At 40.0% G+C, this 141,924-nt stretch overlaps 1 protein-coding gene across 1 annotated transcript; it reads right to left on the bottom strand.

Moving 5' to 3' along the window:
- Positions 1-27,955: 27,955 nt before the first annotated feature.
- On the bottom strand, positions 27,956-129,521 carry LOC124150096 (lachesin-like). Its single transcript, XM_046522010.2, has 8 exons — positions 128,825-129,521; positions 45,368-45,477; positions 43,796-44,000; positions 41,461-41,613; positions 38,295-38,423; positions 35,035-35,325; positions 33,025-33,201; positions 27,956-31,957 (listed from the first exon to the last, which is right to left on the bottom strand). Exons 1-8 carry the CDS (start codon positions 128,865-128,867, stop codon positions 31,842-31,844), a joined length of 1,224 nt encoding a protein of 407 aa, XP_046377966.1. The 5' UTR covers positions 128,868-129,521; the 3' UTR covers positions 27,956-31,841.
- Positions 129,522-141,924: the final 12,403 nt, after the last annotated feature.

The following is a 141,924-nucleotide window of genomic DNA, read 5'->3' as shown; positions in this document are numbered from 1 at the left end:
AATCACATTTTTTTTGTCTCCGTCAAGATATGAAGATGTCAGTCTTCTACAACGTTTCGGCTTTTTTTTTTCACCGCCTCGATTCGGAAATTGTTATCTCTGCCAAAATAAAACCGCCACAGAACACAACTATGCCCTCGACATAAATCGTTTTGTGTCGATTCTATGGACAGCTTTTGTTCACAAACAAGAAATTAAGATGTATATGATGTATAGAATAACCACAATAATCTATGAATGCGACGTTAAACCACAATTCACCTCACCTCACCTCACCTCACCTCACCTCACCTCACCTCACCTCACCTCAACATAATAGCGCGGCCTTTCAAATGGTTTCGGATTTCCACGATTACATTTGTTTTCTAAATACAGAAATCAGATATGCTTGTCTGAATGCTTGTCTAAATGCTTCGCTCATTCGTAGCGAGAAGTTAATAAGACGCTGACTGTCCGATTAGAAAGTTCACGACTGACGCGACTTGTGATGGAGTCCTCAGACCTTCATGGAGAGAAGAATGTATTTCATTATATCTCATTGTGATCAGATTACCTTGACAAGAGACCTGTTCCCACTAACACTTGGGCTCAATTAGTCGGAACGTCTCCCAGGCCCCTAAAAGGAAACACTATCTATTCATATATGTGTGGTTAATGAGCCCTGATTCTGCAGTCAATGATAATGGCAATTCTTAAACACAGCAGCCTGTTGTTTAACGCACATTAATAGATTCTACTTATAGTCTGCAAATAGATTATGTATTTACTGCATTTTGGAAATGGTTAAGTTTTAATGAAGCAATCATTTAATAGAGCAAACGACGATCGTTGAATTGAACTGGCGTACACAAATATGGGTTAAATATATATGACTTCAATTCTCATTAATTTTCAACGTCACGACTTTGAAACCACTTACCTATCACCACGGCTAGTGGCTAAAGCGTTGTCTCGTTACGCCGAAGACACATGTTCATTTCCCACATGAGTACAATGCGTGGAGCTTATTTATTATGTCCACCGTCGTGATATAACTGTAACCTTGATAACAACACGCGTAAAACCATGTCCATTGTGACGACATCTTCCGGGAACACGATACCTACATGGTGAAGAGGGGGAATTGTGGGTAAAGATTTGTTTGTTCCACTCAGGGATCAGTTATTGGTATTCGGATATTTTACAGCTTCTAGAAAAGATATTCTTTAAATTAAAACTATGAGCCTAAATATACTCTGCAAAAACACAAAAGGCAAAAGTAGTAAAATCGTAAATATCTGACAGAGTGTTGCCGACATCCATACACAATTAATACACAAATGAATCGGTCAATTCTGCATGGATTGGGATTGATTTGTGTGGAAAGAATGAGGCACTGCAGAAATTTGGAGAAAAGATTGAAAAATCACAAAAAACACAACCACGTGAGAGCTTGGTGCCGAAACACACCAACATGACATGCGCGTGCAACATCACATTGTTGAGCTATAAAAAAACGTTGGGTTTTCATTTGCATGCCATCACATTCTTACAGCAAGTGAAACATGCTTCGACTGACGGAAGCCCAATGCAACAACCCCATCGGCTGACTGCATCGGCTGTTCATCTGTAGCCTGTTTTCCCCACGTAGCACCAAGCACCATTACAATATTGTCAGACACACGGGACAACACGGGACCATCCCAGATCCGGTCGACCACGTATCATTACAAGAGCACAGCAGATTCATACGGCTACGTCACTAACACGGCGGGGGCACGGGTGGCCCAGTCGTCTAAGGCGCCGCGATTCGCTGTGCAGAGTTGCGTCCCTTGGGCACGCCAGAAACCTATGATTGTGGGTTCGAATCCCGGTTCGCCCCGATTATGTTTCAAGGTTTGTCAGCACCATACCCGTGTTTGTGGGTTTCGCCGAAGTAGTAAACGTTTGAGACCTGCATCACTTCGGGCTTTCCACCCAATTTAGCTGACACGCCGTGATATAACTGGAATACTGTTAAAAGCGGCGTTAAATCTCACTCACTCACTCACTCACTTACACGACATAACCACCACGGCCAACTACGGCAAGGCTATGATTGCGTATGCCATCAGTCCAGACAGTGAGAAACCGGTTACGCGCTGAAGGTATTCGCGCACGACGATTAGTTCGAGGTGTCATACTGACGGACTTGCATCGTCTGCTGTGATGTCCAAGGTATTAAGGTAACAGAGTATGGCCACAACTGCGATGGAGACAAGTTTGGTTCAGTGACGAGTCACGTTTTATGCTTCGCTGTGCGGAAGGTAGACGTCGTGTTTACAGGCGTCGTGTGGAACGTTGTGCTAGAATCCGCGTAAGGAAGTGGACAGATTTGGTGGTGGTAGTGTAATGATGTGAGCAGCCATCTCCTACAGTTGTAGCACGTCAGCAACAACCAGAGAACCTACGACAGTTGGCACAAGCAATGCAGGCAAAGTGGGTGAACATTCTCCAGGCCACATTTCGGGATCTGGTTGCTTCAACGGGACGACGATGCCAGTCAGTTTTTGACTCGAATGGTGGACATATAAGACATGGTGAGGTGAAATTGGGTTTAACGTCGCGTCCAAGATTATTGCACTTATATAGCGACGTGCATGCACGTGTATGTGTGTGTGTGGCTGCTTGTACTAGTCCGGACTGATGCCGATTTATAGTGCTAGCTCACTGAGATACCATGCCGCAGTTTAACATGAATACCCCACTCAGACACAGTATACTGACTCCGAGCCGACCAGTCCTTGTTTTAGCCCCTTAATGCCGAGCGCCAGACAGGGTAACAACAAGTACAATCTTTTAACGTCTTTTTGTATGACGCGGCCCGGGATCGAACCCTGGACCTTCCGCTCTCCGGGCGGACGCTCTACCACAAGACCACGGAGGCGGTCTATAAGACATGGAGAACAGATGACCCACACCTTGAAAATCTACTGTTCCATGTGTGCCATATGGAACCTGGGTCAATGACAATGGTGTGTGCCTATCTGGAACAATCGTTTACTATCTGTTGATTATTTATATGACATATAATATACATCGAAAATTACTTTTGCGTTTCTTTTTGTGCAGAGTATATTTTACTGTAGAAAAAAAAATCTTGTAACGATGTACCTTCAACAGTAAAATTCCAGCCTCTCCCAAACCCCTTCCCCTCCCTCGTCCAGAATATGGTCGGTCCCTAGGTATTCTTGTGTAATCAACGCAATACTTGCGCCGACTTTTTGATTGCACGTATATGGTAACCGGAAAATTCACAACACTGGACGATTGAACAATGCCAGGCATCGACAAATGTATGCAGGTAGTAGTTTATCAAAATGATTATCATAACTCCGACATGTCCATGAAATATTTACAGGCACCAATGTATACACTTGACCCTTACCTTCGCTAGGTCTTAAAACCTCCTATTGAATTACGTGTTCAAAAAATCTCTGAAATTCTAATCAAGACAAACAGTTATTTATGGGTGCTATGTTTTACCGCCCGCCTATATATCTCTCAACGAACTGGCCTCCAAATTCCATTTGTGTGTCCCTTGACTCAATTACACCAATGACTCAGCCCTCTAACCAAAGCACGTTAAACCCATGTATCAACAGACCGACCTCTCAGGTTCTCTATCGCCATATCGAGAAGGCTACTATTGATACGCGTGAAAACCTCTTAATATTCTCTCCAATAATACAATCGGGGTGACTTATCAAATAATACAGAAATATAATCTGAGGGCGGATGTCGTATTGGTCCAACTTTAGAAAAGGTCATTATACAGGATGAGGGGTATTATTGGAAGGAAAAGGGATTATCGGATAGTTAGGGTTTCCATGCCTGTCTCGTGTGTTAATGTTAATTATGAATTGTGTTGGTTATCAAATGATTTTGTTTCGCGTTGACCAGTGTTCAAACTTTTAATACATATAAAACGTCAATGCAAGAGAATAACCAGTCTAGATTATCCGCGGAATATATTCCATTCAGCGTGAAGAATAGAAGAGCTGTGAAATTTGTATGAATGGTTCACTGAAAATCAGTGATGACACCAGGTGTTCGCGAAAAGGGTATTTATTATCGTGCCCTACCGGAACTGGTAAAACAATACTTTAACCTTCAGATAATTCATGGTCTGCCGCTTCAGCACCTTGGGTGTATATCAGCATATAACAAGTGTAGTAACAAGTGTATTTTGCATATATACTGAACAAAAAAAATGAGAATAATTTTGGAGATAATTCTTTTGTAGTGAAGAATAAGCACACAATTTAATAATCGCCCCCCCCCCCCCAAAAAAAAAAAATAATAAAAAAAATAAATAAAATAAAAAATAAATATAATATATTCGTGATCCCTAACATTTTTTGATATATATTTTACTGATGTTCATATTCATAAGGAACATCCGTGGGGCCAGGTCGTCCAAAGCTTAAATCTTTACAAGTCGTTACAAGGTCAGATGAGTCTTGGTTCGAGTCCAATAATCTTGCTGATTTTGACCCTTGTATTATGCAGCCTCTGAACCCGTGGGTTTATGTAAAGGGTTACTCATCTTAGATCTGCGTCACTTTGGGTCTTCTTTCCACATAACGCCAATATATAGTATAACTGAAAAATACCTATTATAACTAATGAGCGACTTTAAACAAACACACATTTTTTATCAATATTTGCTCTGAAATATAAAACGTGTTGGAAAATTCATTAAGACTGTTATTCTAAGCCAGAGAAACATGATGTTTCTGTAATCACAACTACTGGGTTCTGGGAATGAGATAGACACGTTTGGCGAGGGAGTAACGTGTATAAAAAGTCAGAGCAACACTCAAATTTCGTCTATTTGAAATGTTTTTAAACATCCAAAATATTTGATCCAAGCACCAAGTAGGCATCAAGATAGCACTAAATATAACAGTAAAGGTTCTTGGCTGTGTACACAAATCACCAGATGTTTTTTGTCGTTGTGAGTTTGAGTGAAGTTTTAAATTAGAAACTGCTAACATGCTGCAGGCGACCAACATCTAGTTACAACACAAGATAACAGAGCTAAACACAGAACGACATTATCTTGGTTTGTGTAACTGGTCTTTAAAATTTGACATGTTTGATAAGCATGAGATTAAATGATTTTGAACTAGAAGCGTTTACTACAGACGCAACTAATTCGGTTACTTGAAGCTGCTAAAGAAGTGGTGCTATATTACTGGAACTAGTCGTGTATAGATTCTTGGCGTGGAAATTATGCAATGGCATCTTACGAATACGATTTTTCGCTTACGTCAATGCCCTTGTAGTTTCAAAGTGAGTGGTTTTGACGCCGCAGTATAGCAATTTTCTCGCAGGGGGAGAACAGAAATTGGCTTCACACACTGTACACATGTTGGGAATCGAACCCGGGTCTTCGGCGTGACGAGTGAACTCCTAGTTTCAAAGAGAAACTGTATCAGGGAGTTTTTGGTCACGTCTCTTCGATCTATATTTCAGTAGTATAACGGTAGTAGACACAACAAATGGATTCATACATTGTACAAATGTGCGGAATAGAACCCGGTCTGGTCCTTCAACTACTGAGCCACCTCACTGACCCTAAAAATAGACACATACACCGCTTGCTTGATTAATTAATTGATTTTATTTAAATCTTTTGGGGCATCAGAAATTGGTTTCACTCATTGTTCTCGTGTAGTGTATCGAACCCGGACCTTCGTCGTGAAGCGCGAACGCTTTAACCATTGGGCTACCCAACCACCGGGACGCCTTAGAGGTCAAAGCGAGATTTCGCTTCTGTTGTGTCGTAAAATGACTAGATGGTTTACTTTGACCACATTCACATTTGTGGCATATTTCTCCAGCATCTATTACTTGTCGTGATTGTAGTTAAGGCGACGCGGATCTGAGCCTTTTGTGAAAATACAGAGTTGCGTCCCTTCCATCAACAAGACAGTAATAAAATGTTGACACTTTTGCCGTTCATGTCTGTTGTCCAGTGAGGCTAATTTGCAACTTCAAGTGTAGTAAAACGTTCGTACATCAGTTTGTTCATAGTGTAGTTTGTGTTTGTTTTTTTCACATGTTTGTAAAATCGTTATCTCGCAGTTGTCAAGTTAAAAAGTGGTTGGTTGCCAAACTACTTACTAAGAACACATCACCCTTTGTCGTTGACTACAGAAATTCACACTGAAGTATATATTCTCCTTCCACGTACATAAGCAGCGCAAATAAAGATCTTTGATCCTACAAAATAAACCAACATCTGTAGAAACTCCAGGAACAAAACACCCAGTAGACGCGGCGATTCCAAAACATCTTAATATCTCAAGAGCAGGAATCTATTTTCATTTCCCACTTCTGTCAACGTATTTAAATTGAACAACGCTTTTCTTGTCAGTTTGGCAGTTAAATGTGCTTAAGTGGAGAAGTAATGGTTGGGATTTGACTGTTGTGGCCGGTCATGTCAGCTAACTCAATTGTACTGGCACTTGTCTTGGGGTGTTATTGATCTGAGGCTAAACTAGCAGCTTTATTACACGCGAGACAGGAGGATAAATGCCCTTGCTCAAGGCGTGTTGGAGAGGAGTTGTGATTTATTTTCATTTTCGTTGTTTTATTTACCATTGCTTAAGTGGTGCAGGAAAGAATTATTACGCTGATTGGCTAATTTCGTTTGGGAAGAACTTGATGGCAAAGTAGGTGGGATGTAAAAACGGAGAGGTTTTTGTAAAGTTACATAAAACTTGCTTTATTTGAAATAACATTACGTCTGCGTTGCTGTTTTACTTTCAGACGGGGTAAGTACCGACATAATTTATTTTGAACTCGTGGAGATAAATAATTCTCCTTATATCAGTTCCAGATGAACTTTATCATCTATGTCATTGTGGTATCTAGATGCAGGTGACAATGGGCATGTTCACACGCATGTTTGGAGGCAACTGAAATAAATAGATGAGCTCTGCCATCCCCCATGTCTTGTGAGGCTGATAAAGAGAATCAATCATGTAAAATGCAAACATTGTTATCAATTAACAGAGACAGACGCTTTTGCCAGTGGATAATTCTGACAAGTTATGTGTGAATACATGGCTATTTCAAAAAGAAATATAATGTTTCAAGATGATATCACGTCCACAAAAGACAAGTACCATATCGAACTGTCAAATATTCTAGACAATCTTATTAATGAGGTCAGGCCGGTCATTTATTACAGAGAAGGCGTGTGTTTATGGGTGGGAGGGAATGGGGTGGGGGGCGGGTTTAGGGTGGAAAACACTCCATCGCCACCACCATCCCCACAAAACCTCATCCCCCACATCCCGACCCCCATCCCCCCTTTCATTTTACGTCTTAAGTTTTCAGCAGCAGGTAAATCTCTAAATTTAAAGCAATTGTACAAAGCCCTGTCAGATATAAAAACATGGTTATTGTCACAAAGCTCATTAATACAAATCCCCAAAGCCAATCAACAATTTCTAACACTCCAAAGCGCAGCAAATAGGTGCTAACATGTACTCCGGCATTCAATACCACATCAACAAATAAATCACTGTGTGTATTTATATCCCCACAGTGCCAACAAACCACTGTCTATCTCACTAGGATTACCACCATTTACCAAGATTCTGCCCCGGTTAATTCCACTGACATTATCGAGCTTCACTCACCAGCGTCTGGAACAACTCGCCTTTCACTTCCCGAAACAGCCCCTCTCTATCAGTGTGCAAGCTGTACATTTACAGGGAAATTCCTACCACTTGCCTAAACCTAAACCTATATACTGAACACATTCCGTACACCTACCCTACACATGGCTAGCGTTGTATAACCTGTAAGGGATATAAGCTTTCTTTGATAAACCTTTTTTTAACTTTGTAAAACAATCTTCTTTCACAGAGAACATATCAAATGAAAGACGAGGTGTTTTAACGGTTTTGTTATAATTACCGGAAGTACATCTCATTTACCCCCCTTCGACTCGCACGAGGTCGAATTAACAACCGTATTACACTTACTTGACATGTATTAGGTGGATTGAAAGACGCATGTGTGTTGAGAACTGCTGGAACTGATGCGTTGTGTGAAAGGTTTTAAATGCGAGACCCTCACCACTGTAGACCCAGCATGGGGCAATCATGGGCCAGTGCGGGTGATCACATTGGTTGTGTTTAGATATACAAGGAGTATGACTGACTGGTGTTTGACACAGTCCTGTGAAGAGGGTACTCTCCATCTCTGACTGAATAAACATCAGTAGAAGTAGATTCTATATCCTATAATATAGATAGAAAACAGAAATGTTTGCCTTGACATATGTTAAGATGTTTTCAGTAGTAGAGGATGTGCTTCCTGAAATAGTTACAAATGGGTTTCATTTGATATCCTTAATGTTGGTTTGAGATAGTCTGTAGATTAACTTACTGCCACATCAGTGTAAGAGCTGAATATAGACGAACTAAAAGGTCATAATGTGATAACTTATATAAAAATCAACTTAACTCGAAGAGAAACTTTAAAGTAATATATAAACATATTTTACTTCTTGAAATGCGTGTTCTTGCTCCAATGACAAGGCCTAAGCAAACATAACTGTTATACGTAAGCATCACTACGTTAATTGGTTGATCAAAGGCCATGGTATGAGTGACATATCATATAATGCCACATAACACAACATGTAAACGGAGGAAGAAATCTACCAAAAGAATGCATCAGTACTATCAACGTTTGACTTGACTCTAAAACCTGAAGGCATGTCCATTCCCTTTTTGTACTGGATTCCGAGGCTCCATACACATCTGTACAAAGAGATATATTGCAGGGTCCAGCAAATGTACCACCAAATCCCTGTTTCAACAATTAACCGTAAACAAAAGTTATCCACAGGAGTTTATAAGAGGGATGACTTCACCTTCCCAATAGTCACCTTTTCCTATATGTCATCAATATTCCAGCAGCCCCAGCCTATGGTGTCTACATTCCACAACGTTTGAGGTACAAACTCTTTCCATGAATATATCAAAGCGGGCCTATGACTTTTGCTCGAAGTTGTTTCATCAATGTTATAATTTTCAAGATCCAAGTCCATTTTTTTCATAGTAAACATGTTGGGGACATTTCTCAAATTCGACGCCTAAGTGACAAAGTGATACTCGATGCAATCCCCTGTTTTGACTTGTATCCTATGTTCCTGTATTATTTCGGGTGGACAATTGACTTGCCTTTAAATGTGTCACCGGTTGGGCAGGATACGCTTACCTTTTCGCGAACATCTGGTATAATGACTGTTTGGTAGTGATTCATAAACACATGATTATGATAGTCTTTATCGTACAATTGACCCAGTAGAGGTTTCTTGTGATTATGGAAATGTGTTTGTCGCTTTGATTATTAAGTTAACATCATGCGATTATGATGTCTATATATGAACTGCTTACACCACAGTCAGCAAGACTCCAGCAATCTTACGACGACCTGTAAATAACCGAGTCTCGACCACGTTGATAATTGGTTCGTACACCGTGCAAAATCCATCCAATCAACTAAACAAGTCTCACTGCCTGGTCACCCGATTACCGTTTTATTCGAGATGCATCAGCTCCTTGGAACCTCTTCTGACCGCTTCTGAACGTTTAAGGCCGCACGCCGCAATATTCCAGCTATATGACGGCGGTCTGTAAATAATCGAGTCTGGACCAGACAATCCAGTGATTAATATCATGAGCATCGATCCACGCAATTGGGATCGATGACATGCATCAACCAAGTCAGCGAGCCTGACCACCCGATCCCGTTAGTAGCCTTTTACGACAAGCATTGTCGCCTTTTCCGGCAAGCATGGGTTGCTGAAGATCTATTCTAACCGGATCTTCACGGGTCGACCGCTTATGGAACACATGGTTATGAATGTATAATATGAACTCAACAACAGTCGTTTTGATCTTACATGGTCGGAAGGCATCATGAAGAAGGTTAATCATGCAGAGCTGTCTTCTCTTGTGTGGCGGTTGTACTGCAGGTGAACTTGTCTGGTCAGCTGCATGGTTAATCAGGGGGATTATGGATGCTCGACGTGGTGTTATTAGTTCAGAATGGGTCATCAGTTTTGTTGTTGAACCGAAAGATGAAACAACCAGAACCAGTGGTGCTGTAAACAGACAAATATCAAATTGCTGCCGACAATAAATGTTGTGTTAAGGTTGTCATCATGGAAGTGAGTGAGTTGGGTCTTAACGCTGCTTTGAACGGTTTTCCAGCTATATCAGCTTTCTGTGGGAGGAAAGCCGACGTGAAGCAGATCTTAGACGTTTACCACTTTGGTGAAAGCCACGAGCACGGGTAAGAGTGAGTGAGTGAGTGAGTTGGGTTTAACGCCGCTTTTAACAGTATTGCAGTTATATCACGGCGTGTCAGCTTAATGTGGGAGGAAAGCCCGAAGTGATGCAGGTCTCAGACGTTTACCAATTCGGTGAAACCCACGAGCACGGGTATGGTGCTGACAAACCTAGAAACATAATCGGGGCGAACCGGGATTCGAACCCACAATCATAGGTTTCTGGCGTGTCCAAGGGACGCAACTCTGCACAGCTAATTGCGGCGCCTTAGACGACTGGGCCACCCGTGCCCCCAGCACGGGTAAGATGCTGACAAACCTGGAAACATTTGGGGCGAATTGGGATTCGATCTTTGTCTACATCAATCGTGGATTATTCACAAGGAAAACGCCAATACTGGAAGACTGAGAACATAACATAAAAACGCAACGTGCACTGTTTTTATACAAATAATTTGCAAGGGATTTTGTGGTATTCGATTGGCTGACACAGCTATGTGCACAACGTTTTGTTTCACATTTATATCACCATACACGCAAAAAATGATGTTAAAGTCAATTCTCAAATATCCAAGTATCTATTTCGCGGGTTATTATAGTATCATGTGCCCAATACATATACCAACCATTTCCCCGGTATTGTAACATAGATCCAATCACTATAACAACAGTAGAGATAGTCCAAGAGAAAAAATAGCATTGTTTCTAAAATTGTTTGAATTATTTCGCGTTTCAGTTATGTTGCAGTTAATGTTCGATAAAAGTAATACATGAGAACTTAAAACAAAATGTAGGTTATTTATTGATTCAAATCGTGAAACTGCTTATAGCACTACAGTACACTACGGTTATAACGAACTCAAAGGGACTACTAATTTTAGTTCGTTATAACCGTAATTCGTTATAAGCATATATACAGCATAACTAGAGCATATAGTCGGGACTAAAAAGTTAGTTCGTTATATCCGTTAGTTCGTTATAAGCGTGTTCGTTATAACCGTAGTTTACTGTATAAACGAGCTGTCTCCACATTGAAATGAAGGTATTTGGTTTAAAATTGGATGAAATGGGGATTATTCAGATACAACTATATAGCGCTCTTAAGCCTGCCCTTATCCTATAGCCTGAAGTCGCCCCCCTATGCAGCATAATCCCTGTAGGCTAAATTTTGATAGCGCGTTTATAGTAATAAGACCACCACGACATTTACGAGTTTATACAGTATTGTACATGCACGCCTGACAATCAAACTGCCACTCTAACATACCCTACATCGCAGAGATGCTGAATATAGGTTCAAATTTGTCAATACTCTCAGACGAACAGAGAATAACAGTGAGGCGACGGTAACATTGCCTTTCTGTTCAATGTGGTCCCTAATGTAGTGTTTTATTTAAACATGAGGTTCCTCGCCTGTACAACATAATGAATACCATTCACAGACCAAAATCAAACTGCAGTTGTGATAATCCTCATTGGGACCTTCGACCTTTCCATCAGCAGCAAAGAGAGCACTTTGACGGTCAATCGTTAGCAGAATTCGGCTTGAACTGTTTGCGTTTGCTCTTCTGCATCTTAACGGAAGTGAAGGGCACAAGAATGCCCATAATTCCATCTTGACCTGCGTGGAAAAGCTACACTCCAAGATGAAGAGATTACCTCTATACAGCGTTGTCAAACATGCAGAGAAGCAAAGGGGAGAAGAGTATGCCAGGTCACGTTTTCCTTATCTGCGTCAAATGTAGAGGGAAGAACCTTGCCATGTGCCAGATGGCCCTGCAACGCCACACTGCAGAGAAGTACATGTACCTCCGCAGGTGCATGTAGGCGATGTAGTGGCAATAGGACTCAGGATTTATTGATTTTTTGGTGCCTTGACATGCACTTTTATTGCTTTCACGTTTGTACAGTGTAATTATTGTTTGCATGGCTTATTGGTATGGTTTTTACTTATTAAAAATACTGATTGTACGTTTGTATTAGAGTCTAATCAACATGGTAATGCAAAAATATGGCATATACTGGATTTAGTTTCCATCAATTTATCACGTTTACCATACACAATTGTCACTGATTATTCGTTTCTGTTGCCGTTTGATTAATATGCCGCATGTATATGATTACTTCCGAATATAATATGGCTCGAAGGTTCTTAAAGCTAATCCGATCAATAGTATAAGCATGGTACGAGGGGGCCGTTTGTTAGTTCTGTGATTTTATTATACACTACGACTATTGATTAAGTTGATGAATCTAAATCTCAGATTGCAGAATGATTCCATATGAAATGGTCTTCATGTTTCATTTTCAATAAGTATCAAATATCCAGGATGACACATGCAGAAAACATCAAGAACTCAGTGGTAGATATACGTTTGTATTTGATCATTCCAATATCTCATTTTATACCTATACCCAAACCCCACATAACGCAAAGAGGTGGGAGTGACTCCAATAAAGATCTAAAAACGTTCGACATCAAAGTTCGGAAGCCGAACTTTTTCATTTACCAAACCTCGGAAGGAATAATAATAAGATTAGCATCTTGAAACTTTTTTATGAAGCAATGTGGTGTTTTGCCAGTGTGGCGTAGCATGCAATTTTAGGTCCGCAGCAAGACCCACTCCAGGAGTCTTTGCTTCCAATACTGCACGAAGGCGTTGGGCAAAATCAACACAGAGACTTTTAACTTTTCCTTTGCAAACACTTGCAATATCGGGAGAGTCTCCCAAAAACGTCAATATAGCCACAGACCAATCGAAGGGAAGTAAATCTTATAATTCTCATCTCCTTTGAGTTCAATTTCGTCGCTTGATAGTCAAGTGGGATATGAAGCTCACCGCGGGATACTTCCTTTACTGGGTCCTTGATTTCAATTACCGTCAAAGAGTTGGTCTAATGTGATCACAGGTTTTCTTCAAGGAATATTTACTGTGAAAAAGAGAGTGCCAAAACGGTCCATGTATATATGTAGACTCTGTCATGCAGGTAGTGGTATTTTCGTTCCATTTTGACTGATGAGTGTTCGTACCATTCACAAAGAAAATATTCAACGACGCCAGTTCTCTTTGATACGTCTTTACTCGACCTACACACATTTACTGTCTAATGGAAACGTGCCTGTGGCATCCATTCAAACGACGGACACGACAGTTTCTACAATTACGAAAAATATCTTCAAATGGACCCGTTAAGATACACAGTAATGTGTTTTGTGTATGGTAATTGATGCAAAGATGAAAAACTTCATGTGAAATGTTCGTGACCTCAATTTCATTGATAGCTGATGTAAAATCATATTTGATAAATTACTGTTTTTCAATGGATTTTGTTTTTACTGGAAGACGTTCAATTGGGGTGTTTTCCTTCGTGAGGAATACAAGACCAATAGGTTAAACATGGCTCACGTTCAGCTTTATGCTGACTCATACTTGGCAGCTGATGTCAATGTATGTCAACTGACAAAATCATTTTTATATTAACCCAATACCATCCGGTCGACGCAACATTCATCCACGGGTTGCTTGAATTTAATTGTTCATTTGTCCTGCAGAAGTGGCTGCAGAGAGGTCCATTATCTGTATAAAGGACGTGGTGAAAGAATGGGTGGACTAATATTGTTTTATACCGAATTCAGCAATATTACGTCAGTTATGTTGCAACGGCTTGTGAATAAACGACTATTGGACAGTCAAAACAGGATAAGGGTTACAACACTCAAAGCTTTATTAAAGCTTTCAAAGGGTTTTATGTCAGACATGTGGAGGATATTTCCAAATTTGACGCATTTGTGACAAAATCATGTCCGATGCAGTTCCCTATTTTGAATTCTGTAATAACTGGAATACTGTTAAAAGCGGGTTTAAACCCAACTCACTCACTCCCTATTTTGACTTGAGCCTTATTTTCCCGTGTTTTTCATATGGCTTACCTTTGCATGTGTTTGAGACGGGTGTCACCGGTTGGTTTATATACGCTCACCTTTTCGCAAACACCTGGTATCATCACTATATGGTATATAAATGATTCGTAAACACATATAACAAAGATAATTTATGAATGTCAACTTCTTTATTATTATGAGCTCAACGTTTCGGAGTATAAGCTTAGAGCCAACAGATAATTGGTGCTGATAGGTGATTAGCAATAGACAATAGAAGCCAACACTTTACAGTAATTAGCGCTGATAGTTATGGACAACTGGAAGCCAGGACTAAATTATCACCGATTGGTAATTGGCAATGGACAAGGGGCAAACGGGAGGCCGGGGGTAATTAGCACTGATTGGTAAAAGAACAGGAATAGCAGTAGGCAAATGGAAGCCAGCAAGATAATAGGCACCGACAAAGATCAAAGCAATAAGTCCCAAGCACTAGGCAGATAGGTTCCCTGGTCACGGTTCATGGCTGGCTGGTGTCTCCTGATGGCTTCTTGCAGTTTCCTTTGTCGCCAGATCTTTTTCGTAGACTTTAGTGGCTTCCAAAATGAGGTTATGGTCTTGGTTCTTGTGTGAAGTTGACATCCATAAATTCTCTTCCTTATGTGTATCACTTCTAAATGCCTTTCAAAGACTTCATAAACACACACTTTTGATATAGTTGGATTCGTGCTTTCAGTGGAGATTTCTTATTTTTGTTCTGGAAATGTTTTTTGTCGCTTGTATTCACCATCAGACCACACTCTGCTCCAGAATACCCACGTTGTACATAGAGAACAGAACGATGCATAAACGACCTCTTCGCCCGAACACTATTGATGACAGCCGTAGAAAAGAAATACTCCAATCTTGACACCCACTGTCATAATATTGAAAATGTTTGCTGCTTTCATTATTTTCGTGCGACAGAAATGTTTTGAATACCTGAATTCCACTGACATTTCAAACGTCATACAAGAACATGCAGACTCCCAGTTCATTCAGCCGAGAACTGCATATGTCCCGTATGTACGTTGTTTTATTCCACCAGATCCTACAAACCAGTCCCTGAAACTTACATTACTTAGATTTATACTTGGCCGACTCAGACATGTGAAAGGTTACCCTTTAACAACTTGTTTACATCATTCCGCTATCCTTTGATTTCCCAGTCCACGTCCAAACATGTCTCGAACCATGCAACTGTGTGATAACATTATCAACAAAAAGAAATAAAACAGTGTTATCACAACCATGCGTAATAATGCGATATATTCCATGTCATACTTCGGTGGCAGATAAAGACTTTTTCAAAGACACAGTGCCGCCATAATAATTAAAGTCATCTGTATATCCAACAAAGCATTTTAGGAATACTGATAACACGTCATTCAATCTGCTTTTCAAGGCTCCAGCAGGATGAGGCCGAAGTCATAGCAACCCCCTGTTTCCTTCCAGCGAGCATGTTGTTGCCACAACAGCCATGGTTCACCCTAGACATTTACCTGAGCGTTAACATTCTACCAGGAGGAACCCCATTCTCCCAGGTAATGCATTGTATGTTATTACAGAAAATGTTCCCCTTTCAGTCAATAAAACCCTTTAATTTATACCACATTGGAGACTACTCTGGAATGGATGAAATCGGTACCAGGCATAAAGAACGGCATGAGGAATTTGATCACGGTCCCTCAGCCAGTAGTGTTGCACTATGATAATAAACAGAGGTATTTATGTTTATTATACCAGTGTTGTGTCTGATGTAACATATTACCAAATGTGTATTGAAACAATAATCATATTAGTTGCAAATACTGTATCGTAGTAAAAAGCAAACTGTTTTCGTTATCAAGTCTCTAATAGGGTTTTATGTGTATCTCTTAGGTGGATTCAATACGCCGTATCTTTCTACTATAAACGAATGAACAATCATAAAGACATAAACGTTTGAGTGCGTATAACCAATATGCAATTATATGCATTGCACGTTATGGCGCAGTTGATATGATAAGTTTACAGCTGTAATTCTAACAGAACTAAGACCATAGCTCACCAGATTCGCAGACATCCGGGGTCTACTACAATTGAGTGTCATCGTCAACAGACTGCGTGGGACGTTGCTCATAGTATCGACCACTAGTTTGTGTGGCCTAAACACGAATATTTAGAGTCCGCCGTGACGTAAATGTGATATAAATATTTTATCGCTGATTTTCATCTATTCATTCGTGTAATTGTCATCACTATTTTGCCGTTTACTCACAACGAAAAGTAATCGAGACTGATCGTTCTCTGCCGTTGACCTTTTGTATTTACTGCTGTGTGAACAACGGAAGTTAGTTCGAGTTATTTTGGGGTTAGTATGTTAACAATTATTACTTCTATTTTCTTATCAATAATTATTTGTGTGAGTTAGATATTTTGGTATTAAATCGTCTGCGGATCTTTGTATCCAACTCCGAGTGCGTGTAGGTGGCAGCATTCATCAAAATACAATAAGAGTCGGGTTCGATTCAAGTTGTTGCATTCTACGAGTTTCGTTTTCTCCTTTTCTGTCTAAAAAGGATGATCAGTGGTGAACATGAATAACACAACATTTCTCACATTTTGGATTGTTTGTATAGCAAAATTTGACAGGCAATTCAAGTTTTATTCAAGATGAGGATCCTCAATGTAGACCCCAATGTTGTGTGTGAGATAGGGCGGAACCCCCTTTAACTATACCATCTAGTATCGTTATTTTAATTCGATCACCTGAGCTGGTCCCCTGTGGTAATCCAGGTATCTCGTGCTTGTGGTAGGAGCCGACTGAAATTGTGGTCGAATGGTCAGGTTTTCTCATTGCATGTTATTGTAACAATCTTTGGTATGACGCGGTCGGGGATCGAACCACCGACCTTCCGCTCTCCAGGTTGACAGTAGGGGGCACAAACAGCTCGGTTTTTCTAAGGCAGAGGTGCGTCACCTACGTGTGCCAGAACCCCATAATCGTCGGTTCGAATCCAGATGCGTCATGATAATGTTTCCGGGTTTGTCAGCATCATACCCGTACTCGTGAGTTTCACAAACGTGGTAAACTAAGTCTTGCATCACTTCGGTCTTTCCTCCCAGATCAACCTGACACGCTGTGATATAAATGAAATACTGCTCAAAGCGGCGTTACACCCAACTCACTCACTCATTTGAAAGTCATTGCTTATATGATTAATGATGTATGTGCACTCCAACTATATAGTAACGAATATTTGCTAACATGTTTACAACACGTACAGTATTAAGACACATTGATAGAATACAAACAAAAACATTGATTCAAGGTTAGAGCATAGTTAATTTCCGAAACATCAAAATGATTTTAAAAACACACCTTTTCTTTAAAAGGTCTTATATATCAAAGACAGTTATATCATTTAAAATGTGCAAGACTACTGTTATCTTTATTGTGATAAATGATGTACTCATAACGATTTCCTGTTCTTTCTAGCTCTGAAGAAAATGCCCAGGGGTTAATTCCCTCGCTGTTTGTATTGGACAGGGGAGTTATTGAGATTAGTAAGGAAAAGATTGACATTTTATTGTCACTTCACTCACTTTGTATAACGTGTTATGGTCGGAGCTCATACTACAACGGAGAGCGCGGCCTCTTAACGGCACAGGATCGATGTTTACAATAAAGGCAGGGCATTCGTCTTGTGATCTGCTCCCGATAAGGATGATATCGACGTGTAAGGTTATTGGACGGATGTGGGATTGCGAACAAACGTATTTCTTCTTAGTGTATTGGTGTGTCTTAAAAAAGACCTCTCTATTCCGAACTTCGTACACGAAAACAACACGTTCATTATTTACTCTTCAGTGGGGTCACTCCTTAATATGGACATGCTGATTGTACCACATCCGTCCATGTTAAACAAATATGACCTCATTGCAGATTTGTCAATTGGAATGATTGCTTCTTGTGCCTTTCGGTTCGCCCCTGTTATGTTTCTAGGTTTGTCAGCACCATACCCGTGCTCGTGGGTTTCACCGAAGTGGTAAACGTCTGAGACCTGCATTACTTCGGGCTTTCCTCCCACATTAAGCTGACACGCCGTTATAGAACTGGAATACTGTTAAAAGCGGCGTTAAAAACCCAACTCACTCACTCTTGTGCCTTTCTGATAATCAACGGCCTTGAAATCCTTCAAACTTGATATTTTGTTGGTTTTGTTTATTTTATATTTATTTTTTATGTCGACGATTGTTTTGTTCTCGGTGAGCGGTAATCATTTATTTGCGAATATGGTTGCTGTCACTTCATTCAAGACCTTAGTGAAACTAAACATTTTATGATAGACATATTGAGGATTCCAAATTTGACACAAAGTGGCCAAAATGTCCGATGTCATTGTTTGACTTCTGTCCTGTATTTTCATGTTTTTTCATTTAAACAGCGGACTTGTCTTTGCATGTGTTTGTGATGGGTGCCACCGGTGGGTCAGGATACTCTCCTCTTATCCCGGATGCCTGGTATCATGAGTATTTCATAATGTTTCATAAACACAATGATATAGTCGGAACTTATGATATTGTCGAATCGGCCAGTGCACTGCTTTTAGCAGAGATTTCTTCTTATTAAAATGTAAAACCCTTTGTCGCTCAAGACTGATATGATTGTGCTTGCATACTTACAACTCTACCGTTTGAAGCAATAAGGTCAGTGCAGTATTCAGGCACAACTTATCAACTGACGTGATTGCTAATGGTTTCTGGTCTTGGATCTGAAGATGACATCAGCTGTTTTTCCTTACCTCATTATATGTGACATTTAAAGACACGCTTTAATCAATAATCAACTGTTTGAACAAAATAACGTGGACACAAAACAACACATCGCCGTTTAACGGATGCAAATGCTACTGACAACATCTAATGATCATTCAGATTGATCCAATTTCGTTGCACAAATAAAAATGTTTTAAAGCTCAAAATGTAAAGACGAAAACACCCTGTCGGTTATGATGTTAATGTTTAAGTCAAGCACAAGTGTACAGTTTCATCCCATGTGTAAGGATGATGAATAATTTTATGCCAAAATGGAAATTGACAATCATGTTTTTTATGTGTTTGAAATATTATGTTTCATAGAGTGAATTCTGAAAGGTTTGTGTTGTTCCTGAAGGAATGCTGACAGCGCTAGGGCCGCTACTTGTTAGAGATGAGTAAATATGATTAGGCGGTCACAATGGCTGTCGACGATTGGACGACGATTGGATCAGAGACCAACTGCCACCTGACTATTGATTAAATGTCCTCGATGTGCTCATCCTATTGACCCTTCTCTGTTGTAGATGTCATAACATTGTAATTGGTCATAAAATGTCCTCTTGTAAGTCTTAGCTGTCATTTTCACCTAAATACGCATACAGTGTATTTTGTTCGGAACACCCTTCTGTGCCGATAAATCTTATGTTGATATTTAGATGATACTTCTTATTAAAATTGTGTTGTAGCATACATCAAACGCACCTGACAGAATCCAGGGCAATACTATTCCACGTTTAATTAAAGATATATTACGGTTATAACGAACTAAATTAATTATTCATAGTTCGTTAAAACCGCAGTACGTTGTAGGCACACATACAGCCTTTTTACAGCAAATGGACGGGACCCCAAAACAGCTCGCTATATCCGTCAGTTCGGTATAAACGTGTTCGTTATAAACCTTGTTTACTGTAAGTCTGAAAATAACCGTGTCTGACAAGCCAGTGATTGATATCACAAGCAATAAGGAGGGTGCAATGACGCACAAATACCGACGTCACACATTGGTACGTCTCATTTTAGCCGAGGGCCAGTCGTCTGAGACGGCACAGTTCGCTGTACAGTGTTGAGTCCCTAAAGGAGTGTCAGAAACCTGGGATGGTAAATTAGAATCACAGGTTTGGTACAAAGTATAGGTTTAGTACATCCTTTATTCCTTTATTCGTATCTTGCACGTTAACTCCTAGGCAACCATCATTGAACCCTCTCGCTGCCACCATTTCAACTGCCTTGGGAGGTGATAGTGTGTCTTCTCTCTTCTCTCAATCTGTCCTTATTCGGGTGTATACTGAAGAGCCACTGGTACCCCCCTCTCCTCTTTGTATCAAATATGGCCGATTCTCAAGATATTTGTGTTCGATCGGAATATGGCCCAGATGACACAACGATGATGTCTTGAGTCAAGGTGGTTTATTCGGGTTTATATTTGACAACAATACATGTACGAGCGCACACAGCAGCACTCGCAAACCGACTAACGTCTAACGATCATCCCCCAAGCAACCAACCTCCCTTACGTCACACGGGACATTACTTACCAGTTATATGTTACCCTGGCGACATCGAATGCAATCCCTCGCTGGGTCCCGCCATCTTGAATGGATTCATCAACATGTTCAACTTTACTATTACATATATTAACATGTTCAACTTTACTAATGAATATATATACATGTACAACATTATTATTTAATGTATTGCAGGATGAAAGAAAACTGCTGAACTGTGATAAGACCATGTTTCTTATCTTGTCAACGAGGATTTCAACAAAGCGGTAAATGTCCTAGACCTTCATGACTTCGGACGCTTCAAGCACATCCAGCTGACACGGTGTGAAATAACAGAAATACAGTTCAAAGCAGCGTAAACCAAACTCACTCACTCACATTCGTTTCACGATTAGCATGGGGTACTGGTGATTCCTTCTGACCAGAAACCTTCACAGAGGATATTATAAGAAGTCAGAAAGTGAGTGTAATCTCTATACCACAGATACACCGTCAAACACATCCTTCGCACTTCGGGACAATCCTAACACTATGAAAAAAATCAATATTGTGTTGCATAGCAGTTAACGTTAAAAGCACAAAAAACACAAACATAACAGCGTCTTTGATGATGAGGCTAGAAGATAGGCAGCGCTGAAACACCATGGAGACGTAATAAAGAAGATGTCACAAACACATTTTCATGTCTTCCTGACAACCTTGACTGGTGTTTCGGTGCTTTTGGAAACCCGGGTACTTAACTTAATCAACTACCTTTTTCAGTAGTTGAGCTAGACATCGTCAATACTATCTGGCACTGCAATACTTATTCCCAACAAAAGCCTCTGTTTGTAATAGGTTGCATTTTATGTGACAGCGTTACGAGTTATAAATACCTCTGCTTTCTTAATATTGATGACAGTTTGTATTTATTGTACAAATTTGATATGCTGCCTTCGTAAATCCTTCTTCACTGTCACAATCGTCCCCAGAAAGGTTATCCTTATTGACTGGTACAAGCCTGGATTAGAAACATGGTACACATTTAAACCAATACGGATAGTAATTCATCAACTGGTAAGCTCTGATATCAAGACCGATCACCTTCAATCTTCAACCTTCTCTCATAAGACACAGACATTCAATCTACCACATGTTACAATGCTTTGTACCTAGTATTTCTATAAACAGTTGCGTAAGCTCATTACGGTGACATTTCTTATCCTAAACGTCTTTTTGTAAACAAAGACAGAAATGATTAACCATCGGCTGTCAAAAATAAGTGGGCATATTCTGTTCTTCCGAAATATATCCTTCCTTAGGGACTGCTTCGATTAGGTTTGATCGTGTCGGTGTTTGTGTGAGATAAAACCTTACGACAAGGAAGAAGACGCTTCATTTGTCAAACTCAGATCGAGGCAAATCCCAAATCTCGAAACGGAAACTTTCCGGAACGCCATACTCCCTTGATGACAGATAACCCAATCAACACCCGAGATTTGTGCTATCAAGAGGTTTAGCTAAACCGGTGCTGACGCCTACTGGAGATGAAATCCGTATTTTACAGACAACCGGTGTCAGGCTATGCTGATCTTTATCCGATTGTCTTGCGATGTCTGCGCCAATCTTGAGCGCTGCGTTTCTGTTTTATATCTGCAGGTATTTATGTCTAGATATATTCCACTGACTATCGTTTAAGAATGTTGTTTCTTGAAGAAAAGGTCGTGGAATCAAGTTACTGAGAACTTTTCCAGTTGCTTGTTTGCGCTGACCTTCATTGTTTATAGTTATTATATAAACTGTTTTATAAATACACAATATGCTGATAAAACAGTTTCATTTTTCAAATTTGTACATGAAATATAATAACGACAGATTGTATTATATTTGAAGATAATTTAATCTAATTATCTTTTTTATTGTATCGTTAATAGTTTAGGTTTTCCTTATTGGAATAAATATTTTACCGGATAATCTCATATACCTCAGACAATACGATACGCTAAAATCTATTTGATATTTGTTTGGCAGACGCTGCATTAATCACAGAGGACAAACTATTATTCAAATCCACGTTTCCTGTGTTACGTCATTTTGACAAGGGATTGATGTCCAGGTTTAAAATAATTTTGATGCATGTGTGTCCCCTCATTAGTATTCAATATTAGACGCAAAAATTCATACATGAATAGTATTTAACGGTAGGTCACTGTTATTGACATCTTGAACTGAAGATGAACCTTTATTGAATACACGGAGTTTAGATACATTTAGTGTAACGCTTGATTGTTCGACACACACTTGCTTTTGGGTAAACTGAAGAAAAACCACTCTGTAAATGAATGAGTGAATGTGCCGCTTTGAACAATATTCCAGTTATATCACTGTGTGTCAGCTTGATGTGAGAGGAAAGTCCGAGGTGATGCAGGTCTTAGAAGTTTACCACGTTGGTGAAACCAGTGAGCACGGATATGGAGCTGACAATCGAAGAAACATAATCTGGGCGAACCGGGATTCGAACCCACAACCATAGGTTTCTTGCATGCCCAATGGAAGCAGCTCTGCGCAGTGAATCGCGGCGCTTTAGATGACCCATTAAAAGAAAGAAAGAAAATAACTAATTACTTAAACGTCCATACATGTGTATGCGGACAAACTACAAGTTCCCAGGGTCATAATTATGTACTGCCTAGAAACTGAATGCTCTCTCCGCTCGTATCCATATTATAATAGTGTGTCAGACCTCCCATAAATGAAGGTTACAATTCGCATTAAAATCCTTCAAGGCTTCCACACCGTCCATTACCTTCACAAGTGGAAGCTAAAAGTCAGTTTGCCAAGCCACCGGGAATAGACCTTCGTTTAAGGGAGATAACTCTTACAGTCACAGGATGAAGCGTTGTTTGAGTTAAGATGTAAGAGCAAGCTGCTGAGGAGACAGGTGATTCCGGCCCCTCATGATGGAGCAGGTGTTGCCGACACCACGCAGCTATTGACTTGCAGCAGCTAAAATAATTCTCCCTCTGGGTATCCGTTGCACTGGAGAGCACAGGCACCAGCCTACAGTGCATATGGAACTTTTTACGTTCTCTAATTCGTCGTAAAAAACAAACGCTGCAGGAAACTCGGCGGCATGTTGTTAGTGTCTGACGGTTAAATTAACGGATTTCCGGATCAGGAGCAATGTATGATGCACCAGCAATTTTGCAGTTATTCAGATCGACGTTATTTCAAATATTAATTGTACACCTTTGTATTAAAGGTGAATTGCTCTAAGCAAGGAGTGTTTATGGCATATATCGTTTTCTATAAAAGGTTTTATTATATTTTCTTAACCTTAAATATAATGCTGTAAATTGAGGATCAATCGTACTTGTGATCTTTTGTGGAGTCTTTGTTTTACGACATTGCAGACGCTACCTTTGGTTCAATATGGAAGTACTACGTTTTGGATGAGTCATGTACCATGCCTGTCATACCTCGTGAGCTTCCCTTGTTATCTGAATTGTATGATCTTTGTAGTGAAAGATGGGTTTACGGTGGTGTGAATACTAGTATGATTGACCACGGCCTGTCAGTTCCATGTGGGATGCAAGTCCAAAGTGACGCAGTTTATGGTATCACACCTGTCATCATCACTATGTGGAAGTGATTGAGAAACCGTTGGCGGAGTGGGCAAGCGGTCAAAAGCGCCAGGCTAGCAAGCGCCAGATGTTGTGATCGTACCCCGCTAGTGACCGGGTTGTTATTCAGCCTTTGGATCATCAATGTTTACAGGTTACAGTGACAGTGTTGTCACTACCCCTAGTGTACAGTACATGCACCCTGTGCTCTCAAAAGAACTCACTAGTCCGATGGTAGATGACCAGATTGTGGAAACACGAATACGTACATACACCCGAAACACATGTGTCAAAACTTGTGGTGTCACCCTGGGCAAGTGACTTAGTTCATATGTGCCTCGGTTCACCCGAATTTCATCCCATGACCAATCCTGCCAAGGCCACTCGGGTTTAAACATGATATTATATTTTGTTCGCATGAAAAGGATTGGGCACACGTTATCACAAAAAAAAGAACTCCCTCTCCAAATAATAAATTAAATGACAAAAGGAAAATAAGGAAATGGAGACATGTATGTACATTAACCTTGCTCACTCAAACCTTTTAGCTTTCTTGTAAATGTATGTACATTCCTTAACATGTCTTCGTTCACATGATTAAGTAAAACTGCATTGCCAACTAGCATTAGGTCAATATTTACATCACAAGTATTTTTCACAATATAAAAATGGACATTCAAAGAAAAAATGATACATCGGTATTTTGGATCCTCGTTAAAACCTTTTCTAAATACCGTATTCTATGTAATAAGCGCCTAGGGCGCTCTCAAAATTAGAAAAAGGGGGTTCTTATTAGAATATAGTTTTGGTAAGAAAAATAGAGTTGAAAGATCTGTAATATTGTGGTTTATGTTGACAGCCTTATATGATACAAAAGAAAAGTCTGTGCGTATTTTACACGACATATATATTTTTCAAAATTTAAATGCCCATAATTAATGGTGCATATAACACACGAGTGCGTATTATGCGCGAATAAATAAGTCTTGTGTACACTGATTAATCGGAAGTGGTGCTAATTGGGATTGTTCACCAGCCAATATATAAGCAAATATCGCCGTGAGCGCTTATTAGTTCAGGGCGCTTATTACGTCGAATACGTAAGTCATTTTTTTCAATTCACTATCACAATGTCTTTTTTGTATCATGTATTATGTTAATTTTCCGGAGACCATATGAGAAATATGATGGAACTGTAGATTTATCTTTTCTTAAACTGGATTTAAATCGAGAGAAGGTTTCACGGTCACTCGAGTATGTGACAGCGAACTGCGGCTCCTCAGACCTCTGTCCAACTCCTGTCCCCATTGTAAAAATTATAATGGCAACCGAAGATGATGATTAGCATAGCATAGCTACCCACCTGCGTATCTTACGGCAAAATGACTAACTTTTGTTATGCGAGCTAGGTTGTATAGTTAGCTGGTCTAGCTATGATGCAACTTCAATTAAATTAGTGAAAGGGGATATTAATGAACGTTTAATACCTGAAATGTATAAGGTTCGAGTGATTGATATTGTAATAAAAGATTCAGATACACATGTTAAGTGCATCTGTACTTCTTATGATTGTCGCACACGTCGCACGTGTTATAAGTATAGTGACAGGTTATTACAAAACAATTTGGAACAAGTATGTCATTGCCTGTATGTTGTTCACATTAAGTTCACTTGTGTGTATTCGGCCAATATGCATGTACAATCAGGCATGGGGCGTCCCTGTAGGTAGTGCACTCATTTGATAACAGCAGCCAGAGTTTGTTGTCCATCATGGCATACACGGGCCAGGTGTTTGTGTCATCCATTATGACATGGCTGCGACAATACAGCCCAGACACATTTCCACAATGATGTGTTTTTGACAGATTGAACGATCGTGCGACAAAGCGGTGAACTCGGGTTCAAATTCCATTGGTCGTGCATCGGTGCCCATTTCTGATGTCCTTGAAGATAAAGCAATGTTGCCAAGTACATATGATGAAAGTAATCCATAGAAAACAAGCGTGTTAGTATTCTTGCAAAGGACAAGGTATGATACTGTGGACCCTTTTGTTCGCATGACTGACAACTTAGAAAAATTTATTTCAAATTGTGGATTATCAAATGCAGAAGTATGGCGTTGATGAAGAAGATGTGTATTTATCTACAACTCCTGAGAACATTTACGCCATCATGGGCCAAATATATGTTCATTTCACGTATTGGAAAAAACAAAACACCTGGCAATATGTATCACTCCTTGAGACTGTCACTTATCCGAAACCGTTAAAGTTGGGATGGAAAAGATTTTGAGTGGGAAACGATGCTAGTTTCTGAATGTCGATAACTGCCATCTTGAGCTCAGACATTTGTCAACTCTAGTTGGTCAGATGTGTTTCTCATCATGCCTTGTCTTTTGTGAACAGTAAGTATATACCTGTTTCCCTGTGAGTTTCATATATTTCTATATCAATTTTGCTTCTTTTATAATTGACGCTCACGTATTCGGTGATCCATATGACCCGAGAAGGGATGATATACGACCCTTCTACAATGTCTGTCACATCTCATGTCTGTACGCGTGTTTAGTTGCAAATAAATAGAGTCATCTACACGCAACACACACCTTTACTTAGCAAACATTCCCAAGAAAGCAATCATCATGATTTACAAATCCAATTGTCCAAAACAAATGAAGGCGATTTCATTTTTTCAAAGTGGCAAATACCTAATAAAACTAGAAGTAAAGAACGATAGTTGCTTTCCTTTTGTGAGTGCATGATATTGTCCCAGGCTACTGAAAACTGAATTACCCATACAAGTTTAATTAGGGTTTCGTCTCTTTTACTTTTTTAGAACCTCAGAAAGGATGTTTTTTTCCCCGGAGAGGCTTTTTATGCTCCACAAATTATCAGTTTCAACAAAAACCATAAATTCGCTCTGGCTTGCAAACATAAAAAGTTCTACATACAGGTTTTTGTTTAAGTATGCATGTGTTACACCAACGAACCTAAACGGTCTCCAATGGCAGATTTTTTGTAAACAACTAACCGTTATGTTAGAACATATGCCTGCTAAGGGAACAGGTTGAAAAGTCGATTCGTTCAGTTCATTCTCCGTGAGAGAGCTGACCCGTGAAGATCTGGGGTAGAATAGGTCTTCAGCAACCCATGCTTGTCGTAAAAGGCGACTATGCTTGTCGTAAAAGGCGACTAACGGGATCGGGTGGTCAGGCTCGCTGACTTGGTTGATACATGTCATCAATCCCAGTTGCGTGGATCGATTCTCATGATATCAATCACTGGATTGTCTGGTCCAGACTCGATTATTTACAGACCGCCGTCATATAGCTGGAATATTGCTGAGTGCGGCGTTAAACAACAAACCAACCAACCAACCAACCATGAGAGAGCTTGATTGTTGGAAAGACCTCATGTGTCCAGCCCGTCACTGAGTAATGCGCGCGGAGCCCAGATTCTTTTTCACTGTTGTGCATGTTATCGAATGCCATTTAAATGACCCACTATAATTTGTATTCTTTATTTTATGGAGAAAGATTGAATTATATCGTATGTGTTTGAAATTCTATATATACATGTGTCTCTACATTTTTGTGTAAACTTACTCTTTAATATATAAGTAAAGTGTATATCTCATCTGCATAAAAAGTATATTTATTCAAACAGAATATTTACAAGCGACATTAAGGTCAGTTTAGCGATGTTGTCAAAAATCACAACGTTCAACATAATGTCTTGTGCGAAAATAGTCTGACTATTTGACACAGAAACTCGAAAACTTGTACGAAAATACCTTTATTGAAACGCCGTAGCCAAACGACATGAGCCTAAAACGAAAGGTACACCAATCATTGCTACAGTGTGCAACTCTGGAGCACCACTATCCAGTGTATGTACTTATGTACGAAACAGTAACAAAGCTACGTCTGGTATAACGAAAGATGATCACATTCAGCGCTTAGATTTACGTCGCGAACACCTGGTGTCATCACTTGTTTTCAGTGGTCCATTCATATCATTCTCACAGCTATTTTGCCCTTTGCGCCAAATGGAATCAGTTTCGGTGGATAATTTAGGTTATTTTCGTATCGCAGTTAAAAACAGTACGGTCTTCTTCAGTTTCCAGGTATTTCCTTGTCAATAAGTACATGCACTATTTTGTACATTGATGCATATCACACCAATAAATCAAACAGACCAATAAGTGCAAAATTATGACGCCAAAAGCAAAATATGTGTCTTCATATTCGGTTGAAGTAGATTACGTTTAAATTGCTTAGTTAGAATACTGCTTCAGGGACAACTAAGAGACTTGAATATCTAATATTTCAAAGTTGACTTCTTACTCCTATAATAAGCGTTTGTGTTGAGCATTATCGTCACCTTTTTATTCGAGGACATAATAAAACCATTGATTTTGCATGTGAATACAATTTGTTTCGATAGAATGATTGCCTCAAATGTTGACCCTTTAGCAACGATACAGAATATGTATGCGATCATCTTCAATCGCCAACCAGCATCGATAGCAACGTATAAGAAAAAGCACATCAAAACTACTAATACACACACACATATATATATACATCCACTAGGCTTATCGAATACATGTAACACTCGAGTATACTCTGCTATCAATGACATGAATGTACATATAATGACGTGCAAAGATGAAATGTTAACCTGTAGAAACTGGAGGACAAAATGTTCATCGTTGCCCATGCTAAACCAAATTTATACAGATACAGTGAGATTAGTGTATGACACCTACGGAATACACGCACAAGCCATGGCAAGTACGGTCGCCCTGGTTAGCTGTAGGGAATCATTCACAATAGCCGTAAGCATTTGCAGATGTTCATCGAAGTGTTGTATTTTCAAAATGCTTTAAGAATGACATGGAGTTGGGACAAATGGATTGAAATGATCGTTTCTTTATGAGACGCATATTCAGTTTCTGGTCAGTTTTGATATATAGATTCAGAAAAGGATGAAATTAGGCGCCGTAGGTGTTCTTATGATTCTTTCTCACTGAATATTAGCGCTTTGTCAATTGATGTCAAGAACATACGACATTCGGACCTGAAGGGTTCTGCGGTAAGCGTGTCTTATTGAACACACATTCTGAAAAGGGTGAAATTGGTTGTTGTCAAGGCCTCGGGTTAACGCTGTGCACCGATTCACTGATATCGTGCTGATGATCAGCAAGTAAGGTGAGATAAAACAGCCCGCTTTATATGTAACCTTTACTTTTAAATTAGTTTGATTCAACTTTGGTTCTCATGTTTTGTTTCTATATAGACATAGTCAAACACCGTCCTGACGAAATATGATGTGACGAACTTATGGTTGTCTCGTAAAACCTTGGTCCCTGCATATTCCATCTTTATTCATCAGTTTTCGGTTGTGTCGAACATCTGCTAACTCGAGGTATTAACGTAGGTCCCTTCAACTTCGACAACTCTGTTTGAGTGCATCTATATTGATTTTGTAACAGTATAGTCATCCATGCTATGTTGTTGGTAATTATTTTATACATAATATATTGAATGAACGGATATGATGTAAAAATGTGTTATATTACAAGACGTTTCACGCAATATTAGATGTATGGGCATTTTGGTAACGTCCATAAAATAAAGCTTCGTATTCTATAATCTGAACTATAGTATGCTTCCCCATACACAGTTCCACGCCAGGAGTAACTGTACATAAAATTCAATATTTCATCATCATTTCACAGTTGTTAGTGAAAATTCAAATCAGTGGACTATATGTCTGAGAACAAACTGCAGCGGTAATGGTAATACATGTAGTGAAGAGTCATGGTGTTTGATACAATATCCATCATTGATACATTGTCATTTTGGTCTTCTGTATCAAGCATTCAATATTACATTGTCCACATATGATATAAAACACTGAACATGCCATAAGTGTTGACACACAAATATATCTAAGCCAATATAACTGTGTTGCTGAAACCAGGAAACAGTAAATGTCAGCAGTAGATATTAACAAACCTTCATTCAACAAAGCATCACGGATCAGAACACGGTGATGACATGCAACTATGTAGTTGTTTTACAGTTTTGAATTTGTTTGGACACAAATTAATATAACATTAATACATGTGTTTACCATTCTATTTCCTTCTTCTTGTGTCCATGTTAATATCAACAACGTGGGCGAAAACAACTGAGAAAACAAACAGTTTATGCCATTTGCGTATATAATTGATAACTTGAAAACAAAAACAGATACATTCAATGTATTATGGAAGTTTCAACAATTGTGGTCAGTTAACATATGTACTTTTTAAACTGACTAATACAGAAATTAATCACAACAGAACTCATACAATCTCGAATGTCGTCATGTGAAAGAAAGGCGAGGATATGAAAACAGGAAATGACAAGACAAGGTTTTACACGGTACATGTATACTCAATAACCAAAGTTGTGATTCTGTAAATATGTTCCTAATAGAATTATACTATTAGTTTTAAACCGTATTGGGGAAAAATGAAAGTCACATTTGTCTTTCCCTATAAAACTGCGGTAAATCTCTATCTCTAAAAGAACACTCAAATTTCTAGTTCGAATTTGACTTTTTGAATATTTATCATACAAAATTATAATCTCAGGAACCTTCTCTGGTCCATCATCAGCCAAAATAACACAAGAACATTTGCGTCCTTTAATAAAAAGCCCGTCCTTCTAATCATAATATTATGAATAAGAAAATTAGTAACTTTTTTGTTGACTATATAAAAACCGACACTAGCTTTAAATATATTTATCGATAATGTTTCAATGTGTCTCTAGTTACTTAATGAAGCGCGCACTAGTGACTGTTTGATGAAAGAAAATGTGCCTTGATAAAAGTCACGTCATTTGGCCGAATTGTGTCTATACAAGATAACAAGCATGTTCATTTCAAACAACAACTCAAGAATACATACACGGAGCTGATGGGCGTCGTTGATATATCCCCGTCATATATAACCAGTAACACACAAGTCATTTGGTATTGATACATGTAAGGCTACAGTCATATTGTAATTATGAACGTGCATTTCCACTGAGATGAATCCTGATGTCTCCGAGGCGAAAGTTCTATAGATATAGAGTCTACACAAATATTGGACTTCCGTCACGATTGTTCAAAGGGCATTTCACATCTTCTTCCTTAAATACGTCACTAGACTATTACATACAACCCACATTCATATCAAGACCTTTAAGTCAGTCATTTCTACTTATATAAAGAGAGAAAGCAGTTTCCTGGTACACGTATAAAGTATTGTCTTCTAGAATGACAGAGGCATCCGTCTTAGGCGCATATATGTCGTTAAATAATTATATCATACAAACAGGAAACTAAATATTCTTTTTTGATTAAGATATGATGTTTTCACCCTTATGTGCAGAGTACAGAAGAATTGTGTATCTGTCAATCACATTCGATTGACCCCAAGATATCATGTGACCTGTCACGTGATCACCACAGCTGAATGTATAAAACTTGGATTAGGGGTTGCTGATGATGTATTATATTACAAATGCAAATTGTCATCCATTGTCTGCAGTAGAAGCAAAAAGAACATTTGCATTCTGGCAGGACAGCAGCCAAGCTACTGTACGACCATCACAATGTACGCGCACATCAGGATCTCTTCATGTGAAATAGTGTTAATATCAAGGGCCCGATAAGAGCTTCCAAAATGGCGAACTTTGGTGAACAGCTGGAATGGCCAAGAACCAAAGCCTTTTCCTCATTACCTGAAACATACATGGCGATATGATATTCAGTGAAATCCATACAAGCGTTTTATAAATGTTAATATATTTTACTTTTGAGAAATATCAGTGACAAGGACACTTTTTTTCAATATGACGCGTGCAATTTAGACAACTCTGACTAAAAGAGAACCTTGGTCCCCAAACCATGTTCATATCTGGATCATCATCCTATAAAGTAAAAGCTGGTGTCCCCCGCCGTGATATTGCTGGAATATTGCTAAAACCGGCGTAAAATCAAACTCACTCACTCACTAATAGTAAATGAAACGATGAAATAGCCTAGAGATTCAATTGATGCCAGCGTTTCGCTTCCCTACATGGTTACAATGTGTGACAACATGTACTAGCGTCCCCCGTCCTCATTATGCTGATATATTAGGGTAAACGGCAAAATGCTCACTCACTCAATATAACAAGACTTTTTCTCACATTTTGATAGCTTTCGTGGCTGCATATCGTCCATATTACCGAGTCGTGGTATGGAGTAATGCGCTTTCATATGTATACGTACCCATAGTAACCGTCTGGATTAACCGGGTCCGGAAAAATGAGGTAGTCGGAATCGGACAATGGACTCGGCTTTATGCGGAGATTTCTATTGGATATGGAAAGGGTTGTCTCGCTTTATTTCACTTTACATGACGGCCAGCTGAATATTGGCTTTTGTCGTCACGTACAATGCTCATAGTTTGTAGTTTGTGAATGAGTATTGTTTTACGCCGCTTTTAGCGATATTCCAGCAATATCACGGCGGGGACACCAGAAATGGGCTTCAAATATTGTACCCATGTGGGGAATCGAACGCAGGTCTTCGGCGTGCTGAGCGAACGATTTAACCACAAGGCTACCCTACCGTCCCTAATTTTTGGAAAGACTCAAAGTATCGCTCCGAGTATGTGTAGGTGTCATATTTTTACCCCGTTTATCCTACATTTCTTTTGTTTATCCAGAATTTTGAACATTTTCTGAACAATTTCGCAAGAGACGGAACCGTCCGGACTAATGGCACTTAATACGGTGTAGCATTAACGTGAAGCAAACGTTACCTCTTCCTTTGTCTGGTTCTACCATCGGCGGGAATAATGGATACATGGCTGTTGATGTTGTTGCTTTCCTGTGGTGTTCTTCGTAGCCCGTGTCGTAACCATTACCAGGTATGATGTCATAAGGGGGTTCACGTGTTGTGGTCGTTGTCGGTGTCGTTATTATCACTGGTTCTAATTCTAAAAAAAACAAATTGCTAAACATAAGTATCTCCGTATTGGTTAAAACTTACAGTGCGAAACAAATACTGTTTAATTGTCATTGATGTCATGAAATACATGGATAGAACAAAAACACCTCTGTGTAGAGTCAGTTGTATTTGAACAATGTTTCAGTTGTATTTCAGTGGGACAGTTTGGAGCCAGATGTGGTGAGTGAGTGAGTGAGTATGGTTTTACGCCGCTTTTAGCAATATTCCAGCAACATCACGGCGGGGGACACCAGAAATGGGCTTCACACATTGTACCCATGTCGGGAATCGAACCCGGGTCTTCAGCGTGACGAGCGAACGCTTTAACCACTAGGCTACCCGACCGCCCCCCAGATGTGGTGAAGCCAGTGCAGGCCATGATCAGTGGGACCCGGGATTCAAACCTACTATCACAGGTTTCAGGTTTCAGGTTTCAGGTTTCAACTCTTCACAGCAAATTGTTGGGTATTGAGCGACTGGGTCTCCGTGCTTCTATTGTATAGAGGCCATCGACTCACGATACATGGACAGTATATTCAGTTGTGTAGAGACCATCGTCTCATGAAACATGGACAGTATTTTAAGTTGCATAGGGGCCATCGACTCATTACACGTAGACAGTATATTCAGTTGTGTAGAGGACATCAACTCATGAAACATGGACAGTATGTTCGTTTGTGTAGAGGCCATCAACTCGTGAAACATGGACAGTATATTCAGTTGTGTAGAGGCCATCAACTCATGAAACATGGACAGTATGTTCAGTTGTGTAGAGGCCATTGACCCATGGAACAAGGACAGTATACTAACTTGTCCAGAGGCCATAACCTCAAAACACATTAACAGTATACTCAGTTGTGTAGAGGCCATCAACTCATGAAACATGGACAGTATACTCAGTTGTGTAGAGGCCACCAACTCCCGAAACATGGACAGTATATTCAGTTGTGTAGAGGCCACCAACTCCTGAAACATGGACAGTGTATTCAGTTGTGTAGAGGCCATCAACTCATGAAACATGGACAGTATGTTCAGTTGTGTAGAGGCCATCAACTCATGAAACATGGACAGTATACTCAGTTGTGTAGAGGCCATCAACTCATGAAACATGGACAGTATATTCAGTTGTGTAGAGGCCACCAACTCCTGAAACATGGACAGTATATTAAGTTGTGTAGAGGCCATCAACTCATGAAACATGGACAGTATATTAAGTTGTGTAGAGGCCACCAACTCCTGAAACATGGACAGTGTATTCAGTTGTGTAGAGGCCATCAACTCATGAAACATGGACACTATATTCAGTTGTGTAGAGGCCATCAACTCATGAAACATGGACAGTATACTAATTTGTCCAGAGGCCATCAACTTAAAACACACGGAGCATATTCAGTTGTGTAGAGGTCATTAACTCAAAACACATCGACAGTATATTCAGTTGTGTAGAGGACATCAACTCATGAAACATCGACAGATAATTTAGTTGTGTAGAGGCCATCGACACATGAAACATGGACAGTACAAGAAACCAACTTTTGGTTTGCGCGAAACCCTTAATTGTGGTTCTCGGGAAATGGGTGCACGTCTACGAACATTTTGGCATTTCTCCATACAATATAATTAATCTACCACACCGCGATATAACTTAAATACTGTTAAAAGCGACATTAAACCCAAAAACACAAGCACAGAAGATATATGTCAGTTGTCATGGTATTTGAGTTTCAGGGCCTCATGCACCAGGTTCTATTTGCGCCCAAGACAGATCAATATATTAAAAAATTACCTCCCTTTGATTTAGACGTCATTCATCAATACTCACCATATAAAATCATCTCCTCTTCGTCTGACCCGAGATAGTTACTTCCTTCGCAAGTATATGACCCAAAATCTTCTTTTTCAATTTCTTTGATTCTTAAACTTAATGTCACTATCCTGTTTTCAAGATCCGCATAGGCTTCTGTCATAAATTTATCATCATTGTTTATTTCCAAACCATTCCGCTTCCAGAAAGTTAGACCCTGAGGATGAGCATATATGGAACATTGCAGAATAGTCTCCCGTCCAAGTTTCTGACCCATTCGCCTATTCGGCATCGTTACTTCCGGTGCAACTGAAATAAACACCGGAAATCAATGAGTGATCATATTTCTTCTTCAGTCGGGTTGTTTCCCTCATCGATCATTGTAATGGATGACTGTGTTGAAATTATTTGCAGCTAACTTGACCAGGGGTCATTTATCGATCTGAGACCAATAGGCAAGAATGTTTAGTCATCACCTTCTTCGTTTGGAGTAATAATGTAAAACTAAATCCGCATCCTTTTTGGTCATTAATGAAACTGATGTGATGTATGATTGTACACTAAACCTTGTTAACTTCCTTAACACGAAACATCGTTTAAGACGAAGTTGTGACGATTGCATTCACAGAATCCAAAAGCGGCACTCTAGCCTAATATTGACCCTTATACGAAACTAAGAACAACTCGATATATTCTATATGATCCGTGGTCTTCGCTGTACATATGGAAAGCAATGAAGAAACTTGTTTTAAGTGAAGTATTTGTCTGGTTCCACGATGTAAATGTACTTCGACAAAAATCGGAAAGTGTTTGGGAATGCACTGGCATACTCTACGAACATTCCACAGCCTTTCTTTCTTCGCGGGGAGCCTTTAGTGTTGAATACCATGTACGTCAGTGTTATCTGAGTGTTTCTATCCGTAAATATTTTTTTCCAAGTAGGATGATTAAATTTCAAAATGACAAACTTATAACAATATGCAGAGTCGGGTGGAACAGCTTTACGAACACCAAGCGACTTTATCTTAAATATGTACTTTGTGCAAATAAAAACAATCTCTAGAGTCTGACCATAGGTAATTGAGTCTATCCAAACATTGTGTACCCTCTCGTTTTAATAATCAGAAATAAATTTTGAACAGTTGAAAAACGATTTTGCTGAACCATATAGGTTATTGTCATAACAATAAGGAAATTATGTACTTTGACAACTGGATCATTAAAATAGTTTCATGGAGGACTTTCAACGGATTTAGAATAGGTGAATGAACCTTTCTAATCTATATTTCACAATTTATGACGTTCAAATGTAATATGTTTTTAACCAACTATCACATATGTTTTCTGCATGGGCTCTATCCTCAAGAAAACAAGAAGAGCGAGAAATCTTTATCCATTGCATCTTTCCCATGTTGGATCTGAATTAGCTTGTCAGCTTTCTGTAAGTACCAATAAAATTCCTTACGAATATGAAAGAAAGTATGCTAGCTCATTAATTATATAGAAAGATAATAAGCCTTCTGATAGGGTGTTTATCTGCCCACGACCAGACCAATAGCTATTATCAGCAAATAAGTGAAATGGGCAATAATAACGGTCTGAAGTTCAAGGGGACATTGCCACTCTGTGGAGAACATTCATTAATCGGGCAATTCAATCACAAGTATTAAATACAAAGTCAAGAGACACAATCTGCCTTAAGTACTAAAACTACTCAATCAGTGTCGCGATGATGGCCCACATACGATCCAATTGACGTTCGTTTGAAAAAGTAAAAACGTTTGAACGTTGCAATTAAATTCATGTGATCGAACTTTTGTTTGAAGAAAAAGCATGAAGTCATATTTAGATAAGAACTGACGGAATCAATCACAATCTAGTTTGATGATTCCATGAGAGAAATTATCAATCAGTAGAGACGTTAACTAAGATTATAATGAGATTGTTTGAGAGTGGAATTCAGCCAATCGACCATGAGATGCGGATTTCGTATCGATATGAACTGTGACCACATCGGAATTATTTCTTTTTATCTTAATAAACTTCGATTACTGTTATTATCAGCTTGAATCGTCAGTATTAATTTGTCGCTTCACAATCGGAGAAATAAAAGTCATATTTTTGTATTTTACTTCCCCGTGGGATTGTTTCCAAGAGTGCGCAAAACTTAGAATAGATGAAATCTTATTAAACATTTTCCACAACAAATCGGTGGAAGATACATCAATCAGTTATGTCGAGGGACGAAATCCAATTTATTTCCCTATTTCCCGTTGTTTTACACCACTTATTTCCTATATTGAGCGCAACGAGCAACGGTAGAAATTTCAGTTTTTAACGAGCCATTCAATCCAGCAATTCTTCCATACGAGAAAATAACTAGAGACATGTACCGATTGACGAGCACATTCTTTTCCAGTACTGATCTACCAATAATCGTATCATTCCCTTATATAGTCCTTTATTACAGACACACGTACATGTTTGCCTTTTGCAAAACAAAACATGAAACTTTCATCGAAAAGTACCATCTTCAATTGTTGTTGTAAAGATATTGAACACGACATCTCTCAGTCTACCATGTACATATTTGTGAAACGTTTTACAGACAAAACAGATATTGTAATCTGAACGTTGTGTAATCTATAAGGTGATAATGTCTCACAAACCATGATCCATTTTGTGTGTATCCGATGTAGATTCACGAGTTAATTTATCAATAACGTGGGACACTGGTTGAAATAATTTCTCGCTGTAGGTTTACTATGTCTGTTTAAGATTGGCACTTTATCATGTGTAGCCATGATGCCAAATGACACAATTGTATCTCATGTTAAATATATATTGTTTTCTTGTACCACCGTGGTTCGGAGTAAATAAATGAAATCTGAAATCTGATACATCTAATGCTACACTCCTCATCATTATGTACATCTAATTCATTCATTATGAAAAACTGTGGACTTGTTTATGTCATATGTTGTTTTTTCCATATTGTTCATCTTTAATAATAATCACTACTGACGTGAACTGCCCACGCCGGTATCATCTATAGCTCAGTTACTATTGATTGACGTGATTAATGAAAGTCTTATTCTTTTATCTGTACACATTTCTTGGGGGCATCCCTTTGCTTACATGTTTATAGAATATGTTTTTGACAGCCAATTTGTTTCAGTCGCTTCCTCTGGTAGTCATTCTGCTGTGTTATTTACAAACTGATGATCGATGGACAGACTGAGACATATCAAGGGTTCATAAGGTACGATAATACATACATTCCACGATGACTCTGATCGCCTTGCTGACAGATGGAGGAACGCCGTTGTCCACAAAACACTCGTAGATGTCGTCGCAGTAGCGGGTCACGTTGTGTATGAGTAGCATCTCCCCCTCCAGACCGATTCCTGGAATACAGGGAAATATTAACGAGCTGGTCACCACGTGATGCACGGGAAGCGGCTGAGTGATATAACACTGTAACTGAAATGTACGCAAGACTCGTATACTAGTATGAAGCGTGTTTATATGGGTATGGTTGGATGTAAAACAGGGAAATATTAACGAACTGATCACCACATGATGCACGGGAAGCGGCAAAGTGATAGAAAACTGTGACTGAAATGTACGCAAGACTCGTATATGTAGCGTGTTTATATGGGTATGGTTGGATGTAAAACAGGGAAATATTAACGAACTGATCACCACATGATGCACGGGAAGCGGCAAAGTGATAGAAAACTGTGACTGAAATGTACGCGAGACTCGTATATGTAGCGTGTTTATATGGGTATGGGTGGATGTAGAACAGGGAAATATTAACAAACTGATCACCACATGATGCACGGGAAGCGGCAAAGTGATATAAAACTGTGACTGAAATGTACGCGAGACTCGTATATGTAGCGTGTTTATATGGGTATGAGTGGATGTAGAACAGGGAAATATTAACAAACTGATCACCACATGATGCACGGGAAGCGGCAAAGTGATAGAAAACTGTGACTGAAATGTACGCGAGACTCGTATATGTAGCGTGTTTATATGGGTATGGGTGGATGTAGAACAGGGAAATACTAACGAACTGATCACCACATGATGCACGGGAAGCGGCAAAGTGATAGAAAACTGTGACAGAAACAGGGAAATATAAACAAACTGATAATTCCTTGCACAACAGACACGGTGCATGGGGCGCAACGAAATTATGTGAAACTGTAATCGGAATGTACCCAAGTCATATATATGTAGCTTGTTTCTGAGGAGATGGATGTGATGCAGAGTTATAAAGTGATTGTAGGGGTCAGAATCTCGAACTATTCTATTAGATGTCATCGCGTTTCTATGATGGCATGCATGTGGTATAATAGTCCCTCTCGTTGATATTTTTCAGGGGTTTGCTTTGGTATTCGATCCATGAGGTTCATCTATGAAATATAAAACAGTTCCGACATTTAATCGTAGGTGTCTCCATCATGTTTTCGCTCTCTCAATGTTTCTCCTAGTTCAAAAATCTTTACTGTTTGTGCAGGATTGACTGATGATCCCTAGAGCTTTAAAAACATGAACACGTGCCAAATCAACAGAAACGTTTTTAACGTAATTTCATTCATTTTAATATAATTAATGCCACATGCCAAGGCAACATGAAAAACTTAAAAAGAAGTCGAAATAAAGCAAATAGAATTGTATGATGTGCTGACAAATTTGGTTGTAAAAATCGCTTTTCCCTGTTGCACCATCTGACGTTAAACAGTAAATATGAGTGTATCAGTCTCACAAGGAAGGCAATGATTTGTCATTGACGCATATTGTTTGTACAAGGACATTTAATTTCAGCTTGGTGCGGAAGGGGTTTGTCCTATACAGCAATATGTTCTGAAAGGGATCAACGAATGTCGTTACCAATGAATTAAACTTGGTTCGTTTGATACAAAACTATTCAGTCGAGATTCTAAAGTACTCCGACAACAATTACTTTGTAATCCTACCAGAATATTGCTCTTAATTCTATGCGGGATTGAAAAGTTCAACTAAATTAAAATTGCCAAATGGGTTCTCTACTGTGAAATTATACATCTTCGCTACGGTCAACGAAACCAGATCAAATTCCCAACTTTTTAAGGCGAAAAAGAACCGTTAGAATAAAGATCGATTCAAGGAAATTTGGTAAGGAAGTTCGCAAGAGCTTTCCTTTCCCCCACTTCGTCAAACAATCCCATTTGATGGAATGAAATTGATTTGGTTGCGGTCTTGAGTGAAGGGATGCTGAGGTTGAGGATGGGGAAATGAAGATGTTCTGGGAAGTGTCTGCGGTTCTAACATGGCATGGACTCGCTTACTCGTCACCAGCTCCATGCTGGCGCTATCCTGTATGCCCAACAGAATCGCTGTCATTTTCCCATGTATTGTTAAAGATAGCAGAACAAGGAACTAATATCTACACATTCACTTTGTTCACTGGTATTGAATAGTTCAGTTTGTATTGCGGAAAAAGTGTGTTGGGGTTGTCTCATGTCCTTGCGTCTTTGGGCAGATTAATATACATAAGCAAGTGCATTTAGTAAAAGCCTGAGGCATACATGGATGATGGTCATTCCTTTTAATGTGCTATTATTCAATAATTCTAAACAACGCCTGACAAATCATCGCTATCGAATGTCTGCCAAGACATTTTCTACCAAAGGCCAAACAGTGATGACAATTTTAAGAATGGATCGCCGAATATCAGCATGACACAAGGTGTACACGAAAAGGGTATTACTGAGCATGTCCTGAATGACCGTTTTTCATAACATTAAGGATGAACATAACAATCGGATTGAATAGGAAAACGCTATTATCCATGACAAATTTTAAATAATATATCAGGTGTCTTTAACACTGTATAATAACACAATCTATTGAACATTATGAATGGGATCTTCAGTTCAGATTTACAATCATGATGCCCTAAATGTATTCACCAAAGGGTGATTCGTCAAGCAAATGAAATCGCATTATTTTTCATGTAAAGAACATAAAGTACATGTAAAATATCACAATATAACAGAATATAAAATTTAACTTGATTATAACAAAACACAATATAAAACTTGGTTATTGTCTTGATTTTGTATATCCCAGAAAAAATTAATTCACCTTTTTTCTTTGTTTGTTCCTTTTTTCTTTCTTTCTATTTTTTTGGGTGGTGATGTATTTACATCTTTTCTTTGTATTTTACATATATATTGTTATGCATACAGTGTATTTCTATATGTACCATAAATATAACCATCTGATAATTGTTTTTTATGGCGGCTTTTCGAATTATCCAGATTTTACATCAATGACGTTTATTCATCATCAACGTAGATATAAAATATATTATAAGAACTACTGAAAGAAAACATCTTACATTATGACCTGACACATATATTCTCCAAAGACGTGAGTGTGACTTACTTTCTTTTCTACCTCTGCCCATTCTGTAGTTCCGTTTGTTCCACGTGACGTTTGGCTGCGGGACTCCTGTCACGTTACATATTAGTTCCGCTACCTCCCCTTCGCGCAACCGGATATTGTCAGATGACAGGCGGCTAATGATAGCGGGTGGCACTGTTCAAAGATACGTCGAAGGGACAACTGATTCAGAATTCAAATGGTTTTTCAACGAGTATAATACATGTATTGATTTATATATAAATTGATATTATCACACATGTATAATATGCAAATAATAGGATAAAGCGTTTGGTCTTAACTCATGTTACATCAAAAGTATGCAGTGTGAGTGAGTATGGTTTTACGTCGCTTTTAGAAATACTGCATACTCTGACGGTTGATCACCAGAAATGGACTTTACATACTGTAATCATGTTGATAACCGAACCCGGGGTTTCTGCGGGAAAAGTGAACGCGTGAACCAGAAGGCCAGGAACGATAACTTTCATTGTTACGACGGAAGGGTAATTTTTTACCTCAATGACAGTAGTCCCATTACTAGATAAAGCCAAAGTGTGTGTGTGTGTGTGTGCGTTTGTGTGCGTTTGTGTGCGTGTTGTATGTCTGTGCGTGTGTGTGTGTGTATGTCTGTGCGTGCGTGCGTGCGTGCGTGCGTGTGTGTGTGTGTCCAGCCCGGGCGCAAATGTTTCGAATATATTGATGTATTGACACCTGTCGCTGAGTGAGAGAGGTTGGTGTAATACCGCAGTAGTATATTTTAATGGCCTGTCAGCCAAATATCCGAGGAGAGCCTAAATTGCCGCAAGTCGTAGACATTTAACTTCTGTGAAATCCTTTGATATTTTTAATATGGTATGACGAATCAAGGAGAAATCTGTGATTCGAACTCATCATTATCAATTCTGGCATGACTATGATCAAACTCATACACTGCGGCGACTCCGACAACATGGCCACCGTCGCCCCGTCACCCTCCCGTCCCCCAAGAACCCTGCCTCGATATGAGATCCGTGTCCTGAAACCTTTTGACAGCGTGACCCTCCGTGTTCCTACCGCGTGAGTGTCTTTCATGTTAGTTCTGACAGAATCTACACTAAAATGCAACCATTAGTTGAACGAGTGATGCACTATTCTGATCAGCCGATGTATCGATCATCGGTGTTGACCCACGTGGTCTATAGAAAACGAAATGATATCTATGGCAACCACAGTGATACTTTACATAATACACTTCCTCTTGCAATGGACTGCCAACCACAAAGAGTCACCGAGAACCGAGGGCGCGGGAAATTATTTAATGGTAACATGTCCTAAAAAATTCTCTTTAGCAACATTCACATGTCAAGTTTTTCATTTAAAATGTGTTGCAAATAATCTCAACATTATGCATCTGTTGTTTGATCGGGTGTAGCGATATGAAATTCGATCAGCACTATCGTACAACACTCGTACAAATCTCAAGTTAAGAACGTATTAAACTTTTAGTCGAATCAGGATTGATAAAACAACACAAAAGGGTTATCATGGGGTGCTCTTTCTAAACTTTAAGTTACCCATTTCTTTTCCGTAACAAAAACCAGTATAGAACGTTTAGATAGTGAAATATCTTGGTCCGTGTTTTCGAAACCTTTGTTTGTTTGTTTGTTGTTTAACGCCGCACTCAGCAATATATGACTATATGACGGCGGTCTGTAAATACTCGAGTCTGGGTCTAGTCATGAGCATCGATCCACGATCCACAATCAACCAATTTAGCGAGCCTGACCACCCGTTTCATTCTGAGATAGATTAGTTTTGAACGAAACCCGTGAAGACCCGATGTAGAATAGGTCTTCAGCAACCCATGCTTGCCGTAAAAGGCGACGATGCTTGTCGTAAGAGGAGACTAACGGGATCGGGTGGTCAGGCTCGCTGACTTGGTTGATGCATGTCATTGTATCCCTATTGCGTGGATCGATGCTCATGATGTCAATCATTGGATTGTCTGGTCCAGACTCGATTATTTACAGACCGCCGTCATATAGCTGGAATATTGCTGAGTGCGGCGTTAAGCAACAAACAAAACGAAAAAATGTTGCTTTTCACAAAGGTGTCGTCTACCAGCAGACTTTCCTACATTAAGCTGACAATCATGGTATGTCTGGAATATTGTTTTATCCAACTCACTTGTCACTCGAAATAATATTGTTTGTAATGTAAGACATTGATTCAACCTATAGCGGGGACATGGATCACCTAAACATGCTATATGTAATCGTGATATAACTGAAGTACCGTTCAAATCGGAGTTACACCTCCCTCACTCACTCACTCACTCACTCACTCACTCACTCACCAAGGACAGAGAGTTTAACTGCCTTCTCCTGCTCAGGAACGGTGTTGATTTCACACTTGTAGACGCCGCTGTCGTTGTAACGGACGTCGTTGATATGTAGATTCCATTCCTTCACATACGGCCGCTCGATCGTGATGCGCTGGTCATCTATCATACGCCGGTCCGAGTGGCTGATCAGCTGTTTTCGTGGGCTCACCCAGATGACCTGGTACCGGAATGTGTTAGCTATATATGATTGCAGACTTAACCCAGAACAAATGGGTTAGTTCTGTCGAGCTAGTTTTTTTAACCGCCATATGTGTCTGAATGAAATACAGCTCTGCATCACTTCAAGCACAAATGACATAGAAGGTCTCTCCTGTCTCGCCCATAAGGTCAAGGTAAAATTGTAAAATCGATGTCTTGTGTGACAATAAATACATGCAAATTTGTATTCCGTAAAATATAATCATGGATTTAATGTCATCAAGGGTTTCTTTGAGGCCTTTCATACTCTTAATACACATGCAGTTTTCTCTCTCTAGCCGTCAATAAGCTCTACTTAAACGCAGCAAGCCCTTTCCACAAGAAGCCTCTGCGAAAAGCAGAGTCCGTTGTAGGATTCCGACTACATTATAAGCATGTGTTTATGAAACACTATCGAATAGTGGTATCAGGTGGTTACTGATGCGTCAAATTTGGAAATGTTCTCCACATGTCTACCGTAAAACGGTTTGAAAGCTTCACTGAGGCCTTAAATGGCAGACCCTGATCAAATAACTTGTGAGCAAGAGTCGCATTACGCTCTTTGAAATCTTCGTAGAAAGAGCATGCTGGATTGTTGACACCAAATGTAGACACCAAAGGCTGGATATTGCTCGACATAACTTAAAAGGGAAAGTTGACTGTTGGACAGATGAAGTCATCTCTCTTGTCATACAGTCGTGTGGATATTTTTTTTCCACTCTGAATCTATACGCACAGATCAAAATATGAAAAAGATGAGTTAGTTTCACTGGTCTCTTTGATTTCCAAATCTAGAATTTATCTTATTGGCCAAATGCCCGTGTTTGATTTTACCAATCCGAGCAGAAAATCCGATTCATATGCATAAGGAAACAAATAAGCAAAGAGTGAGTTAGTATGGTTTAAGCAATATTCCAGCGATATCACGGCGAGGGACACCGGAAATGGGAATGGGCTTCACACATAGTACCCATGTGGGGAATCGAACCCGGGCCTTCTGCGTGACGAGCGAACGCTTTAACCACTAGGCTACCCCACCGCCCCAATAAGCAAACAGGGGAGCACGTTTGGTGCCCATGGGAATTCCTGCTTCTAGACCAAAATGTTCTATCCCAAACTTTCACATACACATTTCAAATCACACAATAATATTTAATTAAAGTAACATATTTTCGTATTTACCATACTATCATTGATTAGAAATTTCCAGGGAAATGAGGACTGAAATGTTCAAGGGTTGACCGATGAACAGTACAGTAGTTTCACGAGATCCCAGCCACTTTCATGTCATTCTCTTTTAACACAGTGACTGCAATGTCCACTTGGGAAGTTGAGTTTTCCCCTTACCGTATTGTCTCCGATATATTCCACTGTGCATGGTAGGATAGCTTTGTCCCCAGCCTTCACGGTCACATGTTCCGGCGTTGTGTTGAACTTTGGCGCTAAATCAGCCAAGGCTAAAAACATAATGAAACAGAACATTTAAACCGAGGTCATCTATTTTTCGAAATCCAAATGAAGTTTAGTGGTGTTTTCATTCAAATGTCACAATGTTGTTTTCTTGTTGTTGTTGTTGTTGTTGCTGTTTACTGTATGATAAAGAATATGAGGCGGAGATATATTTCAGTTGTTAAATTGCATTAATGTATACATTACAAAGTTCAGATTGATATCAACTATCATTTAATACCAGATGTAATTATTATTTTTATAAATGCATTTTAATTCTTTTTCAAACAATCTGCCAACTTAAACTAAAATCTTATTTGATTAAGATATACCATATATTTGGTGTGTCTGAATGCCCCCAGCAACAACAGCTACCACCATATTGTGGATCAGCTGATCCTGCGGTACATCAACCGTCTGTGTAATGCCGCAGCAGGATTAACACAATCGCTATAATTAAAGCTTGCAGGCAAATCTAGCCAGTATTTCGAAAACAAGATCGACCCACAGCGATAAACTCTCAACAGTGATGCCTTCTTTGCAGTATAGCTTGACAGTTCCAGCATAGTTTCCACCTCACGCAGTCCACCAAGGATCAACAATTGTGTTTCAGCTGGTGGTATCAGCGTAACAAAATACCCATTAGCATTGACTCCCTTCCCCATGCCATCAGACAAGCACAAATTCCCAATAGCCACGTCCGAATCTCAAGGCGCGGCTGACGCCCAGGGTATTCAAAGCCACAGAAAACCCAGTTGCAGTCATAATAACCTGTAAATGGTACTTAAAAGAAAGCGCTACAATATATGACGTCCAACTCGTTGAGGTGCATCGCCTCTGGCCAGAAATATGTTCCTAAATAGATTAGTGGTTTGGGGTTCTCGGCACACGCCACCTTGACATAGAAGCAGGCAACGAAACCTGATGTGTAATCAGCAAAGGTCGCGCTTAGTCCCCAAGGTGATGCTGAAATGACGGGCTCTGTGCCATTGAAACTGTTAATATGTTCAGACTGAGGGCGGGGGAAGATTGCGCTAAGTAAGTACACACGTAGGTGGCGAACGTTCTGGCTCAATTAAATTTAAACCAGTTGGGTGATGAAAAAGAATGAAATGATGGAATTTGTGACATATTTAAAAGGGCATTCTTGACGGAAGCTGCAACAGCTAGCATCAACTTTATGTTTCGTATTAGGTTTACAGACATGTATTTTTTAGTTACGTTGTAGAATTGATCCACCACACATCTTCATAAAGAATGTTCGTGTAAGCATACTTGCCACGTTGCACCGGTGGCCAAGAGTAATAGGTTACGTCTGTTTTCTTCAGTTTCTTTTGTTATAACGCGTGCTGTGTCAACAAACCTATTAGCTCTGAACTAACGATTTAAAATGAAGTAAAAAAATAACAAGGAGAAGGAGAAATGATACCTGCGACAGCCTAACTGAATCTGAAAGTCCTCCCAAGATACATGTGACCATCCTTATTGAAGTTGAAGGTACACCCAAGATACCTATGACCACTCCTTAATCGAATCTGATAGTCCTCCGAAGACATGTGACCATCCTTTATGAAGTTGATGGCACACTCATGATACATGTGACCACTCCTTATTGACTCTAATAGTCATCCCACGATACAAGTGACCATCCTCATTGAAGTTGATGGTGCACGCATGATGTGTGTGACCTGTCTCACTTAAACTGATGTCCCTAACTTAAGCTGATGGTATACACACGAATACGTGTGGCATCGATTATTGAAATGTAGATCCTTTATATGTGCGTGTATTACTATAACAACTATTCATTCTCTGTGTATTCCTATTGCATCTACGTGTATTGCTTCAAATAATCATACTACTACTACTTCTACTACTACTAGTAGTAGTAGTAGTAGTCTTGGGGCAAGGGTGGTCGAATCGTCTAAGGCGCTGCAATTCGCTGTGCAGGGTTGCGGACCCTGGGCACGCCAAAACCCATGATCCTGGGTTCGACTCCCAGTTCTCCCCAATTATATTTTTAGGTCTGTTAGCACCAGGCACGTGACTGATGGTTCACTAAAGTGGTAAACGTATGAGAGCTCCATCACTTCGGGCTTTCCTCCCAAAATTAGCTGACATGCCGTGATATATATTTGGAGTACTGTTCAAAGCGGCTTCAAATCCATCTCACTTACAATATCTAGACGTCTATTACAAGTACTAATTACAGAATATATTATGTTAGATGTGCTGCAACTTCTAGAGCTACTACACTGTTATATTACTGGTGGGCAGATAATAAACCAGAAATACACCCACCACCACCCATCCATCCGTCTTGAAGGAGATCTTGATTTACCATAACACGTGTCGTCACAACTCACCAGGAACCCTCGGATATATTTTTATGCAAATTGTGTGAATGACGGGTGCTACCGGTAGGGCAGGACATGTTTATACCTTCGCGAACACCAGGTGTCATGACTGACTTTCAGTGATCCATACATATCATTTTCACCGCTACTTTGCCTTTTACGCCCTATGGAATCTGTTTCGTCGGATAATCGAGACTGTTTTGTGTCTGGCGTTGACGTTTCAGATTTACCACAGTGTAAGCCACATCTATGCTGTTATTCCTGTGTCAAGACTTCTGGCAAACGCACATTAGGAGATAAACAGATTCTGTGATCTTTTCCTATGCGTGGTGTTTGGGAATACACCGACACCGGCAAATTACGGTTAGATTTCAATTTGAAGAGACTCCAAGCGTGAAATTATAAATGGAAAGAGATGGAAAGAGTTTTGTCTGTGTAATGTACAATATCGATTGAAAACCAAAGCAAAGTTGTCGGTTGTCATCTATAAATAGAATTTAGTTATAAATTAATTAATGAAAAAACAAAGTTGCCTACACTGCAGAAAAACGCGATGTGTGGTCGTAATTAATTGAACATAAAGCTGGAAAGAAAAAGAAGAGTTAATCAAATTTGGAAGATTGCACAACACGATTGTGATACAACTGTGTTGGTAGGATACGAGATCTAGTAGAAAGATAATGTTTTTCTGGACCTCTCTCCGACGTAATTGGGCCCCGACGTGTGTTCAACTAAGGCAATGCTATCTCCCGTAACCACAGATTTTGTGCAATTCACGTGACCCTTGCGACAAAGAAGTTTTAATTTGTGCTTTGCAAGAAGCAAAACGTTCAAAGAAATATTTTTCCAGCATTGTGTTTATATTTTCTAATTATTTTCTTGTCGCGTGAATCCTCGTTGATCACGTTTCTTTGTCTCTTTCGAATGAAACCCTCGAAAAATTCAAACACATACATCAAAAAAATATTTTAAAAAAATATTCATTTCTGAGCAGTGTCATTTCAAGGAATCGGAGCTGCAACTTAACCAAAAGGTTTTTTTTGTAAATGGAGAGTTTCAGCATTTCCCTTGAATGTTCAAGGGAATCCTGACTCTACAAAACAGAGCGACAAAAACGTTCAGACTTGAACGACGAGACTTCAGAGTACCATTCCTCTGCATACCGAGATAGATATATTGTTATTATTTCTAAGGTGCAAGGACAATAGGGACAAGAAGTGTCCTTAAATGTATAATTTCAGTTTTCTTTTCGTGTATCTCTTTCCATTACACGCTTCATTGGTATCAGAATCATTTGTTCAAACCATTGCCGGTTAAATTATATAGCTCCCAAGGGCAATCATCATACATTGAGAACAATCTTCACAACGAATCCATTCTACTGTATTCTGATTATTTCAACGATACAATCGACACTGTTGCACACCATGACAAATGATTCTGTTCTATTCCTGGTGAGCACGTATCGTCCCTACACAAGGATTTTACTAATTCAATAAACAAACTCTCCGTCCCCTCGGCACTGCACGATATGGAAACCAAGTCCGCCCAGTCTCGTAATAAATCAAGACTAGCACATATCGCATGTTGCTGGAAAGGCGACTGTTCGCGACGCCAGCTCGATAATAGACTGTGAATATAGCCATTTGGTCTTGTATCAACTATTAGGATGCGTAACAAGTCACGAGTTGGCACTAACCGATCACCGTTAAAGCGTTTCGACATGGAATTCATGATAAAGAAAATGGAAAATTGACGTAATTGTGTCGGTTTATACAAGTTCGAAAGAGACTAAAGTAAAATGGTGGGTACACGAATGTTCTCTAGTTAATATTCAATTTTTCTTGAAATATAATGCAGTTTGTCGTTCGATTTTAGATAACGGAAACATGTTGTTAAACAAAAAGCAATCTTACCAATGTCCCGTTCCTTCATTGTTAGTGTCCTTTTAAATCTCATGTGATTATGGGGATAATATTTCGATCTACATTTAAAGTCTATGATCGAATGTCTTGAGAACGTCGTGTGACATAGACATTGTGTTCTATATTATATCAGCCATAATGTGCAAATATAAGTGCATTTGCGTCATTCAGCGACATTTCGTTATTAATGGAGGTGCGTAAGCGAACATTTACTAGTTGAAGTAATCATTTGAAATATAACTTTCCACGTCGATGTAAATGATTTTTAATGCCGTTTTATCTAACAATAATTTCCACAGATGAAACTCTTTCACATTTCAATTATTTTCATATTTTTGTATGAATGCGAGAATAGTATAATATGATGAAATATTTCGGCGGAGAAGATTTCAATTGATCACTCGTGACCCAAGACTGCTAATATCGTTGCGGACATTACCATGACGACAAGAGTTCCTGGAACTGTTTGTACTGGGTGTAACCTTGTAACCGGGACATGAAAGGGTAACGTTTCTCATCGAAAGAAATTAACTCTTGTTTTTACCAAAGTAGCGAATGACTGTTACTTAATAAGACTCCTAAACACTGCCTCCTTCTCCCTTGATTACTAAAACCAGTAACTGGATATTGGCTACCAGCGCCATTGTAACTACTTTAAGGGTCTCTCCAACAAAAAGAACACCGTCAATTCCAATCGGCCAATCAACGTTAAACGAGGAGTTTCTTTTACTCGACGTTCATGAATCTAAGTTGAAAATCGTAAACTAGTTTTTGTTGTTTCCGCTAAGTGAACAGCTATTAGACTTGCCAAACTAAATCAATTGCAGTCTTCGGCTGTAGTCGTATGCTTACAACATTGATAGCTATCACTAGAGATCTACAAGGATTATCGACAAAAGTCAAAAACACACAGCACAACGGAATTAGACGGAGGAGATTATAATTTCATGACAGGTCTTTTCTCCGCTTCGACGCCGGCTTTGAAATAGTCGTCAAGAAAGCATGATGTAAAGTGTACATCAGTTCGGTATAACGCACATCAGCCCTTGTGCTCGTTCGTTCGCGTGATGCGTCTTTGTTAAATGTCGGAGATATGCAACCTTGTGTAGTTTTCAGCCGCGTTGCGTGTACGATAATCATAAATATTCCCACAACAACGTGGTGTAGCCAATTTTTAAACGACAGTAGACTATTTGGAATGTTCCGTGTTGACAGAGACGAACCGACATGCATTATATTAGGACTTTCGTGATGTTTAACCGTCTTCAGAAAAACAGAACAGAGTTTGCAAAACTGCCATAAGTCATTTGCAAATGAAATTCAGTTTGCTTCTAGATTGCTTATAATATTATAGCTTTTTATAACTTTTTGCCATTTCCAAATTCCAGCGATAATCTATATGCAAATAATATTCATGTCCTAGCCTCTTTTTCAATGTGAAGAAGGTGACGAATTCATTACACCACGAGGCTCGTTTCAAACAACTGTACATACCTGCGCAAGAATACACAGTGATATGAATAGCTGTGCCTATTGTGTACATTCCAGTTATGTTAGGTTTCAAAGAGAATGGAGTCGGTTTGTTCCCTGCATCTGAATACACTGAACTGTCCTAGTCTGCATCTGTGAGATCCCAAATACATTATCTTCATTATCTCGAAGACCATAGCCACATGATCCAGGACGGACCCACATCCACACTTTGGTCGAATATCGACACCCATCTCGATTTTTGATAATTCGATAGATAGTCTAGTTTTACTCCTTATGCGGTACAACAGTTATACGTGATGTTTTGTTAAGTTCGGTTATATGTGAGTGAGTGAGTTAGTTTGGTTTAACGCCGTTTCAACAGTATTACAGTTATATCACGGCGTGTCAGCTTAATGTGGGAGGAAAGCCCGAAGTGATGCAGGTCACAGACGTTTAACACTTCGGTGGAACCCACGAGCATGGGGTATGGTGCTGACAAACCTAGAAACATAGGTCTCTGGCGTGTGCAGGGGACGCAACTCTGCACAGCGAATCGCGGCGCCTTAGACTACTGGGCCACCCGTGCCTCCCCCTATATAAAGATTATATTATCTAACGGTGTTATCTTCATAATAAGCCAGGATATTTCACAGGCTCTTGATATTGTCATACATCTACTTTTATGTATATATACCCAGATTCTCCATCAATTGTTACTTCGCCAACTACTTAGTTAGGGCTCTAATAGCGTAACAAGGACACAGACTGGTCATAAGACATAAGTCTTACTGTAAATAGAGCCTGTATTTAACGGACACTGGTCGGCATCGACCAAGAGTGTGACCTGGGGCCCCAGTCGACTGTCAGTGTGACCGTGTCTGCTTTACATACAAGTACGAGCATAAAGTTCCATACATGATCAGTAAGTGACGTCTTATTGGACAAAATAAGCAACTAATAATATACAATTTTTTTTACTTTAACTTTGATTGACAGCTATGCTTATTTAATCTAAAGACGCTAAGACTGGACATGCATGACAGATGGCAGGCCTCTTGGGGCGTTTATCAGCAAACATTAATGATAAGTGAAGGTTAACCTGTGACGATTGATCCGTTCCTAGTTATTTTGTTGTGTGACGTCAGTGCGCCAAAAGCGCAAGGCGATAAAGGTTTCCTTAACTCTTTACTTTCTATTTCTTAATGCTTATACATAATGTGAATTCGATGTCATTTTGCATATATACATAAAAGCGGCTGTATGACGATGACGGCTGTATGATGGTCGACTCTGCTTTTGGCTGAGATGTCTTGTGGACATGGGGTTTTCTCGCATTTATACACGTTTCTATCGAATTAGTTTGTGTCAAATTACTTACTTTAACACAGTTACCGTCACTATTTGATTATCAACTGTTCCAGTGTGAATACAGGTACACAAAACCAGGACTGCTTCACACAAGCATCGGTTGTCATACGTTTGTCACTGAGGGAAATGGGATTTACGCCGTTTTAGCGATATCCCAGCCACTTCAGAACGGCGGACACCGATAATGGGCGAAACCCTTTGGGGAACCATGTTGGGAATCGAACCCAACGCCCCTCGTATGTAAGCAGGTAAGTCAACATTTGGGAATCCGGTTGACATTCCAAACATGCTTGAAGAAAGTTTTAGACGACACATGTATTCTAATGACAAAACATCATACACGTGCGATATGGGGGCAGCTACATTATAGCAACGCAATGGGTATACATTTCATGGTACTTTGCATCAAAACCAGGTTATCTGAATGCTTGTCAAAAGAAACATTGTTAAATATATGATCTTATCATGTGAAATATACACATTGTCAACCATACAGCCCTGTTTCATGTCACAGAATATAATTCTAATAAAAAGCGACAAAACGCTTTCCATAATCATAAGACAACTCTGTTGAAAGGACGGCCCACTGTACGATTCAGACTACATTTGTGTTTTTAATCACTATCCAAAAATTCACCCAACATTGACCTAAAATGGTTTTCAGTCCTATCCCCACTTGAATAGTTCACGTCTTATGTCCAACGATATTTTCCTGAACGAAGTAAGTCTCAATGTCTTCAAGAACGACCACAGGGACCCACGTATAATAAAAGATACACACACAACTCGTCACACTGCATGCCCGTTGTCAAAGAACCCCATCTATAAAGAAGACATGTCCAAACATAAAGATGTTCCAAAGATTAAGCAATGATGATACCCGACTTAACAATCCTTTGATGGCGTTGCTTGAAATGTACAAATTTCGATAACCAACAAACCCCGCCTTGGTTCCTTCTGGTGTTAAACCCGACAACATACCACTCGGATTTAAGTCTACCCCATGTAATGTTGCACCATCTTCAAACCTCGCAAACAAACTCATACATCTTTGATTCATCAATAAATCGCATCAGCGCCGTCCTAATGACTCCTCCTTTGCAGTCCACATCCTTCTCACATTTGTGTTCTTTGCTAATATTGACCGGTCTCAATGAAAAACTCAAACCAGGCGCGCTCGCAAATTAACGACAGAGCAAGGCTCAATTCTCGGTTTTTCTCGCTGCCCCGTTGATCCCCGAGACTAGGAGAGGTGGAAACCCGCAATTAGACAGAGTACACACTTGATTAGCGAAGGCTAGCTCGATATCCAAGGGTTGTTAGGGCAGGAAGCTCCCGAGAATACATCAATACTTTGACTCTTACTTTTTGCTACATGGTATTGATATGTGAGAGGAACATGATCATTGTACAAACACACTGTGTTTTTGTTTCCGTAGCTGTCATTGGTGATAAATCTCTATCTGTTTACTATCACGTTAAGATAATTAGATTAATTCTGTACCATCGATAGATCTGTGTCTCTTATCTAATTATCTAGAATATGGAGAAACACTGGGCACAGTATGCATGTCATTACCGGTTTGAGGTTTAGGGAATCTTATTCACCGGAACGAGTTCACTTGAATCAACGATGTTTCCACGTGGAACTTATAAGACAAATAAGAAACATGTTCTATTTACAAAAATGATTATAGCATATTGGGTGAAAACATGTATAAGATTCATAATCATTGGTCTTTAGCTAAGAAATTTCTATAATTTTCACCCTATTTACGCCCAATGGAATCTATTTTGGCCGATAATCGAGAAAACTGAGTGCGAAGCGTTAACGTCTTATTTTCAAATGTCACAAAAAAAGGGCTTCACACCGTGTGAAGCAAACCAAAGCCTTCAGTGTGGTGAGTAACTAGAGACTAGACCCGTCCTGGAAAATGAGCAGTCAGTTTGCGACATATCGGCAATAACATTGACTATCGCCTCTATCTTAGCAGTAATCGTTAATATTCGTCGTATCAATGTTTATATGAATGTTGACTTTCGAACGTGGTACGAATTGATACCTAGGGTTCGTTCTGTATAAATTGTAGGGTCTCTCTGAACCCGTTTCGCTATTTGTATCACCAACAACTGTTTCCCACGTTCCTCCATTATGCTATTAGTGTTTGAAATACAATTGACCGTCAGTTTCAGCTGTAGACCAGGTGAACATTTGCGTAAATTGAAAGCAAGCTCTCAAACTGGTTATTGCAGTCCATGTGGAAAAAAATTAATGAACCATATTGTCTCATTCTCAAGAAGACGAGATTACGTACCAAAAATATCCCTCCTAAGTAAAATGGGTTTATAGCTTAAACCTTAGTTTGAATATGATACTGCATGGCCACGTTTGATTGCATGTAAAAACCTCTTCAAGAACATCATCAGGATAGCCAAAGCCATCCAAATGTCACAGCTCATGTTCGGTGTTGAAATGCCCCATCCCATATGGTATTAGCCTCATATGGTAGAGATTGATCATTAATGGCATGTATACATCTATTTAATCAACACTGTTTATTTTCTATTAAACACCACCATCATGGGGAAAGTCAGACTGTGTCTCGAGCGCAGTACTAGAGTCTACATCACGCAAATGGAGCACTAACCAGCTTGTCCTATGTAATTCACCACGAATAACCATCATTACTATCAAGATGCTTTCATTCACTTCAAAGAAATGGCTCTAAAGATCTTCGACATGTGGTAAATTGAATTCCATAATTATCTCATCTCGGCGCAAGAGCTTGCCTAGAGGTAATTCTGAAATTCATTGAAGATATTTCAGTGCGCAAACAAAGGTTGGGCTGGTCCTCGTCAGTGCTTGACAAACTATGGATCCAGAGATGTGGCTGTGCTGAGGACTCCATCCTCAGTGTGGGTGTATTGGCCACATCAGAACCTGCATGCTCTTTTTATATCATATTCATCGAAAATTCCGTTTTTCTTAATCAGCATGCTACCGGATGTATAGATTAATAATTACCAGCTGTATACCTGTCGGATGTTGTGATATTTTATAATGCTCTGGCCGCATTGTTTTGGGAGGTATGCGTAATGGAGATGTGTGTGTGGTAGACAGTCGGTGCATCAAGTATTCATTCATGTATGTCTGGCAGAGCTGTATAGCGTCCCCTGTTAATTTCAATATCTTGATGTACATCACATTGTTATATTAAAGTCTTGCTCCATCGATACTGGGTTTTGTCTTGGTTTGAACTGGTGTACTGTATCACCGGCGCTGAGTCTTTGCAGCGGCATATACCATTCATTGATCTGCCATAACAAGGCAATAACTGTCCCATCAGAGATGAAACGATAAGGGAGAAACAGTTTCGGTGGGCCGGTTTCAATTAGCCTGTCCTTTTACAATACCGTTGGAATAGCGCAAGGTCAACTGCTGATGTTTTGAGAATATATTTGGTTTTCCAATGTCTGTTAGAGAGTCTATGGAATGTATATCACAGGAGTTATATTACATTCTACACTTACCTGAGTCGGTCGGGTAGAAGAGTGGTTAAAGCGGTCGCTCGTCACGCCGAAGACCCGGGTTCGATTCCCGACATGGTTGAAATGTAATATTGCTGGAATATTGCTAAAAACGGCGTATTATCATACACACTCACTCACTCTACACTTAACTACAGTAGTCGTGTCTGGGAGGTACAAACCAGTGAAAGATAGTGTGAGCACCAGGTCATCCACGACACACTGGAAGGGTCTGATCACTGCTGAACACTCCATTTCAGGAGGATAGGCTTCACACGCTGTCCACGTGGGGAAGCAAGCCCTGGCCTTCGACCAGACGAGCAAAGGCTTTGCCAATTAGGCCACATAACCACGAGTCGTGCTCAGAAGGACCGCCTCCGTGGTCTCGTGGTAGAGCTTCCGCTCGGAGAGCGCTCGGCATACGTTAAAAAAGACGTTTAAAGATGGTACTTGATGTTACCCTGTCTGGCGCTCGGCATGAAAGGGCTAAAACAAGGACTGGTCAGCTCGGAGTATACTGTGTCTGAGTGGGGTATTTATGTTATACTGCAGCATGTATCTCAGTGGGCTTGCACTATAAATCGGCATCAGCCCGGTCAAGTACAGGCACACACACACATACACACACACACACACACACACACACACACACACACACACACACACACACACACACACACACACACACACACACACACACACACACACACACACGCGTGAATGCACATCGCAATAGTGCAATAATCTTGAACGCAATGTTAAAAAACAATTTCACCTCACCAGACCTCGTACTCGGAAGATGTGGCCACCTGCTCACATATTGTAGTAGCTCCCCATAAAGCAGTGTGTGTGGGAGACTTACAATTCACGGAAATCGTAGGGGGCTGACATGATTTGAAGAGTGGACACCATGAACATTTCCAGACCTGATCGTCACGATTCAGTGGCTTTACATTCTAATGATTTCAGTTGTGATCCACTTTTACCACGCAAATCTAAATTGCATACATAGATCCTTGAACAGCTTACTAAACTTGATTTATTTCTCACTCACTATTTTCTGTCTCAGTGGAAGCAAAGACACATGTTGGAAAGTAAACAAGTTTCCTTAAATGACAAAAGTCGGCCGTACAGCGTGTTGTTGTTTCATTCGGGCAGTTTTAAGGACTGTTTCGGCGTCTTTGTAACGCATACTTGTATCAATCAAAGCTGCATTGATTTCGTCGTCCACGGGTTTAAATTGCTGGTTGAAGCGGTGCGTTTAACAAAAAGACTAAGGGCCAAACAGCGGCCTTCGTTGAATGCACGCAATAATTGAATCTTTCAGACCATGCTCCTCCCGCCACTGTCGCTTAGACCTACTGCAGTTACCTCCCTTTGATCATGATGTCCCTTGCGACAGACAGTTGTTACTGAAGTTGCCTGGGGATGTTTTTTCTACGCGTTCAAATTTTGCAGTAATTTCCAAAATGGTACACACAAATGAAGCTATTTGTACATATCACATATCATAAATCATAACAGTCTCAAGCTTTGTAGAACCGAGATCAAAACTAAGATGAAAGATAATCCCGCAGAAAACGGATATGACGTCAGGCATGGAATCGCGGCGTCTTCTGGCAGTTGTTATTATGTGAACAGCAATGGGCGGGGATGGTAGACTGGCCTCTCGCGGACAAACATTCGGGTAATTGCGACTAGACGGCTGCGTTTGTTGAGAGGCGAATTCATTGTAATTTTAATGTGAATAAAAGGCCTGATTTCTTTTCAATGTTACATTTCCACACTGATTATGTATGCTGTTGGAAGTTCGCCTTTGTACAGGGCGAGCGAGTGAATGCATTTAAGGCTACATTGTGCACTATGACAACTACATATGATAAACTAACTCATTCAAATATTCATAACTATTCATGATGACACGTGGAGTGGTATTTGACTAAATATTGAAAAATAATTACCCCCATATACAAAGTTCACATGTTTTACATATGAAAGAAGATGAGTACAGTTAACAATTTAAGAGTTTTGTGCCTTTGAATCAGAATTTTCTCTCGGATTGGCACAGTGAAAAAAAGGCAATTTTGTCAAGACGTTAAAGTTAAGCTTCAGGTATATCGATGGTCTGATATCGTTCAATAACCATTGTTCAATAGCCAATTCTCTTCCACGGATTCAACCACCTGAACTAGAAATAAAGGAGACCAATGAGATCGCCTCGTCTGTTTCATATTTAGTTCTATGCATTAAGGGGAGCACGGGTGGCCCAGTCGTCCTAGGCGCCGCAATTCGCTGTGCAGAGTTGTGTCCCTTGGGCACGCCAGAAACGTATGATTGTGGGTTCGAATCCCGGTTCGCCCCGATTATGTTTCTATATTTGTCAGCACCATACCCGTGCTCGTGGGTTTCACCGAAGTGGTAAACGTCTGAGACCTGCATCACTTCGGGCTTTGGCTTTCCTCCCACATTAAGCTGACACACCGTGATATAACTGGAATACTGTTAAACCCAACTCAATCACTCACTCACTCTATGCATAAATATTCAGAGTGACAATACACTCTTCACAAGACTGTATGACAAGAGGGATGACTTCAACTTTCCTTTATGTCGAGCAATATTCCTGCCGCTCCAGCCCTTTCACAACTTTTGAGATACAACCGAGCATGCTTTTCAACCAAGATTTCAAAGAGCGACATACGACTCTTGATCAGAAGTCGTTTGATCAAGGTTACAATATTTAAGGTTACAACATTTTCAGGTGAACAATTGACTTGCTTTTGCATGCGTTTGTGCCGGGTGCCACCGGTGGGGCTGGACACGCTCAACGTTTTGCGAACACATGGTGTCATCACTACTAGATGGTGATTCATACACACATGCTCATGATATAGTTGGAATCGTAAATCGACATTGTTTTGGGCAGAGCTTTCTTATGAATATGGAATATTATTTCTAGAAAATGTATTTCATATTTTGCATATGTAAAAAAATAAACACGAAACCTGAATAAACATAACTGGGTCCATCCTATTACAATCATGGCTTTCTCACCTCTTTAATGACAACGACGTCGTGATCCGTGGGCGGAACATGAGATTACGTTTAAGAGTTTCGCTATTCAACGTTCTTTTTTCAATGCGAATGTATATATTTACTTTAAAATGACTTCTATGAAGGAACATGTTTATTCTTCAAAGCGGTATATGTTTTTCAGGAAATAAGTGAATATTGATTCAGAAATGTTCAACAATTTGAATACCTTTGATAAACCTTTTTCAATAGTTGTTTGTAATATACGTTTTTCACAAAGAAACAAAGACGTACAATAGTTCCATCATTTCATGACAAAAAATCCTTAATCCGTTGCTATGGACGTCGAAAATATTGAGATTATAAAACTGGAAAATTAAAGTTTTTGCCATTGCATTAGAAAAACAAGGCATGGGGCAAGCTGATGACACTTTGTTAAACTTGCATATTTTTTTCGTGTCTTAGACTTTCTCTTCTGTAAACATAACTCCTATTAGTATTATTTAGTAGCAGTAGTATGATAAAAGATCGAATGGGATTTCCCAAGGAAGTGTTGCCAGTCGAACTCACCATGGTTTCTGAACGTTCACGTACAAACATATTTACAGCCTCTATAGAACGTTATTAGGTTCAGGCTTCACACTCATTGAGGCCAGAGTTGGTCATGTCAAAACATTGCTATTTTTCAACTATTTGATCACATATATTAACTTTTAATATACATATTTCAACGTTTTTAATAACATTAAAATGTGACATTTCTCGTTGGACAAATAAAGGCCCTTATTCTACCTCTTCCTTTCAATTTACAGGATTCTTATTATTCCAAATATGTTCTAAACATACACAGGTGTTTAATTATTTTCATTTATGACCTCAAATATTTACAGGTCTATTTTTATTGTCATACATGTCCTCAACTATATTGTACACGGCACTGAAACGATAAACTTAATTCGAATAGCACGAGGCAGACAAACAAGTTGAAGAACAAAGGTATGTATGTACCTGTTGCAGAAGCAACATGTATGACATTGTCAGTACTGTATGCCTCAGTTCATGTTTAACATGACATTTGAAAACAGTTTTGATTGTGGCTAAAAGTTGTAACATGTGTTTTATTCTCGGTTTAACAAATAAACATTGATATATGGCATACAGTCGCTGGAGCTATGTATTTAGAAATAGGGGCGTCGTCACTTTCTCCAATTAATGTCGATAGGTCAGATGCGAGTTTTGACAATCAGAAATACAAGATCGTAGCATTAGCCAGAGCCTAAACAATTAATGTTTCTCTGAAATAGAAGGTACTGCTATACTTCCTGAAGGAGATTACTAATGCTCTCTGGGGATGGCGCCGCGGAAGTACATTTTAAGACCTGACCCAGTCGCTGCCGTGGTTCCAGTCGTAGGGAACATTAGAAACCGGTCTGGTCACGTCGAAGAGGAAGCCCGTTGGGCTCCCATCCCTACATAGTCAGAAAACACAATGTTACATTGATTGCTGTTCACCGACGTCCTATTCGTAACTTTTTGGTAAAGAAAGTTCTTTTATATCTGCTTATATTCTTCGCGACATACATGTTCTGTGGTTCAGTTCAAGTTACCCCTCTGTGGACATTACATTTCTTAATTTTTAGGTTTTTATTCTTAATTTATTTGTCTTTTATGATTTTTTTAGAATGTTTGAATCATTTGCTGTTTCGAGATTGTTGGTGATATTGTTTTATCGGGAGTTGGTTTGGTTTTGTATATTCACGCCCGACATTTCATGTGTAGTTGTGTGTGTGTGTGTGTGTGTGTGTGTGTGAGTGTGTGTGTGTGTGTGTGTGTGTGTGTGTGTGTGTGTGTGTGTGTGTTTGTGTGGGTTGTGTGTGTGTGTGTGTGTGTGTGTGTGTGTGTGTGTGTGTGTGTGTGTGTTTGTTGGTCCCGCTATCAAAATCACAACCACATCAACTTTGGAACTGACTATACAGTACAGAGGCCAGTGTACTATAAACGCTCGCATATTTCTCAAAACGACACCTATCGGCTCTGCCTTGGTCTCCGTTGATCATGAATACATACCGCCAGATGGAAGAAATTTCCTTCCAATTCATACTTCAAACGCAGGAAACAGCATAGGCATTCTCCATTGAAAGTATGGTTCCGTGTTAGGTAGGTACAAAAGTCAAGTCAATAGCATTATACCAAGCGACTCTTACACATTATCTACATGTTCACAACGCCAAAGACATACATGAGTGTCTTTCATATTAACATGTTTTCAGGCCCATACATCGGAAATTGGATTAGATCAGGAAAACCGAAAATGAACGATAACTTGTGCAAAAGGGAGATGTTCTTATCACAGACAGACAGTTTATTCAGTAATTTAGGCATCAATGCCCAAAGTGCAGATTGCATAATAACATTTGTAACGTGATGTACTTGATTGGCTTTTCTCAATATAACGAAATGTTTTAAAATAGAGAAACAGCAAGGATCATATTAGATTAGCAGATTTATCATTAACTTGTTAAATTAACTTTAAATTGAAATACTTTTTACATATAAGTAAGACATGATGTTTATCCCCTACTTTTCCGAATAAACAATTTGTACAAATAGAGTTCATAATGTCACCGTCTTTGGACCTGCGACATACATTTACATCAAGATTTTGTAAAGGAATTCCAAGTTTACATTCTAAGCTCTGATTAAACTCTTATCCTTTAAACAGGTTAACTATATTTCAGCTTGTTACAGTGATTCCACTTTGCTGTAATTGCTAAGATAAAGTGATATAGAAATACTCTTATGTCACTGTTGACAAAATATATCCTTCAGTCCTTGCTTAAATGATTATAAACATAACTGTGGATCTCCCACATCTTGGGAAGTCCGCCCATATGAAGAGAAACGTACAAATAATATATTTCTCACATCTGAAACTCAAGATTTAGGACCCTAAGTTTTAGAGTCATACAAAAGTATAGGTATAATTCGCCTTCAAAAATGGAACACGCTGTGAAAAATTACACTCAGCTATATTTCTTGATAATATTATTACGAGACACAATCGCTTTCGTTGCTTGAACAGGTAATTGTTTACATGCCATAAACCATGACATTCTTGAGGAAAACATAAAACCTAAATATTTATAGTAAGTGACTACACTATTACTATGAATGGTTAATGATGAAGACCACAGAATGGGCCATAGAGTTCTCTGATTACAGATTATGACCTTGAGAAGTAAAGAACTGCGATGATAAAATACGATTTAAAGACAAACAATGATTCCACTTAAAATATGGTAAAAAGTTTACTTCCTCTACAGAAGTCTTCAGATGAGTTGGGTGTTATTCAAGTCCCGTCATCGGAATGAGCTTTGGACGGTCGCAAACAAAGATTGAAATCCAAATAATGATGTGGTAGCATGCATTTCATGGCATCACGCACACGGCACTATTAAGAACTGGTGACTGCGTCTACCCCTACCAATCTAAGAACGATCGAAGTTCAGGCTTGCTCCAAGTCAACAGATTTTCCCCGGTGTCCGTTTGTGGAGCTCCGTCCTCAGTGATTCCAAGATTGATCCAGAACCAAATAAATAACTGATTTAAGTTGGAAATTGTTTCATCAATTTGAAGACCTATTCTAAAGGGCTTCGTCTTTATGATAATGCGAGGTTGTGCTACAAACCGTATTGGTTCCATGGTATTGAAGTCTATACACATACATTGTTCCTATTATGTAACGAACAATTGTCAGATGATGTCACACCGGCATCCATCGTGACTAGTATTAACTGTCTACAGAGATTGACATTACAAATTATGATGATCTTTTCTCTGCTAATAAACGATAATCATCGAGAGAAACAGAATGTCAGACTGACCAAACCTCAGTTGAGACAAAGCTTGATGGGCATTTGATACTATACATTTTCCAATATATTGTTTTTGAAAACGATGTCGTCAACACATTTCAATGCTGTTTACTTCAACAAGTTAATACCTGAAATATTCAATAGTACTAAGGGTATACACTTAGACAGGATAGCGTAAACATGTGGTGAGTATTCATTTTACATACTGCACACATCATGTCAACTGTGTCGTTCATATAAAACAATGTACACATCACATCAACTAGGTCCTTCATAGAACATACTGTACGTGCAAATCATGTCAACTATACCATTCATATGACACACTGTACATCAAATGAACTATACATTAATTTGTAACATTGTACACGTCATATCAACAATACCTTTCATTTTAAACATTGTACATATCATATGAACTATATAATTCATTTCCATCATCGTAAACGGCACATCAACTATACCATTCATTTTGAACATTGAACTGTTCATACCAACAATACCTTTCATCTTAAACATTGTATACGTCGTGTCATCTATGTCAGTCACATTACACACTGACCACATCATATCAACCACATCATTCATAAAATTATTGTACCCATCATGTCAACTGTACCAATCATTTTAAACAGTGTACACGTTATGTCAACCACATTATTTACTTTAAACACTGTACGCTTTATGTCAACTATACCATTCACCAAACCTTGTTTACGTCATATGAAACACATTATTCATTTTAAACATTGTACACATCATGTCAACTGTACAAATCATTTTAAACCTTGTACACATCATGTCAACTGTACAAAATCACTTTAAACGCTGTACGCGTCATGTCAACTATACCATTCATTTTAAACCTTGTCCACGTCATATCAAAAACATTATTCATTTTAAACCTTGTACACATCATGTCAACTGTACCAATCATTTTAAACAGTGTACACGTTATGTCAACCACATTATTTACTTTAAACACTGTACGCTTTATGTCAACTATACCATTCACCAAACCTTGTTTACGTCATATGAAACACATTATTCATTTTAAACATTGTACACATCATGTCAACTGTACAAATCATTTTAAACCTTGTACACATCATGTCAACTGTACAAAATCACTTTAAACGCTGTACGCGTCATGTCAACTATACCATTCATTTTAAACCTTGTCCACGTCATATCAAAAACATTATTCATTTTAAACCTTGTACACATCATGTCAACTGTACCAATCATTTTAAACAGTGTACACGTTATGCCAACCACATCATTTACTTTAAAACGTTGTACGCTTTATGTCAATTATATCATTCATTTTAAACCTTGTACACATCATGTCAACTGTACAAATCGACATCATATGAAACACATTATTCATTTTAAACCTTGTACATATCATGTCAACTGTACAAACCATTTTAAACCTTGTACACGTCCTGTCAACAATGCCATTAATTTTAAACCTTGTCGACATCATATGAAACACATTATTCATTTTAAACATTGTACACATCATGTCAACTGTACCAATCATTTTAAACAGTGTACACGTCCTGTCAACAATGCCATTCATTTTAAACCTTATACACGTCATATCAAAAACATTATCCATTTTTAACATTGTACACATCATGTCAACTGTACCAATCATTTTAAACAATGTACACGTTATGTCAACCACATCATTTACTTCCAACGCTGTACGCGTCATGTCAACTATACCACTCATTTTAAACTTGTACACGTCATATCAACTATACACATCATTTTAAACCTTGCACACGTCATATCAAACACATAATTCATTTTAAACATTGTTCAAATCACGTGAACTATATCATTTATTTTACACATTAGACACGTCAAGTCATGCATATTCTTGCTTTAACATTCTTTACAAATCGTGTCAACTGCATCCTTCACATATTACACTGTACACATCATGTTCTACTCATGCAAGTTTACTTTTGTCTCAGTTATGCTCATTACAGAAACACGTTTCAAGAAACCAAGATATGCCAATCATGCACTTTGTTTCCAAATGCTATTTGATTAAAGTTATACGTGTTTTATGTCACTATCAGATTACTTATAATCACGCGTTACATGTAACTGTCTAATTAATTTTCAAAAATAACATCAAGAATATTTTGATTCCCGTCTGTCCTTTGAACTGACCATTTGTTCCTGTAATGTAGTCCTACATGCCCAATGTTGCTACAAGAAAATTAAGTCTATTGCAAATATTCAGTTATGATTATTAAGAGCCATGGAAATGGACAAAAATGTGTCATTATGGTTTTCTTCTCGGACAAAGGGTTCATATGCCCTATTCGGAGACTGGCATGAATTCAGTTTGCGTATTTATAAAAAAAAATCCCTTCGCACATTTATTCCCTGATATGAGGATCAAATTTCTTTTAATAGGACTCCTTTATATACACTGCATACTTGTAAAGCCAATACGTTTCATTAGAATCATAAACCTTATAACCCAATTTGACAACACTGAGAATTTGCTCGTTCCTCGGTAAACTTTCCCTCGCTACTAGCAGTCACGCCAATGAAGCCAAAGTTCCGCTACCGGCCACAACACGCACACGCACGCGCACACAATGGCAGCAAGGCCATCTCGAAAGGCGCCACACCACAGTAACGACACCAACGCTACACCAGGCATTGTCTACAACCTTACGTTACGCATCGCGACGCGAAGCACAGACGGTAACGCACAATGCTATCCAACAAGCGACGCAAACTAAGGCAGCGTCAAAGATACATGCCGAATCTCGTCACACAAAGAAACGTCGTCCTTCGTCACGCCACGACAACGCAACGACGCGACCTACAAACTTACTCCCATGATGTAACTCTACCCACTCTGCCATAAAACGCAAGCAAACAACGCAATTAATAGTAAAATCTCTAACTTGTAATTATAGCAATAATGGTTCCTCAGAGTTTTGGGGAAATACGACTATAAGACGTAGGAAACCAATGTGAAGGCCACACGAAGTTTTCGAGTGTATTCTAGTATTAAGGTAGTCAAGATTTCGAAATTCCAATCCATAACCCTTCTCAGGTGACAACGCAAATGATCAATACAGTTAGTGTTTGCTGTACTGTGATAAATCAGGTTTTGAACACTTTCTTGCAAATTGTCATATTACCATCATGTGGTTATTGCTGATATGATGAACAGGGGAAGTTCATACAGTAATGACTACGTATGAATCTCATGCTCGCCACCGACAGCGCAACTATCCTGCCTCACAAAAGAGTCCTACTCACTGAGTACTGCACACAGCGTCTGTGTCTTGAGTGATCGATATATGCAAAGCTTGGGTCACCCTGGCTTCTCAACGCCTTTGTTAATATAACACAAAAGTGTTCGTGGTTTGTGAGATATATTAGAGAGGTTTACTGTGGTAGTTTGCACAGCCATAGTCACAAGAATGCATAATGTCATTATGATTGTAGAATACCAGATCTGATTTATGATATTGAGTGCAAATTACAGAAGTCTGAAGGAAGCTTTACCAAATGGATTGACGGAAATGAAAATAACTGATCACTGTCTAATAGATTAGGGTAGCCGAAGCAAAAATACTTCAAAATGTACAGTTGAGTAAGTTTCAAGGGATCTGGGTTTGAGGTTTCCCTTACAGGAGAAAGATATTTACATAGTGTTCAGACGTAGAAACTCAGGTTTCATGAGGCAAGAGCGAATGCACCCACTACAGGGCCACCTTGCCTTCTCGGTACACTCAGCATACCGTTGTCGCAACTGTAATAAGAAACATTATCACAAAAAACTGAAAGCGCATATATTACCCTTTATTCGCTTTCAAACAGAGTGCCACCATGGACTTTGATGTGTTGTCTTACTATAGCACCAATAACATGAATAATAATAATTCTATACAGTTGCGTTTCAAAAGTGAAATCTTAATCATTGAGAATTCATTGCATAATCTGATGATTATAACAGACTGGATTGTTTATCTTGGGAATTATGCATCCCTCTTTCATGCTCATTGCAGAAAGTATGGAGGTGAACGTTTTTGCCATACATTGTGAGTTTTCCTCTATATGACGATTCCTCAGCCATTTCGTGGCGATTGAAGTGAGAAACAGACGTATTTCTACATTATCACCTTGTCGGACTGTGAAGAATGCAGTTAGTCTTCCCATCACGTGGGCTAAATGGCCCATGAGTTATTGGCGGTGCCATGCGTGTGAGGCGTCCAGCTATCCGGGAAGAAAGAGCCATTGATTCCCTTCATGATGTGCTCTATTATAGGAAAGGTATAAAAATGAACGTCGACTGTTGTTTATTTTATCATAATGATCACTGCTGTGAAGAAGTGTGTCCCTTGGGCGTGCCAAAAAACCCATGATCGTGTTTCCAGGTTTATCAGCACCATACCCGTGTTTGTGTGTTTCACCAAATTGAAAGACCTAAATTACTTTGAGCGTTCCTTCCGGGTTAAGATACTGTTAAAAGCTATGTTCAACTTCACTCACTCACTCACTCACTCACTACTGAAATGTGTGAGTGTTTGTTTCTGAATATGTCCCTTTAATTTTAATTAATCTAAGTTCTTATTTGTGGCTGAAATATTCCCGATGTGATTATAAATATTCCCTCACTCCCTCACTTATAATTTTAAAGGGGATACCTCTACGATGTGAATTGTTTGTTTAATCCCTAACTCACGGAGCCAGGTATAATATGGTGGTGGTGTTTTTTTTTGGTGAGAATAGGTGATATCACATAAGCAGATCATGTGTTTCTCGGGTCTGTAAAGAGGTTTATACAAAGGCACAGTTTACTGTACTTTTTAAAACAAACATTATCCTAAACAAAATATGACAACGTTATGGCCCAAAATGTCAGCTGAGTCAGCTTAGCACAAAATCTTGTACAGCAAACAAAAAATGAGACCGCAAAGCGAGCATATCCTGTAACGTATAGATACATAGACAAGGCGAGCATATCCTGTAACGTATAGATCCTAGACAAGGCGAGCATATCCTGTAACGTATAGATACATAGACAAGGCGAGCATATCCTGTAACGTATAGATCCTAGACAAGGCGAGCATATCCTGTAACGTATAGATACATAGACAAGGCGAGCATATCCTGTAACGTAAAGATACATAGACAAGGCGAGCATATCCTGTAACGTATAGATCCTAGACAAGGCGAGCATATCCTGTAACGTATAGATACATAGACAAGGCGAGCATATCCTGTAACGTATAGATACATAGACAAGGCGAGCATATCCTGTAACGTATAGATCCTAGACAAGGCGAGCATATCCTGTAACGTATAGATACATAGACAAGGCGAGCATATCCTGTAACGTATAGATACATAGACAAGGCGAGCATATCCTGTAACGTATAGATACATAGACAAGGCGAGCATATCCTGTAACGTATAGATCCTAGACAAGGCGAGCATATCCTGTAACGTATAGATACATAGACAAGGCGAGCATATCCTGTAACGTATAGATACATAGACAAGGCGAGCATATCCTGTAACGTATAGATACATAGACAAGGCGAGCATATCCTGTAACGTATAGATCCTAGACAAGGCGAGCATATCCTGTAACGTATAGATACATAGACAAGGCGAGCATATCCTGTAACGTATATATCCTAGACAAGGCGAGCATATCCTGTAACGTATAGATACATAGACAAGGCGAGCATATCCTGTAACGTATAGATACATAGACAAGGCGAGCATATCCTGTAACGTATAGATCCTAGACAAGGCGAGCATATCCTGTAACGTATAGATACATAGACAAGGCGAGCATATCCTGTAACGTATAGATACATAGACAAGGCGAGCATATCCTGTAACGTATATATCCTAGACAAGGCGAGCATATCCTGTAACGTATAGATACATAGACAAGGCGAGCATATCCTGTAACGTATAGATACATGGACAAGGCGAAGATATCCTGTAACGTATAGATACATAGACAAGGCGAGCATATCCTGTAACGTATAGATACATAGACAAGGCGAGCATATCCTGTAACGTATAGATACATAGACAAGGCGAGCATATCCTGTAACGTATAGATACATAGACAAGGAGGCGAGCATATCCTGTAACGTGTAGATCCTAGACAAGGCGAGCATATCCTGTAACGTATAGATACATAGACAAGGAGGCGAGCATATCCTGTAACGTATAGATACATAGACAAGGCGAGCATATCCTGTAACGTATAGATACATAGACAAGGAGGCGAGCATATCCTGTAACGTGTAGATCCTAGACAAGGCGAGCATATCCTGTAACGTATAGATACATAGACAAGGAGGCGAGCATATCCTGTAACGTATAGATGCTATACAAGGCGAGCATATCCTGTAACGTATAGATACATAGACAAGGCGAGCATATCCTGTAACGTGTAGATCCTAGACAAGGCGAGCATATCCTGTAACGTATAGATACATAGGCAAGGCGAGCATATCCTGTAACGTATAGATACATAGACAAGGCGAGCATATCCTGTAACGTGTAGATCCTAGACAAGGCGAGCATATCCTGTAACGTATAGATACATAGACAAGGCGAGCATATCCTGTAACGTATAGATACATAGACAAGGCGAACATTCCTTCACACCAATTTCAGTCTTAGGAAACATACTTTGATTTTTCACCTTTCGTCCCAGTTTTATCAAAATTTCAATTGGAATAAAAGCGTAAAAGACATGCTTACACCTAACTGGTGATATCTGTAGTAGCGTGCACTGTTGTAATATTGACATTTGGGAATTCATGCTTTACAACGTCTATAGTTACGGTTGTACTTTAATAATATACATGAAACCAACATTTCAATCGATCGCTTTATAGCTCATAGATATGATTCTGCAATGCCAGGCGCCGTTGTGCCTACAAGCGTTTATGTGTTCAGAAACACCTTTCTTGAAACAAAATATATCTCCTGAGTGGCATTACATGTACCATCCGTTGGCCCTCCTGCTACTCTCATCCTACACCTGAGGCAACACAAGGAACATGCTACATAGCTACTGATCTCCATGTGGGGACAAAGGTTAAGGAATTCCTGTGAGTTATGTTCTTGACTCTCCATCATTCGGCCATCAGAGCCATCCGTGGTTGAATACATCATCGCTACATCAAAGCTCTCGGATGATCATACCCCAAGGACATTGCTACTTGCAACAGTAACTCGGAGAAATGATATTTGTAAATGTGAAAAGTGTACGTTCCCAAGCAGCACCCGATGATGCGCAGGCGGTTTCATTACTTGTGTCTGTGAGATATCTCTTTTCTGGAAATGAGAAATCTTCTCCGATCAACCTCCAGATGGAGCTACCTAACAACGACTCTATATTTAATTCTATGGAAATCAATATCCAGTGCTAGCTCTCCGCCATAGATTCTATACCTCATATAGCAATTAAAAGCCAATACAATCTTCGACTTGTCATTATCCCTTTTCAATAAAGATATACATATACATCTTAACGTGTTGCGAAAGAATAAAACGCTTCAGTATCAGAGCTTTAAGTATAACGTCAGCACGATCTGTGCATAGCTATGCTGCTTCCACGCCCATATCTACATTTTGGTGATCAGAAAATTAACGGAACGGTCATTAGGACAACTTTGAATTTGTTAATTATTGATTCAATTTATATTAATCCCTCAAGACGAAATATCAGTGACTATTTCGAGATCATTAAGAAAGTACGGCAGTAACTATTTGACAGTCAAATGCACCTTAAATGTCATTTTGAAAAGGTAAACCAATAGATAGTGCTATCTAATGCTGTGATTTGATAGCAGCAAAACGTTCTTCTCGGATGTTAACTTTTTTGCCATTCCGGATATTGTATTAGACTAGGTACTTGTATACATTAATTACATTATCAAACAATAAAACTGAAAAGGGTAACATTCTGATGGGATATCTGTATTATTCATTGCTCGAGAAAATGTTATGAAGAACGTTTCTACAAAACAGATATATGAACAGAGGGCAGATGGGTAAGTGAAGGGTGGTCAAGTATATGTATACTACAGATAGGTTACACAATTATTCTTTGCACCTGTGCTATAAGATTATTTTTGGATAAGAAAACGTTGTATTCGGTTCACGCCTAATTTGATCCCAACCAAGCTTACAACACCTTCTTCTCTTGCGGAAATATTCTCGTTAAGGCTTCCATGCTTTGTTAAATTCCATTATTTAACCTGACTTGTATACACGGACCGCCAGGTGGGGAGGGGTGAGGCTCTGTGGGGAGCACCTCTGACCGAATGCATGTTCAGGATTTCAGAGCACAGTGAGCCTATAGTATTAATTGACCTTGTAGCGTTGCTCCTGCTATTAACCACCAGTTTGCCATGTTAAGCAGAATTATAAAACATTTTCTCTTCAACAAACTTCCCAGTGCATTCCGCCTGTCGTTTTCCTTGTTGTCCAGCTATAAAAAAACGAAACATTGTAAAATATTCCCCATACCTGAAGCAGATGTTTCAGTTTCCGGATCTGTGTGATAATCTTAGTCTCCGTGACAAATATGTTTAACAACACAACCATCTGAAACATTTGCCACCGCGTATTCACAGAGGAACACGTGCTAAATGTAAAGATTCATGTTCAAACTTATCGCATTATGCCATTCATCAGTATCAGCAAAGCGACAATAAAGAATAGTCTCAAAAACTTTTAAATGCAGATGTGAAAGTAATTCCAATTTGAATGTTGAGAGATGTAGGTGTTCTTTTCTAGATTAGCGGATTGTCTGATGCAGAAAACGTTCATATACACTGGCATTCAATATTTGCATTACCTAGATCACGATTTGGTCGCGATGAGACGCGATGGACATACGGGGATTACGGTGCGTTAGCTATGTGCTCGGTGGGTTCCCGATCGAATCCCCGTCCATTGGACGTCAGTTTTAAAAAGTAATGTACAGCATTATATAACCGAATAGATTCAAATCAGCTTGAACCCAGAACGAACGTTTCGGGATTGTTTATGGTTTATGGTTCAAAGTGTTATCATATGACCATTTCTGAAACCAGGAGACATGTAGTTTGGATTATTATTGATTTATGTACGTGTCCTAGAGATCATTTCACTGCGGACGTCTGTGTGTGCACACAGACAGAACAGCTGATACCATGTGGGCGGTTTGTCCCATGTTGTCCCGAACTATGTTTTCAAAGTTGGGTAATATATAACTCCTGACTGCTTTGACTTCAACTTGTCTTACATCAAACGTTTCCCTTAATATCATTTTGAGAATGCATTTATGATTTTTCTTGTGGACAATGCATTCGATCGCCCGTTAAGCGGCTACACGTCTGTGTTGATTTGAAATGATTATCCATTGAGAATATAGTGAGTGAGTGAGTATGGTTTTACGCCGCTTTTAGCAATATTCCAGCAATATCACGGCGCGGTACACCAGAAATGGGCTTCACACATTGTACCCCGGTCGGGAATCGAAACCGGGTCTTCGGCGTGACGAGCGAACGCTTTAACCACTAGGCTACCCGACCGCCCCCATTGCGAATGAAATACTGTATATACGTGTAGCTTGTTGAGACTGAATGTTATACGTGCACACATTTAACTATCTTGCCCTGAAGCCCTAACTATACGAAAACCTACAAAACATAATTCAGAGTTATTTGATGAGTTGGTGTGGTAAGGCTCTCCACAAAAAATGCAATTCAGTCAAGTCAATGACTAACTACTAAATCAGAGAATTGTGTTATAGTATCGTAAACATCCACTGTGACTCTAAGTTTAAAATAAACAAGGCGAAACCTACACAATTCCAAGCTAACGATCCATGTAGGCTGATATTATGATCCAAAATGATGCGCAGGAATTGATGGATGTTCGGCAGCCATGCAATACATGTCCGTTATATGGAACCTTGGCGGATAATGATACTGTTCCCGACACAAGGACAAAAGTTGTAATGACCAAGCCATCCCGACATCAAAAGGTTTACCTCGTACCCTCAGAATACAAAACGTAGTAGGTTGCAAAACACGCAGCTTGTGAAGATCAATGGCTATCTGTCAGAATAATATTGTCTATGACATTATTGGGAGTGTGTAGATGAATCAGTCGTTATGCTGGTTTAGTCATGTGTCTTGAGTGAAAGCTAAAAAGAGCACTATTTTGTAACAATAAATAGTGTACATATCTATAATCCACACCCGAAGGAATCCACAAAGCGTTAATCATTACCCCGGTCAATGGATCCGTGTGAAGTCAATTTTCATTCTCAGCTTCCTTGGAAGTATACAACCCAAGTTGCCTGTGAGGTGCCAGAAGGTTAACAGCCACATCACCATCTCATCCTGCCGGGGACCCATTCACTGCTGGGTGATAGATATACACAGACATGTTGGACCTCATATCCAGTGCAACAATTAGGAGATAAACATACTGTGTTTTCAATGTAGAGCTAGGTTACCTGTAGATTTAACCCCGCTAAATTGAATTTGGAACCGAACGTGCAGCGTGAGGTTTCAAATGTTAAACTTAGCGCGGTTAAATCTACAGGTAACCTAGCTCTACATTAAAAACACAGTATGTTTATCTCCATTCTACCATGACTGAATAAAATGCGAACTCTTTGGTGTTAGCAAATATACTGAGTGAAGCGGCATGGGTTGAGTTCAGTGTTTTGAGTGGGTTATCGATCTGAATTACGGAATTGACCAATCAGAATCGAGTAAATTCCAAATTCATAGTAGAATAAATGCATATTGCTAATTGTATTGGTGACATTTGGCATTGCCTTTCTATGTGACGGAACAATTTAAAAACAGCCATGCCATTAACTGAGGCACCGGGTCTATCGTGACTCTATTAAATAGTACACTGGAGGATTATCCGCCTGAACAGATCATAAGTATTGACATGTTTCTCCAGCTGTTATAGAGGAAAAATGGAATTCTAAATTGCGAAACAAGGCTTCCCTGCAGTGGCCTACTAAATGTCAAACCAAAAAGAAATGATGCCCTTCTAACGAAGTTGGCCGCGCGATGGTTGTGTTAATAAGTCAACTGTGTAAATGCCTTCGAGAGATCTATTTTAAACAACATATGAAGGCGCTTGTGTCACTCACATTGCCAGTTTATACACAGCTGGAGGTTGATGTCACTGTTTCATGGATGATGTCTCACATATAGTGACGTCATCGGTTTTTCGTTATGACCGTACAAAACAACGTTGCCTAAAACATACCTCATCCGGATGAACCGACACAGAAGGTCTCACGTCCCGGCGGGGATCCCCAGTCTGACAGTCAAGGGGGCTGTTTCTTTTAGCACCTAATGTAGGTGGTTGTTTAACAACAGCTCCAGAGAATTGAAGAAGTCCGAACCGATTGTTTGCCTCAGCAAGTTGGCGCCCGATTGCGTAAACGCTGTGACGTCACAATGACAAACGTCATTTCCCGTTTGAGAGTTGTGACGTAAAATCATGGCCATTAACTGTCCTAAATCATAAGCGGTAATTCAGATAGATACTTCCATTTTTAGTAAAATACCAACAGAGGATAATTTGGCGTACAAAACAGACATTCTAAGTCAGTGTTGATAGGGATCCGTTACATACTTTTTACAATCTGCATATCAGAAATATGTTTGGTGAAATAATAGGAACCCACCCATCAAAGATAAACGTCTGAACAAGAAAAGTTGTGGATCATGAACATATTGGGGGATATTTTTATGAAATTGTGGGCTCGCTCTTCACTACATAAAATTTCTTCCAATATATTCACAATCCCTAACTTTTTTGTTTAGTGAGTGAGTAGGGTTTATCGCCGCTTTAACCAGTATTCGAGTGTCAGCTTAATGTGGGAGGAAAGCCCGAAGTTATGCAGGCCTCAGACGTTAACCACTTCGGTGAAACCCACGAGCACGAGTATGGTGCTGACAAACCTAGAAACATAATCGGGGCGAACCGGGATTCGAACCCACAATCATCAGGTTTCTGGCGTTTCCAAGGGACGCAACTCTGCAAAGCGAATTGCGGCGCCTTAGACGACCAGGCCACCCGCGCCACCTGTTTTGTTCAGTTAATTTAATATGTTTTTTCACGATTCCGATAAGGTTGTTTTGTTTGTTAGTTGTTTAACGCCGCAGTCAGCACCCGATAAGGTAATAATAATATGTAACACTGAAAATGACGTCATTTCACGTTATACTGTAAGTGAGTGAGTGAGCTTGGTTTTAACGCCGCTTTGAAGAGTATCCAGATATACCAGGGCGTGTCAGCTTACTGCGAGAGGAAAGCAAGAAGTGAAATGGGTATTCGGCGTTTAGTACTTTGGTGAAACCCACGAGCACAGATATGGTGCTGACAAACCTGGAAATAATATCGGGGCGTATACGTCAAGTATACGTTTATATGTATACGTGATATGATTTGTCTTAGAGTATATACGTATATACACAGTTATCTCATATGGCATTTGTTGTCTACTACAAAATGCTCTCCAAAGCAGATTATTTTGGAAATAGATTGCCATAGATTGAATTTTACACAATAACACTAAATACAGCATTATAGAATAGCACCGTAGTGAGTCATCGGCCAATAAAACCCCAAGCTATTGATGCATTATAGGATCAGCGTTATTTAATTAAAAAATCACACAATGCAAATATGTTTGATGTTTGAGATAGCCGATTGTAGATATAATCTTCAAACAGTTATAAACAATCTCATTTCAATTCAGATCTTTGCGAAATGATGTAATAATGTCAACCCCCCAAAAAGTACAAGAATCTGTACTTTACCAAGACAGTGTTATCCCAAATATAACATTTGTTACATTTGACCACTTTCTAAATGGCATTGTGTATTCATAGCTATCGGCCAAGGGAGCCGTGCCAATTTACACTTGTCAGAGGGGTACTCAAAGTACGTGATCTAGACTACCAGTTGTCGGACTTTCATTTTGTGGAAGCCTCGGCGGCTGAGTGGGTTAGATCGCTGACTTTGTGTGCTGGCGGTTAGGTGCCTTACTCTGGCAAGTGTGGGTTCGAATCCCGGACGGGACTCAACCCCAAAAATGTACAAGAATCTGTACTTTACCAAGAAAGTGTTATCCCAAATATAACATTGATGTAATAATTGAATTCTCACTATTATTTATTACATACGGTTTAATATAGTGTTTGAGTATTGGACGTAGATTGTCATGCAATGCGTCCTGTAAACATAGGTATCAGTATTTATAAAGATGAAAAGTTTATATTTTCAAATCAATTTGATTATATAGTAATTTTTTACATGAATGCAAAAGCGCAATACTTCATTTAACCGAAATGATATTAATGTCCTGACAAATGCCATTCGGTAGTCAACTTTCTCAAATTACAACGATGAAAGGTTTGGTGATAATCCAAACTCAAATGTCAACGAGCTTAGCGCCATGTGTTCATATACCTTTCTCGTGTTACATGGTCATGTGTAGAGTAACAGAAACGCATTGCCCATAACACTAGTCGTAAAGACATATGCGAATAAAACCAACATTAACAGATAATGTTTAAACAAACCATTGATACATTTTAAATTAGATAGAGAAGAGACGTGTTCATTTTAACATCTGTAGTGGCAGGTTAGCATCTATAAACCGGATTCAGTGCGCGTACACGATATTGATGGTTGATTTATGCATAAAACACATCTGAAGGCAATACTTCGTCATCACTGAAATGAAACTTTAAAGCACACTGGCTATTACATGACTGAAACACATGTCAACATTACGGCGGAGGAAGATATATATGTTTGTTCAGTCAGCTCTACGCCATCATCGCTATCACCGACAGTGGACTCGCGAGCCACAAGGGCAACAATAACCAACACGATTGCTAGTTCCGCCTAACACCAGACTTAAAATCTCTCAATTTCCGCGGCTTTGGGAGCAACAATGGCAGCTTGAGTCACAGAAATCAATTAATTTTGCGGTGATTTTGAAGAACAATAGGGACGGAAGTGTTAGAACAACTCCATCAGCAACAATATCCTGTCGTCCCTTAGTGCTTGCGATAGGATCTGCAAATACTGACTTTTATTACCTACCGCACTTGTGGGAGCTGGAGGATTTATACAAGGGGCTGGAGGCTTGGGTTCGGATTACAGTTGTTGTCCGTGGTATTACTGGTGCAAGTTTGACATGGTGGATGCGCATGACACTGTAAAGTCATTCTGATGAAGACCAACATCGCTAGCATCAATCCGTGAAAGACTGTGTGTGCTGAGTTTTTGAAAATATCAGCTATTATATAACATGATTTATGAGAAATTGGAATAAAGCATAGACGTTTTTACAAATAATTGCAGATAAACAAATATGAAGGTCTCCGATATCAAAGGGTTATGACAGTCTTTCTTGTTTGTCGTTGAGTCAAACTTCTGTCAGCTGATCCTAAGTGAACAATTTACTTGCCTTTGCTTGTGTTTGTGACGGGTGCCACCGGTGGGACAGGATACGCTCACCTTTTCGCGAACACCTGGTATCAATACTATTTGATAGCAATTCATCAACACATGCTCGTGATATCGTCGGAATCGTTAATCGACTTTAAGCAGAGATTTCTATTGGAATGGAAAGGGTTTTGTCGCTTTATTTATTACAGCATTTGAAAGCTGGTAAAAGTAGCATATGTATATGCATGACTTAACACCCTTTATGTATTTCAAACGTGATGGGTTGATTGAATATTACAACGCAACCAGTTAATCTGTTAAGGGGGACGATATTAGTGATGTTGACTTTAGTTTAGATGTGAGAAACAAACCCGCATTGACAAAGTCAACAAGCCTGTCAAATCCACGTGTCGTTACACTGTCACTTTTCTACTCACAAGTTCTCCCGACACATCTCGCACGAGTTAGATCTGTGTATGGCAGAAATGTCATATCGTGTTGAGTCCACTGTCGTTAATAATTACTGTAATAGAATCCCTTTAGCAACAGTATAAAAAAAACATTGCCCCATGATGGCAACGATAAAGGAAATATGACATCTTACTTTGCATAAAAATACATCTGCTACAAAAATTGGTGAGTATTGCGAATTATAAAAATCACCATAAAAAAACAATTAAACGTTTGTTAATAGGGACATGTGACGTCAGATTCCATACCACACAGTGGCGTAGCGCGTTGGGTGACAGGATCTCTCAAGGGAAATCACACCAGTATAACGCTGCTCTTGTTCAGAGCATAAAACGACAGCTTTCATCTATCTGTTTATTAAAATGTTTTATTACTTTAGGTTCTGTCTCAAGGTAACAGTTTACATGAAAACATAAATACATTAGACCTGATCGAGTACAAGAATACTGACATCGATGTCTAGTAGCTATATTTGAAATTAATAGTATTGATATTAAGAAAATACGCTAAATGTCATTTATGTTCTTATTTTTTCATGCCTGTTTTATATCGAAATTTTAGTAGAGTGTATAGTTAGACAAATTGAGATCATGGATATCGGATACAGTTTTCTTCACCGAAAAGCCATTACGTGTACCAGTATCATGTTACCCAACGTCATGCGCAGAGTTGTGGGGATTTCAATATTTCTTGATTGATGTTGAACTTTCCTATGTGTTGAGATTAGTACTAATCATGTTGCGCACGGTTTTGTGTCTAAACCAGAGACAAAGTTGTGAGGATTTCAGTATCTCTTCAGCATTTAGTGTATTACAACCTGAATAATATCTTCAAAGTTTGAATTTTAATTCCCTTGACTAAGCAACATACGCTAGCACCAGCAGGTAAAGTCTAATGCTACAAGTACTGGGGCCATAAGTCATAAATAAAACTTAAGTCAGTTAAAAAAAATTAGTTTTCTAGTTTTTTTACTTAAATTTAGTGGAATAACTTAATTCAAATTTAACAATTTTTTTGTCATTTTCTGACTTAACTATTAAGACTCACCTTGCTAGACTTAAATCATATATGTTTGACTTAAGTCATGTAAAACAAAATGGCTGCTATGTCGTAGTTGTATCAGGCTCACTTCTTCGCGAACACATACGAACATTCGAACACTATTCGAAAGTGATTCCTGAACATATGCTTATGATGTTATCAGAATTATACCATGGACTCTGCTTTTGGAAGTTTACTTGTGTTTTAGGAAATGGTTTTGTCGCTATTATTTTGATACGTATTCCTTTGGTAGTTTCACTGTCACTGCACTAATAAGGTCTGTAAGCGCCGTACCCATGCTCGTGAGTTTCACCTGAGTGAAAAACGTCTACGAACTGCGTCACTTTGGGCTTGCTCCAACATTAAACTGACACTCCGTGATGTAAACGAATTACTGCGCCGAAAACCAACTCCCTCACTCACTCACTGACTGATCTACTATTGTAGACCTTTCCTACGATCGATCACGGCTTCGTAAGATGCCAAGAGTTTCGTATTCGAGTTTACTACCGACAGACACAACTGATTTTGGCTCGCGCGTCCGAAACACCTATATATAAATGAATTTCTATGACACTGACGTCAAATGACGTTAAAAGAACAAAGACTGACATTCCCAAATTTCAAATAACACCATAAAACACGTTATTGCATTGTAACATTAAAATATTAAAACATACAATCAATCAAAGTCGACCGACCAACAGTTGTGCGAGACGGCCATTGACAGCGAAAGGTATCTGACAACGTTCGTTACTGTTAAAAATATATTCATCACGTACTGGCGAAGGGATTGAATGAGAAAGGCAATGAGATTGAGCAAGGTACCAACACATAAGTAAGACATATAGCTGACAAGGCAATCATAGACATTATTTAACTCAACACGTCCTGCCCGTGCACGCACAGCAACTTGCCAATTAGCGTCTCACGTGCCCTCTTGCGTTAGAAATTCACATACGTGTTGACATATTGCATATTTTACGCCTGTCTGAATCTAGGAAGTACATGATAATGCTATGAAACTAATGGTCGACTTCACCAGAAGGGACAAAACGCCACATAAACAAAGTAGACTGCTGAGTTAGCGGGGAGAGGGCATTACTGTTGCTTGACAATAGCGTCTGCTATGTGTTTGAACATCATCAATGGTCTGATGACTATTCGTCCACATGGCTGTATTTTCGAGCTGCACAACGGGTTCTGTGATGGTATAAACCATGGCTCTTACAGCAGGAATATCGGGGATTGACCTCGCTGTTTGTTTATGACAGACACATTGCCGACGTAACATAACTTAAGTTAACGGAGTTAAGCTTGACTCACTCACTCACTCACTCACTCACGTTTATTGTAACAAGCAGGTCACCGTACGCCAGTGGAAAGTGGAAAATGGACGTAATCTCACAGTATGAACATGCATCAAGGCAATGAGTGAGTGGTGTTAGACTTCGCTTGAACCAATATTCACTCACAGCGTCTCAGCTCATAATGGCAGGTGCGAAGAGATCCATGGTCTTAGGTCAAGGCAGAAGTATGATGACCTATAACTGTCTTTTTTAACGGGTAGGTCAAACAATAAGATTGAATCACATTTTTGTTTCTCGCCATGCAACATCACTTACTGTTTACTACAACTTCTATTATTAGAATCACTTCTATTATTAAATTACAAGAACATTGCAAGTAATTCATTCGTATATCTCATGCTTGGTCAGTTTGAAACATGAAAGGAATGGGTGAATGACTAATGTTGTATAAATATCGCCCTGAGCTATTAAACATCTTTTTTTAACTGTCATTTCACTTTTTAATGGCTATCGACGATTATAATCAATGTAGCATGAACGGACGCATATATTCCAGAAAAGAATATTGGTGTATTTTCTGTCTGACGAACTATCATTTCGGATCATCTGTATTTGAATATGTCAGACAGATTTATTTTTGAACTAGAGTGAGTGTCGTATTTCTTTTTCAGAGAAATTCTATAAAATATTTACATTATATCAATATCTGACCTTAAGTTCACTGTTTCAAAGACGTATGAATATTTCAAGACCTTTGGAACAATTAACTCATTCTATAGATAAAAAAGCCTTTGTGCGTTGTATATTAGGACAATGTTGTACGGTTTATTGAAAGCAATAAATAATATACAGTATGTGCTGTGTGTTACAGTCCATGGAAAACAGTAGTAATGTAGTCATTATTTACAACCATTTATTCATTATACAGGCACTAAAACTATGTATTGTGCTTTAACTGTTCAGTATATCGCTACTCAGAAGGTTTTTTCCCCACACTCACAAATATATTCATATATATGTAAATATAACCATTGAAGTCCTAAACTGTGTATGTTGAAATTTTGGAAATGTATTGTTATTTCATAGTGAAAATGAAGAATATATGAATTAGCACCGTCAACTATACGCAGAATTCGAATCAGTGGGGCCAGAATATTGTTCAAGGCGGCGTTAAACCCAATTCACTAAAACAGACTGCATTTATTGGGCTACCAAAAAGCATCTCTCAATGATGATGGTAAGTGGGACAGTGTCCCTCACCTGTCATGCAATATGTGAGACCTCTGATTGTCCACAGTTAGAAAGTGTCCCTCACCTGTCATGCAATCAATGAGACCTCTGATTGTCCACAGTGGGACAGTGTCCCTCACCTGTCATGCAATCAATGAGACCTCTGATTGTCCACAGTTAGAAAGTGCCCCTCACCTGTCATGCAATCAATGAGACCTCTGATTGTCCACAGTGGGACAGTGTCCCTCACCTGTCATGCAATCAATGAGACCTCTGATTGTCCACAGTTAGAAAGTGCCCCTCACCTGTCATGCAATCAATGAGACCTCTGATTGTCCACAGTGGGACAGTGTCCCTCACCTGTCATGCAATCAATGAGACCTCTGATTGTCCACAGTGGGACAGTGTCCCTCACCTGTCATGCAATCAATGAGGCCTCTGATTGTCCACAGTGGGACAGTGTCCCTCACCTGTCATGCAATCAATGAGACCTCTGATTGTCCACAGTTAGAAAGTGCCCCTCACCTGTCATGCAATCAATGAGACCTCTGATTGTCCACAGTGGGACAGTGTCCCTCATGTCATGCAATGAATGAGACCTCTGATTGTCCACAGTTAGACAGTGCCCCTTATCTATCATGCAATCAATGAGACCTCTGATTGTTAACAGTAAAACAGTGTCCCTCACCTGTCATGCAATCAGTGAGACCTCTGATTGTCCACAGTTAGAAAGTGCCCCTTATCTATCATGCAATCAATGAGACCATTTATTGTTAACAGTGAAACAGTGTCCCTCACCTGTCATGCAATCAATGAGACCTCTGATTGTCCACAGTTAGAAAGTGTCCCTCACCTGTCAAGCAATCATTGAGACCTCTGATTGCCCCCAGTTAGAAAGTGCCCCTCATCTGTCAAGCAATCATTGAGACCTCTGATTGCCCACAGTTAGACAGTGTCCCTCGCCTGTCATACAATCAATAAGACCTCTGATTGCCCCCAGTTAGAAAGTGCCCCTCATCTGTCATGCAATCAATGAGACCTCTGATTGTTAACTGTTTAACAGTGTCCGTTATGTCATGCAATCAATGAGACCACTGATTGTTAACTGTTTAAAGTGTCCGTTATGTCATGCAATCAATGAGACCACTGATTGTCCACAACGGGATAGTGCTCCTCACCTGTCATGCCACCAATGAGACAACGGCATGCCCAAAGCAAGAAAGAGTTCCTGATTTGTCAGAATTGGAGGGAGACCACTGATTGTCAACAGAGGGATAGTATCAAGCATCTATCATGCTAACAACCACACTCCGTAGCCAAGGTGTCCTTCATCTTTCAGGCCATCAACAGCGGGTCCAAAGCCAGATAGTGTCCCTCATCAGTCAGGATGGGAGGGAGACCACTGATTGTCAACAAAGGGATAGTATCCATCATCTGTCATCATAGAAACGGATATTTTCGTCACTTAATTGATAAGGATCGTTTACGTTTTACGCTGTAAAATATCCTTAGTCAAAGAAGACAGAGACGGGACAAATGATGATTGATTGCTGCTTGTTATAATTGTGTAAAGTATGAATTATTTTCCCTTTTCGTTTACAGGTGTGCAAGACATTCAAGATGAACGAATTGTTGTTGTTTTTCTGACAAAGTGCACAATGGCCAAAAAAATAATATCGACTTATGGGTGTGGCCACTTTTCATTTTGAAGATTTGTTGAAACTTTGCACCCAATCACACGCTCACATGATTTGAGTGCCAGTTTAAGATAGAGTCCTGATATAAGCTATTGAAAAATATATATTGATATTTTGTGTTTATTAGAGACCGAGTGTAAACGGGAAAAGTTTAACCACAAACAAAAACCTATCTCGCCTTATAAAGAACTTAGCTATAAACGATTGTTATGAAAAGTTAGCTAATATAAAACGATTTTTTCTAAGTTTACTCATTTTCTAACCTTGCAACACAGGGATAAATTTATTTCCATGCATATATCACTCCATACTTTGTGCATTTCGTCTGGTATCTCATTTATCGTTACTCGTCACAATATGGCTGGAATATTGCCGATGTGACGTTAAATAATAACTCACTCCCTCACTCATTTATCGTTACTCGTCACAATATGGCTGGAATATTGCCGATGTGACGTTAAATAATAACTCACTCCCTCACTCATTTATCGTTACTCGTCACAATATAGCTGGAATATTGCCGATGTGACTTTAAATAATAACTCGCTCCCTCACTCATTTATCGTTACTCGTCACAATATGGCTGGAATATTGCCAATGTGACGTTAAATAATAACTCACTCCCTCACTCATTTATCGTTACTCGTCACAATATTGCTGGAATATTGCCGATTTGACGTTAAATAATAACTCGCTCCCTCACTCATTTATCGTTACTCGTCACAATATGGCTGGAACATTGCCGATGTGACGTTAAATAATAACTCGTTACCTCACTCATTTATCGTTACTCTACACAATATGGCTGGAATATTGCCGATGTGACGTTAAATAATAACTCACTCATTTATCGTTACTCGTCACAATATGGCTGGAATATTGCCGATGTGACATTAAATAATAACTCACTCACTCACTCATTTATCGTTACTCGTCACAATATGGCTGGAATATTGCCGATGTGACGTTAAATAATAATTCACTCCCTCACTCATTTATCGTTACTCGTCACAACATGGCTGGAATATTGCCGATGTGACGTTAAATAATAACTCACTCACTCACTCATTTATCGTTACTCGTCACAATATGGCTGGAATATTGCCGATGTGACGTTAAATAATAACTCGCTCCCTCACTCATTTATCGTTACTCGTCACAATATGGCTGGAATATTGCCGATGTGACGTTGATTAATAACTCGCTCCCTCACTCATTTATCGTTACTCGTCACAATATGGCTGGAATATTGCCGATGTGACGTTAAATAATAACTCACTCATTTATCGTTACTCGTCACAATATGGCTGGAATATTGCCGATGTGATATTAAATAATAACTCACTCCCTCACTCATTTATCGTTACTCGCCACAATATGGCTGGAATATTGCCGATGTGATATTAAATAATAACTCACTTCCTCACTCATTTATCGTTACTCGTCACAATATGGCTGGAATATTGCCGATTCGACGTTAAATAATAACTCACTCCCTCACTCATTTATCGTTACTCGTCACATTATGGCTGGAATATTGTCGTTGTGACGTTATATAATAACTCACTCCCTCACTCATTTATCGTTACTCGTCACAATATGGCTGGAATATTGCCAATGTGACGTTAAATAATAATTCACTCCCTCACTCATTTATCGTTACTCGTCACAACATGGCTGGAATATTGCCGATGTGACGTTAAATAATAACTCACTCACTCACTCATTTATCGTTACTCGTCACAATATGGCTGAAATATTGCCGATGTGACGTTAAATAATAACTCGCTCCCTCACTCATTTATCGTTACTCGTCACAATATGGCTGGAATATTGCCGATGTGACGTTGATTAATAACTCGCTCCCTCACTCATTTATCGTTACTCGTCACAATATGGCTGGAATATTGCCGATGTGACGTTAAATAATAACTCACTCATTTATCGTTACTCGTCACAATATGGCTGGAATATTGCCGATGTGATATTAAATAATAACTCACTCCCTCACTCATTTATCGTTACTCGCCACAATATGGCTGGAATATTGCCGATGTGATATTATATAATAACTCACTTCCTCACTCATTTATCGTTACTCGTCACAATATGGCTGGAATATTGCCGATTCGACGTTAAATAATAACTCACTCCCTCACTCATTTATCGTTACTCGTCACAATATGGCTGGAATATTGCCGATGTGACGTTAAATAATAACTCGTGCCCTCACTCATTTATCGTTGTCCAGATCTATGTTCAACGTAGTTAAACATTAAATTAGAATACGGGTTAAATCCTGAGATCAATTCAGGCTTTACAGTCATGAAATACCAAACATGGTTAAAAGAGCCAAGCTGTCGAAGCTCCCGTTATGGTCGCTTGTCGTGTAGAACATCAATACTTTATCATGTTATGCAATATCAATGTATTCATGGCATTAAGTGATGTAAATGAAAATGACAAAGAAATATCTTATAAAGTTCTAAAATATCTCTTGATTGTTTGAATTATGAAACGCTATCATCGAGACAATGTATCAGAATTCATCATACGAATTAATTACTAATGGCATATTTGTCAGCTTCACGACAACTTTACGTTAGTATCAACATAACGCTAGTTTAGCAGACGTTTAAAACCTGATTCGCGTTGATTCCTTCCAAGATGACTTGATTAAAACCTGACCAATCCTGTCTTGAAGGGAGTAATGGGAGAAGCACCCATTTAGATGACAGACAAGGACGGTAGTTGTATAACTGAGTGTAGTTATTATCAGTACAATGACATATGTTGTGTGTCACAGGAGAAGAGGTTCTTCCCCCAGGTCTCAGGATGTGATAACTGCTTGTTATCACCATTTGTTATGACTGCAGTAGATCTTGCCCAGTAGATATCAGAGATCAGGACGCAGTCGTGTTCACTATATTTATCGCTTGTTATAGAATATTGGACAGACATATTGATTATGATCATTGTCTCATCAGCCAGCTTGTTTTTCTTGCTATTCCCCCCGATTACATTCTGTTGTTCCTTTCACGCCTGACATTACTTCGCCCATCCTTCATCATTCTATCGCTTTCCTTGTGTTACCATTCTGTCCTCTGTCTATTAGTAGCATTCCATTCAATTTAAGTTCAAACCCGTCGGCACTTAAAACCCCTGTACCTTTCTCTCCATCGATATCTTGTCTGTCCTTGTTCTTTACTCACCCTTTATCTGCTTCTCCCCGTCTATTTCCAATCCTTCCGATCTCTGCCTAATCCTGATGTTTTTTTAATCCTCACTTCACATGTTTTACCCTTTCTCCTCTACTATTTGTCTGCCCTTCCTTTCTTCATTTTTTCCTCTATCTTTCCATGTTCCTTTCTTATGCAAACTTCATCAGTCTATCCCGGTGTTTCCTCTACTGATTGCATCTGTCTAGACTAGTTTTTCTCTCACATCTCTTTGTCCATACCTTCCTCAGATTGTCTTCTTCTCTCTATCTATCCCTTCCTTCTTTCCTTCATCTGTGTCTCTGTGTGGAGTCAAATTAAATTAAATTCGGCCAATATTCGATGCTATCTATCCCTTCACATTTTCGGTTATTTTGAAATGAAGTATTTGCTCTATTCTCAGATAGTTATTGAAATAGTAATGTTTAATCTAGCCTAATTAATCTTGTTGGCATTTAGGAAAGCAAATTAGTTGAGATGCCCCATGACTTCGCAGTCGTGTTAATAAAGGCCATTGTCTGAGCTACCTCCGTTTGTTGTTCAAATCGAAGACCGACCAAAGCACAGTATGTACCAAACGAGCTCTGAAATTGAGCAATAATGACAGAATGGTCCATCGATTCTCGAGCTATAAGACATGATATTGACTTGAATTCAATCAAGAATGTTGTATTGCTGTTCTTGCGTATGGAACGTTATGATTAGAAAATATAAAAAATACGAAATACCAGACGTCTTGTTTCTTAATATTGAAATAGAAGAACATAAAGCTTTTTCCGAAAAATCATATTTGATGTTAGAACGGTTCTTAAATATATAAGAAACATACATACACATAATTAATATGTCCGCTTGGATTATGTATTGAGAGCTAACATTTGGAGTTACTGATTAGGAACCATCGTATGAACATTGTTTTCCATCAATCTACATGGCAAAATATTTGAACAGCACATTCGCGATGCATTGAAATTGAGTGTGACAGTTTCTTTGAAATCAGCAGTTAGCGAATCCCTAAATAAATTATAGCAACCTTGTTAAGGTTCAGTTCTAAACCGCACATGGCTGTCATGACATTATGCCAAATGACTTATTTAAACTATACACGAAATATTTATCTGAGGTACATTTTTTATTTGAATTTGTGTTGAAAAGATGGAGGGTGTTCACATTTCAAAGTTCTTTTAGTTCAATAGGGGTTTGGGTCAAATGTTTGAAGTGCTACCTGTAACAACATCAACACACCCGCGCTCGTAGTATGTCTGTACAATCGTGGGCTTCACCAACGTGGTAAATGTCTAATTTCGGCTTTTCTCCCTTTATACTGGCAGGACGTTATAGGAGGAAATATTGTTCAAAGCTGCGTGTAACTTAACTCACTTATGATTGATAATCTCGATACAAGCTAGGTTTACCAAATATTATGAAATGTCTTCTTTTTTTCTTCAATTATTGCAGTCAGCAATTGTTCATAAACATCTGCGTGAAATGATTGAGTCTTGAGGATCTCCATTGTCCATTATCCATTACCTCGTCATTCGAACACACGTGGTAGCCTTTCAAGTAAAGACTCAACCTGAACAAGAATAAACTTATATACATCTGTAGTAACTAAAATGCAATTGTTTGACTACCTTCGGACTAAGCAACACCCGAGTACAGGTGCCCAGATTCAGTCTCAGGAGTTGGTTCTCTGACGTCTATAGTTTATCGCTGAGCACTGTTGTGTGGCACAGATGAATCAATCATTCAGGTGGAAGTAACAACAATCAAAGCCTTGCAACATGATCGGTTGTCAAGGCTAACAACACCTGTGTCCTTCTTGACCATCGAGTTGACCTTCCATGGTGGCTAGGATTCTAGAGCCAGCATTGTCCGTCATCAGCTGGTCCTTCTTCAGCTTTAGTTGTTCTACATTCGCACTGCCCATTGAGATAGTTAGAAAGAAAGAGTATTTGCAGTGGGTGAAAGGAGAGTATGTCGCTTCTGACGATGTTCCAACAAACGTCCCTATTTGGGAACGTTTGCTGTAACAGTTGCAGATTTGGCGTTTAGAAATTCTTTGAATAAGCACTAATTTCCAACCGTTCAATTTATGTCGTATAATTATTCAGTCACCTCCTATGTTTCATGCAAATAAGGATATTTACTTGCACACAAATCATGACCATCTTGATATTGGTTCACACTGAATGACTGATGTGCATGTAGATCGTTATACCAGTAACACCATGCCTACAAAGGAATGTGATGTATTTTAATCCTCGTGTAAAATGCCGGGCAAATAAATATATACACTTGAAAATTAGGTTTGACCAAAACATTACAAAATGTTACTTGGCTGAACACAGCAGCCGATACACTGCTAATTTAAGGTATAAAACACACCTATCATACCCGTTCCAAATACATCACCATCGAATTCAGATTTCAAGCTGGTTTTTAGCCACCATCAAACACGGTTGTAAACTTTCTTTTGCCCGGCAGGGTATTTTCTGAAAACATGAGGCAACAGTGTAAAGGTTTAACGTCATTCAGTTTCAGATTTACCTTCTCATATGAACAGACGAAAAGGAATATCTTCAACAAACGAAGAATATACACCCTGAAGGACAAACATTATTACCAGTTCTCACCTATTTCACACTCACGTAGAAGGTCACCATTCGTCAATAAAATATGAAGACATCTTTTCCAAAATAGGGATTTTGTAACTACAATCGACTGCAATTTTATCAGTATCAAAGAAGAAAGTAGGAATCATTCGCTTCAATATCGCCAAACACAATATAGGCAGACAGCATTAGCATCATGCTGATGAACGGAAGGACATTGTATCGGGAGCTAGCGGACACAGTGTATTGAGTGGTATGGATTTAGGGGTTGGAGTTCTGAGAGAAGCAGACAAATGATGTCTGGAGCGAGATCTGCCAATCATACCTGTGTACACTTCAATATCTCCTGTTTGATGGTGTAAAATAGAGGTAATGACCTTTGTCCACCCGCAGATAATTGAAATCCCGGTTAAGGCAAGTCATATGTTGAGTAATTCGTTTATATCCCTTTTTAGTTGTACCTTCACTGGCTTTGACTTAGGTCACCCATTGAATTACTACAACTGATCTTCTCCATCGTTTGGGAGTCAGCAAAATATCTCCATATTAATAATTAATGTTATCTTGAGCATGGATGTGTGTTCCCATGATATCCGGTAATTGATCATCATTATTTACAGATTAAAATGCAGCAAAGAAGATTTGGGAGATCCTGGCACAGTCAGGCTGGTTGGGCTCATCATCAGCTCAGTGCCCTTGCCCCCTCTACGCGCAGCCCAGACAGCGCATAGGACTTCTCCAAGGAAGCGCTGCCTTGTCACACCCACCCAGAACTTTTCGGAGAATGTGAAGACTCCCCAACACTGCAGCCTTCTGCATTACACAGATTGTCATAGGGGCTTTATTCCAGGTAGCAAACCCGGGTACTCTACCAATGTCAGACAAGAGATTGGGAGGTACTAAACCTAAGGCACCGAGAACAATGGGGAGTCGGACAACTTGGTATTTGTGATGCACTCGTGATATGAGGCCCCATATTTGCCTTTTTTTCATGAATCTTATCAATCACATTAATGTCAATAGTGGGTCAGAAAATTCAATGATATAAGTGATTTCAATGGATTTATGAAAAAGGACAAGATCGTATGTATGTATGTATGTATGTATGTATGTATGTATGTATGTATGTATGTGTGTGTGTGTGTGTGTGTGTGTGTGTGTGTGTGTGTGTGTGTGTGTGTTTGTGTGTTTTTGTTTTTGTTTGTGTGTGTGTGTGTGTGTGTGTGTGTGTGTGTGTGTGTGTGTGTGTGTGTGTGTTTGTGTGTTTTTGTTTGTGTGTGTGTGTGTGTGTGTGTATGTATGTAATGTTCGTTCTTACATCTGCATTGTAAGGTACTGTTTATGAGGCTATTTAATTTCTGCATAAAAAAACATCCGTCTTGACTGTATGGAGGTAAATGTATACATACCTGTCGCAGTTACTTTGGAGGTAAATGTATACATACCTGTCTCAGTTAATTGGGAGGTAAATGTATACATACCTGTCTCAGTTAATTGGGAGGTAACTGTATACATATCTGTCTCAGTTAATTGGGTAAGCTATCATATTATCCGACTGCAATTTATTGAAATTCTCCATCTCTGGCAAAAGCAATATGTTTCGCAGTAATCAGTAAATATGCCATGTCCATCCCCAGCAATATAGCTATATTGTATCGGACAAATTAACGTATGTTGTAGGAGTATATATGAATATAAAATAAATTGATGATATGACAGGTGTTCAATTTTCGTGACTTATCAAACGATACGCACATGGGACATGTTGCCACAGGTACCGAATCATTCTCTGCATATGCGTTTTACAACTCGTTTAATCATTGAATCGCTCCGCAGCCAAGACAATAAAATCGACGTCAGTGTTGCAGACACCTTGCACAAGGCATGCTATGGCCATCTTGGCTTCGCAGTCTTTAAGTTGATTTCCTGCATTGAGCCAGACTGGTTTTCTTTGACCAGTCACCGGTTCTCGGAGTGAAATTGTTTCAGACTCAGAACACACATTCAATTATTCAGTAGACAATCATGCTATTAGACATGTGGTTATTTGCTTGCTAGTGTGTCAATAGTTTGCTAACTCACAGGCATGTCGTGGTCTTCAAATTAATCATAAGATTCAGTTTTCAATATGGAGATATTAACCGAAATACCCCGAGGCAGCAAAATATATCAAACCAAACTAACGCTATATTATTCTATACTGAACACAATAATTATGCTTTTGCTCGTAAACTTTCTCCTTCGACTACATTGAAGTTTAATGGGAAGTTTTCATACTCAACGAACACTCTAAATCGAACTCTGCTGTTTCGATATATCGACGATGGTCCCTGATGAGACTCTAAGCATTTATCATTTATTGATCAAGCATAACTTGAAGTCGGATGAGTTTTCAAATTTCTATTTGATCCCAGTAGAAAAGGTTTACCCTTGACTTGTTAATATTGGAATTGGTAAATTCGTTCACTATGAACGATGCCTGAAATATATTATCAGGTTTTTACGTGATATCGGTTTAGGGGACACTTGTGTAGTGAATCCGATTAAGGGGCTTCGCTGTATATGCACGTCTCCGAATAACAATTGACGGGATTTCCATGAAGATTCATTTTGTGTCTACAGAGTAGGTGTTACTGCATCATCGGGGTTAGTCAACATTCAAACATGAAGACAGGATCAATCCTGATCATGCAGGGAAAACACGTTGTACAAATTAATAACAAAATATACATAACAAATGTTAGATTTGGGATAACACTTTCTTGTAAAGTACAGTTTCTAGTACTTTTGAGGGAAGCCTCAGTGGCTGAGTGGGTTAGATCGCTGACTTTATGTGCTGGCGATTAGGTGTCTCACACTAGCAGTGTTGGTTCGAATCCCAGATGGGCCTCAACGTTAACCCCAAAAAGAACTAGAATCTGTACTTTACATTAAAGTAACGTCCCACGTCGTTAGGCACAATGGCACACAATCAGATTGGTGATAGTCTGACCGTCCGAGCCCTGCTATAACCGCTTCTTGTGACAAGGATGAGGTACTTTGGACGTGTAATGCTGGTTTCTAGAAACGCCTGAAGTATATAACACAGACTGCAGTCGATGAAATTTGCTTCATATATGACAAAATGATGCTTCTTTTGTTCGTTTATTCTTTTACACTTCAGCCAGCACAATGTTATGGCAATGCGGACAATGGTAGATGTTATGACCAACGCTCCATTCCATCCGCGAACGATATACACGCAGTAAATGTTGTCACCGAGTCTGACCAACCGATCCAATTTAACCTCAATATATTACCCAGAGTGGTACGATGAGGGTAAGGATTTTAAATCTCTGCGGAGAAGGAACAATGACATTATCACTCACCATCTATTACCTTTATTGAAATCTACAGCAGCTCTCTCAAATACATTCCAAAATTGGTCACAATATAAACGCTATGCAATACCCTTTTATTAATATATATATCATGTTTACATTTCCAGTCACATCCAGCTTGTGTACATTAAACGAGATGAAATGTTTTCAATATTTCACTTCTAAAAGTACGCCATCTTAAGAGCTCATTCGGCCGCATATGCGATAATAGAAACAGCTAATATCACATGAAAGCGGTTAGACTGTGACAAAATGTGTAATTAATCATTTGGAGTATGATTGGACACGGGTTGTCGGAAACAAACTGCAGGTAATGGCCCCGGCTTGTTCTTTCTGCTCAGCTGGTCAAGGCAAACACACGTACGTGTACAGAGGAACTAGCAGCAGACGCGCTGCTACTGAATTGTATTGATTACCCTAACATTTAACTCCTCGCGTCAGGGCTGTATTTTAGTGTTTGTCATTGTCAAAGATTTTTTCTGATTTTTTTAACCTAAGTGCATATTGAATTACTTCGTAAAACATATTGAATGGTGGGTTTTGGGGGACTGATTGACTGATATTCGATTAACGTTTTGTTTCTCACTATTATGAAATGTCAAAGGAGTATTCCTCTATATTTAAAATATTAACTTAAGCGATAGATTTTGTGCGTGCTTAAAGCCAAGAAACCACATCCAGGCTTGCATTGGGTGAAGTCACGACTATGCTAAAATGCAATAAGACATTGTTACTAAGACGGAACCGATACATGTAAACACATCCAAATCAACAACAACAGTTTGATGATGCCATTGAGAATAGCACCATGTACTTGATTTGTAGACTCTGGCTTCGTCATCTTGTGACGACACCGAGCAAAAGTGAAGATACACTGCAGCGTGAGGTTCTATTTATTTAATCATATGACGTTTATCCTATTGATGATGTGACTCGTCAAATGGGAATAACACACTTGTGTTAATGACATACTTCACTTTATTGTGAAACATCATACATGTACTTCTCTGTCCGAGGGGCGGTGGGGTAGCTTATGGTTTAAGAGTTCGCTCGTCATGCCAAAGTCCCGGGTTCGATTCCCTATATGGGTACAATGTGTGAAGCCCACTTGCTGGAATATAGCTAAAAGCGGCGTAAAACCATTCTCACTCACTCTCTGCCCGACCCGAACTCCAAAGTCACGTTGTGTCGCAGTGGTGTGAGACAGGGAACATTATAGAGCGCCAGTCATGTTCATCGACATTGATGTGGAAACGAACATAAAATGTATCAATAATGTTCCCTACCACCACCACCACTTTAAATACACAAGATACAACCTGAAATGAAGACGTAGCACGCTACCGCGAAAAGTGGTGTTGCTATAAGTCAACCTTTCCTGTGTCAAATAGTCATCGAATCGAAACACATTGACCCTATACGACATATCGGTCTGTAGAATGCAACGTTCTTTACATTTTGGGATTGATAAAACCGTTTGATACTGATTATTTGACGTGATTGGTGAAGAACCGTGGTGAGGGAGAAGACGTTATTGGTGTACAATAATGATGAAAAGGGTACTGTAATTTGTATGACAGTCCACGCATCACTATATGTACCAATTACGTCATACCTCCCATCACTATGTTGTATCCAATCACGTCATATCTCTCATCGCAATGCTGAACCAGTCACGTCATATCTCTCACCACTATGTTTCCCTAATCACGTCATTCCTCGCATCACTCTGTTTCACCAATCACGTCATATCTATCATCGCTATGCTGCACCAATCACGCCACCCCACTCATCACTATGTTTCAACAATCACGTCATATCTCTCGTCATTGTGTTTCACCAATCATATCATATCTATCATCGCTATGCTGCACCAATCACGCCGCCCCTCTCATCACTATGTTTCACCAATCACGTCATTCCTCGCATCACTCTGTTTCACCAATCACGTCATATCTATCATCGCTATGCTGCACCAATCACGCCACCCCTCTCATCACTTTGTTTCACCAATCACGTCATACCTATCATCACTATGCTGCACCAATCACGCCACCCCTCTCATCACTATGCTGCACCAATCACATTATATCTCTCATCAGTATGCTGCACCAATCACATCATATCTCTCGTCACTATGTTTCATCAATCACGTTACCCCTCTCATCACCATGCTGCACCAAACACGTTACCCCTCTCATCAATATGTTTCACCAAACACGTCACCCTTCTCATCACTATGTTTCACCAATCACGTCATTCCTCGCATCACTATGTTTCACCAATAACATTATCCCTCTCATCACTAAGTTGCAACATTCACAGTATCCCTCTCATCACGAAGTTGCAACAATCACGTCATATCTCGCATCACCATGTTTCACCAATCACAGCATCCCTCTCATCACTAAGTTGCATTATTCACAGCATCCCTCTCATGACTAAGTTGCACCAATCACATCATCCCGCCTATCACTAAGTTGAACCAATCACATCATCCCTCTCATCACTAAATTTCACCAATCATATCATCCCTCTCATCGCTAAGTTGCAACAATCACGTCATATCTCGCATCACCATGCTTCACCAATCACAGCATCCCTCTCATCACTAAGTTGCACCAATCACGCCACTCTTCATCACCCCGGGCATACCATATGTAAGTGAAAACAGTTTGATTTCGATTATGTGTCTTTCACACAGAAATAAATCCCAATGTCCGCTAGTGCGCAATATGAGAACTGATTGATTGGAGTGTACAGCGTCAGTATAACAGGCTGCCAATAGGAAACCAAACACTGACTCCAGGGAAATCATCGAAAGTTTTCTTCAAAACCGAATATGGCGTCAAGAGACGTTGTGAAAACATTTAATCTGTTAAATCTATTTTTTTTATTCTTTTCGATCATCCATTGATACAAGCATATGCGTTAGTATACAACTGCTAGTTGTAATCACTATGTAAGTCAATCCACCGTTCTATATATATATAGGCTTAAATGTTCAATTTGTAATTCAAACCTGGATGTCAATGTGGACATTGCAGAAGATGCTTTGATCAATAATTTATGTTTATTTCAGTTTCTTTTATAAACAAAATGGGGGCGGTCGGGTAGCCTAGTGGTTAAAGCGTTCGCTCGTCACGCCGAAGACCCCGGTTCGATTCTCGACATGGGTACAATGTGTAAAGCCCATTTCTGGTGTCCCCCGCCGTGATATTGCTGGAATATTGCTAAAAGCGGCGTAAAACCATACTCACTTACTCACTTATAAACAAAATGAACATTTTTATAAAGTGTCCAAAGATCGCTGACTGATAATGTTTTTTGTTAAATAAAATTATTTTCAAATATCCTGGAAAATCAGGAATAGCGGACCGTTAATTAATCAGAATGTATACATTAGTATATATAAGGTATACATATATCTGATCTAAATAAAGATGAAAAATCTATTCTTCTAAGGTTAATGCGTAAAAGGCCGACAGATAACAAGAACAGATTAGATATGCAAGGAATACCCCCAGAGACACTCTTTGTCACCAAGAAAATATCACAATCTTTCACCTGATTTTATCAATTATCGATATTGAATGCTGATTGATGCTAATTCAATCTTTTTGCACTTCTTGTAGATAGATAGTTGTGCTGATACCATCAATAAACCAAAGTACAATAAAATGATTAATATTGCCTTTGCGTTTTGTCCCCTACTTACTGAAACAGGCAATCAATCACATTGCGCTTTTATTTCAGCTTTGCTTTTGGAATGCAATTAATTTTATGAACTGAAAAATACAAAATTCAACATCAACCTTTTATTTCGACAGATTCAAAGTGTTTAAGCACAACGAACACTTTGCAATCAATACCATTAAATCATTCTCTGCTACAGAGCATATGTTCAATTGACTAATAAAATTCATATATTAATTAGGTTGCAATTATCTCATGCGATTAGTTGAGTGAGTAAATACATGTATGCTCCTCAGTAAAGCTGCTTGTGTTTAAATGTACATGAATGTATTTCTTAAAGTTATGAAAGCATGATATCGATAATCCATCACGAGTTAATGTTAAAGGCGCTACAATTAATGATTCACATTACTCCCTTAAGCTACTGCCCCTGTCGCTGTAGCCAAACAAATAGATTAAATTGAATTCTTTTTATAAAAAAAACATTATCTCTAAATTTGCCATATGTTGGATATTGAGCAGCATTCTGACTCTTCATGTTATCACTGCACCCATTTATATGACGGGATGTGTCTGATAACTTGGAAATTAATCCTTCAAATATATCACATTAGTGATACTAGCTAGACATTAGGTGGCTAAGGCCCTGATGGAAATCCATTCACACTGACAACACATCTTTTTGCTTTAGATCAAAATTGATCAAAAACAATATTGCCAAACAGAAAAAAATATCATGACATTCATGTCATACGAGAGAAAAAATATGACCAAGAACATCATATAATTCTGTCTGAAGAACAATATTACGATCCTTCGTCCGGGAACCCGTGTCGCTTGACTCTGCGAGAAGTAACCGAGGAACTCGGTCACCATAACCATAGGCAGCGCCGACAATAAGTTTATGAGTCAAAAGCAAAACAGTTAAGTTAATTCATAACAATAACATTGGCAGGGCTGGATAATCAGACCTTAAGTGTCCACAGTCTCACATAATGTCGCAACAAGGCTCACAGAAAATCTCAACAGATCAGGCCAGATTTAGCGTCGACCACAGGGCACTTAACAGTTATCTGATGGCAGTAAAACCGACTGGTGTAGGACTGGGCGCTTTGGAAGCCGCAGTGAGGAACCATGGCTGTGTTCTGTTGATACAGAACGATCGAAGTCAGTTTTAGGAACAGAGCTGTCCGTCTGTCAGAGGTTGGATGCTGTTCTTATGATTTACATTTTTGTCCAATAATACCATGGACAAGTTTATCTTAGGTCTGGGCGCACTTAGAGCGAGTATGTGTGTTGACTAGGAACCCTGCTAAACACTGAAAGAAAGAAATAGTGCTGGCATCTCCGACTTGTGTCGGATACAGTGCGTGAAATGTGGTCATACATGATAGTTGTTGAAAGGAACTGATTTCCAAGGACAACGGGTTACATTCCCTTAAAGGCGCCATCTAATTCAAATCAGATTTATGGCATTTTAATTACAACAAGCATAACACAATACTTACTCACTCCTCCGGGTGAGGGTGAGTTGATGTCGTTTTACGCCGTAGTCCAGCTATATCATCGCGGTTTTAATCAGGTCCAGACACATTAGTGGTTGATAGCATGAACAGCAATAAATATCATTAGAGTAAAAAGACACATCATAAGTCAGGCTGCGAATGGGAAGAGCTGGTGGTATACTCCATATGTATTTAATGTGGCTTTGTAACAAACGTTCACCCTTCGGTTCACAATACTTGCAGGGTTCTTCGCCGTTTTTAGCATATGTCCATCCACTTCACACCGGGCACACCAAGAATGGCTTCACACATTTTACACATCTTGGAATTGAACCCGAGCGATGAAGTTACACTTTAACCACTAGGCCACATCACCGTCCTCAATATGATTTCGCGTAACAGAAACATGTTGTACTTGTACTGTGTACTCCGGTCTCTCGTGGCGATTTTCAATTGTAATTCTACATTAGAGGAAAGCCAAGCATGGGAAACAGTAGCTGTGCCAAGAGAGTTCTTCGTAGCACGAGCCCTTCATTCTAGCTTGATGACATACAAATCGCATTTGTTGAACTACCTCGTCAAAATATACCTTTCTCAACGTAGGAGTCAAATGCTTGAAGTTGAATTGTAGTACAAGAAAAAGAAATGATGTTTGCCTCGTGTCTGCTAGGACAAACGTTCTTGAGGTCAAATAGAATCTAAATTCAGAGAATGAGAAGGATGTAATTTCAATCATGGCACGTTTTAATTAAAAAACCATTAATAGTCTGGGCTTGAATAAAAATGGAAGAATCAAGTTTCGAATTTTCTCTGTTTGATCGCAGAGATTGGTTACAAGGAACACCTAGACTAATGATGTCATTGAGGGGAGAGCTGCAGCAGTCCAGATGTTGCTCATGACCCGACCAGAATGCGCTACTGATCTGTTCAATCGATCGCCGGCAGACAAGTGATCTGACCGGCACTTCTGGACATCTTTAAGTGCCGGAAATTGAAGACAATGTAAACAGTATTGACAGATCACTGATAGGAGGAGAACCAACCAGCAGATCAACTCAGGGTTGACTTAATCATGACTTCATACAACTCTACTTTTATATCAGCATCCATTTCCTTAAGGCCTGGGACAATGGCCACTAAAGATGACCCCGCAGGATCAGAGACGTCCAGTTGGACAAGGGTTGACCTGGTCTTCAGACCAACTGAGAACCAGACACCCTATGGTAGCGACTGCAATTGGTGCTATCATCTGGACAATTCTGGCCACAAGCGGTGTTGACCCTGTACAAGTGGCAAATTTAATTCCATCCACCAGAAATATAGATCACTGGTGCTCTCTGCTTCCCATCAATCTCCTCCCGACAACCGATGCCAAATCCTGTGTCTCAGAAACTGGACTATATATCAATCTTTATATCATGCAATCTATATGTACGTATTCCTATGATAATACTTACACACTCATGACCTTACAATTCTCTCATTGATACAGTGAGTGCGTAGGGTTTTACGCAATTCTTAGCCATATTCCAGCCATATGACACCAGAAATAAGCTTCAAATATATACTAGTACTCATGTAAGGAATCGAACCCGGTTCTTCGTGAAGACAAACCCAAGGTAAAATAACAAGACTACACGACCGCCATATGTCGACATATTGCAGGGTAGTGTTCAACCGAAATATGTTCGCTCTTCATTTTCCACGGTTTATCATTCAACTATGTATTACTGTTTCACGTCGTCATAAGATAAAATGTGTAGCTCTTCAGTCAAATAAGAAAGTCATATAAAGGAAGTAGTGTAGTGATCTCACATAGCCGGCAGCTGTGAAGGGAGGGAGTCCTAGCTTTTCTAATTAATCTAGTTGTAGGCCCAGCCTCTGTCACTTCAGAATAAACATCTGAGGTCTAATTACAAGAAAGTCAAATGACGTTTGATCATACACACCACACACGTATTCGCCTCGTCTACAGAGCTGCGTGCCCAACATTGCGTGATGCTAGAAGACCCCATGTGGAAGGTTTGTTTCGTCTGTAACCAAGCTGAGGAAATGATAGTACACTGATAACTTGCAATGCACTGGGTAAAGACACATTAACGGTCAGGTAGTCCAGAAGGCAGGTTTATGAACGTAATTACCCTACGCGCGTGTCGTACTCAGAGAGTGCCCCAGCGTCTATTACATTGCATGCAGATTAAAGAAATGTAGGTACATAGCTTCTCTTGGTAAAACGAAGGTCAATGGATGTCTGAAACGAATTCGTTTCATCCGTTATTCACCATGTACATAGTTACGCATTAGGTTCAGAACGATTGCTTGGTGTGCCTTCGGCTTCGTTACAGACGTCTGAATGTGAGAGAGGGTATCGTGTCCCTGTCGTATACGGCGCTGCAATTTGCTTCAAAAGCTGGGTCCGTTAGGTGTACCAGAAACCTATGATCTTGGGTTATGTTTCCAGGTCCGTTAACACATACCTGTGTTCGTGTGTTTCACCAAATATAGAAACGTTTCAGACCTGCATCAGTTCGGGGTTTTCCTTCCACATTAACGTGATATAACTGAAACCTGTTTAAAGCCCATTCACTCACTCACTTTAGCTACGAACCTGCACAAAATGACGTTAGAGCAACAACAAACAATTATTGTAAATCTATGTTTAAGTACAGGAGCGTCTGCAGCCACACAAGTAGTAACCATTGTAAAGCTATGTTTAAGTACTTCAGTTACAGCTAAGATCGTTTTGTGCATGTGAGCCTTGGACCACAGACCACGTGGGTGTGATATTAAAGGCCCGGATATTCAACATGCTTCCATCATACAGAAATAAGACCTCCATCTTTGGCTGTACATGCATTTGGCAGATACATTATTAACGATTTTATTTTGATAATGTGTCAGCAAATATTACGATGTTAATATCTTATATAAGTCAGGTAAGTTCAACATGCTCGCGTCTCTCTTCACGGATTGAATTGTTGCTGTTGTGGCTTGGCTAAAGATTTAAACTTGCTGACACAGCAACAACGTTGTACATGACAAGTGTCATTACATATCAAATTTGGTATTTTTTCAGTTTGAGAAATGAAGCCAAGTTGTACGGTATGATACAATTCGTGTGCACTGACAATTCAGATCTAACCTTGTCTTGTCTTCAATATTTTGGTGAGATTTTGTCTTGAGGTTTTTAGACTAACCATACATTAGGAGCGTGCGACGTCATTTGTTTCTTATGGTGCCATAAATCTAACTTTTAAAGCGATTCAGACGTAAAAGTCCGCATTCACCAAACTGGGGTAGTCTAGTGGTTAAAGCGTTCTCTAGTGACACCGAAGTCCCGGGTTCAGATCCCCATATTGGTATAGTACGATCTAAGTCAGATGTCCCCATCCTGATTCTGCTGACATACTACCAAACGCGGCGTAAAACCACACTCACTCCACTAAACAGACATTATTCGACTGATTTCGTGTTATGTTATGATCTTAATACTTGGTTGATATATACACACAGGTTTTCCTTGAATATTACGAAATCGGATATAGTGATTTATCATCCATAGCGATGCCGACACGTATCCCTGGAAGTTGAAATCAGTGTTAAAGCCCGTGTACATATATTCTAATGGGTACAATATGTACCACACAATGATACGTCTTCAGTCTCTCATATTAAATTCTTTTGATACAAGATGACATGACAAGTTGACAGTGTTTTTTTCTAATGTCCTTCATTGTCGTGTCTTTAAAAACCCGTACTATCAATAAAGACATAGAAGTCAATTTCCTTTCATTTGTATTCTAATGGTTCTAAAACGTCTTATACATAACAGGTAGAAAGGGGAATTACCGAAGTCACCCACTTTTAGATATTTTTATAGTTTCAAAAATACAACTCCGAGACAACGAACATGATCAGGAATGTTTCCTAATACCTTCCTGTTAGCACGAACATCTGACAATGTTAATAATATTTAGAGAAACCAACTCAACCACGACACATGTCCATTCAAACAAAACATATATCTGCTGACAATGATAATCTACATTTGGCGCAAAAAACAATTCATAAAGAAAGAAAGAATTTGGTCTATAAGGTGTACCTACCCTATTCCCTCTGTACTATCGCGGCCCATATCTCACACCACAAACAGGCATATAAATGAGGCTCACTATATATAATACGCTGCTCCAAATGACGTTACAACCGCACGAACGCTGTATGGAGCATCATAACATTCATTACTGACCTGATCTGATTTGTCCCGACGCAACCCTATCTTTGTTTCAAACGACGTAGAAATAACAATAATTTGATTACATTTCTGCAAAATTAATTTGTTCCGGGCGAGTTGTGTATTTATAGATGTCATTCGGCGGGAGTCGGAGTCGTTTGCTTTCCAATTACGTCAGTCACGCGCTCTGTGACGTCGAAAACTGACAGTGTGACAGACGACAGAGAGACGCAGCAGACGGTAAGTTAATTTGCTATTCTGATTCTGGGGCCCATTGATTATTATCTCGCTCTGTACCAACAAAGGACACAGCCGGACGTGATGTAGAAATGGTCTTGCGTTGATTTTATTTCGAGACCTGATGATTGACTGTTATTTGTTATATACAAACCGATATTTAGACTTAACACTTCTTTATCCAATTTTGTAAGGCCAATTACACGTCAGATGTAAAAGATAAACATGCTAAGCACTTTTTTCATTATTTTTATTGTATTCTAACACCAGCAAATCATTGCGTATGTTCCTACCGTTGATTCATACACTCGGCGTGAGTCTGGACCACTTACTTTTGTAAATATTAAACGTCAAGGCCAGAGAGTAACCAGTCCCGATTACCCTCCAAGCAGATTCCTTTGGGCGTTAAAGGCAAAACAGCCGTGAATGGGTAACTGAAAGTCAGTTATGACACCACAGGTTTCCGCTATATGGCATGTTCTGCTACATCGGTACACAAGCGTTCGCTTTTTAAGTCGAAGGCCCGCCGGGTTCGATTCCCCACATGAGTACATAGCGTGAAGCCCATGTCTGGTGTTCCTCGCCGCTTTTGCTGGCATACCGGCGACCATACCCCCTCACTCACTCACAATGTATACGAAATATAGATAAGGTTTTCACCCGGAAATGTATTAATTAAGACAACGTCACTGCGAGTAGAGCCCGGATAATGTGGTTCAACTGATTTAAACGTCTCTTGTAGCCTTGTTGCCTCGTCGGCGCAAATAATGCACTTGAGCTCAACCTCCTCATGCCAGAATAATATACTGCTATTGGCATGGATTATTATACCCAAGTGAATAAGAGTTACTGTCAGTCATAGATCAAATATTGTGTTTGATATGAAATAGAAATAACAGGAAAATAACAATTTACTTGAATTGGTGCCCATGAGTTATGTAAATCCGTTATTTCAAATATAACCAGAGTTGACATAATTCTAAGAAGCCAAGATACAAGAAACCCAGTGTTAACTTTGAGAGAACAAATATTGGCAATGCCCTTACGCAATGCCAATATTTCAGCAGCGACAATATAGCTTTGTAACTGCGTGCAGTATTGGGAAATACGGTCATGCTTGTTAAATAATCTTTGACCTTGTCATCGACTGTCGACTGACGTTTCCAGGAAACATGGAAACGTGATAATTGGTCAATATTTTCCAAATTCTGAGATTACCACCCAAAAGGAGTAATTATTGACCGGAGTGGTCCAGAAGACTATAACTAGTCTGAGGCATCATCATGACGACGTAGATGGCTCCAGCAAAGACGTGTTCGTCATGCCATACGGCGAGCTCCCCGATAATAGGCGATTCTTTTGGGAGCGTTTCTCTAGGACCCTCTCATTGTCTAATACAGAAACGTTGTGCTTAATTAGATATGTGCGGCAGCATTGATTACCGACAGTATGAATCAATCATCTAGTTCCTCACCGTAGAATCTATTCAATACATTTGCCAAGGTACTTGATAGGGCCAATCGAAAGTACTTAGGGGAGGGCGCCAGTAATAACTGTCACACTTGCCGCATTCACCGTCGCTCAACACTGAATTGAAGAGGCCTTCAAAGTTAGGAATAGTTTGTGCATTCTATTAGGTTTCACAAAAGGATAAAATACCATCACGACGTCCACACGGTCTGCTGACGGTAACGCTATACTAAGAATCACTAGGGGTTGATTTAATCTATATATTTTTAAATATGCGACACTGTATGTCATTTAAGAATGTGTTATTTGTTTTACTGTACCATCTTTTGTAGAGGTACTAATAAAATTTTATTACTTGTACTTGATCCATTTCACTGTGAAAATATATGCTTAAATTAATATCAATAAAAATAGACAAGTGAAGAGTGACGGTATTGAAATATATAACGTCAACGCTAGAGAATAACGAGTCTCGATTATCCGAAGAAACATTTTAGGGCGTAAAGGCAAAATAGCGATGGAAATTACACGAAAGGATCGCTGAAAATCAGCGATAACACAAGGTGTTCGCGAAACATGTCCGACGAAACATATTAAATAGGGCGTAAAAGGCAAAAAGGCAATGACAGTTATATGAATGGATCACGGAATATGAGTGATGACGCCACGTGTTCGCGAAAACGGAGTCATACTTGCACCTGGTCACCCGGCCATCTACTATCCGCCGCCTTATTTGCTTAACTTCGCTAATTTATGACTGTACACAGAACCACGTCCGTGCCAAACACTACCTATCCACTTGCATTTAATTTCACTATATCTATTTGTCAACGGAGATATTGAGATGAGTAATTTCAAATAAATACAATTGATATATTTTTTTTCAAATTCGGGCTCAGAAATATAACGTTTTCAAACGTTGAATTATTTTATCATTTTATGAGAATGATACGATGTCAAACAAACTTTATTAACACCTAGAAGCTTAATTTTTAAAAATGACATGCCACTTTATCTTAGTTATACGACATCGAACATCACAAAAAAAACCATTAAATATACACCTACAGACCTTGTGCCATTAAACCTTTGTTTGAACTGAAAGTTCTTGGACTTACTTCTTAAGAAATGTCTTAAAAGATCATTATCTTGTACGCAGAAGGACGTGGTCTTGTGATACATAGAGTTAGCTTGTCAAGCTAACAAGTCCTTATATAAAAAGTAAAAACCAGAAAATGATACAAATGACACCACTGTCACAGAAACATCATCTTGGGCACTAACTGTGTCGCCCTTCCAGCTGAATTCTATTTGGCATACGAATCGAATTTTGTTACTAATTCAGTTTAATAAAACACAGGAAACTGTTTGATCTCAGTTTTAGATATACAGATGACTTCATTTCTTTCAACAATGTCAAGCTATGTGGGTATCTTCATTGCATCTATCCAAAATAATTTGAAATCAAGGAAACCACAAAGAAACCATATTCTGTGTCTTATCTTGATCTGTGCATACAAAATCAAAACGTTGGCAACCCCTGTACCAAGCTACGCGACACGGCGGGATGATGTCGATTTTCCAGTCGTGATGTTCCCCTTCGTGTCGAGCAATATTCCATCAGCTCCAACTTCAAGCGTCTACATTTCTCAATTCCTTAGGTACACAGAGCATGTGCCGTTTATTCAAATTTCAGGGAAAGACAAATTTTGTTTACACTTAACTTTTTAATCAAAGTTTTACCATCAAAGACGGATTAAGTCGTTCCAGAAATTTCATTGTAGATATTCCGAGGAATGTACAAAATACGAGGTGAGGGTGAAAACGCCTGAGCGTAACTACGAAGGATGTGCACTACACCCCTAACAGTTTGCGTGTTTTAAGCACAATACTTTCCGTGCTTATCGGCTAGAACATATACACGACCAGGCGGCATATTTCCGCAGGCATCAAAATCACCAGGTATTCTCTGTTGAGGAAAATGAATAAAACTGGCCTCCATGCTCTCATCAAGTATCTCCAACTGAAAAGGCTAACCCCAACAGTCACCCATAAAGATATGATGTCAACGTATAGGATAATGCTTCTTCCTCTGCCACTATTAGTGGGTCGGCAACTGAGTTGAGGAGGGGAGAAGAGTCTCTTAGATGGCCTAGGATCGGGAAGACCTTATTCTGGCACTAATAAGGCAAATGTTGATAATATACACGATACAGATGATCGACGACTCACCAAACGTCACATAACCAATACAGATGGGAGAATTGAGAACATTCCCCGGATTGAACTAGGCATGACAAATGTTCAGCACTCTGGGTTCCAAGGCTTTGACTCCTGATCGGAAACGCTCCAGGTTCATCATCTCTCGTGAGAAAATACGTTGTGTTGAAGCAGATCCAGCTGATTTTGTTCGGCGATTTTTAACCATGGCTGAGTCTTGATGTTTACCACATCACAGAGACTTAACAACAGTCAAAGCAGTGGAAACATCTGACGTCTCCTCCTCCGAAGAAGGCAAGGTGGTGGCTTCATTCCAAAGGAATTCTACTGGAGGACTACCTATTGAAAGGTCAGATCATTAATGAAAACTACTATGCTTATCTGCGTGAAAAAATCAAGGCTAAACGGCTTGTAATACTCATGAAAGGTGTGTTGTTCCAACAGGACAATACACCCATGCAAAAGTATGTTGTCGCCATGGCTGCAATGTGGCTTTGAACTTATTGAACATCCTTCATATTCACCAAATGTGACACCTTCAGGTTTCTTCCTCTTTCAAAATCTTGATGAAAGAATTCTTTGACAAGCATAAAGGAGATGATAAGGACGTCAGTCCTGCTGTTGGGGACTTTTTACACCACCACTAGGAAGTCACCTACACCAGTAGGATCCAGGCACTCGAACACCCTTGGCAGAAGTGTGTTGACCTAAGAGGGGAGTATGTTGGAAAATAATTAGGAACCAACTCCATGATAGCTATATATACGCTGAGAACGTTCCCCCTCCCACCTCATTTTGCTACATTGATGATACCTTCGAGAACGTGTCGCTTGTACACACTTCCGCGCTCACACTCACTCATTTAAATGTAAATTGTGTGGGTGATGGGTGCTACAGGTAGAGCAGGACATGCGTCCCCTTTGCGCGAACATCTGGTGTCATCACTGATTTTCAGTGATCCATTCAATTAATTTTCATCACTATGTTGCCTTGTCAATTAACCCTACAGCGGCATACACCTACGTACATTTAACATGCCGCTACTGAAACAAAGAAATTCGTCATTTCATATGTGTCCAGTAATGCATCCCCTTGGCCAAAATATAGGATAGTTCAAGCCGGAAGTAGCCAGATCTGTCAGATTTCTGCAGAGTATCGCCCTGTTTGCTATTTGTTGCACCCAGTAACATTGGCTCATGCATCTGGAACAACCCGAAACATTGCAACATGCTAGTACATGAACATTCAATAGGACTAGTCGTTAAGAGAACAACTAAAGATTATCGAGTTGGGTCATTATGTGACATCGGTGATCACTGCTCATGCAATCAGTCACTGGTGTGCCGCGTACAGACCGACTATTGACTTATACAGATTGACTTGATGTAGGGGCAATATTGCTGACTGCGGCGTTAAACGACATTCACTTGACGTCAGGTCATGTCATCCTATCCAGAGTGTCGGTGTCATGTGTGACCAAGACGCCGTGGTATCCATGTTCACGTTTCCGTGTACGATCACATCAAACGCTATCAGAAGCATCAACATTTAATCACAACTGACAAATTATTTCATAACTCGGACAATATTCGCGCAGAAGGAAAAAGATAATTTATCAATTAATTCTCGGATTTACAACTAAACATTTCGACGTCATTTGTGCATGTGTCATTCCCATGCGTACAAATAATGGTTTGGTTTCGAATCTAGATCCTGATTTTTTTGGCACAATCTCGTTAGTGCACAAGATTGATCTGCCTACAATAGCCATTCCCTCATTTGACGTATCATTTAAAAACTGAAACATCACTGCGGTATTAATAATCTCTCAACGTGATTTTGATACATTGTCAAAATAAGGACTTTAAAACAAACAAAAAATAAGCATAAATAACGAATCTATTTTTTGTCACTCAATCAAATGATCCCGACCGAAAAACAGCTGCTTTATTTCCATTTGAACAGGTTATAAATTAAAAAACGTAGTATATGAAAATGGCGCCATCAATCAAGTAAATCGGAACTCCCAGCGTTCCTTTGGAGTTTTATACTCGCCCATGCGTTGTCGCAAGATGGGAGGATTGCCATCCATTTTCATTCACATTACATTTCTTTCATTTTCACACAAGGAAATAATCCAAGTGTCATTTTGAATACAAGAATGTGTCTGTTTTTAGTCGCAGTTCATTCTGACTCATTCATAGACGAGAATAGTTTTAGATTTAATTTTCTGGGTGATTATGTTTTCACAGTAGGCACTTGCTGATATCACTCGTATATGTAAAAACTATATGCATTATGTCCATGGGAAACGTAATTCTTAGTTCATTCTGACAGTTAATCTTGTAACCAATTACTTGCAGCAAAATTGAACAGTTTCATGTTCTCAACAGATGTCCTTCAATTGTATTTTTTGACCAGAACCTGTCGTCATTCTTTAATCGTCGTCGGGCTAATCACCGTCGTCGTCTAAGTGCGGTTAAGATCATCAGGTCACCTGATTCGTGGTGTAGCTAAGCTGTGAGTGAATTTTCTTATAACATCGTCGAGGTGCAGTTATTAAGATCATCAGGTCACCTGATTCGTGGTATAGCTAAGCTATGAGTGAATTTACTTAAAACATCGTCGAGGTGCAGTTATTAAGATCATCAGGTCACCTGATTCGTGGTATAGCCAAATCTTTAGTGCATATTCGACTCCTAGAGTGGTGACATTATCCGGATCATCTTCCTGACGTCCTGTTGTGGTATGGAGGCAGAATATCGCGAAAAGTGGAATACAACTCTAAAACACTCACTCACTCATGTGTTTTATAAGATTGCCTTATATTATTAGTAAATGTTCATACTTACCTGCATGTATCTACTCATTAACCACTTATTCGCTGTGCAGAGTTGCGTCCCTTGGGCACGCCAGAAACCTATGATTGTGGGTTCGAATCCCGGTTCGCCCCGATTATGTTTCTAGGTTTGTCAGCAGCATACCCGTGCTCGTGGGTTTCACCGAAGTGGTAAACGTCTGAGACCTGCATCACTTCGGGCTTTCCTCCCACATTAAGCTGACTCGCCGTGATATAACTGGAATACTGTTAAAAGCGGCGTTAAACCCAACTCACTCACTCACTCACCAATTAACAACTTAGCATGTACCATCTCCACACAAACTGTAGAGTATTCAAAGTGGGTTTGTCTTGAATTCATATTAATCAGCCATATTCATAGTAAGAACGTCATTTTGTTTCATAATAGTGTGAAAGTGGCCCCCCTTAGTTATGTGGCTCTAGTTAGTCTGGATGTTAAAGCACTGGCGTTACAAATGTCTTTGTGCTGCAGTTACTTTGCGCAAGTGGGCCCAGTGAGAGTTGCAGTTATGTGGACTCGTTTGGCATCATGGCGTGGTGATGGTTGCGTTTTCTACGGAAATTGCTTTTGAACGGTTGCTTGGAATAATGTCTACTCATGATCAAATCCATATCGACATATAGAGCCGTAATATACACCTCTGACGCGACCAGACAGCTGTGAAGTCACAGGATATTTGTACGCATGGTTAGACACTATACGCATGACGTCGGGATTATGGGACATGTACTACATTTTTTTGTATTGGGACCAGAAGTTCCACGGTCAAGGTTTCACTCAGGAAATATCGTATAGAAATACAAACTGACTCAATTTGAAACTGTTTCTATTTTCACAATGTGCACGTTACGAAGAGATACGTTTACACATGGCTGCCATAATGTGTTCATGTGAAGTCTGTCGTGAGTCTGTTTGCTGTGATGCTACTAGTTCCAGTTACTCATTATATCAGTTAAATCACTGGAAGTCGGTTTTAATGTGGGAGGAACACCCTATACCCAACCCAAAGTAGACGTTAAAGACTTTGATAAGCCAGTGAGGACGGGTATGGCGCAGGCAGAACAAGGATTCTTCTCGGGGAAACTCCTACAGCCCCTAGCAATGACTGTCTGAGTTTGGTTTAACGTCGCTTCGATAGGTATTTCAGTTACTAAGGTACATGTATATCACGGCGTGTCAGGAGGATGTGGGAGGAAAGCCTGGAGTGATGAAGGTGTCAGACGTTGACCACTGTGGTAAAACCACTCGCATGGGTTGATGTTTACAAACCAAGAAACTGAGCAGATCGTACCGGGATTCAAACCCATGATCACAGTTTTATAACCGGGGGACCAGAAATGATTATGCATCTAGCCCATGATTATTTTCTATGAATTCCTCCATCACATAAACAGTTTGTTCTATAATATATTTTTCCCTTATATTTATTTACAACCTAAATCTGAATGAGCCTATTCTTTATATCTGACCTTGCTTAGAGAACGAGAACGAGAACTGTTGCATATGCTGGAATGCATATATTCTACAGTCATGATGTCGAACTGAGCAATAAGTGGCGTGTTAGTTCAGTGGGTCACTCACTCACCCTAGCTATAACGGAGATCTAATGTACACCAGTGGGTCACTCACTCACCCTAGCTATAACGGAGACCTTATGTACACCAATGGGCCACTCACTCACCCTAGCTATAACGGATACCAAATGTACACCCTAGGGCAACTTGCCCACCCTAGCTATAACGGAGACCTTATGTACACCAGTGGGCCACTCACTCACCCTAGCTATAACGCAGACCTTATGTACACCAGTGGGCCACTCACTCACCCTAGCTATAACGGACTCCTTATGTACACCCTAGGGCAACTTGCCCACCCTAGCTATAACGGAGACCTTATGTACACCAGTGGGCCACTCACTCACCCTAGCTATAACGGATACCAAATGTACACCCTAGGGCAACTTACCCACCGTAGCTATAACGGAGACCTCATGTACACCAGTGGGCCACTCACTCACCCTAGCTATAACGGATACCAAATGTACACCCTAGGGCAACTTGCCCACCCTAGCTATAACGGAGACCTTATGTACACCGGTGGGCCACTCACTCACCCTAACTATAACGGAGACCTTATGTACACCAGTGGGCCACTCACTCACCCTAGCTATAACGGATACCAAATGTACACCCTAGGGCAACTTGCCCACCCTAGCTATAACGGAGACCTCATGTACGCCAGTGGGTCACTAACTCACCCTAGCTATAACGGAGAACTTATGTACACCAGTGGGCCACTCACTCACCCTAGCTATAACGGATACCAAATGTACACCCTAGGGCAACTTACCCACCCTAGCTATAACGGATACCAAATGTACACCCTAGGGCAACTTGCCCACCCTAGCTATAACGGAGACCTCATGTACGCCACTGGGTCACTAACTCACCCTAGATATATAACGGAGAACGTATGTACACCGGTGGGCCACTCACTCACCCTAGCTATAACGGATACCAAATGTACACCCTAGGGCAACTTACCCACTCTAGCTATAACGGATACCAAATGTACACCCTAGGGCAACTTGCCCACCCTAGCTATAACGGAGACCTTATGTACACCGGTGGGCCACTCACTCACCCTAGCTATAACGGAGACCTTATGTACACCAGTGGGTCACTCACCCACCCTAGCTATAACGGAGACCTTATGTACACCAGTGGGCCACTCACTCACCCTAGCTATAACGGATACCAAATGTACACCCTAATGCAACTTGCCCACCCTAGCTATAACGGAGACCTTATGTACACCGGTGGGCCACTCACTCACCCTAGCTATAACGGAGACCTTATGTACACCGGTGGGCCACTCACTCACCCTAGCTATAACGGAGACCTTATGTACGCCAGTGGGTCACTCACCCACCCTAGCTATAACGGAGACCTTATGTACACCAGTGGGTCACTTACTCACCCTAGCTATAACGGTTACATAATGTACACCCTAGGGCAACTTACCCATCCCTAGCTATAACGGTGATGCATACGATATAATGTACACAAGGAGAAAGTGAAAGACTGCTCCGAATATATATCCCTTTACCAGCTCCCAGATATATTACAAGTTAGTGAGTGATATAGATTTTAACGCCGCTTTTCACAACGTTCCGATTATATCACGTGTCAGCTTCATGTGGGAGGAAAGACGGTTACAACTTTTGTGAAACCCACGAGCACGGAAATGGTGCTCACAAACCGAAATAACATAATCAGGGCGAACCGGGATTTGAACCCACGATCATAGCTTCCTGACGTGTCCAAGGGACGCAACTCTATACAGCGAATTGACCTTGGACGACTGGACGACCCGTGCCCCCGATATATGTTACTTTTTTCTGTGCAGGAATGTAATGTATCTATAATAGGTCTGTCAGAGTCTATACTATTATATTTTGATATTAATATCATATAACAATGGTAATATCTCTACAGCGGTATATTTAATGCAGGAACGTTCAACTAATTTCATCACATCTTATGCCTTCAGTTATCCTTCTCTTTAAAGTAATATGCCATTATTTTACCATTCCTCCTACTCACCAAACCGCACCAGGCTATTGGGAACTATATTAATTATGACTACTAAGACATGCAAGTGTATATAGATATATCACAGTGACTTCTATATCTGCGAACTGGGTCAAATGCCATATTGAATCTATTGTTGAAATATATGATATATAACAGTGAATTCACACCAGTTGTGAAAGCTATTACAAGACGAAAATACAGCTATATCACGGATAGTTTAATGCAGGAGAAAAAACTCCTCGTGGCGAAGGTCGTATATGCTCCCAACGTCAGTGGTAGAGTTTTGACATACCAAGGGTCATAACCAGGCGATTCGAACCCACGTTCAGCGGATCCTTAACACGACGAAGGGGTTTAATTCTTCACAGGAAGCATATGTTGTCTTCAAGTATAATGATAATTGGTCACTTAGTGCAAGACAACACCACGGAGTAGACACAAAACATTATTACCCCAAAGCATCAGTATGTGTTCAAAATATTCTCTCAGCTCCCTGAGGAGTATACAGCCAGAATTATAGAATATCCATTTATACTACTCAAAAATATTAAGGACCATCGGCTCTTTTGCTTTGACATATTAAATATAGTAATATAAAAAAGATGGTCCGTAACTTTTTTGAGTAGTATACCTTTGGATATTTGAATATTCTTTACCTCATTTCTACACTCACCATAGTTATTTGATTCAGTTACATTTACATCCATACTGGCATCAAAGTCGGGAGTAGGAGTATTTACATTATGATAATAGTTGGTCAACAATGGATGTCTAGACAATGACATTCGATGTACGACAAACGTCTGATAACCAGAGATTTATTAGTCTTATGATACATATACATCGTAGACTATAGCAATTGATATATGATATATTTAGGGAATATCTATAACAAACTGTTCGAAGAATATAATGATCTCATCAACGTGAATTTGTAGGTTTTTTTATTTCTCTCGAGATCCGGCAGTCAGATATACAACTGTGCAAATGGGAAGATAAACTGTGGGAAGTAAAGGTTAGAGATATATACAAATAACAATTGATTAGCCTTGTTTGTGTTCTACCCAGACCGCTCACTTTATAATGGCATATGCAATGTGAGTCTAGACTCAAATCCATTGTCATATACATGGCGGTGTTAAGGCACATTTCACAAGCTGTAGAGTCAATAAAGCGAAGTTGATGTCTTGAACTTGACAAAGTAGACACAATTTATGGATAACAACTTCTTTATTCGCTGCAAATCCGACGTTTTGGTATAGATCCTTATACCGTTGTCAAGCAAGACTGATCAAGGTTATCTCACCCCATCCGTCAACTATGAACTCATTAAGCAATAATCACCCCACCTATGTATACTTGATCTTGTTTCATTGGCTTCCTGTCTCATTGGCTTCCTCATCATGTGTTCCCTGTCCATCATGTGTTCCCTGTCCATCATGTTGTTACAGTATTATCCTTCTGTTGACATTACTTACTCATGTTATCCCACTCATGTATGCAATTGTTGTTACTGTTAACCATCTACTGTTAATTCTCCACCTACTGTATATATTCTGTACCATGTTCATCATTCAGTCTTACATGACAACGGTATAAGGATCTATACCGAAACGTCGCCTTTACAATAATCAAAGAAGTTGTTATCCATAAATTGCGTCAACGTTATCATTCGTCAACTTCTTAGTAATGCCTACGAAACAACTGATTTCAACTTATTCTCTCAGTGCCACATCCCCGTCCATCTGCACCGCTATCTTGATAAAGGTAGTGACACCTGTACCAAAACGTCTCTTTGGAAGGGAAAAGAAGTTGAAATCAGTGTCATCCTGTCTTTATTTACAACAGATACACGGGTGGCCAAGTCGTAATTGTCCCCCTCAGGGGTAACAGAATGTGATCGTGGGTTCGAATCCCGGTTCGCTCTGATTATGTTTCTAGGTTTGATAGCACTATGACCGTGCTCGTGGGTTTCAAAGTGGTATGGCCTGCATCGCTTCGAGCTTTCGACCCACATCGAGCTATTGTCGTGACATTACTGAAATACTTTTGAACCCAACTCAATATTGCCTCTGTTACTGAGTAAGTGTTGTATCAAATGTAATTCAAAACAATGTAACAGGATTATCGTAATAAAGGTAACCGAGTTTAACATGTTGAGCACTTGGCTCTCATGTCAGGCGGCAAACACCGAGAGGCTTACACTAAATAAGAGCGATAAAATCTATTTTCATAACCATAAGAAATATATACTGAAATACGTGTCCATTGTAAAGAGGGTGGGCTAATGCGTAAAATATAACTTGACTTTACTTTAAATTGACAAGAGAGAATTGGGCGACAGTTAATTCGCTTGTTAAAGGTCCTGTTTCGAATCCCGCTGAGGAAGGAAATGCGTCTTGAATGCAATCGTGAATTTGTGCTCATGCTTGTACAGCTGTTCCATGAGTAAACACAATGGAAGCAACACGGTGTCCTCGCAAACCCCTTTAGGACCCAGGTTAGATCAGGTATCAGCAATCTATTTCACGTCGTCTTAATTGGATCGAGTTGTCAAGCTCGGTGAATTGGTAATACAGTTGCTCATAACATCAACCATTGGTTTGTCGTACAGACCGCCTTCATATGGATGGTGTATCGCTGACTGCGGCGTAAAACAACAAATTAACAACTTACGACTGAATAAACAAAAATGTTGGCAACAGGCGTTAATGAAATTGTTGACATGCCCTAGCTTACCGGTAGCACCGATTTTAATGATCGATGTCAAAATACAGTTGGTCGTAGTAAACAAGACTGACCAAATCTAGGAAATACTCTATATTTACAGGCAAACGACTATGTGGAAGTACATCAGACAGCTACAGTATCACGCTGTGCGACCTCAAAATAGTCTAAGACGTTCAATATCTCTGGAAACGTACGACGGACAGGTCTTCAATGGATTACGAAGAGCGTACTTATACACAGACTTACGGTAGATACGATAGGAACAAACGTCACGAGGAATCCATTGCCAAGGAACCTCGCGGTAACGACGGAAATACGCTCTGTACAATGTTTGGGTTGCCAAATCTGATTCTAATCTTATCCTTACGTGATGGAACCCTGCATTTAATTAACTGAGTTCCTTGGAGAAATATATGTGACAGATAGATTGGAAGGTAAGCAGGCAGCGGTTCGGTGGACCAGATCAATGTCCATCATTACTGGTGTATCCAGGGGGTAGCTAGATAACGGACACCTGCTGACACGTGACAATTATCTCCACATAGGTAGCGCCCTTACCCATATTTCCTGGAGGAAATACGCCCTGGAAGTATTTTGAATCGATAGTGTAAAGGACAGCGTGTTTCATTTCTCATCGTTGGTTGCAGAGTCTGGAGTATCAATTCATTGTTTGTCAAAGGGTCGTATAGTGGTTAGAGCGTTAGCTTCATTTCGAAATCTGGGTTCGAATCCAGACTGATCGTTTGTTTGTCAAAGGGAGATGGGATCGTGTAGTTGTTAGAACGTTTACTTGTCACACGTCACAAACCCGGGTTCGAATCCCAATTCGTCGTGGTATGTTTTTTCCTAGTGGTATGGTGATAGGAAAGGTTGCTTTTCACATCGAAACACGGGATACGAATCTCCAGACTCGGTTCCTTGTGCAGCCTACCATCGGTGTCCCCGTTCTTATTACGAAACGATGTACTGGCACACATTTGGCAATGTCTGTCTGGAGTCACGATTGTGTCAGAGCAGTAATGAGAAACGAATCGATGGAAAAAATGTTCCCTAATTGGTCCTGTTTGTTTCCTCGTATCATGTCCCAACTTGACCACAGTCAATATAGTTGATGGTTAATGTCAAGGGTTAATGCAAGTTTTCGGAACGGGCACTATCCCCACTGACTGTGCATCACCTCCCTCGTTTATTACGTTCATGTTGTCGCCATGATGACTTTTCTTCTCAGTAAAGTAGCGGCTAGGATGAACCACATGTGACGTGTTCCCTCATCACCAAGAACGCCTTCTCATCGTCAACACTTGGCATCAACACGTTGGTCGTTGTATCGCACGCTCTTGAAATAGTACCGACGATAACATGACTGTGCGCCATTAAACCTTACATCCTAGCTCACACTCCACGCAGTGTAGCTTCACAATAAAACGAGTGGTGCCGATACGGGGGCTGAATATACTCTGTGAATGCAAGGGATTGTTACGGGAACAGCAGCTGCTGCTGGTAATATAAGACAATAGAACAATCGGGTTGTTATCACCGTTGGGCTTGTACTGAGATGGTTGACCATTTGATGGTTTCCTTTATGGTCAACATGTAAGTACATTATTGAGTGTGTGGTGAATGAATTGGGTTCAACACGGATTTAAATAGTATTACTGTTACAATAGCGTGTCCGCTTATGGGAGGACAATTCCCGAAGAGCTGCATGTCTTATATAGTTACACGGATACCATTTGGTGAAAACGTGAATTCGCTATGGTGCTAACAAGCATCAATTTCAGGTCGAATCTTAATGGTCAGGACCAGACAAACCACTGCTGATCTGACGTGTGAGAAACAGCCCCAATGGTTTGAGCCATATCTTGTTTTGATGAAGATCACGTCTCTTAATGAAAGCGACTAAGTCCTGTTTATAATCACAAGGAGTCTCTGCAGAGTCCACTGTACAATACCGACTATCAGGAGCACCACTATCAAATTCATAATTCATAACTGTCAGGTATTGTGATCTCCCAGTCTCGTAAGAACCACGGCCCCGTTCCACAAGGTGATGTATGTTTCTTCTTTGTAACTCCCACACTTTAACATAGACTAATCGTAGAACTGAGATCAGTTCATGGAAATGACCCAGGTATCATTTGGAAGACTTACATGTAGAACTTGTTTTCTTTGTTGTGTAACATCACAGTCAGTATTATTACAGCTATATTATAACGACATGAAAGTAGTCGATTCTGATCAAGCAACTAGAGGTTGATAGCACGAGCGTGGTCGGGGCACGATAATGTCGCGGTATTGTCCACAAATGTGTGGGTTTGTAGTGGTGGCGGTATACTTGAGTAGCCTGGCTGTATCAGTCAAGACAACATTGATTGTGTCACACGAGTTATAGAAGCAAGCAGGTCAGTCTTCACATACAATCCAGGAATGATGACCGCCGAAACTTCCACTTATCAAACTGGGAGACCTCAGTTACAATCAGGAACATCTTCATCTTTGATTGATTAGTAAAACACATGGCGCATACCAAAGTATGAATAATCTTTCTTCGCGACCGGCATTGAGCAGCACTGTCACAAAGCCACGTAATTGGACAAAAACAAAGTTTATCTTTTCCAGACCCAAATTAGTCAAACAGCACTTGAATCCCGCAGCGTTCTTTTCTGAATATCAGATTTGATACAAGACATATTTGGTAATATTGGCAGGATAATCATCTTTAGAAAATAGAAATGAAATTTATATGTCAATGTGTCCCTCTCAGCTTCAAGTAACCAATTTAATATCAGTCTGTCAAGATTTTTCTTCAAGGGGTGAAACGAGCAAGATAATTAACATTCAAAAGCCTTATGTAGAAATGGTAAAATGTATCTGTGTATACAGATTGACAAAAGAAATGATCATTTTTTCTTCGGATCTTATTTTGGTGTTTTCCGTATAAATTCTTTTCGAATTTGTTTCTATTTTCCTTGATAATGATAATAGCCCATTGTCAACTTTAATACCCCTTATTACCGACTGACTCTTATTACCTTTTCAATTAATAACAATTCAATTAGTCATTAGATCATCCATTACCGTACATATTAAATAATCAAATAATCAACTCCCTATTTATAATCCTGAACCAGTTTATTCGAAATTGATGCTTATGACATACATGTAATCGGAATCGTACAGTGGTCTCTGACCTTTTGCAAACATTTCTAATGATTAAAGAAAGCGTCTTGTCACTTTTATTTACGGCATCAGAGAGCCAAGATCGCTTTATGTCCGTTTTCCATATAGTGAGTGAGTGAGTATGGTTTTACGCCGCTTTTAGCAATATTCCAGCAATATCACGGCGGGGGACACCAGAAATGGGCTTCATTCATTGTACCCATGTCGGGAATCGAACCCGGGTCTTCGGCGTAACGAGCGAACGCTTTAACCACTAGGCTACTCGACCGCCCCGTTTTCAATATAGAAGGTGTACACAACCACACCCAGGAGCACTAGTCCGTGCTCATGGTACTTGCGCCCAGATATTTGTCTTTCCAGAAGGTTTCCATGGAATGGCACCGTCCGGATTAATTAGTTTCACTGTATATATGTTATTAAACTTAAGGCCCATAGCTTCAAAGATGTAGCAAATGTTATATTTGGGATAACACTTTCTTAGTAAAGTACTGATTCTCGTACTTTTTTGGGTTGTCCCGTCAAAGATGTAGTTAGTAATCATATATAGTCCACCAGTTGGTTGAAATAATTGTTATAAACAATTTCAGTAGCAGCGTATGTTTCTTCTGAAGGACCGTCCCCAGAAGCGACTACGACAACGCCAGTTATAGCGTTAACGTTGGAGCTGGGTAAGTACTGTTCTACTCAAGATTATTAGCGTCCTCGCATGAACCCATGCAGATAGTAATTTGACGAAGTAGTTCTGTTGGCAAAACATCCGTTCAGATCATCACAGTATCGTCTTGAGCACTGAACTCGACGTTAACGAAGGTAGATGATTGATGTGATTGTCAACTAAGCTAGAAGCTTTGGTGAAACACAAGCTGCATTGCCGTTGTTATTGATGACGTGGTAATTAATGTCACTTACACGCCTGTAGTGTTATGTCATGTCATTAGCGGTATAAATTGTCGTGGAAAATAGGGTCCTTTTGCCTGTCAGTTGACAGCTTAAAAGCGACGTACATCATGTATTCGATAGCTTATTGCTGACTACATACATGGGATCACAGAGACCGCAGTTTAACATGTGATTCCTATCAAAGCAGCGTGAAGTCTAGATTCTGTGAGTGAGTAGAGTTTGTACGCTGCTTTGGGCATTCAGCCATTATGAATTATCCTAATGAGAGAGAAAGAGAGAGAGACAAACAGAGAGAGAGAGGGAAACAACAAAACATACCATAGTGGGTCAAAATTAAACGTTGCATGAGCATAATTTCCGCCATGTAAGGACGAGTAATAATTATCCCACAGTAGGCTCCCTGCCTATCATGACCATTTCTGCCTTGGTGTTCTTGAGTTTCGCACGCCGCTTTAACATTGTACCCATGTTTGTTGAACTTTTATTGATAACACCCTCCTTATTGTTTGTCGCAAAGTCTCAGGGCTACTTCTTTCCAGTTCATCAGGTACGTGGTGATCTAGTACCCGTGATAAACGTTAAAGAAGATGTTATCCATACACGCGTCGTGTCTTCATGTTCTACAACGTCTTGAGGCCCATCAAAGACAACACCTGTAACTTGTCAGGAAAACCCATCAAAATCTATGTCTAAAATAATTCAAGCTGGGACCTTCAAGCCGAAACTTCAAGCCGAACCTTGTTCACAGCTCTTTACATTAAACTAGGTTTTGCCGTAAAATAAGGTATAATAAGGAGATGTTTCCAAATTATGATATTGTGCTCACAATATGAAAATCCCCACATTGAGAGCAACGGGTATTACAACCCAGGACCAGAGCTGCCACGAAGTCCACTGAGCTACCTCAGCATAGCTAGTTTAGGTGTGGATGTTTCTAACCTTCCCCCATAAACAAGTCGACAGAGTGAGGATGATGGATTGATACAGGAGCACTATTCCCATCAACCATGTTCGGCTGAATAGGCATGCGACGAGAGGCACTGGACGATGACATGCTGAAGATGCTTGAAGCCCGTCTGTGTATGGCCATGTACGGATGTTCCTCCCGCAGCGGCACGCGATTCATAGGAACGTGTACTAATGATCTCTGAATATGCTGCTGAACATTACGCAGCAGTGAACAGAACTCAATACCACGACTGTCACAGTTCCTCCTCTACACGGCAGGTTCTATGGATGGAGGAGAGGTGTTGCGTTTTAGACACCATTAGACTGCTGAAATAATGTGCAGTGATAAACGTCTTTCCGTGACCAGCACACAGCTATCGTGTCGCAGAAAAGAGTTTGCGACTCCTAGTCTACCACTGTTAGCTTAACCGTCTTTGTGATTATTCTTCAATCAATGCTAAACAGGTGTGTTCGGCGAACTGGTGACCTAGTGGTTAAAATGAAAGCGGCGAAACCTTTTCTATAATCACAAGAGAACTCTGTTAATTTCGTTAATATCATGAACATACGTTTATGAATCACTATCAAATAGTGATGGTACCAGATGTTCGCGAAGAGGTGATCGTACGTTTCCTGCCCCAACGGTGGCAGTCGTCACAAACACATGCAAAGTCAAGTCACTTGATCACCTGAGAAAACACGGGAACATAAAGCACAGGTCCAAATAGGGAATTGCATCGGACATAATTCTTGTCAATGATGCGTCAATTTTGGTAATGTCTACCACATAAAATCATAACACATTTAAAAAGCCTTCTGAGGCCTTGAATGTTGCAACCCTGACAACAACTTTTGAGCAAGACATGCATGACGCTCTTTAACATCTTAGTAGAAAGAGCATGTTCGGTTGTTCCTCACACGCTGTAAAATGTAGACACCAAAGACTCCTTTATCCGGTAACCGGGATTGTGATTCGAAGGCCAGATTCGGCACGATCATTATTCTTTGTTTGCAGGTACAACACTAATGAGCATGGTATGACCAAGATATGTTGTTCTCTGGTTTACTTGTCCGTCGTACAGCCTTTCAGAAACATTCTTCATAACAAAATCCTCCCTATTTCATGAAGCACAAGGGTATAAAACCAAACGTCACACTGATCCTTCAGGCTCATGAAATAATATGTCCACCACGCTATATTTCATATATTCTCATATTCCAAGGATACATATGTATTTATCTATTTTGAATTGCCACCAACTGTATTGTTACAACAAAAAATACTAAAATATCAAAGAAATGTATATATCCCGCGGAAGGCGTTTTAATAATCAGAAGCATAAAACATATGTGAATATTTCACTCAGTTATTTGATCTTAATACAAGCAGCAGTTTCAATAATATGATCACCCCAAGCTCTAATATAAATTATATTTTGAAATCTTGTAAATGCCAGCCATGAGTTATGTCGGTGTTTTGAATCTTTCGAGGTGGATGTTAATTTTGTTGTTACCAATATCTTTGTAACCGAAATTTATACCTTCACCGGTTTATTGTAATGTATATACGAGGGTTGACTGATACGTCCTGAACCTCACATAGAGGGAATTGCGTTAAAGTGAATGTTTTGTTGTGGACAGTACATGATGTCATGGAGGTATATCCACATAAACTTCAGTAAGTTGAGCAATTTGTTTTCGTGTTACAAATCAGTGATGAAATGGACAAACTTAAGGAACGTGCAGTCATCAAGTAAAAGTAAAACGGATTAACACTAAAAGCCATCCATGAAGATATGAGTAAAACACTGGGGAAGGATGCCCCTTTTTATGCCGGAGGTGGTCAGCAGTTAAGCGTGTAAGGGAGAGAAACTCGTGACGTCAACAACACCAGAAATGATCAAATGTATCCATGATAAGTGATGACCAACTAGCGAATGACTGAGCAGCATATTTCTAGTTCAATGGGCATTTCCCGGGACAGAGTACAATCCGCTATCACAGAAACTTTGGCACTGACGAAAGTATCAGCTTGTTTGGTTTCAAAGTATCTGACATATGATCAATGTATCAGGCATGCCATGTCTCATGGTAATCTAGCTGTTTGAAGATGATCAAGAAAGGTTCTTGCAACGATTTGTGACTATGGATAAAACTTGGATTTACCACTTTCATCAAAACAACAATAAAAACATGGAAGCATTTGACATCACCACCGCCAAAGAATTGAAGTGGAAAGGTTATGGCCTCTGTGTTCTTTGATACCGAGGGTGTCATCATGGTGGACTATTTTCCAAAAGGGCAGACAATAAACGGAGCATAATGTTTTGCACATTTGAGGCAATTACGGGATGAAATTAAGACTGAGAAGTGGGAAGCTGAGAAAAGATTTGCTCTTCCATCAGGACAATGCACCAGTGCACACATCAGCACCATGAATACAACCTACGAGTATGGCGTTTAACTCCTTCAGCACACGTCTTATTCTCTTGAGTTTCATCTGTTCCGAAACACGAAGTTGTCTCTAGCAGGAATCCATTTCGATGACCTCCTGTGCCGAACGTTTTGGACAGCCAAGAGAAGGGTTTCTACGAAACTGGATAAGATCCAACCCAAACCCTTTTAATGTCATTTAATGTCTTTAGGTCAAGTATTTCTGTGTGGGACTCAGAACGACCCTGATACAACATAAATGTATCCTTATTTGGTCAAAGCTGTCTTTTTACATATAGTGGGCATATGATATCGTATCATGTTACACATCTATTCCCTTGAATGTATTTTTAATTCGTATGAGTTGAAGCGGTAATACTGATTGGACACCATGCGCCACATGAATGAGTGATTCTGCCACAGATTAACAGACACAGTATACTGACTCTGCTCTTCTCCCTGTTATATTCCCTGAATGCCAAGCGCCAGGCAGGGTAACAAGTACAATCTGTACAATCTGTACCACCGGACCACCGGACCACCGGACCACAGACCTTCCGTTCTCCGCACAGACGCTCGATCCACTTTACCACGGAGGCGGTTTAATTTAGTTCGTTGTTACAAGAAAAAACGTGTTCCTGACCCGAAATCCGAAAAGGGGTGCGCTTTATGAAAGTAATGAGTAGTTAGGCTTCTTCATTTTCTTAAATGATTGAAGCATTTCTATTTCAAAATGATCGAAATAAACAGTCAGGCTATAAAATATAAGAATTTTAAGCGTGTCGCAGATTCAACCTGCGTCGATGGTATTTAATTACAATTCAAATATCGACTCCCCCTTTCCATATTGATCTTAATTGATTCCATTATAATCTTAATAAAGTAGACACTCATGGTAACTAACAGGAAATGGTTATTCAATGATGCAATATGTTATACGGGTATCATAGTTGTGTTTTGCACCTCAAGTTCGCAGTGTTTCGGTGACTGTTTTCAGCCTAGTTTTGATAACGTTTGTAAATTCTTTTGTCAATCCAGTTTTCAAGTGTATTCTTTCTTTCTCCCAGTGCTTTACTTTGAAATGGGTTTTTTGCCTAAATGTGTTGAGAGTATCGATAGGAAGAAGAAATATTGTTCTAAATTGCAATTACATTTTAAATTTGTGATTTATATTACCCATATACCCAGTAAATAAACAGGGTTAGCTGCATCCTCGGGGCCTGTTATATTTTATTTGGAAGTCCATCTTTAAGTTGCCGCTTCCAGTTTCAGTGTAGGTGCAGTTCACAACGGTGCGCGACAACTCGTGAATTTTTGCTTTGCAGGCGACATTTACTTTAAACATATAACTGCTGGCTGAAAAAAAGTATCAGTCGAACATTAACGTCCAAATGTACAAATACCTATTAAGACAGTGAATATGGCGTATTGGGTAAAGGTAAAACGGTATTGATTTACCGACAGTAGACATATATACGTTTAGCAATACATATATCAAAACCTTTTAAGAAGACGTGATGTGACAGATACATCTGCTTGCTGCTTATCAATATACCAGATACCAAAACGGTCGATAACGTCAAGTCAAGAACTTGAGTTATTTCAACTGAAATCGTGTATACTCCAAGCTAAATGTTAGATGTAGTTTGAAACTCAACTTTGTCAGAAAACACATTTACGTTTTGAAAATGTCTTCGTTAATCCTTTTCATTACGAATTCCTTAGATGAGATCTTATTTTACAGATACACTTTCTCCTTGTAAAGGAAGCAAGGATCCTTCGTGTCAAATCCTGGTAACGCTCCAGCCCTCTTTCAAACACCTCGTATATAGAAGATACATGCAAAGATCTCAGATGACCCTTTAAGCCCTAATGTAAGACTCAGGTCGTAGAAGAAAATTGAGTTTTTAAGGCAATGATTTTAAAAGGTTGTGGAAAGACTCACTCAGAGAGCTAAGTAGAGAGTGTCTGCGGCACTTTGAACATCATGAGACTAGCCACCTTAGTGAATCAGCTATACGAGGCGGCACTAGTTTTGGAGCAAAATCTATGTCAATTTTCTGACTCTTACGGCGTGGCTTATGAAATCAATGATGCCTAGTACGGGGGAAATGTCAGCCAACTATTGCATAAAACTGCCCCCAAGGGCTATCGGCCCGAGGTCGATCCAACAACCTCTGTCGTCTCCACCGCTTACACACCGTACGCCCAGAGATTTGTGGCCTACCCTACACCATAGGTGCTTTATCATGTCGGTATGATCATCAGTCAGGATGGAGTCGGAATGTGGAAATGCTGTGATGACCAGGCACACTCCTTCGATTTCATACTTAAGATTAATGGACAAGCCAGAGGTAATCTGCTCGATGGAATACCGTCGAACTTGCTTCAATGCCAGTGCCCAATGGAAACAGTGTTTGCACTCAGTATTCCAGATTTAAACGACTCAATATAGAACTCAGCTTGATAGCATTTGGATATTTGTTGATTAGTGTGTTGAACAAACTTGCGCTTTAAGAAAGTTTATATAGTGATCCGGGAGAGATTGACATCTCCGTTAGAGTGATTAATAAGGTCAATATAGATCCGGCTTTAGTTTTCCGTCCACCATCAGTACCCACTTACATAATTAGCAGGGGTTGTTTATGTAAATTTCGCTATCAATTTCGTTATTATATTATATCCGAGAATCCATATCTTTAAGTAATAATGTTATATAGCTGGCTTTCAATTATTATGAGTGAGTGAGTGAGTTAGGTTTACCGTTGCAATGAGAGTATTTCAAGAATACCATGGCGTGTCAGATTGATGTGGAGTTCCGTTGTGAAGAAGGGACAATTATGACTGATTCAACTCTATGAGGACTACACTGCTCTTAAATATATCCCACTTCCTTCTTTCCATGTCCAACCTAGGTCGAAACGTTGTAATCACCGTCTGTAAACTATTGCTTTAGCAGCAGGACATGCTGACCCCTTTCATCTGGTATCATCGCAGATATCCAGTAATTATCATCCATAACAATGTACACCCAATGGAATCTGTTTCGGCAGATAATCGAGACTGATTATTTTCGGGCGTCATATATTTATTTTTAAATAGTGTAAGCATTAACTGCTAGAATTACATACATAACATACGCGGGTCCAGATGAGGGATCCAGGGGAACTAAATGTAGTATGTAGTAGGCAGTAAAATTATCTGAGAGTGGATTTTGATATTTTGGACCACTCCCTTTTAAAAAGGCTGGATCCGCCCTCGCATAACGAAATAAACCTCTGAAAGAAAGTCGGTTTTAAATTAATTGAATCAAAATGTCTGTGGCTACCAATTGACCCTCGCCTAGTCCCTCTTTCACAGTGCCGATGACAGCATTAAATAGCTCAGCATTAAAAGTGAAATCCTCATCGCTGGCAGATTCTTCTAAACATGCGCATTTGTCAATGGTTAAGTGTAGGATCCTCTCGAGGATGTCATATGTTAAACCCAACATCAAACGACATCCACAACCCTCTTTTATTTGATTCAGTTAGATTTAATGCAACACTAAATTCTTCCCACAATCACCACGGGAGGCCGAATCAGGATGGTATTAAACACTATTCTTGAATACCCTTGTACCTGCCAACCATCTCATTTAATCTACCCTTAACAGTGGTTACTTCACATTCAATCTAATTTCTGCGCATTTTTGCTTAACTCGAACTTCTTTCAGGCTATCGCAAAGTGTATAAAAACACTGTTGAGGCAATCAGCGCAAGCTAAGTGACGTATGCCGCTGGACAAATGAGAAGGAAATAAGCCTCAAGACGAATCACTCCCTCTAGGTCCCTCTTGTCGTTATTCATTCTGTACTGAACATAATAAACAGCTGTTTAACTGCTTCGGGGAACAAGTGAATGTGTTTTGGAAGTGGTATTCGGTCTAAGCCGTCACTTGTCCTGCGTTTTGTATCTCCTTGTGCAGTAGGATATCCCTGTAGGATATTTGTCACGAAAGAGGGACCCAGACCGCCATCGTACTACTGAAAGAGCATGACTCCGCTTAACTGAGTCGAACGATTTAGGAGATAGGTTTCCCTATACACAAGTTGCCAAGAGTCCGTTGAGAGAATTTGTGATCATTGAACATTCATTATTGAACATTATGTAGATTTCCGACTGTTTGAAGGAGGATGTTCACGTTTAGATGAGACGTAGCGTTGCTGACTAATTTACTACTGGGCAACGCAAGATTGAATTTCAATTTTGAAATGTTAACTTAGGTAACATATCTGCGATGAATGATAAACAAGTAACGAAACAAAGTATTTTATTTTTTCTCCAAAAAAACGTCTCCAACCCACGCCGCGAAAACCTAAACACTACTGAAATGCTGAACAAGAGTGTCCAATGACTTGTGAAGAATCAGCAACGTCTGTGACTGTGAAGCCTCACGGTGGCGTTTAAAGACTGTCTATGAAGAGTCTTCTCTCTGGCTTGACGTCTTCAGAGACGGGCATTGTGTTTAACGGTCTTAATCCCGGACTGTTTCAAGCCTGTTAGAACAGCGACATAAATCTCTCATGCACGGTGATAGCAGAGAATAAACGACACTGACATTTGATACCTCCATACGACGAAGACATCTGGTTCCTGTATCCTGACATAACTTATTTACACATCAATTGAGTTAGTTGAGAATTGAGTGAGGATGTTAGGGTGAGATCTGAAGAGCTTATAACTTTCACGTCATAACCTTGTCATGAAACCTGTTTTATAGTTACAGCATCAAAAACTGTTAATGTTTCACCTCCTTAATGAGCGAGCAAATCGCTTCATCACCGCGTTTAGTTTCTTCTTGTATTTACTTTTACTGTAATAGAGTTGGTTGTTATACGAATTAAGTTCTTATGTTGCTAGAGTGTCAGTTATTTATGATTATGTAATCGCCGGAGAACTATTACAAACTGGCTGTTCAGAGGAATAAAGTGTTTGCGTTTTGCATGGCTACGTGTTGCCGTGCGTCTGTATGCGGCAAATACATATAATCAAACACTAGTTAATGGTAAATGGTCCCAACAGACTATAAAATAAACCCAGTTCCGATTAATATCACTAAAGGGTAATGAATAATTCATGTTTGAAAGGAAAGTTTTCGCGTTATTTAATCTTTGAAATTTAAATTGCAAAATGAATATAGCTCGACAGTGTACAAGATAGTAGTTCATCGAACGAGAATGTATTGAAACCTTTTGCCACTAAAAGTCAATTCTTATCTCAATAATGTGTACTGAACTTATTTTGATCATTACAAAGTTTAATCAGTTGGACGGTACTTCTTGAAATTCATTTCCATACCAAACTTCTAACACCGATATATTATATAGACAAATGAGAAAACTTTTGGAAAATCAACGTACTCCAGATTCAGTTTCAAGCATAATGATGGAGGTCAGCTTGCTGTTTTCGGTACTTAATTAGCTTTATTCGAACTCTCATCAAACTTCCAATATCAAGAAAGAACATAATCACGTTCAACTCGCTGGATTACCCCAGTGGTTTCAAACTGCCCCAAACATTGGAGATTGTTAAAGTCCATTAACTCCTGGAAACAGACTCAAACATTTCCAGGAAACTTTAAATCAGAATAGGTCACAGCAGTGGGAAATCCATAAACAAACAGGGCCCCTGGTCCGTTGAAGGACCCCCTGCTTCCATCCATTAAGCTGAATAATGACTGTGATTGTTCAACTCTTAAAACAAAAAAGTGTGGATTGTGGTGTTCAACATGTACAACAGTCGTGTTCTATTCTTGATAATGAAAGCGAGGCACACGTGCATGTTTCGCAATGAAGTCTTATATGAAACCACTGGGAACCTATTTAGATACATTTCCTGATGTCTGGTCGCTTATAAACTTCATTATAAGTATCTTTTGTTGAATCACAACCCATCCGGTTCTACGAGACACCTGTACGTAGAAATCTGAGATCCGTTTCTGCTCTAGTTCAGAGAACCGAATTAGTTGTGAAAGAGAAACGCGTTAGGAAATCTGCCCATAGAATAGTTGTCAAGTCAAGATGCATGAGGCAAGTCCATGTCAGTGTTATAAATTTCCCGATATCACGATTTGACATGTTTTCAAAGTTTCAGCTATCTACAGGTCGCTGGCGTGTGTAAGTTACCTTTGGTGTCAGTGTCACGGAAATAGACTGCGATGTGAAGGAACTCTGTTGTCTTCAGTCATCCCATGAAAAAGTTTTCAAACGATGTCTTGGGCATATGTAAGTTGTTCATTCAAAAGTGATAATTAAATAATAACTTACCAGAATATAGCAGGACAGCTAGCATTGCTACACTATGGAGCATCCTTTCTCTGAAGTTGTCAGTCCTTCATTCATTACTCCGGAGTGTCACATCAACCTATAATCCGATCACGCAGCAATCAGTAGTCACGAAGACACTTCCTTGCAAGTCTGCAGAAAAGTCGCACAAATAAATCCTGAACGGTTACTCTCAAAACTAACTCAATATTCAGCTAATGAAAGCCAAATCCAGAAGTCTTCGTTGAAGTTTCTCCCGCTTTTGTGACGCGTGATGACGTAACGGCGATAGCAGACGACACCCAGTGCTGGAACGTGCGATGCGCGCGCTCTATGTACAGATCTCGTCTGTTCGTCATTCCAATGGCTACTGTCTCTTGTACCAGCGGAGTTATTGATTAAAGGCGGAGTCAAAACGCGGCAGTAGTTCCCGTTTCTCTGTTTATTCGCTTTTTCCCAGTTTAACTTGACGTGAAGGGGCCTAAATGAGAGCTTGGATCCCCTAGGTCGCACCCAGACGGAGATGTGCTAAGGCGCAAGAAAGAGACGGGATAGCCCACCGTGCGCCAGGTTAAGGGAACGGAAAATTTAATTTCCAAGGTGATAATCAGAAGATCTGCAAACCGTCCCTCCCGACAATGCAGATAACTTCGATATGACAAATCTGAAAAGGGTAAACTGAGGTTCCTTCATATCCTTCATAGGCTCTGGAGACGTATCGGTCTACGAACATCGTGGCGCATCTATTGGATCCAGGCGTCTATTGGCATGCTACATTTTACGCTAATCAATGAATAATCATCTTATAATTAAACGGCTTCTGATTTCGCGAGAAAGCGTGTGTTGCACTCTGACGAAGATTACACCATCGATAGCCCTGTTCATCTGGAAGGTTATTAGCTGTTACCGGCGTCGTTGTCGATATATCAGCATTAAGTAATAAAACCATGGTCTTGTGAAGCATGAAACAGAAAAATAAAGATTTATTGAAGTAATACCCACTCCTTTTCTACAATGAACAGAAACCCGATTTATCTGACCTCAAATTACACGTCTTTACTTGGGGTTTTACCTTCACAGTTCATTACAGAGCCTAAGTGAACTTTCTATGTTAAGCAAACTACATAGTCCATTTAAATTGGGCGTGAAAGAGAAATATTGATTAAGTGATAAATACAGAAATGGTTAATTTTTATGTGAACTATATCATTGATCATTGGTTTCTATAATTCGGAACAAGCGCGTCGTGAACAAGCTTCGCAAACCAGCTTCCCTTTCAGTTTCTTTGAAAACGATCAATGTCATATATTATGGACAATGTTGATACCATTGACAGGTGACTGCACAAAAACAGGTGATAAAAATGTCGAACATTAACTGACAGAGAATTTCTTTTATTCTACAGAATGGATATATAGGTTCAATATAGGAGTACAGTCTGGTACCGTTATATGAGACGTTGCCCTGTCTTGGACCGTCATGTGTGTGTTTTTCTGTTTTGCCAGGAACTGACTTATGAGGCACCTATGTCTCGAACTGATGTATCAGGCACAAAATTGTATGTCAAGAACTTATATGTAGCAAACTGATATGTGAGGTATTAAATATGTCTACGACGGATATGGTAGGTACTTCTATTCAGTGCTATGTCAGGAACTGTCATGAAATTCATCCTTTTTGGTCTGGAACCTTAGTAACTCTTTTGCCAGATGCCCATATATGCTGTTATGTCATTCACTGGCGAGTCAGGTACTGCTGTCTCAGGTACTGTGCCATGCACTGCTATGTCAGGTATCGCTGTGCCATGCACTGGTATGTCAGGCACTGCTGTGCCATGCACTGCTGTGTCAGGTACCGCTGTGCCATGCACTGCTGTGTCTTGCACAGCAGTGTCTGACATACCAGTGCATAGCTGTTTCAGGTATCAATATGCCAGGTATCGATGTCTCAGGTACTGCTGTGCCATGCACTGCTATGTCAGATACCGCTGTGCCATGCACTGATGTGTCAGGTAGCGCAATGTCAGGTATCGCTGTGTCAGGTACCACAATGTCAGGTATCGATGTATCAGGTACAACTATGTCAGGTACTGCTGTGTCAGGTATCACTGTGTCAGGTACCGCAATGTCAGGTATCGCTGTTTCGGGTATCGCTGTGTTAGATATCGCTTTGCCAGGTACCACAATGTGAGGTACCGCTGTGTCAGGTATCACTGTGTCGGGTACCGCTGTGTCAGGTATCGCTGTGTCAGGTACCGCAGTGTCAGGTATCACTGTGTCAGGTACCACAAGGTCAGGTATCGCTGTGTCAGGTACCGCAATGTCAGGTATCGCTGTGTCAGGTACCGCAATGTCAGGTATCGCTGTGTCAGGTTCCGCAATGTCAGGTATCGCTGTGTCAGTAAAACTATGCCAGGTACAACTATGTCAGGTACCGCTTTGTCAGGTACCGCTATGTCAGGTATCGCTGTGTCAGGTATCGCTGTGTCAGGTACCACTATGTCAGGTATCTCTGTGTTAGGTATCGCTGTTTCAGGTACCACTATGTCAGGTAGCGCTATGTCAGGTAGCCCTGTGTCAGGTTTAGCTCTGTCAGGTATCGCTGTGTCAGGTATCGCTGTGTCAGGTACCGCTTTGTCAGGTAGCGCTATGTCAGGTATTGCTGTGTCAGGTTTCTCTGTGTTAGGTATCTCTATGTCAGGTATCGCTGTGTCAGGTACCCCTATGTCAGGTATCGCTGTTTCAGATACCACTATGTCAGGTATCGCTAAGTCAGGTATCGCTGTGTCAGATATCTCTGTGTCAGGTATCGCTGTGTAAGGTACCACTATGTCAGGAAGTGCTGTGTCAGGTATCTCTGTGTCAGGTATCTCTGTTTCAGTTACCACTATGTTAGGTACAGCTGTGTCAGGTATCTCTGTGTCAGGTATTGCTGTGTCGGGTATCTCTGTGTTAGGTATCTCTGTGTCAGGTATCGCTGTGTCAGGTATCTCTGTGTCAGGTACCGCAATGTCAGGTATCGCTGTGTCAGGTATCGCTGTGTCAGGTACCGCTTTGTCAGGTAGCGCTATATCAGGTATTGCTGTGTCAGGTATCTCTGTGTTAGGTATCTCTATGTCAGGTATCGCTGGGTGAGGTACCACTATACCAGGTATCTCTGTGTTAGGTATCGCTGTTTCAGGTACCACTATGTCAGGTAGCGCTATGTCAGGTATCTCTGTGTCAGGTATCTCTGTTTCAGTTACCACTATGTTAGGTACAGCTGTGTCAGGTATCTCTGTGTCAGGTATCTCTGTGTCAGGTATTGCTGTGTCGGGTATCTCTGTGTTAGGTATCTCTGTGTCAGGTATCGCTGTGTCAGGTATCGCTGTGTCAGGTACCGCAATGTCAGGTATCGCTGTGTCAGGTACCGCTTTGTCAGGTAGCGCTATATCAGGTATTGCTGTGTCAGGTATCTCTGTGTTAGGTATCTCTATGTCAGGTATCGCTGGGTGAGGTACCACTATGTCAGGTATCTCTGTGTTAGGTATCGCTGTTTCAGGTACCACTATGTCAGGTAGCGCTATGTCAGGTAGCGCTGTGTCAGGTATCGCTGTGTCAGGTACCGCTTTGTCAGGTACCGCTTTGTCAGGTAGCGCTATGTCAGGTATTGCTGTGTCAGGTATCTCTATGTTAGGTATCTCTGTGTCAGGTATCGCTGTGTCAGGTACCCCTATGTCAGGTATTGCTATGTCAGGTACCACTGTGTCAGGTATCGCTGTGTCAGGTACAACTATGTCAGGTACCGCTGTGTCAGGTACCGCTGTGTCAGGTACCACTGTGTCAGGTACAACTATGTCAGGTACCGCTGTGTCAGGTACCGCTGTGTCAGGTACCACTGTGTCAGGTACAACTATGTCAGGTACCGCTGTGTCAGGTATCGCTGTGTCAGGTATCGCTGTGTCAGGTACAACTATGTCAGGAACCGCTGTGTCAGGTACCGCTGTGTCAGGTACCACTCTTTCAGGTACCCCTGTGTCAGGTACCGCTGTGTCAGGTACCACTGTTTCAGGTACCTCTGTGTCAGGTACCGCTGAGTCAGGTACCACTATGTCAGATACCGCTGTGTCAGGTGTCTCTGTGTCAGGTGTATCTGTGTCAGGTACCACTATGTCAGGCACCACTATGTCAGGTACCGCTGTGTCAGGTACCACTATGTCAGGTACCACTATGTCAGGTACCGCTGTGTCAGGTACCGCTGTGTCAGGTACCACTCTTTCAGGTACCCCTGTGTCAGGTATCGCTGTGTCAGGTACCACTGTTTCAGGTACCTCTGTGTCAGGTACCGCTGTGTCAGGTACCACTATGTCAGATACCGCTGTGTCAGGTGTCTCTGTGTCAGGTACCACTGTGTCAGGCACCACTATGTCAGGTACCGCTGTGTCAGGTACCACTATGTCAGGCACCACTATGTCAGGTATCACTATGTCAGGTACCGCTGTGTCAGGTACCGATATGTCAGGTGTCACTATGTCAGGTACCGCTGTGTCAGGTACCGCTGTGTCAGGTACCACTCTTTCAGGTACCCCTGTGTCAGGTATCGCTGTGTCAGGTACCACTGTTTCAGGTACCTCTGTGTCAGGTACCGCTGTGTCAGGTACCACTATGTCAGATACCGCTGTGTCAGGTGTCTCTGTGTCAGGTACCGCTGTGTCAGGTACCACTATGTCAAGCACCACTATGTCAGGTATCACTATGTCAGGTACCGATATGTAAGGTACCGCTGTGTCAGGTGTCCCTGTGTCACATACCGCTGTGTCAGGTACCACTATGTCAGATACCACTATGTCAGGTACCACTTTGTCAGGTACCGATATGTAAGGTACCGCTGTGTCAGGTATCCCTGTGTCAGGTACCGCTGTGTCAGGTACCACTATGTCAGGTACCACTATGTCAGGTACCACTATGTCAGGTACCGATGTGTCAGGGACCGATATGTCAGGTGTCACTATGTCAGTTACCGCTGTCAGGTACTGCTGTGTCAGGTGTCACTATGTCAGGTACCGCTGTGTCAGGTACCACTATGTCAGATACCACTATGTCAGGTACTGATATGTAAGGTACCGCTGTGTCAGGAACTGCTATATATGGTACATGTGTGCACAACGTGTAGGTTGTGGTGTGTGTCATGATGGTCATGAATGCTATCACACTTTGTCCATATGATACGGTGCGGGTGGCCAAGTCGTGTGACTGTGTTTAGGTTCCAGCTAAACAAACCTGCATCACGTTGGGCTTCCCCAGACATATTAATAAGCTGACAGGCTGTCCCATATCAAACTGACACGCCGTGGTATAACGGAAATACTGTTCAGAACGGCTTACAAACAAGAACGACATTGATGTCGTATCAGGGTAACACCATGTAGTCAACGGATATGGCGACGAAGTGACGCATGTAACCAATAAATGACATAAACAAAGTCTACTGCAGTTCCCAACAGGGTTGACATTGGTCGTCATGGTAACGTTGACCATGAGGTACCGATTCACCTAGTCCTTCTCTCATACCTCGGGCTGAATATTGTAACATTCTCCAATGCCCGTAGTGTTGGGTTGGATTATTCATATCCCAGTACTGAAGTTTATACATGTATCGGTTTTGTAGGATATGCTTACATACAATAGTAGCATAGGGCATCCATTCACTGTAATATATTCATATACCATGTATGAATATATCCCCGAAATGTAGTTCATCGATATCTTCTTATTGCAGGATAACCATATACTCTTATTGTGGGATAACCATGCACTCTTATTGTAGGATAACCACATATTCTTATTGTGGGATATTTATATACTCTTATTGTAGGATATCCATATACTCTTATTGCAAGATAACCATATACTCTTATTGTAGGATAACCATATACTCTTATTGTAGGATAACCATATACTCTTATTGTAGGATATCAATATACTCTTACTGTAGGATATCAATCATATATGCTCATTGTAGGATATCCATATACTCTTATTGTAGGCTATCCATAAGATACTTACATATACCCAAACGGCCTACACCACGTTTGGGTTACACCTTTTTGGCTGTGAGCAGTTGTAGATGCGATGTCTTCACTAAAAGTACTGCATCTTCCACTGCAACCTCTAAGAACACACTTCCATCGAATAGCAGCCTGAGGCTTGACATTCAGCCTGTATTTGTAGACTGCATGAAGAACTTGTTGACCACTCCTTTGAGATGAAACAATCTCAGCTCTCTTAAGATTTTTCATTTGTATACACCAAGACACAAATAACAACTATAACAGCCTGTATATTAACAAGACATCTTCCTTATACTAATACTATATCAATGACCCGTCAACTAGTAGAGGATCTATAAACCTAACGAGAAGCATGTGAGAAGTGTGACAGTCGCCTTTGAACCTCCGGTTTAGGTCCATTTGTTACCAAAAAGAACAATATTTGTTCATACAACCAAAACAAGTGGAGATGGTCTGTCTTAGTCACCAGCCTGGTCGATATGGACCATGCCCTTTCATATGATGGTAGTCATGCATTTTGCCCTTACACTTAGTGTAGGAAACATGAGGTGTAGGCTAAATTAGGACAAGCACTCTTATTTTTAGGATATCTATAAAATCTTATCATAGGAAATTATATACCCTTTTTGTGGGATATCTATATACTCTTATTGTAGGATAACCATATACTCTTATTGTAGGATAACAATATACTTAGTGTAGGTTATCTATAGACTCTTCGTGCAGGTTATCTATAGATTCTTCGTGCAGGTTATCTATAGACTCTTAGTGTAGGTTATCTATAGACTCTTCGTGCAGGTTATCTATAGACTCTTCGTGTAGGTTATCTATAGACTCTTTGGTTAGGTTATCTATAGACTCTTAGTGCAGGTTATCTATAGACTCTTAGTTTAGGTTATTTATAGACTCTTAGTGTAGGTTATCTATAGACTCTTCGTGCAGGTTATCTATAGACTCTTTGTGTAGGTTATCTATAGACTCTTCGTGCAGGTTATCTATAAACCTTTAGTGTAGGTTATCTATAGATTCTTCGTGAAGGTTATCTATAGACTCTTAGTGTAGGTTATCTATAGACTCTTAGTGTAGGTTATATATAGACTCTTCGTGCAGGTTATCTATAGACTCTTCGTGCAGGTTATCTATAGACTCTTCGTGCAGGTTATCTATAGACTCTTCGTGCAGGTTATCTATAAACCTTTAGTGTAGGTTATCTATAGATTCTTCGTGAAGGTTATCTATAGACTCTTAGTGTAGGTTATCTATAGACTCTTAGTGTAGGTAATCTATAGACTCTTAGTGTAGGTTATCTATAGACTCTTCGTGCAGGTTATCTATAGACTCTTTGTGTAGGTTATCTATAGACTCTTCGTGCAGGTTATCTATAAACCTTTAGTGTAGGTTATCTATAGACTCTTAGTGTAGGTTATCTATAAACCTTTAGTGTAGGTTATCTATAGACTCTTCGTGTAGGTTATCTATAGACTCTTAGTGTAGGTTATCTATAGACTCTTTGTGTAGGTTATTTACTCATAAACAATGTACGCGTATTGTAGATTATTCGTAGACTCTTCGTGTAGGTTATTCATATACTCTTCGTGTGAGGTATTCATGTACTTATTGTAGGTATTGCAAGATATTCCCCTACCATATTCTTATTTCGTTTTGATGGATATCAATACATCCAAATTGCAGGATATTCATATTTCCAGACATTCAAAGGATAAATATTTTATTCTTAAATTCCTATAGTATAATATTTGAATTGTGGTGCTTTAATTTGTTTAATTACCAGTATAGAAGAACTTTAACATATTCATATCGTAGGTATGTATTACAGAAAATCCATATAGCCGCGCTGTAAAATATAAAGTATCCATTTACACGCATTAGAGATTCTCTACAATCACCCCCATGAAGATCCAGGTTGGCGTTGGTCTACAGAAACCCCTATCCTTGTTATTTTGTAGTTGGCGTTTGGGTAGCTATTTGGTTAAAGTTCGAGTTTCTCCTCCTCGAGGTGGGGCGGTCGGGTATAATAGTGGTTAAAGCGTTTGCCAGTCACGCCGAAGTCTCGGGTTCGAATCCCGACATGGGTAATATGTGTGAAGCTAATTCTGGTGATATTCATATTGCCGGAATTTTGCTAAAAGCGGCGTAAATACCATACTCACTCACTTACTCATATTCGAGTCCGGTTCTGGTGTCTCCCTGCCGTCGTGTTGCAGAAATACTGCAAAAAGGTGTATAAAACCCAATACACTCACACCGCCTCCATGGTCTAGCGGTAGAGCGTTCGCCCGGAGATCGGAAAGTCCGGGGTTCGATCCTTGTCCGCGTCATGCCAAAATACGTTAAAAGATGGAACTTGTAACCATGTATGGCGCTCGGCATTAAGGGACATAACAAGGACTGGTCGGGTCGCCGGAGTCAGTATACTGTGTCTGAGTGGGGTATTCATGTCAAACTGCGGCATGGTATCTCCGTGGGCTAGCACTATAAATCCGCATCAGTCCGGACTGGTTCAAACACACACACACACACACACACACACACACACACACACACACACGCGCGCGCGCGCGCGCGCGCTATAGAAGTGCAATAATCTTGGATGCGACGTTAAACCCCATTTCACCTCACCTAACCCAACACGCTCACTCATTCTGTGGTCCGTTCAGATATCCCTTTTGTAAAATGTTCATCGAGCGCTAGTGTATTTTGGGTAGTATGGGCCAGAGTAAGGGATTCACAGCCATGGCTCAGATAGGCTTCCCACAAAGCAATTGTCGTTCTGGTAAACCCTGACCTAATGCAGTCGTCCGCCAAATTGCATAGGTTGAACCAGAATGAGAACATATCAGAAGTTGGTTCCAACTATTTAATTATTGATGTACATGTAGTTTCCGCGACGGCAGGACAGTCGCTGTGATTTAGCAGCTATTCCGACGTTCTCGCAGCAGACTAACGAAGTTTACTGTTGACATGTTATGCCAATTACTGACGACAAACACCTTGCAGTGAGCTACTATGGCGACACTCATGTGTCATACTGCAAATCAAGGCTCAAAGATGGAGGTAAATACAGATATACAATGTCAAGGACAGAGAATAACCAGTCTCGATTATCTGCCGAAACAGATTTCACTGGGCGTGAAAGGCAAAATGGCCATGAAGATTAAATAACTGGATCACTGAATTCAGTGATGACACCAGGTGTTCGCAAAATGAGAACGGATGTCCTGCCCTACCTAAAGTTATAGGTTATTGACTGCCAGTATATTTTTGCACTTACCATTCGCAAAAACAGCACTGTATATACTGAACCGCAAAAGAAACGTCACCATGGCTAAATATATTAGAAACCTTATTTGTCCAAACTTTATTTGTTAAAAAGATGAAACATGGCAAAACTGATCATCAAGGTTGAAAATAAAGTGACAAATGTTCTTAAAGTGAAACACAACACTATTCTCTAATAAATGGCATCACAAGTCAGTATCTCATGCTTCCGCCATGTGCATTAATGACTGTCGTGAAACGTCGATACATGGAATGGATGAGGCGGTTGGTGAAGGCAATAGGCACTTGAGCCCACACTCTGAGGAACGCCTGACGCAGTTCAGCTGCAGTTATTCAGCCGTCTTTGAATCTCGCCCCACAGGTGATCAATTGGATTTAAATCGGGACTGAGGGCAGGTCACCGCATGGTTCTGATACCATTCTGCTGGAGGTAGTCTCTTGTTGTTCTTGCAGTGTGGGCACGGGCGTTATCATGTTGAAACTCGTGGTTGCCGCGACGCGCCAAATGAGGTATGGCGTGTGGACTCAATACTTGATGTACCGAGCTGCTGTGACACCATTGCCTCTTCTTGGACCGATGTTCTGGAAGACCACAGGGCCGACCCTCTGTACAAGATCAATTCCACCCCACACCAAGATGCTCGGACCACCCCACGAGTCTCCCTCGACAACACAAGCATCTGAATAACGATCCCCACGGCGTCGCCAGACTCTCTCTGCCATCTGATGTTGAGATACAATAACGGCTCTAGTCTGAGAAGAGGACTCTTCTCCACTGCTGGTGGCGCCAATGCTGGTGCTGTGTTGTCAACTGAAGACGGTCCCGGCGATTACGTGGTGTCAGAATGGGTTCTCGGTGTGGCTTGTGACAGTGGATGTGTCTGCTCGTCAATCGTCGACGCACGGTGTCCGCACTAATGTGTCGCTGCTGTTCCTGACGTCGGTGACCCTTGGTCTTCCACCAAGTGTTGGTGGCCTGGTACCGTTGCTGGAGCCTTATATGGTCCATACGTGGACTTGAACTGTTTTGGCTACTTGCCGGGCGGTTTGTCCAGCTTGCAATCGTCCATGTTCTTGGTGTCGCCGATTTCCTGTAAATCCTGGCATGTGGTAGCAATTCAATAACGAATGAATAGTATCCGATCTGGGTGGACTTTTTAGGGCAAGAAATGGGGGAAAGCATGTGCATTTCAATTTGCAGGGAACTCACGTGTATTGGGTTACCATGGCCGTTCCCGTGATGCGTTTTGGCAATCGGTTGTTTTATTGTCATATGCTTTGTTTTTTTATCATCAAATTCCATTTGACCGGACAAGGTAATGTTAAATTTTCGAAACTTTTCATGCAATGTTACTTGGGGTGACGTTTTTTTGCGGTTCAGTATATATTATTGTAATATTGAGTGACTGCATCAAGAAAATGCATCTTTCGTGTCAAGACTCGTGTTCAGCTTTAGAAATAGCCACATACCATTTATCATGACCAGATATAGGAGTGAGTCAGCTTGGTCAACGTCACTTTGAACAGTAAATATTTCAGTTATATCACGGCGTGTCAGTTTGATGTCAGGGGAAAGCCCCAAGTGACGCAGGTGTTAGACGTAGTTAGATGATATTGTTGACATACGAACCATCTGCATCAGATGATGCTCATGCGAAATACACGATAACTCATTACAAGGCAAAGTTATGCATGACAGTGTGTCAGAGTGCTGTACTCTTGGTTATAAATCCTTTCAACCAATATGTAATTAATAGTTCTAAACTCCTTCTTCTTTCATTCATTTTTAATGATAATTATTCACAATTATGATCATCATTAAAACCGGTAGCTCTAATAACACGATGATTTTCTCTTCTACCACATGACAGAACAAATATGCGCTGCATATGTCACCGAACGAAAATAGAGCAATTAGTTATCACCAGATGGAATGGGTGGGCAGCACTTATTTGAGAGATCTAAGGTTAATCGTCAGTTTACTAATGAACGTAAAATATTCTCTCAGAGCGAGGACCTTGTACTTGGAACTCTCGTTGGTTTAATGATGACGCCATTTACACTTTGGATTATCGATCGTTAATGCATTTAAATATTTTTAATGAGAAAAGAAAAATGTCGGGAACAGATCAGCAAGTATTTATTGTCAACCATGTCCATCAACGTTTCACAGTGCTCGAATATACAGTCTGTCTTGACCTATTCTACAGAGAAAGAGAAATTAACAAAAAAAGGTATAATATATAAAGGTATAAACACATACTCATGGCGAATGGAAATTGGTGGTACGACTGAAACCTTTCATCCGTGCACAAATCAGGACAATACCTGAAGGAACACCACCTGAATGATCACAGCGAAAACGTTTAAAAGGATTTTTTTAAAAAGAGTTTTTGTCTTTCATCAATCAACTAAAATCCATGAAAGGAAGAAGAAAGTACCCGAATATTACGTCTTTAATCAGCGCAAACCAGGTGCATTATTCTTACAGTACAGGGACCCGTGAAGATCCGGGGTAGAATACATCGAAACTGGTATTTCTTTACTTGAGTTTTATTTACCGGGTTGGTAACAAACTTACAACTATGGCCTCGTACTTTACTCTTCTTATATCATTGAGATAACTGGAGTTGTTGACAAGTGCTTCCGACGGACCATAAAACATGGTAAACACATTTATTCAAACTTTTTACAGCGGAAGAAGCTGTGAGGGGAAGACGCTCTGAGATAGATTTAACGCCTTGAGACGGGGAAAACGTCCAGCTTCGCCACGGGATATATCTGCAACTTGGTTGGTTGGTTTGTTGTTTAACGCCGCACTCAGCAATATTCCAGCTATATGACGGCGGTCTCAAGATAATCGAGTCTGGACCAGACAATCCAGTGATTGATGTCATGAGCATCGATCCACGCAATTGGGATCGATGACATGCATCAACCAAGTCACCGAGCCTGACCACCCGATCCCGTTAGTCTCCTTTTACGACAAGCATAGTCACCTTTTTACGGCAAGCATATAAAAAAGTATAGAGGACAAAGAAAAAAGTATGACCGAGGACACCCTACATTTAAAATATAATCTACGATACAGTCCGTCGTTAAGGTGATCACGGATTAGTCGAAAAGACGTAATAAGTACGGGACGAAAGTACGTGTAAGGCGCCATCTTCAAAAGTTACAAACGTGTAGAAGATGTCAATAAACCTTTGAAGCATATATCCCCTGTATATAGTCTAGTCACACGCTCTTAATCATAGAGAAGAGGGTACCATGTTCTGGGTATGTGTGAAAAGAAAAATATTTCCGAGAATAGACACCATGCTCAGATACAAGGAAAGTGTTCATCTACCCCAGATAAGGCCATCAAAATTACGAATCCAGCACCACCCTAAATAGCAGAGACTTCTTACTCAGACCTACTGTTGCTAAAGTCACCGAGGAGTGAATATCAACAACACACAACAACAAAGTGATAATATCATGCTCTTGTAAAACCTGTTTCCGAGAGGTAAAGAGTCTCATTGTGTGACCCTATTAAAATCACATTGCGAGCGACTCTTTCTACGACAAAGGATCCCACGTCATGGCTCTGCTTGTGCCGACTGTGGAGTGTTTATAGGCAACATGCAAGACCTACAACATAATATCAAGACGTGGTGCCCGGAAAACAAATAGAAGTCGTTAAAAAACGTTGCAAGTATGACGAGGACAACAACGGCAGTAATTGTCTATTTAGAAAAGGTCCAAGCTTTGT

The sequence above is a fragment of the Haliotis rufescens genome, unplaced genomic scaffold, assembly GCF_023055435.1.
Source record: "Haliotis rufescens isolate VD_foot unplaced genomic scaffold, xgHalRufe1.0.p SCAF_1, whole genome shotgun sequence".
Lineage (NCBI taxonomy): Eukaryota > Metazoa > Mollusca > Gastropoda > Lepetellida > Haliotidae > Haliotis > Haliotis rufescens.
This window is presented reverse-complemented; position numbering and strand designations above follow the sequence as displayed.

Bases quoted from the DNA above. Each gene is read 5' to 3' on its own strand.
- LOC124150096 (XM_046522010.2), bottom strand. From the start codon at position 128,867: ATGCTCCATAGTGTAGCAATGCTAGCTGTCCTGCTATATTCTG. The intron at 41,614-43,795 runs GTGAGTGAGTGA...ATCTTTGAACAG, and splicing joins AGTTAAACTCTCTGTCCTTG to TGCCACCCGCTATCATTAGC. The intron at 31,958-33,024 runs GTAACGTTTGCT...TGTATGTTTCAG, and splicing joins AGAACCAGACAAAGGAAGAG to GTAATGAGGAAAAGGCTTTG.